We start from the raw sequence: 144,179 nt of genomic DNA on the forward strand, positions 1-144,179 counted from the left end.
AGACTAAGTATATAATTATGTCTCGTGACCAGAATATTGTACGAAATGGAAATATAAAAATTGGAGATTTATCCTTCCAAGAGGTGGAAAAATTCAAATATCTTGGAGCAACAGTAATAAATATAAATCACACTCAGAAGGAAATTAAACACAGAATAAATATGGGAAATGCCTGTTATTATTCGGTTGAGAAGCTTTTGTCATCTAGTCTGCTGTCAAAAAATCTGAAAGTTAGAATTTATAAAACAGTTATATTACCGGTTGTTCTATATGGTTGTGAAGCTTGGACTCTCACTTTGAGAGAGGAACAGAGATTAAGGGTGTTTGAGAATAAGGTTCTTAGGAAAATATTTGGGGCTAAGAGAGATGAAGTTACAGGAGAATGGAGAAAGTTACACAATGCAGAACTGCACGCATTGTATTCTTCACCTGACATAATTAGGAACATTAAATCCAGACGTTTGAGATGGGCAGGGCATGTAGCACGTATGGGCGAATCCAGAAATGCATATAGTGTGTTAGTTGGGAGACCGGAGGGAAAAAGACTTTTGGGGAGGCCGAGACGTAGATGGGAAGATAATATTAAAATGGATTTGAGGGAGGTGGGATATGATGGTAGAGACTGGATTAATCTTGCTCAGGATAGGGACCAATGGCGGGCTTATGTGAAGACGGCAATGAACCTCCAGGTTCCTTAAATGCCAATAAGTAAGTAAGTAACGGCATTTATGGGCAAAAGGGTGGTGAGATCAAAGGTAGTAGTGGAAGACTGTATCATAGAACAAGTTAATACTTTTAACTTCCTTGGCTGCCATCTATCATATACTCATGAAAAAGATATTGATTATAAAATTTCCAAATTTAATAATATATGTGGGACCATTAGAAGAACACTCCGTAATAAAACTAGGAAAGATACACTGATTAAACTATATAAAGTTATGGCAATACCAACGGGCTTATATGCGAGTGAAACTTGGACGTTAAAAGAGAAAGAAAGAAGCAGACTACAGGCAGCTGAAATGAGATTTCTTCGAAGTGTAGTAGGAGTAACTCGACTGGATCACATCAGAAATGAAGAAATAAGAAACAATCTAAAAGTTAACAGCCTGTTAGAAACTGTAGATGAGTATAAGCAGAAATGGTGGGAACACGTACAACGCATGAGCCAAGATAGAACCCCGAAAATAATCGCTGACTATGTACCCACCGGAAAAAGAAGTATCGGCCGACCAGCAAAAAGGTAGATACAAGAAATAAAGGAGCCGCAACGGGCTTAAAGCCTACAGCTTGAAGCAGAAGAAGAAGAAGAAATTGTTACAATGCACACAGTCATCATCAGATGTTGCAACAACTGTAGTCAATATGGTTTCATGTGTAATTGCTTATGTAGAACTTTCCACGCAGTATTTTGTGGAATATTGAGCTCTGTGCTGGCTTTTCTTATATTTCATCAGAATTGGTGGGTTCTTTCCATATTTTCTTCAAAAATTGCGCTGGACGGGGATAACATACTTGTTGCAATGGAAATTCAAGCTGCAGAAATCTCTCTCCTGCACAGAAATCGCCATATTTCAACAACAAAAATCTCGATAGTTACCATAGCCATCTATGACAAAATTTTGGCAATGATCTTAATTCCAATCAAATTTCATGGCCGTAGCTTCAATGTGCTTAATACAAGATGGCTGAAAATCATCTAAATCATTTGTGCTGACCATGAATGTATGTATTTACGTGTGATTCATTAGGATTTACCATCGTTTACAGAACTTATTTCCGAAGACATTCTAAGCAAAAAATGTCATACAAATATTTGTCCTAATCACAATATTTTCAAAGTTATATTAATTTGAAGTTGTTAGTAAAATACCTTTTTTCTTTAGTTTTAACGGTAAAAAAATATTACAAATAGAGAATGAACTATTCAGAAGTATCATTTCTTTAATTGGCTAGTGTTCTGAAGCTAAAAATATGTTATTAATTGCTTTGTACAGATTTTATTTTTCAATTTTCAACTAAAAATGACATCATTCTTACGCACTTATCACAAAAATTGTTACAAATCATAGGACTTTATGAACTTGATTCTTTACAGTTTAATTATGCATCCTAAAGTACGGTCTTAAAGAATTTACAAGAGTAGCGTGATTTGTAACAATTGTTGTGATATTTGCGTAAAAAATTTAATTTCGGAGTTAAAAATCGAAAAAAAAAAAAAATCTGTACGAGCAACTATAGAATTCACAACACATTTTTAGCTTCAGAATACTAGCTAATTAAAGAAATGATACCCCTGAATAGTTCATACTTTATCTGTAATATTCTTTTACTCTTAAAACTCAAGAATAATATTTTACAAACAACTTCAAATTAGGGTAACTCTGAAAATATTCAGATTAGGACACATGTTTATATGACATTTTTTGCTCAGAATGTCTTCAGAAAAAAGCTTCGTAAGGGACGGTAAAACCTCGTGAATCACCCTGTATATCTATATCTCATAAACTTTACCAAATATAAATAACACTTTAACAATCAGTTACTGACTGTACGTGGCAAATCTAAGCTGAACACACTACAGCAGTGATATCAAATCAAGCGCATTTTTCTGACCTTGACGTCGTGCGCGGGCATCAAGCGCTAAGTATGGAAAGAGGAAGGGTTGTGTATATGAATAAGTAACCTGTTGGATTAAGAAAACAGTGGTGCACAAACTTCAAACGGAACGTGAAATTTTTATGTCGTTATTTTTATATGGGTTCTTTCTGTTTAATATTATCTATATTGTCTGTAAAACAAAAGTACTAACATTGATTTCTTAATATTGCACTTGTGTTTTAAATCTTAATAACATAATAGAGAGTTAAGAAGGAATATTCACTTAAATTCCATAGTAGTATAATATTATACTGTATTAAGTAGATGAAACACATCATTCATAAAGAAAGTGATATTCCAAAGAAAGAGATTGAGTATGACATGATAAGTTGGAATTTATATTGATGATATCTTTAGCCTTATAAAAGTAATCAATAAACTAATCAAAACAATATTACAGTACAAAGCAAAGTTACCTAGATACTGTATCTGTTTTAAGTATAACTAATATTACATAACAAAACTCTTATCGCATTATGCTTTTAAGGTGATATTTGTGAGCAACTTCCTATCATCAGAATATTAAATTATTTTCTCGAAATCTGCTGAAGCTATAGAGCTGACATTTTTACAACACATGGGCACGTATCTTTTGCTTATGATGTAACAGCAGTTGCTTCGTTAATTCATTTCCTTACAAATAATTTCCATGCCAATATTTTCAAGATTTTTAATACACTATCTTCAGTAATACGTATTTACGGTATATTAGATTTACGAAAATATTATGTAAGGCTACTAAATAAATAGGCCTATATCAGAAAATTTCACTTTTCTGTAAAAAAAAAAGTTGAGAAAATATTTTTTTGAATAAAAAAAATCAAATTCGTGTAAAATGAGCATTAAAATTAAAACTTACATTCTTATAATGCACTTATACTTCTCAGGCAAATCTAAAAATTACCATGGTTACAGTTTTAATAAGTTCTCTTCCCTTTATCCATTGAATCAGTGCTGGCCATCCCTGAATATAGCTCGACCAAGCGGCATATACTACCTATTTCGTCTGTCTCTTTCCTTTCCGTTGTAAAGCGCTCAGGCTCTCCTGGGCTCTAAAGCGCGCGCTTGCTCCTGTGGGCATCAATTGACATGCCTGCTCTAGAGCAATGAGATGCAAGAGACTTGTACTGCTAATGCGTAGTTCACATTCCTTCTGGCCACAGAGTTAACTCAATGGCATAATCACTACTGTATCTGAAAATGGGTAAATATTACTTTCTCTGATGTCCCTCTATTTTGACTGTTGGTTACAATTCCACTTCTGGTGCTTCCTCCCTGTGTGTGTCATTGAAAGCCTAATATGCTAGCATAAGAGAAGATTTGGGTTATGAAGAAATGCACATTTATGATTTTTATATATTTATTATGTATAATCTTTATGTGTGACTTTGCATTTGTAGAGGTCCTAAGGTTTTGTAAGGACAGTAATATAACACATTTCATTTTCAATCAATATTGTGAGCTCTTAGTACTTTAGTTACAATTACAAAATGTCAACCATATTATTAATGCATATTACTCTGAATGATTAACACACTTCCATTTAACTTCTTCCATCAAAAGCGTTCAGAGCACTGTCTGCAGCTAATGATCATGGAAAACAAAATATTTTGACATAAATGGAGTTCATACCGAAGATGTATATCATAATTCATTAACAATTAATTAAAAAGCATATTTCCCACTACACATATTACAGAAATTTGTTTCAAATTATTTAAATCTCATTATACTTTCATCTGTCTGATTTCTCTTCCATATAACCAATTTTATATTTTCTCGAAATGAATGACTTATCTTTTTTTTTATTATTTAGTATATGTAACGTTGATTGAACCTTCATGCCAACAACTCGAAAGGTTTGCATGAAAACAGCTTGGGAACAGGTACGAGGTGACATAGTGTTCACCTGACAGTGACCGGTTCCGGACAATTGGCCACAGAAATTTGGGAACTGGGACAATTGGCCACAGAAAATTGGTAACAGGGACAATTCGCCACAAATAGACAATTTGCCACACTGAGATACAAAGATAAATCTACGACTTCCAGAAGCTCCATATTGTTCGAATGGATACAGAGATCAATAATTGTAAATTCCACTAAGTATGTGAATTGCTATGTACATGTAAATTTGGCTTCAAAAATGCCCTTCTAGATTGTGGCCTACAGCTCTCAAGTACCGGATGACGATGCCTTCTCATTGTAACGCGGGTATTCTTCAACTATACGTGATATTCGTCTGTCCATGTCGATGTACTTCTGCTTCATTTGGTAGAGAATGACCACCTTCCAATCTCTCTATGTATCTGTCGGCTATAACGTTCAGTTCGTCAATATTCCTTGGTTCAGGTGGTAGGTGCAGCTTCCCGGCACGGCGCACAGTTTTTTTAATAGACAGTTTCTTCGGTAGATTCACATTTGCTTCACTTGCAATATGCTGTAACTCATTTTGAATAACGACAGGCATTGGTTCTCGGGAAGTCCCCGCCCTTGCCTTCATGTTCTCTACACATTCCTTTGCCTTAATCCTTTCCCAGTCTACAGAATGATTCTTGTGTTCAGACGGTTCTTTGACGACACTGCTTCCATCTTCTGATAACGTGACTGTTGCATTACACCCGCCACGCATGTCACAGCGCCAAACAACTCCATTGTTATTTTCTCTAAGTCTCGTGTACATGTAGCCAAGATATATTAATTTGTCAGAGCCTCTTTCTGATTTTGTGAAGCGAATTTCTTCCGCCATAGTTCCGAATTAGTTTACAGCTTCTGGATTTGTCTTGTGTTATCACAGAAATATATTATAAATTGTTGCGAATTTGAGTATTGCCTTGAATTTTAATGTGTGGCGAATTGTCTCTGATACGAATTTCAATTATGTGGCAAGTTGCCTCTGTGGCCAATTTTCTGTGGCGAGTTGTTACCAACCCGACAGTGACGATATGCTCCTCCTATCCTTAGTTAATTAGTATTGAAACAATTATTTTTTTTACAACATAATACAGTAGGTGTAAGTATTTAAATGCCGGACCAGCTTATTTCAGGTTTGAAACCCCAAAGGAAAGCAATTCATACTGGTATGAAAGCAACAACGAAGCAATTATTACAATTAAGATCATGTGCCATTTGTTTCACAGGTAAACAAATTCAATATTCTTAATTGCTACATTTGTTGACTATGAACTCGATTCTGCACTGTTCTCAGTATTATTCATTTCAGAATGAGAACAGTATAGCTCCTCCTTTCCTGCTGAATCTTTTTAACTGCTCTTTGACAGAACAAGGCAGAAAGAGTTGAATACTTCAATATACCTCTAGTCTCACATCAAGCATAACTTTTCGAATTGTGGCATGTTAACAGAAAGAAAATCATGAATCCTCTAAACCAGCGTTTCTCAAACTATGGTCCACGGACCACCTGTGGTCCTCGATGTCTGCCCTTGTGGTTCTTCAAAAAAGACAGAAGAAAAAATAAAATTCAATCGAATTGTGTATCACACTATAGCTGAAAATCTCAGAGTTTGTAAATGACACATGGCAATCGCCTTTCACTTTTTCTCCCAGTACTGACATTTTATGAAATTTATTTAACCTATCCGGCTATCGTCTTCCCACTCTACTCTCAGCAACAAAAGAGGGATTTAAAGCACTATGAACGTGGTGTTTCTCACCATCTTTTCCGTGCAAATCTGGCACTATGCCTGTTACCCAGCTAGGGACCACCCGAATTCATAACAGGACCAAAGTACCCAACCTTTTCATGTATTTATGACTTTCTTAATAGTTTTGCTCACACCCAGTCTGCACATTCAAATGGTCACGTACTGTACATCGTACACCAATAGTAGAACATGCAAAATTGCATCTTTACTTTTCGAAAATCAGGCATGTTTCTGCATTAATTTTTTTTATTTCTGTTTTTGCAAATGACGATATAAGAAATTTTCTTCTAATAACATTAACTTAATTAGTTAATACTAATATAAAATTAATTGAATTAAATTAATTTTAATGAATTATTTCTACATTAAAATGTAAGTATACTGGTATTAAAATATGCTACATAAATGATAAATTTGCTTTCGAAGGGAACAAGAGTAAGGTGGTCCGCAGAACTGTTCTGACTTAAAAAAGTGGCCCCCACTTCAGAAAAGTTCGAGAAACACTGCTCTAAACAGTTTCATGTTGACATACAGCCTAAATAATTTTATTATTAAGGTGCATCCAATTTTATGCTCGAGAAATTAGAAAATAAAATATTTAACATTCAGTTTCATGTAAGCAGCTTTTTTGTATTATATTCACTTTATTATCATTATTATTGTTATTATTATTATTATTATTATTATTATTATTATTATTATTATTATTATTATTATTATAGACAAAAACAAAGCCAGTAAAACTAAGATTCACATAGGGACAGCTTTGGTTAAGAGAGTCCTTTGTTATAACCGTAAAAGAATGCTGAATTTAGAAAAAAAACTTTTAGCAGTGGAAATGGATTATTTCCGAAGAGTGATACAGGCAGAAGAAATAACTGTAGAAAGGATTGAAAGAAAAACACTACAATGTTTTGGACATTTACGAAGGATGGATCAATAACACTGGCTTAAAAAAATATCAGGTCACCAAATGGAAGAGGAGTGCAGGATAGGCCAAGAAAAACATGGTATTGGGGCGGAGGTAAACTACACACATCTTTCAGGTGTATTTTTTCCCATACCTTTGCTATACACTTGTGGTATTTAATAAGCACATACAACAAAACCTAGATGGTTGGGGTCGTATGTAAACTACACACTACTGACTCGGGTTACTTTTTTTTAATAAATTACACGTAAATCGAACGCAATGCCAACCAATGTTACGAGCGACAAGCACAATTGACTTACGTAGTTTGTAATGGAAGAAGATACTTTATGTAGTGTGGACACTACTTTCATGGATGGCACATTCACATTTTGGACTGAGTATTTCACACAACTGTTTACTATCAATGGAGTACATACAACTAACATATTGTTTGTTATCCTGGAAAAGCTTATACTTATGTTCAACTATTACGATCAATTTCTGACATATGCTATCATCTAAATTTACGACTGAATCCAAACACTGTAATTGTGGATTTCAAATGTCTGATCCGTGCTGCAATAAATGCTATACGGAGTGATGCCATTGTCATTGGATGTAGATTCCACCTAAATCAGATTAATAAATATGGTTCGATAAAGGAATATAATAGTACATTATGCGAGCCTATAATGGTAGTAATTAAGAAGTAAGTATGATTGTTTATGAAACGAGCGCAAGCGAGTTTCATAATTTTCATACGAGCATCTTAATTACCATTATAGGCAAGTTTCATACGACTTTTTATGCTCGACCATATTTCTAACTTGAAATTATTTAAAATTAGATCTTCTTATGGTTATGTGCGAACTGACCTGAATTGTGAGATGTGCACAGACGCGAAAGTATTGATTTTTTCTTAGGCCGAATGTCATTGACCTTGGCAGAGAATAAGATGAAGATTACTCTGATATAACCTGGAAATTGATTTAGAATTGAAAAACGAGATGACAATTTGAATTTATTTGAATATTATTTACAATTAACGCTAATTATTATAGTAACAGAACATAACCTTCTGCAACAGTATTGGATTTCCAGCCTTCGTGACTTTTCGCTAATTGTCTTTCGATTGCATATCCGAGAATAATCAATGTAACGGTACAAAGCTGACTTGTCATTGGCTGAACACCTGAACTTTAATGAGGTGTACTTTAATGACATGCATTAAAGGACTGCTACCAGGTGTATAATTACTACATTTCGGCATGGTTGAGCATAAAAGTGATTTTGAAATCGGCAGATGGTTAAAACTTGTATTCAGTCTACTGCTTTTACTCACATGTGGTTGGCGACCATTTTGTATCTGATTTAGTGGCCATTGAGCCACAAGATGAAAAGCTAAACTTTTGTGGCTATTTAGTAGACACCTATGTAGACGGTGACACTACCTTTCCTCCTTCAATCTGCTCAGCTAAAACAGCTAGCTTGCATCATACAACTAATGTCTGTGAGATTTTTCATAGTAGTTTCAACAATACGTTTTAGTCTGCACATTCTGATATTTATACTTTTACAAATAGGTTAACTGAATTTTAAATTAACAAATACGTGAAAATTCAGGGGATGTCTACCTACTGAAGCAAAAGTTAAAAATAAGGCTCATTAAGGAGGAAAGATACTATGGAGAGAAATAAAATGAGCGGCATATATCCCGATTGGAATTAATTAAGCGAGCAAAATACCATCTACCAGTATAAATTATTCGTTAATATATTAATATTGTAATAGTATATTCAAAGGAAGTAGGCTACATGCCATACATGGGCACAATTTTCGGTTACGTGAGGCACTCGATTTGAAATAGTTTGTTTACTAGGAGAGGAGACTGCAGAGTAGGATGGGAAATATAAACTGCTGTGACCTGCGTCACCTTATCCTAATCGCTAAGGCGGTCAGTGGCGAATTATTAGGAAAGCACTTGGTTAACGTGAGAGACTCGAAAACTTTTATTCAATTTGGCAAATTAATTCAGCAGCTTTAATCATAAATCTCTTTACTATTTCTACATCACTGAATGATTTCAATCACAGGCGAGAAATTGCGTAACTAGCCAATAATATTCCATCACGTTGTCTACGTTTATTTTCTTGAATATTCTGGCGTTTCTCAAGATTACTTAATAGATTTGCACGTTCTCGAGCTAAAATAATTTCAGAAAATCATATTTCGTTTTCTATGCACATTTTATATATTCTTTTTATAAATTTCTTTTGGAAATAATACGTACAAACAATATTTAATTCCTCGTACCTTTTAATGCAGCGTGTTTAAGGTATAATGTCGTATTCAGTATACTATGCAAATGTTAAGATTGTAAATTTTATTCGAAATAGTACGAAAAAATGACATTTAATTTGTCTTACCTTCTAATTCAGCATGTTCTTTATGATATAAGGAGTAATGTCGTTGTATATTAAATTTATTAATGCCTAATAGGATTTTCGAGCATAACATACATCGTATGTTCTCCCCTTCTAACAGCAAAAAAACTCTCCCTCCCATTTCTCATGAAATAATCGTTTTCTAACGCGTACACACTGCTTTGATAATGCCATTATGCCACCACTGATATTGCTTATGAAACTGATATAGAACCTGCCCACGCCTAGGAGCTACGTGAGGGAGGAATGGGGACTGTGAAGATGATGTCACTCAGAGCGATAAGCTCTGTGAAGGTCAGTGAGGTACAAATTCTCAAGTGAGGCACGATGCCCAAGTATGTTACATGCCATTATAATTATGTAGCTCTATGTGCAATTTACATCCTGTTTTTATTACCTGGGTTGTTTGTGTGTGCAGATTACATATCCAAAATCGGTGTGTGGAAGTTACACGTGTGTAAATTACCTTCTTTTAGGTCATATACCTGAAACGTGTGTGCAGTTTACCGCCCCTGTGGTATTGCAACACCAGAAAGGTCATCAATGCTATGGGACTTCAAGAAGAAGATGCCTTGGACCGAACGAGGTGGTGATTAGTAGAGTTGGGTCGATTCGTGAACGAATCGTTCATTCGAACGACTAATAATAAAGAATCGTAAGAATCGATTCGTGGTATCAACGAATCGTCGTTCAAAAGAATCCTAACGAATCGTTGTTCAAAAGAATAGTAAGGAATCGACATGGTATTGTTGTTTGATGTAACCTGTCAACGGACATTTCTGAACCGTGTCGAATGCTCCCGAGCGAGAGTGAAATCAAAATATGTACTGCATTTGTTAAGTATGGAAAATAATGAACACAAACCTGAAATGTGCATAGTTAAATAGAGATGTAATGCAAAAAATGTACTTCGTAATAAGGTTCAGTTCATAAATTATAATTTAGAAACATTATCTTGGGTAATTTTGTAGATTAATAGAGGTCATGCTGAATGGTTCCAGCCAATGAGAAAGAGGCAATCCAATGTCTCGCCTCTTATGCCATCTATGCGAGAGATGTAGAACGTTTTTGTTCTACGCATGGTTTACAAAGGAAAGTGTCCTGTAAGTCGTTCGTTGACGAATCGTTGGAATCGCAGATTAGGAAGAATCGTGAACTCGTTGACGATTCAAAAGAATAGTTGGAATAGCAGACTGAGAAGTATCGTGAACGAATCGTTAGAATCGATTCGTAATGTATGATTGAATCGTTGGAATCGACTTCTGAAAAAGAATCGTGTTGCCCAACTCTAGTGATTAGGGATGGGAAAGCAGCACTAGCTGCATAATCTCGGACACTATTATTATTATTATTATTATTATTATTATTATTATTATTATTAAAGTAACAAACTCTTAAATTTATCAGCATATTTCCTGAACAAATGAAATATCACAAATATTGAATGTAAGCAATATCGGCCTACTGTTCAGAAAGCAAACTGACAATAAATTAAAAAAAAAACTATTGTATCTTGATTACTTGAATTTGCTTTCGTCTTTTTTTTTTTAACAATCTTTAAAGCCCCACAACTCTTTCTCATATAATGAGATAAAATAAGTTTCAACGAAATTTCTGTAATGGCTAGAGTCATTCTCTGCATTTCTGTTCTCATAAGATTTGTTCTTTTATTATCTTCAATTCTTAACATAGCAGAATGCAAAACGGAATTTAATTTTTGGAGATTAAATTACCACATTGTCATGAGGTTACACTAACTTAGCTAATGTCTTTAATTAAAGATCTTTAGAAAAAACCGAAAGCTTAAACAGAAAAGAAGAAGAAAAACACGAGAAAGCAGTAGAGAATACAGAATATGAAAATATAATTGTACATTAGTAAACAACAAAAGAAAATTGTTATAATTCTCCATTTTCCGGTTATTACTTGCTAAAATTTTCTTTAAAATAAGGTAGATATCAAATAGCAAAATGATCCTATAGAATGTGAAGTTCAAAATGGGATTCAATTACAACTGGTACCTGTAAGTATAATAAAAATGGTCTCTCAATTAAAGACATAACCACAGCAGTAATTGTACAGTAAAAGGCCTCACTGTATCAGCACCAGACTGAGCAAAAATGATTTCATTACAATTTCTGTTTATCCAAAGATCATGCTGTCCTTTTTTTGGGGGGGAGGAAAGGGAGTATGTATTAATAATAAATGAGTAGTAGATGTACCATAATTTACATTAATACATTACAATACATACAAATACACATATTTATGTACAGAACAAGATTGATTCACAGGCACTTAGCTCAGGTCACTTGTCCACCAATTCATGATTCAGTCCATCTGAAAAAAGAAATACTTCTATAAATAAATGAAACTTGTAAAAGCAATGACACACCAAACCAAAGTATATAAAAAGACTAGTGGCTTGTGCAGCAAATGCTGCAAACTAAGTTCATTAGACATTCAAATAAAAATTTTTCAGATTTATTTTCAATGAATAATACCAGACATTTTGAAAGATATTTTCTTCCGTAATAATGAAACATACTCCCTCTGAATGTTTTTTATGCCAAATAGAGTAGCGTGCAAATTAATCCGAACACGACATATTTTTACATTTTCTGTCATTGTTGGTCTCACAGCTGCTCATACCGCTTTAATTGACATCTGTAGTACGTGTAATTCCATTGTTGAAGGTCTGTCATTATTTTTTTTTATAATATGTGACATTTTGCCTGTCGTTTTGCACTTATAAGCATTTCAGTTGTGTTGAAGACTTAATGCTGCAATCCTGTGTACATTCTGTCGTCTTCACAAATGGATACAACTCCACGAAAACGGTCTAAAATTATAACATTAGCAGAGCATTCTTCTATGACACAGAGGCAAATTGCTGCAGAATGTCACATCGGTTTGGCTACTGTTAATTCGATCCTAAAACGATACAGGGAGACTGGATCCATCACACCCTAGAAAAAAGGAAACTGTGGCCGGAAAAGGAAGACTTCACCTGCAGATGATCGTTTAATTGTCAGGAAAAGTAAATTAAATCCTAGACTAACTGCTGTCGACTTAACCCGCGAGTTAATGGCTACCACTGGGACGAATATTCACGTCACAACAGTGCGGCGTAGGCTTTAGGAAGCTGGACGAAGGGCTCGTAAGCCTATTAAGAAGCAACTGCTAACCCCTATTATGTGCAAAAAACGCTTAATGTGGGCAAAATTACATCAACACTGGACAGTGAATGACTGGAAGAATGTACTTTTTTCCAATGAGTCTCATTTCGAGGTCCACGGCCACCGTGTTTCTTACGTACGGAAAGGATCCGAAAAAGTAACAGCAGCTAATCTCCAACAAGCACCCAAATACCCCCCTAAAGTAATGTTTTGGGGTTGTTTTACACATGAAGGGCCTGGAGCATTAATACCTATCAAGGGAATGATGAATTCTGACAAATATATTCACTTATTGGAAACCAGAATCGTACCCCAGCTGCAAAAATCATTTCCGGATGGCAGAGGTGTGTTCCAACAAGACCTGGCACCATGCCATACGTCTCAAAAAACTACAGAATTCTTCAACAAGAAGAATATTCAGGTACTCCCCTGGCCAGGCAACTCACCTGACATCAACCCCATTGAGAACTTGTGGTCAATTTGCAAAAGAATGCAAAAAATGGATTGTTCTACAAAGGAGAAGATGATTTCTGCCCTCATTGGTGTATGGTTTCGCGATGAAGAAATGAAGAATATTTGTGGGAAATTAGTGGAATCCATGCCAAATCGTCTCAGAGCTGTTATTAGGAACAAGGGAGGCCACATAGATTACTGAGGTATGTCTTAGATCCTTTTTTTATCCCGTTTGAGTGTTTTTGCATAAGTAATTACGATGTTTGCATTAATTTGCACGCTACTGTACTTTCTCTTAAACCTATCCATCTTCAGGTTTTGAGTTTCAACACGAAAACCCAAGTAACAATGTCAGGATGATCAGTGGGTTTTTCATGTGGGAGTGAAGTAACAGCTATTTCAGGTCATTGTGGATTCTAGGTGAAACTTAAAAAAATGTCAGGTTTGCTATGCTTTCGAACAATAGCATAGCATCTTGGTATAGCTGCTGCATGGAGAGCTTAAAATGTAGAGGGTTAACTCATTTTATCCTGTTAACAGATCTTGCTGAAATGATTGGGAGATTACATAATTTTGCAGGCTTCTTATTTTATCAGTAAGTAATACCTTTTGGTCTTTCCTTAGGAACTGTAATTTTTGCGCTCTCTCAAGCCAATACTGAAGAGAATGACGCATATAAATATCTACACCACACCACCAGTAAGTATATGAAAAAGACCCAACCCCACTTGATTAGTAACTATAAAGATATTTGATTTTTAATAATAATATTATCATCTTACGTAAACTTTGTAGTTATACACTATATAGCTGCCACTCAGTAAATTATAGAAATGAAGAGCTAATTTAAGATTCTCTATTCTATAACCCCGAAAGTTTCACTTTCATATCATCAATATAGCATTAATATGTATAATATTAATGAAAAGTAGTCGCATCATGGCATTAACTATAATATTATTTCATTTCTAATGGTAATAATGTCATCAAACCACCTCAAATTTTGTAGATTTTAATATCCAATACACAACAGCTGTACTCGGAAAATTACTCACCGCAGAATCAGACCTATAAATCATTTAATAACCATTTGAATTTGAGGTCTAAATATGTCAGCAATCCTGCAGGTCATGGCCTTCGTGTAATAGTATATTGTTTATTGCAGTGTGTGTTTTGTTTTATACTGATGTCCAATTAGTTCTCAAAACTGACGAAAGATGGATTTTGGAAAATTATGTAGGAAAACTAACGCTTCACTGAAAGTTACTATTTTTCTGAAAAACTTCGATTTCCAAGCTTCAAAATGAGGGGTCATTTATTAAAATCCATTTAGCCATTTTCCCGTAATTTCCATTACCAGTTCAAATTATAGATATATAGATTATGGGACTTCTGTTTAGACTGGAAAAGGAAAAATTACTTCAGATATTACTCACATTGTCTCTGGTGCCTTTTACAAGCTTCCTCTCTCTCTTCAGCATCGAAATACCACAAAGTAATTGCATATCTGAAAGAATAAAATTTAAATTAAAAATATATTTCATAAAATCTCACCATTGTTCCTTAGATAAGCAAGTTAAAGTATTTTTGTAGTGACATTAACTTACATAGGACCTCACATGCCCAAATATTAATTCATGTCTAATTATATATACACAGAGGGTGCAGAAAAAAATGTATACACACCGTGACAGGAGATATACGTTAATGAAACTGTTGAAGTGTAGGTATACATGTGTATAAGCAAATGCAATGTGAATCATATAAAACAAGGTGCATGCATATATAATGAGTTAATCCGAGAGAAATGGAGTGATTTCGTCTCAAGATTAGAAAGAGATTTAACATTACCAGGACCCAAAACTTTCAAAATTTTAAAGAAAATAAATTCGGAGATAAAAGAAAATGTTGTTATAAACCCTATTCCTAACGAATCTCTACTTGCTTACTTTAAAAATATATGGTTTCACAAAAACATCTCTCTTACATTAAAGAATTCCAACAACAACACAACAGATATTATTACTTATGATGAACTCATTGAAGTATATAAACGTTTAAAAAACGGGAAAGCCCCAGGCGAAGATAATTTAAATTTCGAGCTTTTTAAATACGCTGGAGAAGAATTTACCTATCGATTTTTATATTTCTTAAACAATATATGGGCAGGATTAAACCCCCCAGAAAGTTGGCAAAAAGCCATTGTAGTACCCATTTATAAGAAAGGAAACAAAAAACTATGTGAAAATTACAGGGGTATAAGTCTTCTCAATTCTGGATATAAGATCTATACAGCCATAATCAAAAATAAACTATCACATCTTTACGAAGACAAAATCACTGAAGAACAGAATGGATTCCGAAAAGGAAGATCATGTTGTGACAGCTATTTCACCATGAAGATTTTAATTGAAAAGCACAGAGAATTTAATATTCCAACCCACTTAGCTTTTATTGATTTCATAAAAGCTTTTGATAGAGTTGATAGAAATAAACTTTTTAGAGATTTTACGCTATGATAATGTGCCAAACCAAATCATTCTCTCCATTTATAATTTATATCAACAAAATGAAATTGCCATAAGAACTGAACGCGGAACTACTAGCTGGACTTCCATCGACCAAGGTGTTAGACAAGGGTGCGGTCTTTCCCCTCTGTTGTTTATTATATATATGAACCATATTTTATACATTTGGAGGCAAAGTCATCATGCTGGAATTCAAATTAATCGAAACACAGTTCTCGATACACTAATGTTTGCCGACGATCAGGTTATTATCGCTAAAACAGAGGATGCTTTACAAAGAGCCATTTATAATTTGCAAATAATCGCCTCTGATTTCAATATGGAAATCTCAAAAGAGAAAACAAAAGTCATGGCATTTTCGGGAGAGAACCCAATTCCAAGTAAGATCATGATAAATAATACTTTAATTGAACGTGTTAACTCATTTAACTATTTAGGTTATAACCTCTCTTACATCACTGATGAAGATATGTCAGACAAAATATCTACATTTATAAAAATCACTGGCGTCATTAATGCCGTCTTCAAATCCTCCCATGTTCAGAAACATACAAGGCTAAAGGTATATAAAACACTAGCTCGACCGGTCCTCACTTACGGTAGCGAGGCATGGACAATCAGAAAAGCTGATGAGCAAAGGCTGACGACAGCGGAAATGAGGTTCATGCGACGAACAGCGGGATGCTCTTTGCTGGAACACCGTAAAAATGTGGACATATTGCAGGAACTCAAAATGGATCCTATAGTTAATTTTGTTCAACAATATCGACTTCAGTGGAAAAAACATGTCGAAAGGATGGATCGCACTAGATGGCCTAAACAGATTCTTACTTATGTACCAAGAGGAAAGAGGAAATTGGGAAGACCACGAAAGCGCTGGCATGAGACCGTAACAGATCCTGTAGGGTCTAATACGTGAGGGATATGATGATGATATAAGTTTAAAACATAACGATAAAATAACAGTATTATACATGTGTAGATTATTATACAAGTTAAAATGTTAAAATATATACAAACTGTAATGTACTATGAGCAGGTTGGAATGGAGAGTGTAAGTCTGTAGGACACCCAATTTGGCAACTTATAGGAAGGTTATACATAACTGCAAGCAGGGCTGGGCAGTATTTGAAATACATTTGTATTTTGTAATTTGTAAGGATTTCCGAAAGTATTTTGTATTTAAATACATAAAATTGATGTATTTTGTATTTCAAATACTGAACAAAAAAAGAAAGTTTCCTTCCCAGGCAGGATTCGAACCACGAAAGTCTTAGTTGCCAGTCTATCGTGCTCTGGAGTGAACAAGGCTCTGAAATCAGCTATAAGGGTCAGTCCGGTTTTTCTTGCCACTAGTGTACATACATTACCAGGCAGTACATCTCACTTGACGATATGTGTCAGTAAATTGTTTCATTATTTCAGTGTTTACTTCTGATTTCAGTATTTCTTCTGTTAAATTTAGATTATATTCTATACTTAATAGAGTGCAGCTATTCTATCAATAGTCTCTAAACACACACATTCATCTCAAACAGCAGAAATAACTAAAATGCTCTCTCAATTAATATCACTCAATAAAAGAATTGTATTCCAATGGATACCATCCCATTGTGGAATCCTGGGAAACGAGAATGCAGATGCTTTAGCAAAGAAGGGCAGCACTGCTACTTACAGACCTGTTACTAAATCTACGTATTACTCTGTGAAAAGTTTTATTAAAACTACATACTTAGACTTGAAGAAACAAAATTTGATAAAACAATCCCAAGGGAAAAAATGGAACTCTCTGCATCATAATCCACAGCTAATTCCCGATTTACCACGAAAATCGTCTGTAGCTGCATTTAGATTGGCAACAGGCCATTATTGTTTGGCCAAACACCTGCATAGAATTGGAATATATCAGTCCCCTAACTGCCCATTGTGCAACTCAAACCAAGAAATGGATTCGGAACACATCAAAATCTGTGCTTCAGTGGCTGGCCATGATAATATCTTTGAAAAATATTGGAGTGCAAGAGGTCAAATGACTTTATTGTCAAACACCTGGCATTAGAAAACAACAACAAACAACAACATATTTAATAGAGTTAAAGTGTTTGGTTTAATTTGTAAGTTTCCTTTTAAATCCGGGATGTTGATTTTCTGTTTTAATTCTTGAACTATGGACATGAAACTTTGAGTTTTTAATCTACAGAGAGGACTGTATGAATGCCAATTGTTTCCTTGTAATCTGATAAGTGTTTCAAGAGTCAACATGCAGCAGAGCTCAAGAAAAGTGTAACGTTAATTTTCTAAAAATGTGCAAGAATTAGTTTCTGTTTTCATAAAATATTTGTTGTGTCGAAATTGATTGTTTGCAGCATCATGATACTCCCTCTTACTTCATAGAAGTGTAAAATTAAAGACTGTATCTCTGTCTTGTTCTATTTCTTTTTTTCAGTAAGGCAAATGCAATAATAAAATGTAGACATTCAAAATTTAAAATGAGGAACACTGATAAAATTAGTAACTGCACGTGTCAAGAAACAAGAATAATGACCGTAATTAATGAGGAAAGATGGTTTGCAACACAACAGTAATGGATAAAAAAAAAACCAGGCATGTAGCTCTAACAAGGAGAGGACACGCTCTGTATATCACCGAATGGAATAAGATTGTGTGAGATGAAAGTATAAGATGTACTGTTTAAAGTCATACCTGGTATGGGTGGCCAATGACCCCTCGTTTTGGAAATATTGGCTATTGTTTATGACATACTTCCGTTAGGTGCCTAATAGGGAAGCATTGCACTGTGTAAAAGCGTAGCTCATATGGTTGGTTGCTGAGTTGTCATCCAGGCAACCTGAGTTCGAATCTTAACTATATTTTTTTCTTTTAATAACCATTAATATTGTGATCACAGTTCTCTATTTACATACCTATATCATATTTCTCAATGTATTGAACGCTTCATCATGTTTTAAACAAATTACTAATTAACTAACATTGTATTGTAAAGGATAAACAATGAAATACTGCTCACGTAGGAAGGTAAGATATGTCACTGGTGTTTGTTCTATTTGTGTAGCAGCTATTCCATTTCATTTTGTACCCGATTCGTTATGATGTCATAAAAACACACAAAACATACATATTTCCTGCACCATGCACAGTAAATGAAAGAAGGTTGTCCACAGTCACACACATTTTTCCGCACTTCTGCTGCGAAACAGATATCCTTCACATTCACAAACACTTCTCGTTCGTTTATCAATTTTGATGCATACCACGCATATTTCAACATGGCTTTGAATATAGGAACTGACAACTGAAAGTGAATTAAAATAATAATAATAATAATAATAATAATAATAATAATAATAATAATATCAAGCTTTAAAAAATGAGAAGGCATTAGGATTCGAACTCGGGTTGCCTAGATGACAACTCAGCACCCAACCGCATGAGCTACGCCGTTACACAGTCTAATGCTTCCCTATTAGGCACCTAACGGAAGTATGTCATAAACAATAGCCAATATTTCTAAAAAGAGGGGTCATTGGCCACCCATACCAGGTATGACTTTACACAGTATGTCTTGTACTTTCATGTCACAAAATCTGATTTAATTCGGTGATATACAGAGTGTGTCCTCTCCTTGTAAGTCATAACTCTTTTGTGCAACAAATTACAGATTTATACCGTAAATACAAACCTTGTGCGATGTGCTGGCTGCACTTCATGTGGATTCCTTCGATCTGACCAGAAGAACAGAATGCGATCAAACAACGGCTCTATATTTGCCACTTGATCACGCCAGCCTTCAGGGAATATTCGTAGGAGACCACCATGCTCCTGCAAAATAAAATAATCTAATTTTTAGGAACGTCTCTATGAAACATTTTACATTGATATGTCACAGTAGATGATCATGACAAGCCATAATAAAGGGGTTAAAGGAAAGACTATACATTTCTAATTCCAACTGCATGGGATCTACGTTAGAACCCCGATTATCCGTCACCCTATTAACCGATTGGCAGATTATCCGACTGTCTATTTCTTGCTCTTCAGAAATAAATAACGTATTTGAAGTACTGTTTTGTACATCATATTAGTAGGTTCTACATATTATGTTTTTTACTAGAGCGTGTTATTATAAGTCTTTGTCGTTACACAGCATTGTCCACTGTTCGAATTGCCGTTCTATCATATAACTTGTATATAAAATGTCTTCCACGGTGTTAACAGAAAACGTGTTGTGCTAAATATCGAAAAAAAAAAAATGGAAATAATTGAATGGTTTGAGAAAGAGAACCTGTGGCTCATTTCACATCAGAATATGAGGTTGGAGTTACAACTGCGCATTTTATTTAAAAAAAAAAACAACAAGGATAAAGTGTAAAAAAGTATGTAAATCTACAACATGAGACCTTCTTCATTCATATCTTTCCTGAGACAGTCAGCACGCTTTGCAATTAGGTCGTTACAACAATTTCTAAACAGCAGTATCTTAAAGACAATATATTTTGCATATTTTCATTCCATTATGTCCTACGGAATAATATTTTGGGGAAATTCTGCAGATAGTAAAAATATATTCTCATTACAAAAAAGAGCCATTAGAATAATAGTTGGAGCAAAGGCTAGAGAATCATGTAGATTATTTTTTAGAAAATCAGAGATTCTAACCTTAACAAATCAGCACATATACTCTTTAATAAATTTCCTCTTATGTAATAAAGAAAATTTTCCAACTAACTCAGCCACACATAGTATAAATAACCGCACAAAGAATGATTTTCATACGCCATCATCAAATTTATCATCCTATGAAAGGGGAGTACGTTACATGGCGATAAAAAATGTTCAATAGTCTTCCTGAAGACATTAAGAATCATAGCCAAAACCCTGCATTATTTAAGGTAGAACTAAAAAATTACTTAATATCTCACACTTTCTATTCTGTAGATGAATTCTTGACATTTCACAGTACTGTGTAAATATTATAATACTATTAAATGGTAAACATATTACATTGTATAAAATATTATTGTTATTAAGTATTAATTCTGTACATATTTGCATTTTATATGTATTGCATTTTATTGTTAAACGTAAGAATTGGACATGTTCTTTATTCTATGCTATAAAGCAAATGTAAGAATATTGTGGAACAAATAAATCTATCTATCTATCTATCTATCTTACAAAGGGCTTCCTCGTCACTTAAAAAAACCGTCGTTGACAACCAGACTTAAATTACTGAACTTTTGATCCACTACCTAGCGAGTTAAATACAAGACCATGGAGGAAATTACAAAATCTTTCATGGTATGGATTATCCGATTTTTTCGATCAACCGTTCAGTCCACCCCCTTCATTACCACGGATAATAGAGGTTCTACTGTACTTTCTTTACAATATTGACATTAAATAGGGTTGCCATAAGGGTGAGGCATGAATCCAGGATTTCAAAACATAAGAGGGATGACAGTAGGTGGAAGAAGAATAAAGTGCATAAGATTTGCTGCTGATATGGTGTTGTTAGCAGAAGAGGAGCTGATATACTACTGGAGTGAAATGACAGCATGAGCACTTAAAAACACGTGTATGAACAGAAGAGATAATTATCTCCTAACTTATTTCTTCATTTCAAATGTTTTCATGGCACTTATATCCAGACGAACACAAAATTTGATATATATGTTGGTTCATTCTTGCGTCACAACATACACACAAGAGAGACTTGGAATGAACTTCCAGTGCTCACACTGGATTTTCAAATGTATGACAATCTCTGCTGCGTCCCCCTGGTGTCGAGATGAAGAGAGAGGAAATGGAATGACGGACAAGAGGGGCAAAACTTTAGGGTGGGGTTGATGTGATGTGGTGATCAAGAAAGGGAAGACTGTTATGATTTGGTTTATTAAAAACAGGAAAAATTGTAGACGTTTTTCCCTGGTTCTTGGGATAGGGCAAACAAGAATACCATGGTAGTAATTGATGTTTAATCTTCGATCGTCACAATACCCAAGACACACGTAGGCTCCATTTCTAGCTCTCGCTACCTAAATACAGAGTATGCTATGGGCAAAATGAACACATGTGCTTCTTTCTCAATCCTTCAACTGCAACTGATGTAATTTTCATTGGTGTTGCGTCATCCACTTCACAGTTCTGCCAACATGCGCATCATTTATGAAATGACCCTTGTAAAAACACAAACTTGGTAAATTTATGTTACAGTATATTAAAGACAGTTCAAATGAACATCACTTTTTCAAAGATAAATTCTGTGGTTTTCGGGTAAAGGGGGATGTCATTTTTTGTGCAGATGGTATTTGTTCCCCAGATGAACATACAAGTTAAATTATACAAGTGAGTGTGCAAAAATCAAAAGAATACTAGCAGTTGATGTGTTTTGTGTAGAAAATGATTCGCAATAAGAGTCAGAAACTCATTTTTATTACTTATCTCCCTTTACTCAAACACAGAATTAGTCTTGAATGGGAAACAAGAAACTTAAAGCTTATCTTCAGTCCACAATAACAGTTTTACTTTATTACAGATAATAAAGAAACAACTAGTCTACATACCTTAACATTCCAGTCTCTGTTGAGGTAGTATATGGCCGTTATGCATCGGCCATCTCTGTTAGGGTTGTCCACATGCTTCACATAGTGCGATCCTGAGCCTGGATAACATGCCACCATTGCCTGCAACAGTTCACACGTTTCATGTAATATAGAATTGCTATGTAACCATTTCATTTATTAAGAATCTTCAGTAAATCATGCCACGAGATTTCCTCAGCATTCATATGGATAGAAATATAGCATTTAACTGAGGTGTTATCTGCAAACTACAAAACCTTGAATTTGAGACACAGACCATCAAATATTTTAGATCTGGAACAAAAGCCTTGCGTTTAACGACTTTCAAATGTTCCTAGAAGGAGCTGTGTTTGTTGAAGAGAAATAATATTTTGTCAGGAGAGAGATGCGTTATTAAGGATTCAATATAAGCTGGAAAAAATGACAATGTACGTTAAGTTATTATTCCATGGAATGCCTTAATTATGGGTGTTAAAGCAGATTATTTCAGGACTCTCTTAAAATAAATGTGACATGTGTACAGTATTTATTTTCTACTTTATAACAGAACAATGTATTCCAATGGATACATCCCATTGTGAAATCCTGGGAAACGAGAATGCAAATGCTTTAGCAAAGAAGGGCAGCACTGCTACTTACAGACCTGTTACTAAATCTACGTATTACTCGTGAAAAGATTTATTAAATCTACATATTTAGACTTCAACAAACAAAATTTGATAATACAATCTCAAGGGAAAAAATGGAACTCTCTGCATCATAATCCACAGTTAATTCCTGATTTACCACGAAAATCGTCTGTAGCTGCATTTAGATTGGCAACAGGCCATGATTGTTTGGCCAAACACCTGCATAGAATTGGAATATATCAGTCCCCTAACTGCCCATTGCGCAACTCAAACCAAGAAATGGATTCGGAACACCTCAAAATCTGTGCTTCAGTGGCTCGCCATGATAATATCTTTGAAAAATATTGGAGTGCAAGAGGTCAAATGACTTTATTGTCAAATGCCTGGCATTATAAAACAACAACAACAACAGAACAATGCAAATTGATGGTGGTGGTGGTGACGTAGATTAAGATTTCCACCTATCCTGATTTTAAGGAAATTGAGATACTACACATTGCACTGAAAAGTCAACAATTAAACATAAAACTAGACAAGGATAACAGGAAATATATAAACACACAACAACATTCACAACACATACTCAATACACAATCATCCTCACCACCATCCGAACATCCATCCCCCATCCACAGAAGACAGAACATCAGAACAAGGGATAAGTGCGACAGCTGATGTAGTAAACTGCTGACAACAGCGGACACCACGTCGAAATGGGATTGTACAGAAAAGCAAGATGCATTACCTTTATCAGAAACAATGTTGACACTTTTAAGTTTTAATTTCTTTTCATTTTACCAGCAATTGTTGTAAAGTGAACTGCAGTACAAGAAGAATGATTAAGGAAATTGTTTCGCAACTCTACAATGCTTTGTTAGAACTAAAAATCCCGATTTCATGCATCAACATTAAAATAAAAAGTAACTTCTGATCAATTTTAATGAGTGTATAACAAAATTCAAACCATCTCATCGAGGTCATCTGAGGCTGAAACTGGGGAAAAAGTTTGTAATAATTATATATATTTCATTTTTAAATAGAATCTTTTCCGATCTCTATATACAGAGTGATTCACAAGGATTACCGCTGCTTACGCAGCTTATTTCCGAAGACATTTTGAGCAAAAAATGTCACATAAACATTTGTCCTAATCTCAATATTTTCAGAGTTACAGTAATTTGAACTTGTTAGCAAAATATCTTTATTCTTTAGTTTTAAGGGTAAAAGAATATTACAAATAGAGAATGAACTATTCAGAAGTGTCATTTCTTTAATTGGCTAGTGTTCTGAAGCTAAAAATGTGTTACTTGCTTTGTACAGATTTTGTTTTTCAATTTTTAATTAAAAATTACATTATTCTTACGCACTTATTACAAAAATTGTTACAAATCACACAACTTTAGGAACTTGATTCTTTACAGTTTAATTATGCATCCTCATGTTCAGTCTTAAAGAATTTACAAGAATTACGTGATTTGTAACAATTATTATAAAAAATGCGTAAGAAAAATGTAATTGTGTAATTAAAAATCGAAAAAAAAAAATTCTGTATGAAGCAAATATGGAATTTACAACACATTTTTAGCTTCAGAATACTAGCTAATTAAAGAAATGATACTCTTGAATAGTTCATACTTTATCTGTAATATTCTTTTACCCTTAAAACAAAAGAATAAAGGTATTTTACAAACATCTTCAAATTAGTGTAACTCTGAAAATATTGAGATTAGGACACACGTTTTATGACATTTTTGCTCAGAATGTCTTCCGAAATAAGCTCCGTAAGTGACATGTAATGTAAATATATATGGATTTATTTATTACCGTCATATTACTTACAAATTATCTGAAACTATTCAAGTCATTGATCATCATTTTAACTTTGTTTGTTAATACACATATATTAAGGATTGTACGTTAAATTTACCAGGTAAGAAAAGTGTTCATAGTGTGTTTTCGTCGTCAAGAGACCTGATAATGACATTTTTATGGCGAAAACGTTCGTCTCTCACTATGTATTAATGCAGCGTTTCTCAAACTATGGTCCGCGGACCACCTGTGGTCCTCGAGGTCTGCCCTTGTTGTCCTTCAAAAAAGACAGAAGAAAAAATAAAATTCGAACGAATTGCGTACCACACTGTAGCTTAAAATCTCAGAGTTTGGGAATGACAAATGGCAATCAAATTTCACTTTTTCTCCCAGTACAGACATTTTATTAAATTTATTACCCTACCCGTCTATTGACTTCCCACTCTACTCTCAGCAACAAAAAAGGGATTTAAAGCACTATATACGTGGTGTTTCTCAACATATTTTCCCTGCACATCTGACGCCGCACCTGTAACCCATCCAGGGACCACCCGAATTCATAACAGAGGACCAAAGTACCGAATCTTAATTCAATTTTAAAATATAAGTACACTGGTATTAAAATATGCTACGGAAATTATAAATTTGCTTTCGAAGGGAACAAGAGTAAGGGTTGTCCGCGGAACTATTCTGAATTTAAAAAGTGGTCCCCACTTCAAAAAAGTTTGAGAAACGCTGTATTAATGTATTCCATCTTATGTCATAATTTAATAACTTGATTGGTTTCAGATAATTGGTAAGTAATTTGACTGTAATAAATAAATCCATATAATTTTCATTATATTAACTATATCTATCGGATATATTATTTTAATGTGCCGAAGTACATATGATATTTCCATGCAGATAGTCTGCGTCATCATACGATGAAAGAGTAATGGAACGGAGAAAAATTCTCTCCGGCACCGGGATTTGAACCCGGGTTTTCAGCTCTACATGCTGTTGCTTTATCCACTAAGCCACACTGGATACCCATCCCGGTGTCGGACAGAATCGTCTCTGTTTAAGTTCCAACTCTTGGGTTCCCTCTAGTGGCCGCCCTCTGCACTACATCATAGATGTCTATGAACGCAGGCCTGAAGTCCGGGTTCAAATCCCGGTGCCGGAGAGAAATTTTCTCTGTTCCATTACTCTTTCATCGTATATTTATCGGACCCAACCAAAAGGCAAATGTCGGGTAATCTTCTGGCGAATCCTCGGACCTCACTTCATCATTGTAGAAAATTACTAAATTGTAAAATATTGTAAAAATTTGTAAAAATTGTAATTGTAATATTGTAAAATTTTGACTTGTTCCACATCTTGAAGCTTCATTGCTCATGTAAGATCTATTGAATATAATAAATGAATGAAATCCGTAAGTGGTGGTAAATCCTCGTGAATCACCCTGTATAGACTGTAATGAACTCTTGTCTTATAATAACAGCACCTTGATATACAGATCTATTTTCCGAGAAGTGTTCATCACGAATAAGTTAGTCTCTCTCTCTCTCTGTTATCTCGCTTACGTGTCCAGTTGACAATGATAAAATAAAGCTGTGAAGTAGCATTAATGAATTTGTTATCAAGTGAAGTACAAGAAAGCTCATTAAGCGATATATCAATGGATGTTGGACACTGCTACAAATTTGTTATGGCTATATGTATTGGCAAAGCTGCGGTTGAGCACGCTTAAAAACTTGCGGTCAAAATTAGAAAAACCGATTGCAAGTTCAATGGTGGATAGTAAATTTGTTAGACTAATCTACGTACATGACGACATATATCAAATTGTATTTGTTTGTCATCAATTAAAATAATCTGAAGACAGCAACTATTAATAACTATAAGTAGGCCTATACAGTAGCAATAGCAATAACTATACTATAAAAACAACAAACCCCATGTGTATATGTGATCTTTGCGAGTGTTTCTGTGACAGATACCATGTGCTTACGTGCAAACAAAGGAAAGAATCACTGACACAATTCTGTAGTGAGTGAACGGCAAGACCAATGTGTCAGATTAAGTAATTTGTGCTACAGTGACATCTATGCACAATTGTGCGCAATTCTCTCTTTATTATAAAAACAACATTCAAGGTAAAACATGTAAGAAATGATGGCTACAATGTTGAAAAAAAATAGCAACTGGATTTTTAATTTAAGAGATTTCAGCAGCCCGTTGTGTGTCCCTGTATTTCAAATGGAAATGTGGCGCCCAAGAGAATAGTGTATGCAGTGAGGGAGAAAGGAAGGATTAGTTCTGACTCCTTTAAAAGAGGTTATTCGAAGAATAGGAAGAGAAAGTGTTTTCTTTTGTAAAAGGGAGTAAACTGATGACCAAAGGATAAATACAAGAAGGATTACAATATAATGGTCCTCAACCCTCCCACCCGCATCTTTGTAAAAGTGAACCCGGGAAAATTTCAAGGTCGAGTACACAGTAGCATACCTCTAGTGGGAAGAGGTGCGAAATCGGCCACTGCCTACTACCTACATGGTCAGATTAGATTCAAGTTTCGAATTGTGAACATTCAGAATGTCGAAGCGTAAAATGTTTAGGTTGGAAGCTAAAGCGAACATTATTACTGCTACTGAACGTGGTCTGTCCCAAATGGACATTAATATAATTGTAATTGTATTCTTAATATTGTAGTTGTAATCCCCTGGTAGAGGGGAAGAGAAGGCCTGATGGCCTTATCTCTACCAGGTTAAATAAATAAATAATACTGCATGTATAGCAAGTCAATATTGCCGATCTGGATGGCTCAAGCGGTAGGGGCATGGCATGTCTCTATCGCTTGGTCCGAAAGGTTGTGGGTTCGAGTCCCGCCTTGGGCATGGGTGTTGTACTAGTTTAAGAAAACAGAAAACAGAAAAAGAGAAACGGAAAAAACCTAAGATATCCTGTAAAGAATCTAGATCCCCAAATATGTTCTCAGATAATGGCAATGCCCCTGTATCTCAACCATCATATCAGAATTGAGACGAATATAATTAAAAAAAAATAGTATAAAAACACGCACTTCGGTCCGTAGAGGTTCACTATAACCGAAGTTGACTGTATGTCTTTGGATTGGGGTATTTGCCTCCAAATTTGTGAGTGAGGGGTTTGTTGAATTGCACAGCATAATTTAGATAATCCCCAAATGAATGCTTTCAGGTATTTTTTATTGGGTATTTTACGACGCTGTATCAACATCTCACGTTATTTAGCGTCTGAATGAGATGAAGGTGATAATGCCGGTGAAATGAGTCCGGGGTCCAGCACTGATAGTTAGCCAGCATTTGCTCATATTGGGTTGAGGTAGGTAACTTGCTCCGACCGGGATTCGAATCCGGGCCACCTGGTTTCACGGCCAGACGCGCTAACCGTTACTCAACAGGCGTGGACCTTCGTCGAGTATGTGTTCGACAACTACATCAATGAAGACGCCAACTTTCCACCAGTGTTATGGGCTAGCTGTCCTTCAAGCGATCACCAAACGGAAATGGGCCTGAATCCTTCCATAGACATTTTAAGAAACAATTTCATAAATCACAGCCTTCTATTCATGCGCTAGCTGAAATGCTTAAGTAACTTACTTACTGGCTTTTAAGGAACCCGGAGGTTCATTGCCGCCCTCACATAAGCCCGCCATTGGTTCCTATCCTGAGCAAGATTAATCCATTCTCTATCATCATATCCCACCTCCCTCAAATCCATTTTAATATTATCTTCCCATCTACGGGTACGTCTCGGCCTCCCTAAAGATATTTTTCCCTCCGATCTCCCAACTAACACTCTATATGCATTTATGGATTCACCCATACGTCCTACATGCCCTGCCCATCTCAAACGTCTGGATTTAATGTTCCTAATTATGTCAGGTGAAGAATACAATGCGCGCAGTTCTGCGTTGTGTAACTTTCTCCATTCTCCTGTAACTTCATCCCGCTTAGCCCCAAATATTTTCCTAAGCACCTTATTCTCAAACACTCTTAACCTATGTTCCTCTCTCAGAGTGAGAGTCCAAGTTTCACAACCATACGGAGCAACCGATAATATAACTGTTTTATAAAATCTAACTTTCAGATTTTTTGACAGCAGACTAGATGATAAAAGCTTCTCAACCGAATAATAACATGCATTTCCCATATTTATTCTGCGTTTAATTTCCTCCCGAGTGTCATTTATATTTGTTACTGTTGCTCCAAGATATTTGAATTTTTCCAACCCTTCGAAGGATAAATCTCCAATTTTTATATTTCCATTTCGTACAATATTCTGGTCACGAGACATAATCATATACTTTGTCTTTTCGGGATTTACTTCCAAATCGATCGCTTTACTTGCTTCCAGTAAAATTCCCGTGTTTTCCCTAATCGTTTGTGGATTTTCTCCTAACATATGAGTACATTACTATTTTTTATAAATAAATGGTTTTATTTCATGAAATTATCATCCTCAAAATCACCAAATACAATATTTATTTCAAAACTCCAGTTCAATAATTTCGTATTGACAATCTGGCAACAATTAGTACTGAAATTTCGTAATAAAATCTATCTTCCTGACAAATTCTTATCTTTTTATCTTTACCAACCTCAATTTTTAAGAACTGTAATCTAATCAGTTGAATTGCAACATCTTCACTATCACTTTTTCTTATCAGTCTGCATTCTTTAAAGCACGATTTCATTTCTCCAGTTCCCTCCACATCTTAATGGCAATGTTAAATGTATATTCGAAGTTAATTATGAGTGAACATTAAATGGTGGTTGGCTATTGTGTATAGGTAACGATTCTTTTCAATTATCATAAGTAGAGCCAGGATTTATACGCAGTTATGAAGCTTGAAACATTCATTCCAAATATATAATAACCTTAACATATACACTATAATAATATGGCCCGGTTTCTTCAACCTTTGTTAAATTATAACAGTGTGTTATTCCATTTTAACTGTAAACTTAACAGTTGAAGCATTTCTTCAACTACTATTAGTACTTACAAGCTGTTAAAATCCATGTTAATTTAACTGCTCAAGTTCATGCAGTTAAATCATTTAACTCTGTTAGCAGAGAAATATTCAATATGGCTGGTGCGTTAGATGCTGAACTTTTATACCTTGATTACCGAATTTTCTCGAGTAATTTGCGCCCCCGCGTATTTTGCGCACCCTAATTTTTAAGGGATTATTTTGAACTTTATTTTTGCTCCGTGTATTTTGCGCACACATTTTACGTACATATTTTTTTCAGTGTATATAGTAGGGATTTTCCTTCCCTACAGTCCATCGTAGGTCGTTCACCAGCAACTGAAGTACCTGCTTCAGAAAGAAACCCCGAAGTCCCGCTACTTTAACAATGCTTGTCCTTGGTAGAGACAAGTTACCGGTATAGAAAATTAGTAATTGTATTGTTTTATTTGTATACCGGTAATAATTATTGTTTACAGAATTATTAGTGTATGATTATTATTTGTATAATTTAGGATTATCTACAGTGTTACAGTCTTACTAATAAACCGTGTATAGTTTTTATACGAGACTTATGCAGAGTTGAGACAGAAAACGTTACTAATAAACCGTGAACAAGCTATGGACGTATAAACAGGCTGTAACTATACAATGGGAATTGCTTCGTAGTAGTTATATACATGAAACCCCTTGTTTAAGCGTTGTATATAGCGAAAAAATGGCCGTCCCTCTAACAGCTGTTCGTATCGACTGTCATTTTATGATGATGGTTACCTTGTAACAACAGAAGAACAAATCAAAGAGCACAGAATAATAAGAATAATATTGCTGTAGCTTGTACTTTTTGACCAAAATGTAGTGTGGTAATCGATTAGAGATATTTAACACGCCACACTAGAGCCCTCTACCGGATGCAATAGAGAACCTCAGATATTCTATTACCTTTCGTAACGAAGTAATGACGAAACTATGACGTAGCTGTGTAACAGTTATACTGTTATACACGGCGTATGTAGTGATTATTAGTAAGGAATTTACACACGACTTATAAACGAGCTACTCATTGTATAAGTGTAAGACAGTTAAACATCTGTATATAGAGTTTTTATTAGTAAGACCGTTATGCTATAAAATTGTAAAAGATGACAAAATTACTGTATTCTTAATTACCGTACTGTACTTACCTATACATATACTAATTGAGGTAACTCAGAACAGGACCTCTTATTTGAAAAATCCGCATATTTTACGCACCCCAATTTTTCAGTGGCCAAAGTTAATTAAAAAGTGCGCAAATTACGCGAGCAAATACGGTATTTAGAAAATGATATCCATGAATACATAAACAGAGCGGATGATTTGAGTGATTTGACAGAACAGAAGTTCATACAAAGGTATAGGCTACTTTCTGCCAAGCCTTACTTCGCGCTTTCAACGTAGATCCGTTTGTTTATTAATTTCCAATAATTGGTTTATACTGCGAAATTGTTTCCAGCAGAAGAGAAATTAGTCCGATTATTTCTTTTTGTTCTAGTGTTTTCCTTTTAACATTGTTTCATGAATTTCATTGTTAAAACAAAATTAATGGTTTTTCATGAACTTGTAAAAATTTCTATGGTTAAGTACTCTTTGCCCCTTGTGGCAGCTCATGAATGGTGAGAAGATATATAAATTTAAAATTTAAAACAAACAGATTTGTTAAAATGTGAAATGTAAAGTTGAAAAAACGTAATATTTTAACAACAATTTATACTTTTAACTTACAATTAATTAACGCTATGTTAGGTGCATTTTAACAAAGGTTGAAGAAACCGGGCCTATGTAATACAAATTTCGAAAAATAACAGTTCGTAAATGTTTCTACTTGTAAATGGAGTAAAAATATGACAGTTTTTAAACCTCAATGCATGCACAATTTGTTGAAAGTTACGTAAAACTTTGTGCAATGCAGTAAAACAGTTAAAAAACCAGAGTTTCACTCTTTTATCGACATTAAAGCTGAGAATTTAAAGACACGATAAATGTCACCCTGTTTTCCATGATGAAACTCCTACGCCTATCAGAAAACAGATTTTTGTACATGCGTGTGTCTAATGCCTACCCACTTCACTTTGCGTGATTCGGGTTCCGCATACTGCGGATAGATGGCAGGACTGTGACCCATTTTCAAATTGCACACCATTTCGGCGGGCCACGTTAAGGCTCATTCGCAATGAAAATTAAACATAACGTAAGCGTTAACTTAAGAATATAAACGTTACGGTAAAATCAAGAAGTCATACCATCATTCACGATGGGAACATAAACATAACAGCAAACATACTTGGTAACCATGGAAACATAACAACGAAGCCATTTCCTCATATTCTGTCGTATATTTCAGCGCTACACGATTGTGTTCTGTTTGCAAATCACGTAAGCATAAGCATGAAAGTTTGGAGTTTGCAAACTTTCATGTTAATGTCTTACGGTAATGTTTATGTCAATGCTTATGTGAATCATTGTGAATGATCCTATTTGGTAGCCTGGGCGTAAACTTCTGTGTTTATGTTACGGTTATGTTTAATTTTCATTGTAAATGGGCCTTTATGCACGATATGTATCTGTTAAGAGTTATGTCGTGTACTAAGATGAGTGTCTGTTGATTGTTCGTGTAAGTGTAGTGTAGGGAATGGGAGAGGATGATGGTGACATTGAAAATAAGAGAATAGCCTCTCCACGTCACAAGTCAAAGGCACAGTCTAGTATATAGTCACGAAGCTTGAGTTGATGAGGTTGCTAGGAACAATAGACTGTGCAGGTACTATTTCGCATTGTCTGTAATGAGGCGATAGTACCGATCCTAGTGGTTAGCAACTATCTATGGATGCATATTTATAACATATTGAGCTTCGTGACTGTATATTGTAGACTGTGTGAAAGGTGCATAGGATAAACTTCATATTTATGCTTCTATCAATTCTTGTAATTCTGCTGCTTCAAAAAGTAGCAACTTTACTATCTTACAAACAGAATGGTTTCCAGAACTCTTCGTAAGCACCGACTGAAATTTTTCAGAAACTTTTTTAGCAGTTCCGTGTCTTTCAGGAGCCAAAGCATAAATAATATTTTGATACTTACTTACTTACTTACTTACAAATGGCTTTTAAGGAACCCGAAGGTTCATTGCCGCCCTCACATAAGCCCGCCATCGGTCCCTATCCTGTGCAAGATTAATCCAGTCTCTATCATCATACCCCACCTCCCTAAAATCCATTTTAATATTATCCTCCCATCTACGTCTCGGCCTCCCTAAAGGTATCTTTAACTCCGGTCTCCCAACTAACATTCTATATGCATTTCTGGATTCGCCCATACGTGCTACATGCCCTGCCCATCTCAAACGTCTGGATTTTAAGTTCCTAGTTATGTCAGGTGAAGAATACAATGCGTGCAGTTCTGCGTTGTGTAACTTTCTCCATTCTCCAGTAACTTCATCCTTCTTAGCCCCAAATATTTTCCTAAGAACCTTATTTTCAAACACCCTTAATCTCTGTTCCTCTCTCAAAGTGAGAGTCCACGTTTCACAACCATATAGAGCAACCGGTAAAATAACTGCTTTATAAATTCTAACTTTCAGATTTTTTGACAGCAGACTTGATGACAAAAGCTTCTCAACCGAATAATAACACGCATTTCCCATATTTATTCTGAGTTTAATTTCCTCCTGAGTGTCATTTATATTTTTTACTGTTGCTCCAAGATATTTGAATTTTTCCACTTCTTCGAAGGATAAACCTCCAGTTTTTATGTTTCCATTTCGTACAATATTCTCGTCACGAGACATAATCATATACTTTGTCTTTTCGGGATTTACTTCCAAACCAATCGTTTTACTTGCTTCAAGTAAAATGTCCGTGTTTTCCCTAATCGCTTGTGGATTTTCTCTTAACATATTCACGTCATCCGCATAGACATGAAGCTGATTTAACTCGTTCAATTCCAAACCCTGTCTGTTATCCTGAACTTTGCTAATAGCATATTCCAGAGCAAAGTTAAAAAGTAAAGGTGATAGTGCATCTCCTTGCTTTAGCCCGCAATGAATTGGAAAAGCATCAGATAGAAACTGGCCTATACGAACTCTGCTGTAAGTTTCACTAAGGCACATTTTAATTAATCGAACTAGTTTCTTTGGAATACCAAATTCGACAAGAAAATTATATAAAACTTCTCTCTTAACCGAGTCATATGCCTTTTTGAAATCTATGAATAACTGATGTACTGTACCCTTATACTCCCATTTTTTTCTCCAATATCTGTCGAATACAAAAAATCTGATCAATAGTCGATCTATTACGCTTAAAACCGCACTGATGATCACCAATAATTTCATCTACATATGGAGTTAATCTTCTCAAAAGAATATATATGCGTATGGGCTGTAATAGTGTCAGTAGCAGAAATATCAGCAGCAGTTGAAACAAATACCATAACGTCCAGTTATATTATTCCGGTTCTCTCATATTTTTTTCAACTAGATTCCTAGATGTTCTAATTTCTGCCATTTGGGATGACAACGGAACAATGTAGAACGTACTGTACATACTGCAAGCTCATGCGCCCAAATCCACAAGCTTTCACAGCATCACAATCGATGTGTTCCCAAAATCCGGTGTGAGAAAACATGGCGGAGTCTTCGTCAGATAAGAAATTAAATAAATCAGATCGTAATGAAATTTCTAACGCTATTTCCCTGACCTTTAAATAAAATTACTCGTTGTGGACGTCATGAAATAAAACTAAAAATATCACCGAACAGTATTTGTTTTAAAAGGTGCGAAAAAATCTGCGTTCTTTATTGCAGTCCGCAGTTGTGTTCGGCCATATAAGCTGAACCCAGAAGAAGCAACGACAAGAAAAATAAACCATCTCCATGTATCTGCATAGAAAGCAACACAGCTGGCTCCAATCACCTTGGCAACATGTACGCAACAAATATTTGCAGTGCACTCGGAAAAATGTCTTAACTCTACGCAGTACGTCTTTAACATGGGAACTAATCACCGAGTACTCAGGGCAATAACCGGGACTCGTGGTCCAAAGACTATCTGCATTCGGGCGTGGGTTCGTTGACTAACTACATAGTTTGGTTTTTTCAGAGGTTTTATCCAACTTTCATTCATTCATTCCATTCATTTATTTTATTCCATAAATCTTACATGAGCAATGAAGCTTTAAGGGGAGAGGATGGTATTTTTTAGTGAAAAATGAGTAAATAAAAAAAATTCTTTAAAATACTCTGTGATATGTGTGGAATGCATAGCATAATATTTTGTGGGTATTTGTGCCTTTTCAGATGTTGAGACGCCATTGTTGAACTCCCTGGGTTATGGATTTTTAAATCACTTGCTCCCTTTTATTGTTGTTTCCGGTAAATTGAATTAAAAAGAAATTTAAAATACTCTGATATGTGTGGAATGTATTGCATAATATTTCATGGGTGTTTGTGCCCTTATCGGATGTTGAGACGCCATTTTTAAACTTCCTGCGCTATGGATGTTTAAATCACTCGCCTTCTTTTATCGGTTTACGGTAACTTCATTTTTTTGCTACATTGTCAGACAAAAATGGATATAATTTCTGAATTATTAAAGATACATGCATGAAATTTAGAACACACATTCTTTAGACTATTAGGAAACTTTTCTCTATAATAGAATTTTGTTAATTGATTTCATTTTAAAACTACCTCCGTTTGTTTGCAAGAAAGAAATTGTGAAAAGTGTTATTAAATTTTAATTGTTTATTTTACAAACGTAGGGACTAATACCAAAATTTTGTTACAGACAGTTTGTAGAACATTCTTTTGCAAGTATATTGTAAAAAGCTGGATGAATCTACTTTTAAAAATGGTTTAGATATATCGGTTTTAGTAAAATCCTGCATTGGGTATACTTTTTTTAAATCTGGGCCCCCAAATATATATATTTTTTAAATATTTATTTCTGGTTGAGTTGCTACAGCTATGAGCTCTCTACATACAAAAAATTAATATTTTACACCAAATAGGAAAAAAAGTTTTAAAAAATACCATCCTCTCCCCTTAAGATGTGGGACAAGTAAAAATTTTACAATATTACAATTAAATTTTTTACAAATTTTTATAGTTTTACAATTTAGTAATTTTCTACAATTTTTACAATTTTGTGCAATTTTTTACAATATTTTGGCGAGATGTAGTGAGATGAGGTGAGGTACGAGGATTCGCCAAAATATTACCCGGCATTTGCCTTTTGGTTGGGGAAAACCTCGGAAAACCCCAACCAGGTAATCAAATCAAAGGGGGGTAATCAAATCAAAGGGGTTGATGCCAAGGACTCGCCATAGACCATCCGGCTTCAGTCCCACGGCTGTGGAAAACCTCGGAAGAAACCAAAGACCAAACGGGGATCCAACCCAAGCCCGAACGCAGCTCCGGATCAGCAGCCCAGCGAGTCTGCCGACTGAGCTACATCGATGGCTCTACTAAAAGTATACAATACATAGCTAATCAGATTATTAAATTTACAAACGCAAACGATCATTCATCAGTTGAGCTATATGTATAATACAAAACAAGTTAATTAAATTTAAGGCATAAACAATTCAACCAGTACAACTGTAACGTGAATATCAGGCAACCGCATGGCGAATTCTCCAACTCCTCGTATTATAATCAATTACAACCATGCTAAATAAACTCACAGTAGAGAAGAGGGTTTTTGAGGGGTTGGTTATTCAGCGTCGATGAGATTGGTGATAGCGAGATGGTATTTGGCGAGATGAGGCCGAGGATTCGCCATAGATTACCTGACATTCACCTTACGGTTGGGAAAAACCTCGGAAAAAACCCAACCAGGTAATCAGCCCAAGCAGGGATTGAACCAGCGCCCGAACGCAACTTCAGACCGGCAAGTGCCTTAACCGACTGAGCCACGCTGGTGGCCCCAGAGAAGAGGTGTTTTATAGCCGATCAAACGTGGGAACTACGATCGTTAGCTTATTTTGCTAAAATAATAGCAAAACTGTTCTCACTCATTCCTAGATTCTTACAATATTCAGTGTAAAACAACAGAAGATCTTAGAAATAGCAATATATTTACGATACTATGTACCACATTTGTTTACACGAGATCACAAAAACAATTCAATATTTTCGATTAGCCTACAGATAGTTATACGGCCTCACATTATGTGTAACATGGTTTTCATATTTCTTGTGGGTTTACTTTAAACCTACGTATATACAGAGTGATTCACGAGGATTTACCGTCACTTGCGGAGCTTATTTCCGAAGACATTCTAAGCAAAAAATGTCATATAAGCATTTGTCCTAATCTCAATATTTTCAAAGTTAGTACATTAATTTGAAGTTGTCTTTTTTTCTTTAGTTTTAAGGGTTAGTGTTCTGAAGCTAAAAATGTGTTGTTAACTGCTTTGTACAGGTTTTATTTTTCAATGTTTAACTAAAAATGACATCATTCTTACGCACTTATCACAAAAATTGAAGAGTCCACTGCAAGAATGATGGATGTCACTTTCTTGTCGAAAATGAACCAAGACTGTCAATGCATAGCTTAAGACATATAGAATGTACATAGAGAGTTATATGGCATTAACACTGATAGTCATTGTCCAGTAATGATCGGAAAATCACAGTTAAGCTTTGAGCGCTAAGCATTTCAAACTTTCAATTGCTTCTCCTGCAAAATGTATTCCAAATGACATCCATCATTCTTGCAGTGGACTCTTCAATTGTTATAAATCATACGACTTTAGGAACTTGATTCTTTACAGATTAATTATGCATCCTGATGTACAGTCTTGAGGAATTTACAAGAGTGGGGTAATTTGTAACAATTGTGATAAATGCGTAAAAAAAAAATGTAATGTTGTAGTTAAAAATCGAAGGAAAAATCTCTACGAACTAATTGTGGAATTCACAACACATTTTTAGCTTCAGAATACTAGCTAATTAAAGAAATGATACTCCTGAATAGTTCATTCTTTATCTGTAATATTCTTTTACCCGTAAAACTCAAGAACTTCAAATTAGTGTAATTCTGAAAATACTCAGATTAGGACAAATTTTAATATGACATTTTTTGTTCAGCATGTCTTCGGAAATTAGCTCCGTAAGGGACGGTAAATCCTCGTGAATAACTCTGTATTTGGGCTATTTTCGACTTGAAACTATACAAACTCAATCCGGGACTCCCGCGATCTAAAATAATACACGGCATCATACTAACGGAACATGACTTATGCGAGTTTCGAATCCATAACCGTGGCTTCAACGTAACATTAAAAATGCGAGACGAAGTCTGGCTGGTAGCCTGACTCCTTACCTTGCTAGAAGAAATGCCTGAACGTTACGCAATGAAGACGTGCAAGACGAAGACTGTTCGGTCGATTGCTACCTAGCCTGTTAGCTCACTGGTAGAAGAATGCATCCCCTAATTTTTTTTCAAGCTACCAGCGACCTAAATGCCTTTAATGAGCATGCGTCCTGAGAGTCCATGCACATCGAGGATTTTCCTTTACTCACGTACTACAAGCCCATTGCTATTCACTTCTAAGCGTATAATGGATTATTTCATTAATTATTATTTCTTCATTCACTCTTTCTGGAAACGCTTTGTTTCTTAGTCTGTCTGTCCTTTTGACACACTCCATTCTTCTCCATATCCACATTTCAAATGTTTGTAGTCGTTTTTCTTCACTTCTTTGTAATGTCCGTGTTTCTGTTCCATACGTCTCACTTCACACAAAGCACTTAACCCTTTCTTACCTACAGATACCATATGGCAATAATTAACTTTATAGCATTTATATACTTGTGTGTTACATATGAAGGTAAATTTTGCTGGATAACTTCTATTTCAATACATTTTCATCAATATAGTTTTGTTTCAAATGTTGCCACTCCCGTAACTTGGTCCTAATACAGCTATTTGTTTCAACATGGATTGCTTTTAAATTTAATTTGGGTTAGAAAGGGTTAACTAGTCTTCAGTGGCGTAGCATGAAATTTTGAGCAGGGGAAGCTAACTCAAGTTGTCTTTCATGCAATATGAGAAAACGTATTACAAAAATACAGTCTTAAAATAAATAGTAGTCAATTTCAAGTCAGCAGTCGAAGATTGGTTGGAACATCGTAAGTAACACAATAAGGCATGACCTCAAATGATACGTAATAAAATATGATTTCACGGTTTACACATATCTCTTAACAAATAGACACGTATACAGTACGTATAACATTAGCTCACTCCCTGTCATACTTAGAGAAATCACAATATTAGTATCATTACGTAAGTATGCGTCTGTCTTTTGGTTGTGTCTTTCATTCACAGCAAGGGAGTCGGTCATTTGTTTTTTAAATCACACTTTTGTTCGTAAGTCAGTTTTGATAATACAATTGTCCTAAAAAATTCAAGTAAATTATTGTCAGGAACTGACATTTCGCTCATTATTTCCTATATCAGCCATAGTACACACTAACACTTCAACTGAAAACAACTGACGAAAAGGGATAACTCGGAAACTACTTATTTTAAATGTTAAAGCTAGCTTCTTTGCGAGCCTTGCGACTAGGGTAGCTTAGTTAGAAAGGGATGGAAAATCTGCGGGGTGGATTACACAGAAGAAACCAGTCTGCTTGGAAGCTGGTGTGTGCAGGCTTCTTGTTTACTGCTGCATCACAAATCATCCTGAGCTGCCGCATCACAATATTTAACGCGTAAATATAAATTCTATTAAAATTAATAAATAATTTTCTTCATATAATGCAGGTTTATTATGAAATTATTATTAACTGGGGAAGCTAAGCTTTTTAGCTTACATTGACGCTACGCCACTGCTAGTCTTTTCGTTAGTTCTTTTTTCAGAAGGTCGCAGGTTCTTTTTGTGAAAGCTTAATTTCAAGTGTTTACAAGAGACCTGTTTTTGGAATCAGGCTCATCCCGACTACCAAAACCGATATCTTATTGCGAAATTGTGGGATGAAGTAAGAGTTGAAATGGATAAGCAATGGTAAGTAGGTAAATTTCCAAATGAAAAATTGATAGTTTATAATAAGTGACGATTTTAGAAACTTGGGATAATTATCGGTACCAGTACTAATCTTTTGCCAATTAATGCATACTGTAGGTATTATTTTATCAACATTCTATTTACATTAGAATGAACTATATGCGATTTAATTAAAGGATTTTATTATGACAGAAGACGCTGTCCAGACAATGTGGAAATATTTATGCAGTTATTTCCTTCCGCACTGAAAGCGTCAAAATATCTTAGGTACGTACAGGAGATCCTGGAGATCAATACAGTTGATCCTGGCAGTTTTACAAATTGTTACTGTTTTTAAAAGACGATTTTGAGAGCAGATTGATTTCAACTACACTGACTAGCAGGTGCAAACAAGCTTCGTTTTGATAATCCTAACTTTACAGTCAGCGACCAGCTAGGTTACTAGCTACGAACTAGGTAACCAGCCAGGTTTCGTCTTGTATGTACCCTTACCAAATGGATACACCACGGTAGGCAGAATACAATACTGTATCTATACAATAATAGTATTTTATTCTTTCTCCTTATATTCCGGTTAAGTGTTGAGGTAACATTCCTCACTCTGAGTTACAAAACCAATAATAATAATAATAATAATAATAATAATAATAATAATACTTACTGGCTTTTAAGGAACCCGGAGGTTCATTGCCGCCCTCACATAAGCCCGCCACTGGTCCCTATCCTGAGCAAGATTAATCCAGTCTCTATCATCATATCCCGCCTCCCTCAAATCCATTTTAATATTATCCTCCCATCTACGTCTCGGCCTCCCTAAAGGTCTTTTTCCCTCCGGCCTCCCAACTAACACTCTATATGCATTTCTGGATTCGCCCATACGTGCTACATGCCCTGCCCATTTCAAACGTCTGGATTTAATGTTCTTAATTATGTCAGGAGAAGAATATGTGTGCAGTTCTGTGTTGTGTAACTTTCTCCATTCTCCTGTAACTTCATCCCTCTTAGCCCCAAATATTTCCTAAGCATCTTATTCTCAAACACCCTTAACCTATGTTCCTCTCTCAAAGTGAGAGTCCAAGTTTCACAACCATAAAGAACAACCGGTAATATACTGTTTTATAAATTCTAACTTTCAGATTTTTTGACAGCAGACTGAATGACAAAAGCTTCTCAACCGAATAATAACAGACATTTTCCATATTTATTCTGTGTTTAATTTCCTCCCGAATATCATTTATATTTGTTACTGTTGCTCCCAGGTATTTGAATTTTTCCACCTCTTCAAAGAATAAATTTCCATTTCGTACAATATTCTCGTCACGAGACATAATCATATACTTTGTCTTTTCGGGATTTACTTCCAAACCTATCTCTTTACTTGCTTCAAGTAAAATTCCCGTATTTTCCTTAATCGTTTGTGGATTTTCTCCTAACATATTCACGTCATCCGCATAGACAAGCAGCTGATGTAACCCGTTCAATTCCAAACCCTCTCTGTTATCCTGAACTTTCCTAATGGCATACACTAGAGCAAAGTTAAAAAGTAAAGGTGATAGTGCATCTCCTTGCTTTAGCCCACAGTGAATTGGAAATGCATCTGACAGAAACTGACCTCTACGGACTCTCCTGAGACAACAACAATAATAATAATAATAATAATAATAATAATAATAATAATAATAATAACAGCACTAGCACCATTACCAGTAATAAGTAGAAGTTCATGACATGATCAACGCGTGGCAGTTTTCAATTGAGAAACTGCATCTGTTGTCTCTGAAGATGCTTTCCAATAGTGAAAACTTTTTACGTTACATGAGATTATTGGGAAGTATTTAAATAATGTTAATTTTACTTTTCTGCAAATATAAATACTGTATTTTGGTCCGATGGAGGATTTTCCTTTCAGAATGTCTCAAATATAGCACAACTGCTAGTATCCAGGATTTTTTTTATTTCTTTACGTCTTGCCCTACACTGCCAGCAACAGAACTCTCATTAGATTTCGTGTCTTAAAAAGCGGCTAGTAACACATGTAAGGGAGTGCCAATAGTTTCCAGTGACGTGGCTGCTTTTGGTAAACCGAAAAAATGAGCAGATATAAATAAACAAATTCCTTCGAAAACACTCTCTGCCAATATTTGAGCTGTCTCAACAGATGTCGCATTACCCGAGTCTAAGGAATTAACACCTCTTTGATTACTTGTAGAGTGTGAGCATAATATACTGTTAAGGCCGCATCGAGTAACGTCCTTCATCAACTCAACATTGGTGGAAGTAAAAAATTAGGCAATACTGATCTAAATAACTGAACTCTTTGATGGGCACATTTAACAACAATTTTCCTTATGGAAGCATGCAAGTCTGCGATCCAGCACGTGTTTGATTTCATCACAACAGTGATTCACATATTCCTTATTTCATCATAAGTGATTCAAACGTTCTATCTCCCACGCAGCTCGCAGAGAGATTTTGCGTTCACGAGGAAAAAAATCTTGTAAAAGCTTTCATACGACTTGTGTATTTGTAAAAAAGAAGCAAATATACATTCACGTGCAATGTTAAACCATGCTTAATAATACGATGAAAGAGTAATGGAACGGAGAAAAATTCTCTCCGGCGCCGGGATTTGAACCCGGGTTTTCAGCTCTACGTGCTGACGCTTTATCCACTAAGCCACACCGGATTCCACCCCGGCGTCGGACAGAATCGTCTCAGTTTTAAGTTCCAACTCTTGGGTTCCCTCTAGTGGTAGCCCTCTGCACTACGTCATAGATATCTATGTCGGATCCCGGCCAACTAGTCACTCATTACGAGTGCACCTCAGCACATGTGTGGACTTTGGTCCTAGGTTCATAGATATCTATGACGTAGTGCAGAGGGCGGCCACTACAGGGAACCCAAGAGTTGGAACTTAAAACTGAGACGCTTCTGTCCGACGCCGGGGTGGAATCCGGTGTGGCTTAGTGGATAAAGCGTCAGCACGTAGAGCTGAAAACCCGGGTTCAAATCCCGGCGCTGGAGAGATTTTTTCTCCGTTCCATTACTCTTTCATCGTATGATGACGCAGAATATCTGCATGGAAATATCATATGTACTTCGGTACATTAAAATAATATACATGCTTAATAAACTAAAAAATTGATAATTCGTATAGACAATATGTAAGCATTTTATAGTTATACCTTCCAGGAAAAAGTATTCAATAAGACAAGGAGTTCGAGTCTTTCAATGTCATATCTGTAGTCCTAACAGTCATTTAAGCTTATTAGCGAATACTTAAAGAAGCACAATACGCTGTTGGTTGAAAAACTGATGTCCTACGGATAAACTATGAGCAACAAAATAAATAAACATACACACACGCCTTCTAATTACATGTTCTTTCCAAGACGCTCAATCACAGCAACTTCTTTTAGGATTACGTCCCCATTTTATGTGTTACCATATTTGTTTTATTTAATATGCATTTATTACACATAACTAGATAAAGTGTGGTCAGAAAGTAATTCAAACAGAGATTAACTCTGTCCATCCTATGAAGGTCAGGCGATAGGAGTCGTCAACTACTGTTTCCTCAAACTTTAGTCCCGTCCATCTCCGCTTCTTTATTTTGATATAACATAACTAAGGCTAGGAAGTTCATGCATTTCCATATATTTTTCCATTGGCTGTAATTAATTGCTGATTAATTATCTTCACGAATCATCAACATTTAAGGAGTTAGGTACAGCTTATAGCAGTAACATTTTTGGAAATAATCAATATTGTTTTCCTCCATTACTGTATCTTGCATAATAATGAAAATTGGCATGTGTAAAAACAATGTCCTTCTGCTATACGAAAAAAATATGTTTACGGTTTAAAAAAATTATATATATATATATATATATATATATTTTAAATTCACTGTGCATTGATGAAGCGTTTCCCTCATAACTCATAAACTTGTTAACTTTTTCATGTCCTCTCTCTTATGTTACTGCTGAAACTCCTGTTTACAATATCATGCTCTTTCAACTACATTCCTTAATAAATAATATTTTTTTTATTTTTGTGTTAGAAGAAAATACTGATATTTGACCATTTTTTAATGAATTTATTTTCTATCAGACAATCTATCGAAGGTAGAGAAGTGATTCTGCATCGTATTGTAAATATGACATGCATAAATATACACAAAAAATTTCATCACAGAATGTTGGAAAGTTTTTGAGTTATGTGGGAAAACACTTGATCACTGCATAGTGAACTGAATTTGGGGGGGGGGGGAACAGAAGGACAGTGTTTTACACATACTAATTTTCATTTTTTCACAAGATATAGTAATGAAGGAAAAACAAATGTTCAATATTTCCAAAATTTTACTGCTGTAAGCTGTACTTAACCCCTTAAGCTTATAAAACCAAATTTTATGTTGCATATATGTGCATATTTTGGCTCTTTTTTTATAAATGCATAGGGGAGAGTCGTCGGACATCGGGTAATATCGGACAGCGAGTTTCTTTCATCTACCACTCGATAATAGTACCTGATTGACATGGTTACGTTTCTGTGATGTCGCAAAGAGAAACGTAACTATGTAATTCAGGTACTACCATATGTTGGTAGAAGAAAGAAGTGCACTGTCCGATATTACCCGATGTCCGATACTACCACACTCTCCCCTAATACTTCATTATATTTACAATATTGTTGCATATTTTCGCATTTAAGCTCATTAAAGCTGATATGTTGCATAAAAATTCATAGTTTTGATTTTTAAAATCAAAGCATCATATTCTATTTTTCAAAATTGGTACTGAGTGAAATTATAATTATTTTTACGAGGGAAGTATTGAAAGTTTCGCGGCACACAGGTTGAGGACCACTGATTGTAGAGCATGGGAATGTTTAATGGGTTATCGTTCGGTTGGGGAAGGTTTTAGAGATTCACATGTTTCAACTTCGCAACAACAAATAAATATAAGTTTAATCCAACCCCGGGCCATAAGCTTGAAATGGTGGAACCAAAAAGGTGTACTAGTATGGCCGTCAAATTACCCATAGTTCATCTCTTTTCCGGTGTGTTTATCAGCTGTTTTGTTCATATTATTACGATTACAAATTGTTTCGTGTTGTTGTGAATATTTCAAAAGTGTAGTCAAGTTCAGCAGGTGTTATTTATTTTTTTTTATAAATAAGCTAATATTCTGATCGGCTCAACTGCAGAATATGTCCGTTGATATGTCCTCCTATGCTTTAACATGTGAAGGAGTGCCAACATCCTTCTTGATAAAAGAATGTGGAAATGAAGTGTTCAGTCCATGTCACAACCACAACACTTTTAATAAATATACAGTGAAATATACATTGATATAATAATAAGCTAGTAGTTCTGTTACCTCCACATCCATTTTAAACAGTTTACGTATGACCGAAACCGATAGTAGCAATTTAACATTTGGCAATTGGCGGTATTTCGCGGTGGACTATGGGGCGTAAAAGGCGTACTTTGACGTCATATCCGTCGCACCGATTTCAAGCATGTTTGCCTGGATTACTCCCTCTTTTCTTTTTATCCCCTCAGGTTTAATCTCATCTAGTTTGACCTACAATATTATTACATTTATAGTTTCTTCCTCTTCTTCTTCTTCTTCTTCTTCTTATTATTATTTATTATTATTATTATTATTATTATTATTATTATGGAAATACATACTTTTATTAGTGCATATTTACTGGCATATTTTAAGGTTTTTAAAGGAATATTTGCGTGCAGTAGGATTTTAGGGCATGAACTTCCTGGCCCTAACATATGAACTAGCCTGGAAAGAGCAATGATTTCGCAGGTCCTGCATGTAGGATGAAGGTATTCCGAAAATAACAAGAGAACAAAATCTAGTTTGCATTAATTTCGTAATGAGAACGAGCTATTCCATATCGACTCGATCAGTAAAAAACCTCGCATTTTTAATACTCTAATTTTGTCCCTATTTATACAAGGTGCTGAGGACAGTGCATTTTAAAAAATATACTATCGAAAGTCAAATGGTTTTCGTACTATTGAGCGACAAATTTAGCGTATTTTATAAAAACAAGCCTCTTTCAGCGCTCAGAACTCTGGAACCATTTACTACACAACACTGAACGAGAGCTTATTTTGAAGCTGACATTTGGTAGGTTATGTTAAGAAGTAATCATTTTTATTGTATACAGAGAGACAGATAATCTGATTTTACTTACTTTTAGGCTGTTTGCCATTTTGTAAAAATGTAAAAAAAATATTGAGAAAAAACCTTGCATTATTAAGAGGGATTCGGCATTGTTTGCTTAGTGGCTCGGCAATAAGTTTCGAGGGTATTAAATAAATTATTTTCACACGCTTAGACTTTAATTGCGCAGTACCGCACGCACTGGCCGAGAGCTGAAGATAAACGAGCGTTGGGCGTGTGTTTATGAAAACTTGTGATAAAGCTAGCCAGCTATGCGCTACTAGACGAAACATCACATGTTTGTCTCCTGGCCTTGCTTCTCTCGGCTAGCTCCCGCCTCACAGTCAGCTGGTTACTTCACGCGCGTACTTTTTTCTTTATTTGATATTTTCAATATTTTCTTATCAACGGTGCATCAGTAAAAAATATGTTTATTTGTACTTTCAATGCGGAATCTAACCATATGTTTTAAAAATATTTTTTCCTAGGCAAAGGCGTCTTAATGAAGAAAAATCTAAATTTCTCAGTTTCCATAAAAAGTAAGAAAAACTGTTTACATGTCAATATAAACTTTAATTTCTCAGCATCAAAATAAACCATGATTTTGATCATTGGGTAAAAGGGTTTCGGAGCCACAACAGTTTAAAGTTACTAATTTTATGAAAATACGATAAATTTAAATATTTTTAATTTAAACGCTATGAAGTTCTGATGCCTCAAACTTTCCACAAAGCATTGTATCACAGTTTCAACGGACAGAAAAAGTTTCACTGTATTTAAAAATTGCAAGGTAAATTTTCTCTATATTTCGGTCGATTTGAGATGGAAAAACGTATTATCACAGTCTACTATATACAGTCGCGAAGCTCAATATGTAGTAAAAATGCAAACATGGGTAGTTGCCCACCACTAGGATCGCTACTATCGCCTCATCGCAGATCTCTCTCCTAGCAGACAAAATATGTTATACTTTCGTTGTCGCGTTCTTTTCGAAAAATTAACACCTTCCTTCCATTATTGAAATATTAAATGCATAAAGTTAATTTATTATTTTAATGAAATATATTAAATTCCACCATAAACTCGAAGATACCTGCAAGAAATAAGTTAATAATTTTTGTTTGTGCAAAACGAACTGAAATTTACTATAATAGCTTCACTCATTCAAGATTATAGCGACAATTAACTATGAAACCAATAAATATTAATTTGCATTTCCCTTTACAACAATAATAATGGAAATATGAATTAATGGAGTAACTTACGTGTACCGGTACTTGTAGTGTAGGCTTACGTAGTTAACAAAGTGGGATGAGGTTAAGCAATAATAATCACACCAGAATTGGAAATAAAACGTGATCAATAAATTTTATTGTAACAGACTTTTTCTACTTCTCTAGTAAAGCAACAAATAAAAATAACAACAAAATTAACAGCTAGTATTAAAAATATATCCTCTGAAAAAAAAAAGTAGACCTAACCTTTATTGCTCTGGAAATTTAGCAGCCTAAGTGACAGAACTTTAACCGGTATCTAATGTCCTTTCGGTTAGAGTGAAACATTTCATTGTGAAATTTAAGGATATAATGTATTCTAACAGTCACAAAGAACTTCAAAATTAAGAGTTCTGTTTCTGCACAGCATTCTTGTGGAAACCCAGGAACCTTTTTGAATCTTTCGGAAATCGGAAAAAGGATAACTCTGGCCTCTTTCTCTTACTGTTGCTACAATTTATAGCACTACAAACGTCTCCTCCTTGTCCCATATTATTATTCCAATTATTATATTTTAGCCATTAACATTTTCATAACAACCAATAACGAACATTCACAAGCATCAATGTGAAATACGTAACGAGCTAGCACTCGATAGAAATACGACACAGTCCAAAGTCGACCATGGACAGTCTATTGTTTCTAGTTGCTAACCGCTTGGAGCGCTTTATCACGAGATTTGCAAAAAAACACCTCAAGCTTCGCGACTGTATGTAGTAGACTGTGGTATTATACTTATCCAACGCAATATCGGCGTTAAAGAACGTTACATGAAGCAATGAAATTAGCTACTCTTGTACTACTAATACTGCCCTCCCAAGCCAAAAGGGCGTATCTCAGAACTTGAATATTTTTCAGTATTGAGGATTTAGTGAATGATCAAAGCGCGCCTACTTTTAAAGCTAATTTATTGGAATTTTTGGCATATTCATTACTGAAATATATTCAAAATATCTAGAATATAATTTTTAGACTAATTAGCTTACATTTTTATGTACAATTTGAGATACGCCTAATTTGCTAAGTATTAATATTAATTATTTAAGATAGTGATATGCTTAGCAAATTAGGTGTATCTCATATTGTACATAAAAACAGTAAGTGAAATTAATTCTGGTTTATTTTATTAATTATTTTTTTTATTTTATTAAATTACAAGACATACTGCATAGCAGTATTGCAAAAAATACTGTAAACTAAGACAAATATTACCTAGAAAATTAGTGAAGAGACAGAAATTCATTTACCAATCATTCTGTTAATATATTAATGATACAAATATACAACATTGAAGTTGAAAAGTTTGGTTATATTTACTAAGGTTCACAGTTCACTAAATACTTCTACGTAAATTACTGAGGTAAATAAATTAACTAAAAATAACAAAACACTGAAAAGTTAGTTTATACCAAATAATTGATACTTGAACACAATAAAAATTTAGTCATCATTTACTGGAAGATTCTCCCAAAATGTCAGTCTGTTTTTCATTATTCCACCCAAATTGCGAATTATGGCATTCTTTTTTTTTAAGCAGGGAATCCAAGGGGTTTTCGTTGCTGCTCAGGACGATGGGAAATATGCATTCGGTTAGTGGTGATTACATTGCTGAGAACGGATTAAAACACGAAGGATTTGTTACTAATGCAGTTACGTCTAATTTGACTAGAATGGCAAATAGGAAATACTAAGCGAAAAGAACTTATGTCTGAGAAACGGCCTTTTTGCTTAGAAAAATGAACTTCCGCCAAATTCGCTTAGGAATTTATATTAATTTTGAGATACGACTTTCATTAAATCACATTTTGAAGGCACAATTCATTGAGAAACGGCCATTTCCTTTAGGAAATAGATATATTAGCATCTGAACTCTCCAATTATGTTAAAAACTGATTGTCAGAAAATCCTTGAGATACGCCCTTTTGGCTTGGGAGGGCAGAATAGCCCTACAACGATGTAAGCATTGCACGTAGCTATCTTTGCAAGTAATATTCGACATGGTGAGAAGTGAAGAAGTGTCGTAAGCTAACACGACCTAGTTTAATGACAGTTACTTAGTGCATGAATAACTGCCAGCGGCGAAAAGGTAATTTCACTGCGCCCATCACGCATGTGAATTCACCATCAGTCCAGGGGCCTGTTTCACAATATTTACAAGCTTTGTAATTTGTAAACTTTGCTTGTAGACTGTAAACTTCTGTTTCACAATCTTTGTTTGTAATGTTGAACTTTACAAAGGAAATAAAATCTTTACAAATTAAATTTTGCTCACTTTACAAGCATTCTGTTTCACAATGAAGGGTAATTTTACAAACGTGTCAACTTTACTTGTAAAGTTAGCACATTTTTCTACAATAGCTCTGAGATGTGTAAAGTTTGATATTGTAACAAATTATGAATAAATACAATAAAGATATATTTACTAAATTAATTTTTGAGTAACTGGGTAATATTAAGAATTAAACTAGAGCAGTTTTGATGTTATTAAGTAGTTCTAATGACTCAGACGAAGATATTGAATTTAGGCCTAATCAAACAAAGACGTATACGTAAAATTTTCCGGTCAAGAATTAATAATACGTTCGTATCATTGTATGAATTTAATGAAAGGTTTCGAATGAGTCCCGCGCTATACTTCAGAATACCGCATGAGTATTTATATACGAAGACTGTATTTAATAAATAATCGCACTTAAAAAAGAAGTTCCCTCCACCAAAAATAAATTAATTCAATAATACAATAACGACACTGAAGTCGTTTCGAGTCCCGTTTCGCTGGAATCTCTCGTCCAAGATATGGGACATCACATCCAACATGGAAAAGTGGTGCCCTAACCTCAAAGCGAGAACTGTATTGTTTTGCATTGGTTTAATATACTAGCTGTCAGTCCTGTCAGTTCCGTGCGTTAGTAGATAAGCACGGAATTTCTAAGTTATGTGTGCAAAAGTGCCCATAGGGTAATTGATGTTGTTAAAAGAGTTAAATTCGAGACAGGTTTTTGATAATAAATACAATAAATAAATACTTATTAAATTGATTTTTGAGTAAGTGGATAATATTAAGAATTAAACTAAAGCAGTTTTGATGTTATTAAGGAGTTCAGATGAAGATATTGAATTTAGGCCTAATCAAACGAAGATGTATACGTAAAATTCTCCGGGCAAGAATTATTAATATCACGTTCGTATCATTGTATAAATTTAATTAAAGGTTTCGAATGAGTTCCGCGCTATACTTCAGAATACCGCGTAATACTTATATACGAAGACTGTATTTAATAAATACTCGCACTTAATAAAAAAGTTCCCTGCACCAAAAATAAATAATTCAATAATGCAATAGCGACATTACTTACGCGGTATTCTGAAGTCGTTTCGAGTCCCGTTTCGCTGGAATCTCTCTTACAAGATATGGGACATCATATCCAACACCAAAAAGAGAAAAGTGATGCCCTAGCCCCTAACCTCAAAGCGAGAATTGTATTGTTTTGCATTGGATGTATACTAGCTGTCAGTTCCGTGGGTTAGCAGATAAGAACGGAATTTCTTAGATATCAGTGTGCAGAAGTGCCCACAGGGTAGTTGATGTTGTTAAAAGAGTTAAATTCGGGGCAGGTTTTTGATCACCAAAATGTTATTTACTATAGCACAGAATTTTTATGCTGCTGATGGGATCACTAGTGTTTGTGAGGTTATGGATGCAACATTAATAAATACTGATGGATCAACACAACAAATTAACCTGATTTTGTGGTTAGATATCGTAATTATTTTATTAATTGCATATTTGTACGTGGACCAAATCTGTTATTTACTTATTTGACTCAATCTTGTGCTAATTTTGCTTATTTGACTAATACTATAGACGTATTGGTATTCTCGACCAATCACAAAAAGATGAAACTCCATTGTCGCCAATATATAAAAATCTAAATACTTTTAATTATTTTTAACAATACTTTATATTTTCTGTTGTTGAAATATGAATCAGCAAGCTTAGAATAATCTATTTTAGTACAAAATATAAACATTATGTATCGACAGTAGTAAAAATACAGCGATTTTAGCTCTGCTCCTTAGCGATTTTAGTAAACTGTCGTTGGCGATATTGTGTAACCAATAATACGTATTTGTAAATTTCTTTAGTTGATTTTGTAAAGTTCGTCAGACTTTACAAACTAATATAATAGCATTGTGAAACACAATTTACAAGCATTTGTAATCTTTTACTTGTTATTTGTAAATTGTTAATTTGTAATTTGTAAGGATTGTGAAACGGGCCCCAGGAGAATGCTCTCTCCAGACCATTACAAGTTCAGTGTTGATCAGTTTAATTCAGTATCTGGGACCTGAGGTCAGGGTCAATGACGATACTGCATTAAGTCCTGTTCCAACTACGCGTTTATATTTTGGTTCCAGAAGCAAGTGACACCCACGCACTCTTCATATTCAAGGCTTATGAACAAAGCGTATTTCTCAATGCCAGCTCACCGGAGCTGTTCCACAGAGCTTCACTTCACAGCGATGTTAATACCTCACTTCATCCGATTCACGCGTTTTTCACCAATGCTCTCACATTATGAGCTTTCCTCAAGGCACATTTTACTTGCACGAAATACAAACTCTATTGTAATGCCGTAAAAACGGTAAAATACAAGTTTACGGCATATGTGAGGTCGAAAAAGTGGTTTTTATCATGTCGTCGGTCCACTGACAGCGATTTCCCTTGTTCGGCTGCTATTACACTATCAGAGTTCTTTGACAAAAATATTTTATAAAATATATGATAGTATAATGAGTTTTCTTTTATAAAAATGTCTTCGATAAAAGATTTTTTATAAATATAAGTGCATCGTGTTATCTTTGATAAAAGATTTTTATACCTTGAAACAGATATGGCGGAACGCAAATATATGTGGATTGTTGCTGCCACAAAAATTCTGATATTGGAGTGTGAAGGAAATTAAATGTTGTAAATAAAAATTTCCATAATATAATATTAATAATAATAATATTTTATAATAATTTGCATAACTCAAGTCCTCGCATTGTAGCTCTTTCAATATGTTCTAATGAATATCTCTCTTATCACATTTTGCAATCCACGGTTTAACCCACAAGCTTTTCTTTTTGGTTCTTTTTCAGTAAAATGCGTGAATGTAATAACTGAACTAATTGTAGCTAAACAAGCATAATACTGTTCTTCATTCATGGTGTTATAAACTTAACGCGTAAATATTACTTACTTACTGGCATTTAAGGAATCCGGAGGTCCATTGCCGCCCTCACATAAGCCAGCCATTGGTCCCTATCCTGAGCAAGATTAATCCAGTCTCTACCATCATATCCCACCTTCCTCAAATCCATTTTAATATTATCTTCCCATCTACGTCTCGGCCTCCCCAAAGGTATTTTTCCTCCGGCCTCCCAACTAACACTCTATATGCATTTCTGGATACACCCAAACGTGCTACATGCCCTGTCCATTTCAAACGCCTGGATTTAATGTTCCTAATTACGTCAGGTGAAGAATACAATGCGTGCAGTTCTGTGTTGTGTAACTTTCTCCATTCTCCTGTAACTTCATCCCTCTTATATATTTTCCTAAGCACCTTATTCTCAAACACCTTAACCTATGTTCCTCTCTCAAAGTGAGAGTCCAAGTTTAACAACCATAAAGAATAACCGGTACTATAACTGTTTTATAAATTCTAACTTTCAGATTTTTTGACAGCAGACTTGATGATAAAAGTTTCTCAACCGAATAACACGCATTTCCCATATTTATTCTGCGTTTAATTTCCTCCCGAGTATCATTTATATTTGTTACTGTTGCTCCAAGATATTTGAATTTTTCCACATCTTCAAAGGATAAATTTCCAATTTTTATATTTCCATTTCGTACAATTTTCTCGTCACAAGACATAATCATATACTTTGTCATTTCGGGATTTACTTCCAAACCTATTTTCCCTAATCGTTTGTGGATTTTCCGCAAACATATTAACGCGTAAATATTAGTATCAACAAATCCTCGGAATACGTGTGAACTGTTGTGAAATAAGTGTCCTGTGAGCTTTTGTTCCTACGTTTAGGTTATCTTTGATAAAATATTTTATAAAAGATTTTACGTATAGTGTAATATACTCCAAATCCTATCTTTAATCAAAGATCTTTGATAAAATATGTTATCATATTCTTTGTCAAAGAACTTTCATAGTGTAATAGCAGCCTTATTATTGGTAGTAAATCCAACCGAGAATAATATACAAGAAATATCTTTTACTTAAAAAACACAGTTTCAGTCTAAATCGGCTAACAAACTCCTATATTATTTTAAAATTAAGATAAAGAGAGGTATACCCGGGACTTTTTCTTCTGGAAAAATTATTTACATAATTATAGTTCTAATGGAAAACTTATTCAGACAAAATTTGGTATTTAAATATAGAGTGAAACCTCTTTAGAACACCCGTTAATAATTTCACAAAAATTAAATTATTTAGCTGGATATGTCTTAAATATACGTATACAGTCAACCCTCGATTATCCGGGCAGTAGGTTGCAGCCATCCCACGGATAAGCGAAAACACGGTTAATATGAAAACGTGATAAAATTTAGGTTTATTTAAAACATACATGTTACACTGCCTTTCAGCATTAGAATCGTTTACTATCAAGGAGATTTACACTTCGCCGAAGTAGTATATTAATATTGTTTCTTTGACAGTTCTCTTTCTTACGAATATCGGAGGGAAGCAGTGGCGGTTTCTCGGAGGAGGGAAGGGAGGAACGTCCTCCTCACATTTTTCTTCTTTTGAAAGTAAATACCAAATGAAATATATGCCTTGAAATTCTAATAAGATTCGATAATTTTTAAGTTCACAGCTATAAGAAAACCTTGGTTGATCGAGTTTTAAACGACGCGCGCTCATGTACCGCTAGAAAACTGTGAGAAAGATGCGACATTCAGCGTATTCCGAATCTCACCGGTCCGGTGGGATCAATGACGTCACGTTGCAACGAAAATAAGGAACAAAACTGCTGGAAGAATCGATGCTGTCATGGCGACCGTGTAAGTGGTTATCTGTGCTACGCTAGCAAAATTTTGCGAAATTTTCGTACTGCCATCTCGTTCAAAGAAAAGAGATCATAAACAACTTATTTCTTGAACCGGTAGTAATAACTGGTCCGTTGACATGTTCGCTCATAAGCCATTAACATATTGTTTTTACGTTGTGCTCATTACAAACAATGCAGCAGAACTAAAGCAGAACACACCGCCATGACACAACAGTGCACGATGTCATTCGTCTGCTAATTCCCGCCCGAAACAATCAGATTCACTGATGGCGGCTGATGGAGACTGCCACCACCTCTGCACCACCGGTGCGACACCGGTGGAGCATCAATGACGTCATCGGTGGAATTCGGAACACCGTGATGCCATCGGATTGCCCACCGGTGAGATTCGGAATACGCTCATTGTTAGTGTTGAGGAAAGCAAATCCTTTCCTCCTTTCCTGCAGTTAACACACATATACAACAGCGCGCTAGCGGCCAGAGAAAGAAGCAGAGTTTTAAAGGAAGTAAATGAACTGATAGGGAGGAGATCCTCCTCTGAATCAGCGCATGGGCGGCAATAGAAACCAATTGGGCTTGCAGCAAACCGCAAAATCGCTACCGCTGTCATCTAACGATGCTGCATTCAACCAGACTATAACACATCTAGGAGGAGGCACAATAAAAACAGTTTTAACGCAAAGCTATAAAAAAACACCATATAAACTTTTCTTAATCATAAATCAAAATATATTATTCACTGCATTATGGTTTGAAACTTTCGAGGATATCTGAAAGTTGAAGTTAGAATTATATAAAACAAAGAGGAAGTAGTTCTACGTCAGTATCGCAGATCTTTTTGGCTCCTGAAATTCACTTCCATTCATTGTCTACTAGATAGGACAACAGCCAAGTTGTCAGTTTTGTACAAATATATTTGAAATTGAAAGTATTCCAAACTACATTATTTTAACACAAAAAAATTAATCGGCCACCTGCAGCTTTGAGCAATAATGGTAGTATGACTTTACACTGAACTTGTAAAATGTACATGTGGCAACACAGACCATATGAGTGGGTGCAGTGTTCTCGCTTTCTTAACAGATTATTTCTCATTCCCACTTCCGTAAAACGGTTCTGGTTATATTTTAGTAGCTAGCATAGACAAAAGTCTCTACCAACACGTGTGATGCCGTAGTGCGCGCTAAAAATGCTGCGAGTTTGTGAATTTCCTTGTAATTGTTAATTTGTGCAATTATTCGCCAATGAGTGGAAGTGAAAATATATTTGGACAATTTAGGAAACTCAGTTTACAAGAACAGATTATTGCTATACGAAAGAGAAGGCCAACCCTAACACTACCTGGTGTTACATGTATGCATGTAGGCTAATTTGTAGCATGTGTCTCTCAAGAAGGTGTCATTTTGCGCTGTTAACTTCTTTCCTCCTCTTAAGAAATATGCAGGAGCCGCCACTGGAGAGAAGCCTGCATTAACAGTAAGCTGTTAAGCTTGTTTTTTTTTTTTTATTGATAGTAAGTTGATGGAGCCGACATACTGAAGGGCTCTCTAGTAAATTATTTAGATTATGTTTCTTTTAAAGAAGCTGAAAAACTGTGTTGGTTTAAATATCTTTATCGGTGCTTATTTCGGCTTTTTTCATAGCTCCTTAAGATATGGAATTCTGTTATAGGAAAATAGCAGTGGTTCTAAATATGCATTGATATTACAAAAGAAGGCAATCAAAATTTTATATTTGTCAGGGAAAACACGAAAAGTTTACTTCAGGCAAGTAAAGCAATAGGTTTGGAAGTAAACCCCGAAAAAACAAAGTATATGATTATGTTTCGTGACCAGAATATTGTACGAAATAGAAATGTAAAAATTGGAGATTTATCCTTCGAAGAAGTGGAAAAAATAAAATATCTTGGAGCAACAGTAAGAAATACAAATAACATCGAGAGGAAATTAAACGTAGAATAAATATGGGAAATGCCTGTTATTATTCGATTGAGAAGCTTTTGTCATCTAGTCTGCTGTTAAAAATCTGAAAGTTAGAATTTATAAAACAGTTATATTACCGGTTGTTCTTTATGGTTGTGAAACTTGGACTCTCACTTTGAGAGAGGAACATTGGTTAAGGGTGTTTGAGAATAAGGTTCTTAGGAAAATATCTGGGACTAAAAGGGATGAAGTTACAGGAGAATGGAGAAAGTTACACAACGCAGAACTGCACGCATTGTATTCTTCACCTCACATAATTAGGAACATTAAATCCAGACGTTTGAGTTGGGCAGGGAATGTAGCACGTATGGGCGAATCCAGAAATGCATATAGAGTGTTAGTTGCAAGACCGGAGGGTAAAAGACCTTTCGGGTGACCGAGACGTAGATGGGAAGTTAATATAAAAACGGATTTGAGGGAGGTGGGATATGATGATAGAGACTGGATTAATCTTGCTCAGGATAGGGACCGATGGCGGACTTATGTGAGGGCGGCAATGAATCTCAGGGTTCCTTAAAGGCCATTTGTAAGTAAATAAGCAATTTTAGCAGTTTTAAAGTTTCTGTTACCGGTAAAAGATTTTTATTGATCACAGCTTTTATAGTCTTGACGAATTTTTCAATATGTAATGTTGCTATCGTGAGGCCTATATGAGGCGTTATTTATATTCACTACTTTGGGCCAGGAAGCCATCTGACTTAAAACATTCTCAACTCAAACTAATGAAGATACGCCATATCAGAATATGAACACTGTTCGTTTATGCACAGCAATAAAAAAAAGTTGCGAACCGATTGCTAAGGAATAGTTCTGAGCTAAATATAACAAAGTGATAAGTACATTTATATTGGAAGTGTTCTGAAACAAGTGTACGTCAACAATAAATAATTGTGAATAAATGCATTAAAATGGAGGGACATCATTTCTAATATAAATGCTGTAGCTGTCTATAGCGGTTCCTCTTTCATATTGAACACTTTCTATTTATAAACTGTGAACCACTTTCAGCCCTCTTAATTTTTTCTAGAGATCTGGCTCAAGACATCGCAGAATGAGAATAAGTGTGGAGTATTGTTGGAATGATGATAATGGTGTAGCTTGAATACGGCAGAATCCCGAAAAAAAAACTTATTTTAGGTTCTGTTATTTTGACGAGCTCTGCTTGCCATTTCATATACATATTTATTTATGATTTATTTATTTATTTATTTATTTATTCTGTCATAGTTAAGTTATTACACCTTTTCTTTTACTCAACCAGAAAACAAACAAATACAGTAATGTACAAATAAATTAATTACAAAATATACAATCAAAAGTAAAAATAATAAAAAAAAGACTCAAAACTAAAATAGCTAAACCTAATTACACAACTTTCTAAGCTAAGAGTCGCCCTGGTTGGCAAGTTGGTATAGCGCTGGCCTTCTATGCCCAAGGTTGCGGGTTCGATCCCGGGCCAGGTCGATGGCATTTAAGTGTGCTTAAATGTGACAGGCTCATGTCAGTAGATTTACTGGCATGTAAAAGAAATCCTGCGGGACAAAATTCCGGCACATCCGGCGACGCTGATATAACCTCTGCAGTTGCGAGCGTCGTTAAATAAAACATAACATTCTAAGCTAAGAAAACAAGACAATTAGATACAAATTAAATATTACAAAATAAAATTAAATGTTAATTAATTATTTTTCGTAGAACACTAGGGCTAAGCATCATGGGTGGAGTGGTGGAGTAGCATCATCTGTACTTAATCCATTAATTTTATTACACAGACGATTAATAAAAACTTGTCTAACCAAAAATATGAATTGCCCAACAAATTTAATTTAAACAGATTTTAAAGTATTAACTATTGAAGAACTTTATAAATATAGTTTACTAACTTACTACCACAGAAATCAAATAAAACAAATCTAATCGACACGAATATCGTACTCGAAGACAAAAGTCTACTTTCCCATTAACTGAACCTAAATGTCATGTAAGTGCAGCTCTTAACATGCTGCTAGTTTCAGCCCAAGATTTTATTTTATAATAAAATTACAAACCATTTTCCAAATTTGAAATATTTTAAAATTGAAGCCTTTAAAAAAGAAATTTATAAAATTATTCATGATATATAATATTAACAAATGTATTTTTTTTACCTTTTATTTCTGTCCATTATATTCATGTTTTTATCGAATATCTGTCTGACTTTCAATTTATATTAAATGTGTTTTTTCCTCTCTTTTGTTGGCTCTTGTGTGTTATTTATTGGTTTGAATTAAGTTACTTATTTATAAACTGTCTTGTAAATGTTATGTTACATTATTGGCTAAGACCACACCGTACACGAGCCTGGCTCTTACGGTAGTGGCTAGAAACATTTTTGTTTTATAATTTTAATTTGTACTCACTAGCTAGATAGTTAAATAAATAAAATTAGTAAATGCAATTGTGAAACACAGATAACCAGGATCATCGTCGAGCTTCGAAACATTTAGGAAACTGTATATGTTCTCCGAAATTGAGCACATAGTCTAATATTAAACGCAAAATCATATTTACGATTACCACAAACTCTTAAAAAAGTGTCCATGAATAATCTGATGTGTTTCGTTTCCTAGAATTTACAGCATTAATACTACTTTTGCAATGACTATGAATCAAAGCTAGGTCCCTTCAAGATCATGACGAGAATTACGTGACAGAAGTGTTGTAGGTCCAAGGAAGAAGGTGCGGGCAAACGCAAAGTTTACTGTCGGCACGTGGTCTACTGATAATGACAGCACGTAGCACTGTTTACTGCGTGGGAAAAGCAGTAAAAGATACTACTCGTTCCAAAAATATATCCTGACCTCACTCACCGAACAATATCGTAATCTCTATTCTACGAGTAAGTACGATAATATTGTTTTAATTCTGCGTGATTCTAATGCAACCCTAGTTCTTTTTTCTGTAAACTTATTCCCTTTGCACGCCATGAAGGCGCATGAGGGACATGGAGGTAGAGCACCATGATCCTAACGCCTCATACAGCCGGGAAAGACTCGGACTGAATTTTATAGGAGGTTGAATGAACTTCGGCGCAGTCATAGAAGTTTTGGTAACGAAAAAAAAGCCACGCCACAACCCGGGATATACAGTAGTTCGTCTTAGTTTTATTTTAAATCTGAATTTCTCTGAAAATTCGACTGTTATGTTGCATGGTAGTTAGTGTTGTGGGTTCGAATCCCTCCTTTCATATGCGCAAAAAGTTTTACGTGTGGCAGTATACTATTCGGTTAAACGAAATAACGAAAGACTCAAAACATTTCCTCATTGTCAATCCAGCTATTACATTGAGACGTGTTTGTACTCATGTTACAAAGGTATCGTACGCGCTGCCCGTGGTTCGATTCCTGACATCATTCATTTAGTGTTATGCCCAAGGACATGTCTTTCACTGCAAACCCAAAATTCTCCAGTCTTTCCTATTTTCTGCCTTCCTATTTGCTTCCTCATATGAGCCATATATCTTAATGTCGTCTATCATCTGATATCATCTACTACCCAGAACTCTTCTCCCGTTCACCATTCCTTCCAGTGCATTCTGCAGTAGGCAGTTTCTTCTCAACCAGTGACTCAACCAATTCCTTTTCTTCTTTCTGATCAGTTTCAGCATCATTCTTTCTTCACCCACTCTTTCCAACACAGCTTCATTTCTTATTCTATCTGTCCACTTCATACATTCCATTCTTCTCCATATCCACATTTCAAATGCTTCTATTCGCTTCTCTTCACTTCGTTGTAATGTCCATGTTTCTGACCCAATGCCACACTCCACACAAACCATTTCACTAGTCTCTTCCTTAATTCTATTTCCAGAGGTCCGCTGACGATGCTCCTTTTTCTATTAAAAGCTTCCTTAACCATTGCTATCCTCCTTTTGACTTCCTGGCAGCAGGCCATGTTATTGCTTATAGTACACCCCAAGTATTTGAAGCTGTTCACTTCGTCTACTGCCTCATTTAGAATTTGCAAGTTTATCTTATTTTTTTCCTATCACCATGCTCTTCGTCTTATTTGCATTTATCTTCATCCCATACTGTTTACAGTTGTCATTTAGCTCCAGTAGCATATCCTTTAGTATCATTTCCTCATGTTTGCAGTTTTTCTTGGGAAAGATAAATGCAGTAGCTTCCCGTTGCTTTCCGCACACCACTCTCTCTTTCGCATCTTAAAAAGATCCCAGGGGTCCCCAGCGTGGAGGTGAAGAGTGGATTTGACTAATTAGGTCCCCGGACTTCACCGAAATTCACCGCAAGGGTTAAATAACAGTTCTATCAGGGTTTTTGACCCGATCGGAGACCGGGAAATCCCAATTAGCCTTTGCCCCCCTCCCGACATAAGCAATGGAATATATTTTATCTTCTGTCTACGGGACTGGATGGTTGTCCCTTATCGTGTGATTGTCCTGTGCTGTCTCTGCGGTGACTCTGCATTTCCCGTTTTAATCACATCCGCATTAATATCTATGTGTGAATTTGTCTTATTTATTTATAGGACGAGCTTATTAAGGCTGGTTCACAATAAACCGGGAACGAGAACCAGAATGAAAACGAGAAGCAGAGGACATGAATATGAAAATTTTTTATTCACAATAAACCGAGAACGTAGACGACTATGCATATCGATATGTATGTCAATAACGATATGTAAAGTCGATAATACGCATTCTGATGTTATTTGTGTATAATTGACCAATGGCGTTCTCTCATGAGTACAAGGCAGCCAACATAAACACAGATTAACCAACTTCGAAATTTCAACTGAAAAATTTCATTAGGTACGGTACTATAAATATGTCCTTGCATCTTTAATATCACAACCTATTTTAAGTCTACCATAACGTAAAATAATTATAGAAGAAACATTTGTAATAGAACAAAAATGAACACAACAGTAGTTATTGAATTGAAGCATGAATATGTAGTGTGTAATACAACCAATACATTAATAAAATATGATTTACTTACGATCGGTGTTCAAAGATGCAGCTATTGAAAGCCACGTATTCTCCTTCATTTTCTCATCTTTATACGTGGCGCGCCGCTTATCGTAAACGTGAGGATTTTCCTCAACACTCAATATTAGAATCTCATCAAATAAAACTTGCTCCATGATGCACAGCACAGAACAAAATAATGCATAGGTTATGTCACGGTCTTCTTGCTACAAAATATTCGACGACAAAATAGCTTTCAGATGGCAATAGAATGAATCTAGTGGGCTGTGATCGGAAACGTGAACGCCAAAGTTCAAAAACTTGGCCAACTCTCCGTTCCCGATCCCGGGCTCCGGCATGTTTGTCGTTAATTGTGAATGCTCACATTTAAATGCACACATTTTAACAATTTTACAGTTTTCGTTCCGATTCTCGTTTCCGGTTTATTGTGAACCAGCCTTTAGTGTCTCCAGATCAGTAAAACTGATATAAACAAATATGTTTTAAGATTTAACCGCATTCCGACTATGGATCTTAGGTACAACACATTTTAAAAAATATGTTTTGGCACATGTTTAAAATATTGCCCTAGAGAAGAGGCGATATTACCAACTATTGAGTCTGCAAGTTAGCTAATATGCGGTACTTTTAAAATTCTCAGTATATTCAATTTTATTAAAATGATTAAACACTGGATACATACTTTGATAAAATTCACTCTAGCTATCTGTAGATAATCTAATTGTCAGTATTGCTTTCGCATACTTTGGAAATCCCGGCCGTTTCTGGAAGCGAGTTCCATAATAGATAGATGTCAATTTAATACAAAAGATTAAAGAACAAAGAAAAAGTTGCACAATTTTCTCTTTACAAATAAACAATGCGAAGTAAATGACACATTAACACAGAAAATATTGATCATTTACATAAATCACAAGATATGAGAGTTCTTTATCCCTGTACTCAGGTATCGTCTTGTATTCGGAAGATCCATAGTTCGATCCCAAATGCCGGTTATCCTGACTTCGGTTTTTCTTGGATAGTACCAACTACAAAGAGCTACAGCCTGTTTCCTTCCCTATCCTATAACCCTCAATCATCACAGACTTAAAATATCAGCCATCTTCAGCATCAGAACAATGTTATGTTTTATTTAACGACGCTCGCAGTTGCAGAGGTTACATCAGCGTCGCCGGATGTGCCGGAATTTTGTCCCGCAGGAGTTCTTTTACATGCCAGTAAATCTACTGACATGAGCCTGTCGCATTTACTTACTTATTGGCTTTTAAGCAACCCGGAGGTTCATTGCCGCCCTCACATAAGCCCGCCATTGGTTCCTATCCTGAGCAAGATTAATCCATTCTCTATCATCATATCCCACCGCCCTCAAATCCATTTTACTATTATCTTCCCATATACGTCTCGGCCTCCCCAAAGGTCTTTTTCCCCTCCGGTCTCCTAACACTCTATATGCATTTCTGGATTCGCCTATACGTGCTATATGTCCTGCCCATCTCAAACGTCTGGATTTTATGTCCCTAATTATGTCAGGTGAAGTATACAATGCGTGCAGCTCTGCGTTGTGCAACTTTCTCCATTCTCCTGTAACTTCATCCCTCTTAGCCCCAAATATTTTCCTAAGAACCTTATTCTCAAACACCCTTAACCTATGTTCCTCTCTCAAAGTAACAGTCCAAGTTTCACAACCATACAGAACAACCGGTAATATAACTGTTTTATAAATTCTAACTTTAAGATTTTTTGACAGAAGACTAGATGACAAAAGCTTCTCAACCGAATAATAACACGCATTTCCCATATGTATTCTGCGTTTAATTTCCTCCCGAGTGTCATTCATATTTGTTACTGTTGCTCGAAGATATTTGAATTTTACCACCTCTTCGAAGGATACATCTCCAATTTTTATATTTCCATTTGGTACAATATTCTGGTCACGAGACATAATCATATACTTAGTCTTTTCGGGATTTACTTCCAACCCTATCGCTTTACTTGCTTCAAGTAGAATTTCCGCGTTTTCCCTAATCGTTTGTGGATTTTCTCCTAACAAATTCACGTCATCCACATACACAAGAAGCTGATGTAACCCGTTCAACTCCAAGCCCTGTCTATTGTCCTGAACTTTCCTAATGGCATATTCTAACCCGCAGTGAATTGGAAAAGCATCAGATAGAAACTGGCCTATACGGACTCTGCTGTACGTTTCACTAAGACACATTTTAATTAATCGAACTAGTTTCTTGGGAATACCAAATTCAATAAGAATATCATATAAAACTTCTCTCTTAACCGAGTCTACTGATGATATTTGAAAGAAACATTTTGAGCAAAAATTTTCGGACCTACCAAAGACCCAGATGGCAGTTGGAGAATCAAAACAAACAGGGAATTAAATAAAATAACCAAACCAAGAATGTAATCAGCTATATCATTGCACAAAGGTTAAGTTGGCTGGTATGTAGAATTTCTGATAACAGAATGGTAAAAAAATATATAAATGGAAACCTGTTAACACAATATCTACTGCTAGACCAAAAATCAGATGGGAAGGTGATATAATTCATGACTTGAAGGAAATGCAAATTAACAACTGGATTAAATGTGTCCAAGATAGGTGAAGATGGAAAGCAAATGTTGAGAAAGCCAAAGAATTTAATTACTTAAAGCTATAGCGCCTAAAGAAGAAGAGAAGAAGAACTTTCAATGAGTGTCTTTGAATGAAACAAAACTATGTTGTCTTGAATACAGATTTTAAATGCATCTCTGGATTAACAGGCCGTTATCTTTTGGCATGTTTATTGATGTTCATAATTTCACTGTAATTGCAAATGTTCGTTCACGTACTTATTATTTTCAAGACTTCAAACTGAAAAATGTAGAAAATGCTCCAGTTAACACATTGATGACATCAAATTTCAGCCACCAAACTTTCATAAAATAAATATTTCGTCCCAAAACGCTACAAAATGCTGAACTGGTAACATTAAGGACCGGTATTATAAACTTTACGTTCAGTTTAAACTCAAGTTTTTCGTTCTGCTTCGTATTATAAACCTTAACTACCAGTTAATCTTGAGTTTAACTTGATCGGCAGTCTTTTGCCGTTTAAACTGCAGTTCAAGGCTCAACAGTGAAAGATGGCGGCTTCCGTTGTACACATGGACAGATGTTTTCCGAGAACTTATGAGTGACGATGACGAAATGATCATGGTGGTCAAGAATTTTTCGAAGTAGAGTGCACCACTTTGAAACATAAATGAACATGAGTTTTAAAACAGATTCAGGCTTTCGAAGTAGACAGTTCTAACCTTCAGAATTAGGCTTTATATTCCCTAATCTTGTTTCGAAAATTTAAAGATTGTTTGAAAATATAAACGATTTCCTTTTTATTTTTGAAAACATGCTGTTGAACCTCTGCATCAGTTACTTGTTACGCTGCACTTTTTTTTCCCTCCGATAGCAGATATCCTGAAAACAACGTAAGATTTCGGACGTGTCCGTAAATCTACACATAATTATATTACGAAACTCATAAAAACAATTTTATTATTTTAATGACTTCTGTTTCATAAACAAATTACAAAATATGCACACTAATATTATAGTTCATTTAGTCAGATGATTGTGAATAGAGTTCAGTCACGGATAGTCATGCATGATTTAGTCTGGTTACGTATTTAGGAATTTAACGTTGGTAGCCAGCATTAAGAAGCTATTTATGGTTAAGTCTGACAAACATACTGAAGTTGACGGTATTGGTCCTCTACAGGGTTTTTGTGATATTCTCTCTGTTATCGAAGAACAAAAATGTTTCTTAATGAAGATTCTCTACGAGCATCGACCATTTTAACAGCAATAAGTCCACACCTGAGGAGTAACGGTTAGCGCGTCTAGCCGCGAAACCAGGTGGCTCGGGTTCGATTCCCGGTCGGGGCAAGTCACCTGGTTGAGGTTTTTTCCGGGGTTTTACCTCAACCCAATATGAGCAAATGCTGGGTAACTTTCGGTGTTGGACCCCGGACTCATTTCACCGGCATTATCATCTTCATCTCATTCAGACGCTAAATAACCTAAGCTGTTGATAAAGCGTCGTAAAATAACCTACTAAAAAACAGCAATAATATAATATAACAGCAGCGATTGTCTTATTTTCTTTCCAAGCAGTAATATCAATCGTATTCCACTATAGTTTAAATTAACCGAAACTCTATCCGTATTCATAGACATTCTTAGCGCGGGCTTCCGGTGGATGATCAGCGAACTAACGTTTTTCGTATTCATAAACCAGTGTTAGCGATATGATATGATATGAATCCTGTACAAGTAATCAGTCGATAGCCGTGGCTAGTTTAGCACGCTCGTAGCGCGGGCTAGCGAAATGTCTATTAATAGCACCCATACGGCGCATGGAGATAAACTCTCGGTTAGGTAACTTCGGTTTAACTTATGGCAGGTTCACAATAAACCGAAAAGGAGAATCGGAACGAAAACGAAAACGGTAAAATTGTTAAAATGTGTACATTTAAATGTGAGCATTCACAATTGACGAAAAGCTTGCCGGAGCCCAGGATCGGGAACGGAGAGTTGGCAAAGTTTCAACTTTGGCGTTCACGTTTCCGATCATAGCCCACTAGATTCATTCTATTGCCATCTAAAAGCTATTTTGTCGTCTTAAATTTTGTAGCAAGAAGATCGTGACATAACCTATGTATTATTTTGTTCTGTGCTGTGCATCATGGAGCAAGTTTTATTTGATGACATTCTAATATTGAGTGTTGAGGAAAGTCCTCACGTTTACGATAAGCGGCGCGCCTCGTATAAAGATGAGAAAATGAAGGAGAATACGTAGTTTTCAATAGTTGCATCTTTGAACACCGTTCGTAAGTGAATCATATTTTATTACTGTATTGGTTGTATTACACACTACATATTCATGCTTTAATTCAATAACTACTGTTGTGTTCATTTTTGTTCTATTACAAATGTTTATTCTATAATTATTTTACGTTATGGTAGACTTAAAATAGGTTGTGATAATAAAGATGCATGGGCATATTTATAGTACCGTACCTAATGAAATGTTTCAGTTGAAATTTCGAAGTTGGTTAACCTGTGTTTATGTTGGTTGCCTTGTACTCATGAGAGAACGCCATTGGTCAATTATACACAAATAACATCAGAATGCGTAATATAGACTTTATATATCGTTATTGACATGCATATCGATATGCATAGTCGTCTACGTTCTCGGTTTATTGCGAATCAAAAATTTTCATATTCACGTCCTCTGCTTCTCGTTCCCGGTTTGTGAACCAGCCTTTATTCTTTAAATTAACCGTATTTATAATACCGGGCCTAAAAGTGTTATAAAATGCTAAATTTGGTTTTCGAAGTGCTACATTTTTAATTATAAACTGTTAAAGCTATCAGCATCTGCATGGCGGAAAATTCACTATACAAGTTGTTTGTATACATGTGTGTATTACACGCATATATTTTCATAATAAGTAAAGACAATGTTCGCAAAAGCGAAGCGAACGGCAGCATCGAGTTTCATGGTAATCAGCTGTGAGTCACTGTCATGGCCAACGTGTGAAATGGTTGACTTGTGTGTCAACGTATTTGGAGTGAGTAGTACGTAAAGTCAAGGCTGTGAAGACCTAGTGTAACTGCGGCCTACGTGACCATCGGCACTCGCCAACAGTCCGCAGGTCCTTCCCTTCTTTCACAACAAATCTGGAACTTCGAGCGATTCTCGACGCGCGCGGGACTTATCACGTGGTACAACAAGGAAAGAATTCGTACTAATAATCTCCCATTCATACTTCAAACACAACACTTCCCAGAGTGGCAAATTTGTAAACAGTCAATCAAATACGCTATGCGTTTCGAAAATTATTTCCTTACAGAGAATTATAATAAAGGACGAAATATGAATGAAGGTTTTCGGCATTTTGAATCTCGTAAGTCTCTATACAGAAAGCCTTTCCTTCCCAGCTGTTCGGTATGTGTGATGATAATGTACGAGAGAGAGAGAGAGAGAGAGAGAGAGAGAGAGAGAGAGAGAGAGAGAGAGAGAGCTACTTTATTGCTTGGACATAAGTACCTTATGCATAGCAACGTCAATATAAATAAAATCATACAAATTATTTGCCAAGTTAAAATATTCGTTAATGCTATACAAACTGTGTTCATACAATTTTCTTTTAATTAACGATTTGAATGAATAATAATTTAAATTTTTAGTTGAATTACGTAAGCTATTATAAAACTTCAGAGACATATAATAATTGTTTTGTGTAGTCTTGTATCTGCATAAATCAAGTCTTATATCTTCACAACTTCTCGTATGGTGTTCGTGAAAATGCAAGTTCAAAGGGAAATTATCTATATTCATTTTGGTATATAACAAACACTGTAATACATATAGCGATGGAAGAGTGAGAATTTTACAGGACTGAAACAAAGGTTTCCAATGTTCTTTTGGTCCAACACCATAAATAATTCTCATTGCTTTCTTCTGTAATTTAAAAATATTAAAAGATGAACTGTGATTCCCCCATAATAAAACACCATATTGAATATGGCTATGAATATATGAAAAATATAGTTAATAGCACTTTTGTGTCCACAGTTTTGGAGAGACAGAGAGAGAGAGAGAGAGGACGGGTAGATCTGAACAAACACTTACTGTAATTCCTTCATATGATGATATTATGACGACATACAAAAAACCTGAAGATTTAAATCAATAAATATGTTTCATGTTGAATAATTAAAAGCTAGTGGTACAAAATGACGACTTCTTAAAAACTGGCGTCATCCAGTAATCGCAAATACAAATACTGTGATGACGTATATTCACAAAATTTCTCGGCTGTGAATCGTACTGCTCAGCAAAACCTGTTTCAGACGGACTATGCAAAGATTTGAATTTCTGTCGAAGACAAAGCTGTGTGTAACCAGTTTAAAGCGCATAGCAACACAAGACATTTTCTGACCAAAGCCGTAAGTCTTAATGGGATGTATACAAGTTTACAAAAATCAGTAAATATATTTAAAAACTACGGGTAAAATATATGAGAAACTGTACACCAATTAAACTGCGCAGTTCATTTCTTTCGCAGCACGGTATCGATCACAAAAATGGACGATTCCAATATAAAATGAATATGTTTGCCTTATACAGACAATTCCACAAGCAAACAGAATAAAGGATGGCCTACCTAATATTTTATTATTCTTCCCATGTATCTACCATACAGAATATGCAACATAATATCGCTTCTTAATACCGATTTTATTTAATTTGATTTAATGCCAATATGAACTTTTAAAACTGATTCGTGAAATTCATCGACGATATTGTTCTCTAGATAACATGACAATTTCATCATTTGTAAGATACAAGAATTTATTATCTCACTTTTGCTAAAACAAGGTGATGATCTGATCCAATGTCAATTTATTAAACTGTATATCCGAAAGAAAATTAGTTAATAATGGAGTTCGACAAGGTTGTCCACTATCACCTACTTTATTTAATATTTATATAAATGAAATTATTTTAAAATGTAACCAAATCTACCCATCAGGAATCAAAATAACCAGTGCTCTAACATTAAATACCTTACTCTATGCCGATGATCAAGTCATAATTTCCAATTCCGAGAATAATTTACAAAGAGGAATATATACACTAAATAAGATATTAAAAGATTTTGGGATGGAAATTTCAGCACAAAAATCAAAAGTAATGGCATTTTTAGGACAAGACCCAGTCAGAAGTAAGATAATACACAATAACCAATGCCTCGAACAAGTACAAAATTTCAACTATCTGGATTGTGAAATATCTTATCAAAATGAAAAAGATGTGAACAAGAAGATTACCAAATTTACACAAATTCTAGGAATAATAAACAATACATTAAAAGCTAAATTAGTACAAAAATCTACAAGAATAAAAATATATAATACACTAGCATTACCCTCCCTTTTATACGGAAGCGAGATTTGGACATTAAAGAAAAAAGACATGAACAGAATCAAAGCAACGGAAATGAAATTTTTCAGGATAGCAGGATATACTCTTTTAGATCGAAAAAGGAATGAAGAAATTTTAGAACAATTAGAAGTAGAGTCAGTAGAAGAAAAAATCAACGGATACAAATTAAATTGGCTAGATCATGTAAGAAGAATGGAAAATTCAAGAATCCCAAAAATTATGATGCAGTATAAACCTAGAGGACATCGTCGACCAGGAAGACCTTTAAGAAGACTGCTAGATGGGGCCGAAACAGGTCTACAGAGGCCTAATTCGTGAAGGATGATGATTATGAAGAATTTATTCAGCTCGCTGTTATATAGGCCTACACAGAGTCTGAACTAAGCTGTCCACCTTACTTAATGTCATTTCTATTTGATTCCTTTCTACATTTCATTGCAGAAAACGTGATTACAGAAAATTCGTAACTTAATGTAAAAATGTCATTTTATTTATAGAAAGTACACTGTTTACCATCTCATAAAGGAATCTGTGAAAACGAAGTCGCAGTTTGGCAAACAAGGATAAGTGTAATACAAACTTGTAACAGGAATTCGACATATTTGGAAATACACTAAAAGTTGAGTAAACTAAAAAATAAATAGGTAAATAAATAAAAGTGGAAAGTAATTCCAAATATGACTGCTACAACCAGCCCCGTATTTAGATAGGACCACGCCCATAGGTTTGAAAAAAATTGCGTCTCTCGCCAACAAATTTACGTAAATCATATTCATTCTGTAGTCAAAATGTAAATTAAAAAAAAAATGGCATGTAACAATAATTTAACATAATTATGCTACTATCTAAAACAGACATTATGCAACGAGCCTATAATGAGGTAATTAAGAAGTGAGTATGGATATTTATGAAACGAGCGCAAGCGAGTTTCATAATTTTCATACGAGCTTCTTAATTACCATTATAGGCGAGTTTCATAAGACTTTTTATGCTCGACCATATTTCTAACTTGATATTATTAATTTTTTAGCAATGTCCCGTATGTTGTGAGATGTGCGCAGACGCGAAAGTATTGATTTTTTCCGAGGAACAGATGTCCACATTGACCTTGCTAGGCCATAAGAACCCACAGAGATAACATTGAAATTAAATTAGACATTGAAAAACGAGATGACAAATTGAATTTATTTGGATATTATTTACAATTAATGCTAATTATTATTGTAACAGAACATAACCTTCTGCGACAGTATTGGATTTCCAGCCTCCGCGACTTTTCGCTAATTCTCTTTCGATTGCATATCCTAGAATAATCGATACTTGCGGTTTTATAACGGTAGAAAGCTGACCTGTCATTGGCTGAACAGTTGTAACCTGAGTCGTCATTGGCTGAAAGACCTGACCTTTAATGAGTAGGTGTACTTTAATGACATGCATTAAAGGTCTGCTACCAGGTGAATAATTACTACATTTCGGCATGATCGAGAATAAAAAAAATATAGAAAATTTATTTTCAGCTCAATTTTTTTTTCTCAAAATTTTGCCGCCCTGAGCCTGGGCCCATGTGCCACATGCGTAAATATGGGCATGACTACAACGCAAAAGAACTTGGAAAAATTCATACATACAAACTTTTTGCTATATTATCAGGATTCAAAACAGAACACTTCAGACAAAAGAAAATAATTAACAAACTTAAAATGTTTCTTTACCTCTACTAAATGCTGTAATGAAGAAGCAACACACATATTATTAAATGTTTAAATAGGCCTACAAAAAATGACTTAAAACTAGAAAATCAAACAGTTCTTAATTTACTTGAAAAAATAAAATCTGTAAATGATCTTAGAGTAGGGATAAGTAAATAACACGTTGTTTATAGCACGTACAGTATACAACTAACCGGATGTGATCTTCAAGGAAAATAATTTAAATGTCTTCCTTCCTATTTTGTGTGGTCAGGTCTAATCGTCTATTACAGAAGTTGATACATTATAGCCTACACGCTCTACACAAATCATAATGATCAGGGAACGGATTTATATGGACTAAAAATATATGAAATATGTAAATATATATGTAGTTATTTTTACCAAAATATGGAATTAAATATGGATTTTTACCAAAATATGGAATTAAATATGGACTTAAAATTATAAAAAAATGACTATGTACGTTAAATATTGGTACATTTTAATCAAACTAAACAAAAAATATAATGGACGTACCTTATCTTCCAATGTAGTTTCAACAAAACACAATTTTTATTGTCTGTTACCATAACAATAGGTTACAAACATTTCTTTCAAGTGCTGAAAAGTGAATCTTCTTCTATTGTCTCTGAGGATAGATTTATACTGACTAAAAGAGCGTTCGACGTCACAAGAAGTAACTGGTACATAATTCAATTTCACAATGTCTGCTGGGGATAAGTCCAAGTTAATCTTCACTGTTGATTCACCACTCATCACAGCAACAACCTTTTGTAGTTCTTCATATCCAGGGTTTTTTGAAAGTACAGTGTCCACCTTAGCTCTTACTGCATCTGCAACTTTACCTCTACCACGATTCAGTTGTTCCACAGTACTATTTATAATTTCAAAACTTTCAAATAGTGAAAGGTGCCTATTTTGGAGACTTTTGAGCGTTTTTATGATGCATGAAAATGTATGCTGAATGTGAGCTAAGTCATTCTTCACACTTATGTCACAGGTAACTGTTTTCGCAGTATCAATTGAGACTGCATCTTCAGAGTCCAATGCAAGGAGAACATTGTTAATAGAGTCTATATGTTCGGCATAATATTCAACTGCTTCTAGCCATGTACCCCATCTAGTTAAAATTGGCTTTGGTGGCAATGGAATTTCAGGGTACATTTCTTTCAACACGTTAACTCTACTGGGAGCTTTGAGAAATACTTTTTTCACTGATGAAATCAACAAATCTACTTTAGGGAAATTGTCTCTGACCACTTCTGCCACACGATGAAATGCATGCGCCACACAAGTAAAATGAGTCAATTTAGGATATACAACAGATAATGCTTGTCCAGCTTTGACCATATAAGGGGCAGCATCGCTAATAAAGAATAACACATTATCGTACATAATACCCTTTGGCCACAGGATACCCATAGCTTCGTTGAACAGTTTAACTATAGTTTTGTTATTGCACTTTTCTAGAACATCACAATGTAAAAGAATTCGTTCAGAATATTGTTCACTTAACAAACCGATAACTACATTACCAACAAGTCTACCTTCTTTGTCGGGAGTCTCATCAATGGAAACCCAAATTGAACTATCTTTAATTTCATCTCTTATCTTCTGTATTGTCTCATCGTAGATGGATGGAGCATACGTCTTCCTAAGTGTTGACTCATCCGGGATTGTATGTTGAGTATATTTTTCAAGGAATTCCCTGAAGACCTTATTCTTTAGTTTGTAGAGAGGAATATCAGCAGAGATGAGAGAACGGCACAGGTCGATGTTAAACTCAGATCTTACATTCGATGTTGTTGGTTGTGTTAAAAACAATTGTCTCTGCTTGGAATTTAGTTGTTTGTTGGCCTGATGTTTACTAGTTGTAATGTGTTGTTGCACCAGGAACTTTTGTGTAGATGATACTGCACACTGACACAAATTACAAAATAATATTTTATTGTCAGTTGATAAACCATCTTCTTTAAATTCTGAAATGTAACTTGTTAGTTTTGATTTTAAATTGACTGAATGACGTACTTTTGGCATATTTACCGTCTTTATAGTATGATTTACAAAACTGAACCTATGTGTACTCTGACTGGCATTTAACTGTTGAGCTGCACAACTGAAGTCTGTTAAAAATTTTAAATTAAATTAATACAGTTTTGTAACTTACTTTCCCATTGTTGATAGGACTGCTAATTTTCAAATAACTCTGATGTTAAAGGGATTACTGAACATGTGTTTAAATCTCTATTGTTGAAATGTATTTTTAAAAGTTAATGGAATTTTGTTTTGTTTTATTGTTAAACCTAATATAATATGGACTGTTTTATATGAAATATGGAAAATATATGGAAATTAACGAAAATATGTACTAAACTCTAAAATATGGAAAAATATGGAAAATAAAAGTAGGATTTTTCAACCCTACACATTGTGAAACATAAAGATAATGCAAAATATAAATTATATTAGCTTTATAAGTAAATATGTATTTACATATAAATCCTTTCCCTGATAATGATGAAGCAGAAACGTAAATACAGTGCGTAAGTAGTCTATTTATAATAATACTAAGTTGTTTATATGAACTTTCCAAACGGACTATATTATACAGTATATAACAGTGTTGTTTCCCAAATAAAACTCTAATTTATCGTACGAAAATATAATATATTTAATTTTAATTTATTTTCCAATGAGGGAACTATTACACATGGAATTTGGAATATATTAAAGTCAAAAAATAAAATAGAAACTTCTGAATACATTAAACAAAACAAACAAAAACATGTCCAATTTCTACGTAAACAGTCTTGATTCTACACTTCGATTATTTACACTTTTGAAAAACAATGTCTTATAGCATAACCTTTCAACTTTATTACTGCTTGGCATCTCCTTCTCATTCATTTTACCAAGTTTTTACACTGTTCTGGTTTGATTTTAGCCCATTTTTCTCTCACTGCACGTTTGAAATCCTCTATGGTTGTGCTTTCTCACACTCTTTTTCAAAATTTCCAACAAATTTTCGTTGGGGTTTAAGTCTGGTGATTGAGGTGGTGTTTACAGTTGTTGGGATATGTTCCATATGAGTCGATCCTTATTGATTTGAGTAATATGTTTACTGTCATCGTCTTGTTGGAACATATACTAACACAAGTGGCATCCCCATTTTTTGTGCACTCCGCCTAACATTTGACCTTAAAATGTTATTGTACACATACTTATCCATAATTCCATCTTTTAACTCAATATTCCCCATATTATTTGCAGACATACATCCCCACAATAACATGCTTTCACACTCGTGTTTCACTGTAGGTAATATGTTGTTTCTGTCGTTGTCTGTGTTGGGCTTTCTCCATATCCTATGAATGACATCGGAACCATAAATATGTGACCTTAAAATGTTATTGTACACATACTTATCCATAATTCCATCTTTTAACTCAATATTCCCCATATTATTTGCAGACATACATCCCCACAATAACATGCTTTCACACTCGTGTTTCACTGTAGGTAATATGTTGTTTCTGTCGTTGTCTGTGTTGGGCTTTCTCCATATCCTATGAATGACATCGGAACCATAAATATGTCTCTTAGTCTCATCTGACCAAATCACCCTATTCCAAAATTCCTCATCCTTACCAACATGTTCTTTATCGAAGTCCAATCTTCGAACTTGATTTGTCTCACTAAAATATGGTCTCTTTCGTGGTGTTCTGCTATGGTAATTTTTTTTCCACAACACATGCCGGATAGTTTGATTATCGATCTTCGTGTCTGAAGACTCTTCAATCATGACTCGAATTTGTGAAACATTTATTCTTGGATTTTGACAACTTGGTTAACTTGAATCTCTCGTCACGTGCATTTAGCAATATTTGCTTCGTTTGTCTTGTCAAGTTTTTCGAAGTTCCGTGATTTCGAAATTTTTCTACAATGTGTTGTACTATAGAATGTGTTTTATGCACTACTTTACCTATTTTCCTATACGATTAGTCCTCCAGAGCCAGGCAAACAATAACTTTCTTTAAATAGAAACCGAGTTCCTTACGACGCCCCTTGTACAGTAGTGGGGGAGGGGGGGGGGAAACCGGACCGACCCTTATAGCTGATTTCAGAGCCTTATTCACTACAGAGCACGATAGACTGATAACTAAGACTTTCGTGTTTCGAATCCTACCTGTGAAGGATTTTTTTTTTTTTTTTTTTTTTTTTTTTTTGTTTCTTACTCAAATTTATTCCCAATACTTTTCGCTTGCAGCGATATTTTACTATTTAATTAACTTATTATTCCCAGAACATAAATTTTACCAGCAATCGAAACGTATTTAAAACGAGTTTAAAACAGAAATTTAGCAGTACGCCATCTATTTTTTCCTTACAACATTAAAAACAATGCTACAAATCAAGTGTTTAAAATTGTACGTTTTGCTGGAAAACTATCCAATCATATCCAAATATACAGGTTTTCATTAACAGTATTTTGCTCAAGGGAAGGTCTTTCACTGCAAACTCAGTATTCGCCAGTTTTTCCCTCGCGCATATGATCCGTATATCTTAATGTCGTCTATCATCTGATACCTTCTTCTGCCACGAACTCTTCTCCCGTTCACCATTCCTTTTCAGTAGGCAGTTCCTTCTCAGCCAGTGACCCAACTAATTCCTTTTCCTCTGCCTGATCAGTTTCAGCATCATTCTTTCTTCACCCATTCTTTCCACACAGCTTCCTTTCTTATTCTGTCTATTTCACACGTTCCATCCTTCTCCATATCCACATTTCAAAAGCTTTTCTAGTCGCTTCTCTTCACTTCGTCGTAATGTCCATGTTTCTGCCCCATACAATGCCACACTCCACACAAAGCACTTCACTAGTCTTTTCTTTAGTTCTTTCTGCAGAGGTCCGCAAAAGATGCTCCTTCTTCTATTAAAATCTTCCTTCGCCAGTGCTATCCTCCTTCTGACTTCTTGGCAGCAGCTCATATTACTGCTAACCCCAAGTATTTGAAGCGGTCCATTTGCTCAACTGCCTCATTCAAAATTCGCAAATTTACCTTCTTTACTTTTCTTCCTATGACTATGATCTTCGTCTTGTTGGCATTTATCTTCATTTCATACTGCTCACGGTTGTAATTTAATTCCAGTAACATATCCCTTAGTATCGTCTCCTCTTCTGCTAACAATGCCATATCAGCAAATCTTATGCACTTTATTCTTCTTCCTCATACTAATACTCATCCTATGTTTTGAAAACAGTTCTTCACTAAATCCTCCAAGTAGATGTTGGACAGGGTACGTGATAAAGGACATTTCGCTTCCTTCTGACGTTTCTTCTTCCATCCTGACTTCTTCTCGTATAAATATTAATGAACAGCCTCCTCTCTTTCCAAACCACGCCAATTTTCCTTAGGATCCCCATCAGTTTATTCCAATCCACTCTGTCAAACGCCTTTTATTGATATAGATTATTAGTCCAAAAAATATTCAAATGATTCATGAGGCAGCGACGAAATATTTTTCAAAGGTACCATTTACCAGTCTTGCAATTTTATCATTATAGTAAAAATGAATCAATTACAAATAAACTCTATTTATTGTAACTGTCTTCTAAACATGTATTAGACAAAGTGATCTGTTACGATTTGACATATCCGGAAAAAACAGCCGAAACCGTTTATAGCAACATCGCTTTTAACGACGTATTGGCTATAACGGCGAAATCTAACGGTCCCGTCTAAAATCCTATATAGACACTGTATTTTAAAAATCGCTTAGTACGACATCGCTTATTACGACTTATTGTATTAAATGACGTATTTTTATCACATTTTCCGAGAAATTTATCGGGTATAACGTCCAATGTGGATTTTTTTTGTTACGTAATTGAGAATTACTGACAACAATGTAACGCTCATTTTCAAACTCTTGTTTTCAGTTAGATTGTAGATTTGAAATCAGTATGTCTGTTAAACAGTCAAGGCAAGCATCGCTGGGAAAATGTCGCAAAAGAAAAGATAGCCAATTGGCTGTAAATTCATCCCAAATACCTTAGTTTCTTGTTTATCTGACGAATAATTTCCTCAGAAAATAATAACTTTAAAGACAAAACCCAGTGGTGCCACTATCATTTTACATTACGCGAGATAGCAAATCACTTTCTATCTATCCATCTAACTACTAAGGCCCAATTGTATAAAACTCCTTGACTAAAAATCAACTTTGATCAAAGATCGGAAAGTGAACCGAGTTCAGACACTTCTTCTATTGTATAAACCTTTTCTGCGATCAAATTACCTTGGTTCAAATGCAATCTAAGTTCACGTGAAAAAGATTTGGCAACATCGCATAAACAGGTGAAGTATGTGATGTGGGGGCCATGTTGTACAGGTTTCTTCAGTGTTGCCAATTTAGCGACTTTAACTCTTTTTCAATGACAATTTCCTTTAACTTTTATATTGCTTAAGTAGGGATTTAGCGACCTTTTTAGCATCCCATAGTGACAAAATTTAATCTTTCTTTGTTGATAATGAGAAATCTAGTGACTTTCCAACTACTTTTTGGCGACTTTCCACACAATCTGTTGGAGACACTGGTTTCTTTGTGCATTGTAAATAATGGCGGAAAATTAGAAGAAGGTTGACCGTTCTCCAAATTATCTTGTTATGATGTTTGATACTGCTAAACATAATAAAGCTTTATAAAACGACAATTTTCGTTTACAGTAGTAATACAGTTAATTGAAAATTTATGAATGTACCTATCATATCCATTAATGATAATGGTTGTTACAAACATAATATAATTATAGGTTATGTTATTTGATACTGCTGAACACGATAACGCCTCATAAAATATAAGAATGTTTGTGTATTAAGGCAAGAAATTAAAAAAAAATACAAATGTATGTACCATATCTATTAATATTAATAATAATGGTTATTCTTTTTGCACAATCTGCCGCTTGTATATTTCAAACAGAAAAGAAATAACTGAACTTGGATCATGTAACTTAGTTGGAGAAATTTCTTCAGTCAAAGTTGACTTTAGTTTAAGACAAATTAATCTCAGATTAGACTTTATACAACACAAAATTGCAAGTTCAGCTAGAATGAGGATCAATTTAACCTCTGATCTAAGATTAAATGGTTTATACAATCGGCTCTTAAAAGCGTATATACTCATATAAGGCATACCAACAGTGTTGCCAATTCAGCGGTTTTCCCGCTAGATCTAGTGTTTTTCAGTGTTAGTTTAGCGGGTAAAATTTATGAAATTTCTATTGCTCATATAGAAATTTAGCGGTCTTTTTTAACACCCACAACGGTAAAATAAATTTAGCGGTTTCTGCTCTGTACCTTAGCGAGTTTCTAAGAATCGAGTTGGCAACATTGCATACCAAAAGCTGAACAAACCAAACCTAACCTGTCACTTATCCTCAACCTTAAGAAAACTCGCGACTTGTAACCTTCACACAAAGCAGGCCACTTCTTACTAGTCACACGTCTGTTCACCTTTAAATTTCAATGTCTTACCTGAGGTCATATTGTAAAACAAGCCAGTTTCATCTGCGTTGAATATATACAGTTCATAGCATAAATACACGTCAAAAAAAAATGACTTCCATACTCCATCGGCGAGTCTATCGTGCTATCAAAAAGGAGTGCGTTATATGGCACTAATAGTAATATACGTTACAAGAGCGGTATGTTGACGTTTTCATGGTAGAGGAAAATATTGAAAAAGCGAAACGTAGTTGAGCTTTTTTCATTTCCGAGAACATGAAAACAAACATACCGCTCGTGTATCATACATTATTTTGTGCGAAGATCGTTTATTACATACCTGAAAGACGAATTTCTAATTAGTTGCAATGAAATCTCCATGTTGGTTTCTGTTTAATGACGCCAACTTCGGAACACCAAAATATCTTTCTTCAACATTGTTGCTGTAAAATGTTTTCTGTGTTTACTATACTCCAGCAGGCCGTGATATACGTCTGTCCTTTTTTTCCCCCAGTATATAAATGCGAACTTAAAACAAACGGTAAGGTTATGTAATGATTTATTTTTCATTTTAATATTTTAACAATATTATTTATATAACATATTGCAGTAATAACATCGGCATCTGGAATCTCGTTGATTTTTTCACGGCTTCCTTAATGTTACTTGTATCAGGAATGCAATAAGTTTCTTGGAGTAGTAGACTTTACTTAATTTATGCAAATATTTAAAAACAATAATTAACATTGCAATTTAGGTGAAATTGCAGTGGTAAGTTTCCAATTTATAATTATTACTATGTTAAACGTCTCTAAAAATAATATATTAAAAGCCTAAAGCAGTAAAATGAATGTCGCGCTTAAGCGGTAAGAAGAGGGAAATTGTTATGTGTGTTACGTTGGGAATACTGAATGTGGTATTTCACACTTACCGCGTATTGGCTCTGTGCGGAAAACAAGCAAATACGCACGATCTCGCACAAAAATGTTTAATAGCCTCCCTATCGATATAAAAAATGAAACTCAAAACATAAGATTATTTAGGGACAAATTAAAGAAGTACCTAATTTCTCACGCCTTCTATTCTGTAGGTGAATTCATGACATTCAATAACACTTCATGAAATTGATACTAAAACTGTGTGTTGTACTAGTAGACTATATTGTAAATCTCGTGTGTATATATTTCATCTAGACTGTGACTATAAATTAAGATTTTATAATAGTATTAAGTTTTTTGACTTGTTCCATATTCTAGCTGTAAGCATGTATGAATACCATGGAATGTTAATAAATATAATACAATACAGTACCATCTCAACATTACGCTAGATGGCAGTAGTGTTTTATGATTATGTTTTCTTGTTACCGGTATCAGTTGTGGCAACTATGGAATCATCATTGAACTCTGTGGACTGTTACTAGTCAAGAAGGCATTGTTGATTCAGTTTCATTTTTATTAAAATGCAACATTCCACTTCAATTATCCGAATCCCAGTAATCAACGTCACTTGACAGATGATTTTCAATAAATCTTAATATTAAACAATCTATGATACGTGACTATCCATAATATCATATAGCAGAAGCTATAACACAACCTAACTAATATACTGTACACAAGTGTTAGAAAAGTTTTAATTAACGACGATGACATAAAAAATAAACATGAATAATTTTAAAAGGAATAATTATTGAATGTACAATTTTCAAATTTGAATGTGGTTGGTGGTTCAATTGATGTTATATTGGACGTGTGCGTAATAGAAGTGGAACTCGTTGATTTAGGCCTACATGGTGTATTCAACTTATTCAGGATTTCCGAATGGTGCTCTTCATTTATTTGTAAATCGGATTTCAGAAGATGCATAGGTATGATCAGTGATTTTTATTAATTCTTGTTCTTGAATGCCAATGCGAGTCATATTTGAAACTGCTGTGCATCGACTGGAGTGATTTGTAATTTTATATATATATTTTTTTTTGACGTCCAGACCAGCGCAGTTTCAAATGTTGGCAAACAAAGAAACAAATGCTAGGGACGCGATAAAATTGTGCGATAAGCAGCCATGATTGGTTGAAATACGTCCTTTCGTACCGTTTTATTGGTCAAAAGTAGTATGACGTAGTAAGAGTGTAATAGTCAACAGTAATCTCACTAGACGTTTTGATTTATCTAGAGAAAATCAAAACTCGAGTGGGATTTAATTGACTATTACACGATTAGAAGAAAGTATATAAAGATTAGAAGTAACGAAGTACTCCAATACAATAAAATATTAATTGACTTACGAAAATACAACTGTCTTCAAAAGTATTATTGTACCATCTCAACATTACAAATATTACGCTAGATGCATGCTAGATGGCAGTAGTGTCTTTATACAGACACTGCAATGATTACTATTCAATAAATCTTAATATTAAACAATCTCTGATACGTGACTATCCATAATATATAGCAAAAGTTCTTTTTATCCTCTCACAGCAGAAGCTATAACATAACCTAACTAATATACTGTACACAAGTGTTAGAAAAGTTTTAATTAACGACGATGACATAAAAAATAAACATGAATAATTTTAAAAGGAATAATTATTGAATGTACAATTTTCAAATTTGAATGCGGTTGGTGGTTCAATTGATGTTATATTGGACGTGTGCATAATAGAAGTGGAACTCGTTGATTTTGGCCTACATGGTCTATTCAACTTATTCAGGATTTCCGAATGGTGCTCTTCATTTATTTGTAAATCGGATTTCAGAAGATGCATAGGTATTATCAGTGATTTTTATTAATTCTTGTTCTTGAATGCCAATGCGAGTCATATTTGAAACTGCTGTGCATCGACTGGAGTGGTTTGTAATTTTATATATTTTTTTGACGTCCAGACCAGCGCAGTTTCAAATGTTGGCAAACAAAGAAACAAATGCTAGGGACGCGATAAAATTAAACAAATGCTAGGGACGTGATAAAATTAAACAAATGCTAGGGACGCGATAAAATTGTGCGATAAGCAGCCATGATTGGTTGAAATACGTCCTTTCGTACCGTTTTATTGGTCAAAAGTAGTATGACGTAGAAAGAGTGTAATAGTCATTTTAAATTTTATTGTGGGATGTTCTGTGTCGCAGGGCAAACCCAAAATATTGGGTCAGACTACTAAATTAATTAGTGACGGAGTGTGATCTACAATCTGGGGAAATGACTTCCTGTACAATCAAAATCGTAATTTACGTCTTTAACACTAGAAGAATGAATGAATGAATGATCAAGTAAAATGTCAATAGTTGTATTTTTAAACATTACAGTAGCCTATGTTAAAAATAGAAATTATATGATCAATGGTTCGTTCCTACCTTTTTTAATACGTATGCTATTTATTTATTAGCTTTACTGATTCTTGTAACATTGCTACTGTATAACACGATGCCTGTTAAGCTTTTTGTTATCAACTTTGATGAAAATGAATGTGACTTCTAGTTCCTTTAGAATTTCGACACTTGTTTTATCATTTCACATTTCTAACTGTTGTTCTGAAGCATATCGTATCTGTGTTTATCTTGATAAGTGACGTTTATTCTATTATAGCATTAACGGTATCGCGCAGAGCATGTTAAAAAATACATGGTTCGCGATAAAGAGTCTGGTTTCTTGACGCCGTAAAATTCGCGTGTGTTTACCACGCAGGCGCAGCCTATCTTCGCGTCATACGCCGCTCTGATTTGCACAGTCATGGACGCATTACACTCATATCGCTGCTGCTGCGAGAGCAGCTTACCCGTTACGATAAGAAAATATATTCCCGCTTCCCTAACAACAAATGTGCAAATCAATATTGATACTTGGATGGTTTTAACTCTCATTTACCGTAACTAAGTAAGTTCTTCAGTTTTAGGCAATTTGTGGTGAGTATAGCACTTTTATAATTGCCTATTTCAGTCGTGTCTATATTGATGTCACTGCCTTTTTAAAGTCCCAAAATAGCAAAATGGCGCAAGTTCGCCATTTTTATTAATTCATTCATTCATAGTGCTCTGCCCAAGGGCAGGTCTTTCAATGCAAACCCAGCATCCTCCAGTCTATTTTCTGCCTTCCTCTTTGTCTCCGCATATGATCCATACATCTTAATATAGTCTATCATCTGATATCTTCTTCTGCCCCGAACTCTTCTCCCGTTCACAATTCCTTCCAGTGCGTCCTTCAGTAGACAGTTTCTTCTCAACCAGTGACCCAACCATTTCATTTTCCTCTTTCTCATCAGTTTCAGCATCATTCTTTCTTCACCCACTCTTTCCAACACAGCTTCCTTTCTTATTCTATCTGTCCATTTCACACGTTCCATCATTCTCCATATCCACATTTCAAATGCTTCTAGTCATTTCTCTTCACTTCGTAGTAATATCCATGTTTCTGCCCCCACACAATCCTGCACTCCACACAATGCACTTCATTAGTCTCTTCCTTAGTTCTTTCTCCAGAGGTCCGCAAAAGATGCTTCTTTTTCTATTAAAAGCTTCCTTTGCCATTGTTATTCTCCTTTTGACTTGGCAGCAGCTCATGTTACTGCTAATAGTACACCCCAAGTATTTGAAGCTGTCCACTTGCTCTACTGCCTCATTTAGAATTCGCAAGTTTACCTTCTTCCTATGACTATGGTCTTCGTTTTGTTGGCGTTAATCTTCAGTCCATATTGCTCACAGCTGTCATTTAGCTCTAGTAGCATATCCGCAGTATCATCTCCTCTTCTGTTAACAACGCCATATCATCACAAAATCTTATACACTTTATTCTTCTTCCGTTCACACCTGTGGAGTAACGGTCAGCGCGTCTGGCTGCGAAACCAGGTGGCCCGGGTTCGAATCCCGGTCGGGGCAAGTTACCTGGTTGAGGTTTTTTCTGGGGTTTTCCCTCAACCCAATACGAGCAAATGCTGGGTAACTTTCGGTGCTGGATCCCGGACTCATTTCACCGGCATTATCACCTTCATATCATTCAGACGCTAAATAACCTAGATGTTGATACAGCTTCGTAAAATAACCCAATAAAATAAAATAAAAATTCTTCTTCTTCCTACCACACCTCCCATGTTCAGAAAACAGTTCTTTACTAAATCCTCCAGGTAGATCTTGAGCAGGGTAGGTGATAAAGGACATCTTTGTCGTACTCCTCTCCCTATTTCACTTCCTTGTGACATTTCTTCTCCTATTCTCACTTTGACTTGACACTTACTGAACAGCCTCCTCTCTTTCCAATCCACGCCAATTTTCTTCAGGATCAGTTTATTCCAATCCACTCTATCAAGAGCCTTTTCTAGGTGCACAAATACTACATACACTTATTTATTCTTCTCTAGGTATCTTTCGCCGATTGTTCATAGCATTCCAATTGCATCTCTCATACCTTTTCCCTTCCTGAAGCCAGACTTCTCTTCTTCCAACTGTTCTTCCATCTTAGAAGAATCTTCACCGAGTGTGATATCAGGCTGATAGTCCTGAACTCGTTACATTTCTTGACATGATTTCTCTTCGGTATTGGAAGTAACGCCGTCTCCGTGAAATCTTCGGGCCAGTCACCTTTCTCATATATTTCGTTGCATGATACAATTCCCTTCTTGTCTTCACCCAAGCATTTCACTAATTCAATGGGGATTCCATCAACTCCTCATTTCCTTAAGCGCTAGTTCAACTTCTACCCTTAAAATAGAAAATCTTTTTCATCTTCTGATACGGCTGCGTCTTCTATAACCAAGTCATCCGGATGATTTCCTGTCTCATATAATTATTCTACATATTTCGTCCACCTGTTCAGTATTCCTGGTCTGTCTTATTTCATTTTCGATTTCGTCCTCTATCAACCACATGGATTTGCTTTTCTTATTTGTGAAGTCCAAACATTTTACTTCGCGGTATATTACATCATATTTTCCTTTTCTCTCTAGATCCTCTATTTCTTTACATTTCTCTTTCATCCAGTGTTCCTTCACCTTATCAGTTCCTCTTCTTAGTTCGTTGTTGAGCTTCCTGTAGTTTCTTCTACCTTCTTCTGTGTTGACGTTTTTCCATTTTCTCCTTTCCTCCATCTTCTCCAACATTTTCCCTGTAACCCAAGGTTTCTTAATTCTCACACCTTCTGTGTATCCTATTATTTCTTCTGCTGTTATCTGTATACAACTTTTTAGATGAGTCCAGTAGTACTCATTACTATTCTCTGGTGTGAATTCTAATGTAGCAGCTTTCACTTGAAAATTTGTTTCAAATTTTCTTCTTTCTTCTTCATTCTTCAGTTTTTCCATGTTCAATTTCGTCACTTGTCTTCCTCTTATCTTCTTCAGACGAATATCTACTTCGCCTATCAAGAGGACATGATTTGAGTTAATATCTGCTCCTGGTAAAGTCTTCGATTTTGATTAAAATGTTACTTATATACTTTTCGCCTATATGTTGTTGTTTATTTAACTGTCTGAAGACAAGTCTGAACCCCACAAGTGACACCAACAGGGCATCACTCATGAGGCAATTAGGCCGAGATAATGGGGTAGGGTGGCCAGTTCCTTTTCCTCTCCATTGCATACATCGCTGACTAGTTACATGTTACACTAATCTGATTCAGATAAACACAAACAATTGTTCTTCTTCTGACACATATCAAGTGAGATGTATTGCTTGATAGTAGATGTACGTCCACTTAAAGGCAAAAAGAATGAGCCAGCGACAATTTCTTAAGTACCAGATACATAACGTTGCGCATGCTCGTCTCATCAAAGCCGTTCACCAGGTAACACAAATTTAAACCATTTAAATTTGCTGTATTTTGTTTAAGAGTCTAAAATATGTTATAAAATCGAATGTAGGGTTGATTCTAGATAGGATCAGGACCTCTGAAGAGTGAAATAATAATAAAATTGATAAATACAAAATAAACCGAAGCGAATATGAACAGGAACTCCATGCATTATGCCGAAACGAGATTAAAGTCACAGTAGCGTAAGTCGTTATGGCGTTGATCTATTGAACAAGTTGATAGTAGTAGCTCAAGGTACGAATCTCCTACAATGTTCTTTTTTTAATTACAAATTTGCCATCATATATGTCTCACAAAGCTATAATTATGTGACGATATATCTTAGAATATGCCCAAACTCTAATAAATAATAAACCTCCCTCTCTCTTTCAAGCAATACTCCTATCTGTTAATAAAATGCTCTGTCTCGTCATTATGCTTGAAGATGGCACTGATGTTAAAAGTTGGCCTAAATTATTTAAGAAAACTACTTATTTTATGGTTTGAGACGTAATAAACACCAAAAATCATATTTTAAAAAGGTGAAATTTAACATTTAATGGTGGTACAAAGTTATACGGCTATTTGAAGAAACTTTGTACCACATATGTGTTTTCCTATTATATGAAATTTTATTTCATATGAAGTCATATAAAAAAAAAGTTTATTAAAAACAGAACATTTACTATAACAATAAATTATACTAGCACTACAGAAGAATATATAAACAGAAGTTCCCGGTTGGGGCAAGATACATGGTTGAGGTTTTTCCAGGGTTTTTCTTCAACCCAATATGAGCAAACTATGGGTAACTATCGGTGCAGGATTCCAGACTCATTTCACCAGTATTATTATCTTCATCTCATTCAGATGGTAAATAACCTCAGATGTTGATAAAGTGTCGTAAAATAACCTACTAAAATAAAAATAAACAGAATGGTTATGTATTTATTACCTACATAGGGCCTATAGGTTTGATATTGATAAGTTATTTTTAATTCGCTAATCAAATTCTTCACAGTCTTAACATAATCTGTTCCTACCAACTTATTAACTTTCTTTATTATACATCTTGATTACACAACTTTTAACACTGTATCACTTCGGAATATGTATTATATGACTCCACATTAAACCACACAAACACACCCTCACAGGAAACAAAACAAGAGGCGCCAAGACCATCAACGACCAGTTCTGAGGATGACCCATAATAGGTCGAAACATGTAAACCAGGTACGAGAGAATGTAACATAAGAAAGTCTTGCTGAAAATGGGTCAACGAGACGAGTAGATATTTTAGCGTACAATGCTGACACTAAACAGGGCATCATTGTGGACCCCACGATATGTTTTGAAGTAGAATGTCATCAGTCAGCCGAGGTCCACCTTGAGAAGAAGTCGATCTATGAGCCTACAGTCAACTATTTCAAGCTGAAATATGCCTTAATTCACGTTGAGTTATTCAGCTTGCTCATAGGTGCTCGAGGGACTATACGAGCTTTTTTCGAATAATTTCGATGGCACTTTGCTCTGCCAACATCTCTGAGGGATGACACTGTGATAATTGTGTTTAAAAAATCCTGCCAAATTCTAATTAATCACATGGTGCCACATTAATAGCAATTGTAATTTTTTACGGCCTTGTCTTTGTTTCCTTTCTTTAAAGTTTAATATCAATGTTTACATATGTATAATAATTTTTTTGAGGATATACTGAGTCCATAAGGGCTACCCTCAATGGGGGGCAGTTTATTATTATTATTATTATTATTATTATTATTATTATTATTATTATTATTATTATTATTATTACATCACTAAGTTATCTATAACTAAAGCTCAAGCTGCAGGTAACATAAGACATAAAATAACCCCTGAAGAATGGAAATATACGTGGTTCAAATTTTACATGAAATAAGGAAACCTGTTGTTTTAATTTACAATATTAAAGCACGACACATGTACTATGAAGTACAATTTCCCCAGAACACAATTATGCGCTTACAATAAACTGTCATTTCATAGAAGTCAAAAGACTAAATCACAAAAATTGTGGAAAGGTTGGTCAGTTGAAACAAATCATTCCTACTGAGTACAGCAATCAATATATGACATTTATGCCAGCTTTTACTCTGTATTTTAAAATGCAGTTATATTGTCAGACTCCAAAGCAGCTATTCTATCAATAGTCTCTAAACACAAACCCTCATCTCAAACAGCAGAAATAACTAAAATGCTCTCTCAATCTCACTCAATAAAAGAATTGTATTCCAATGGATACCATCCCATTGTGGAATCCTAGGAAACGAGAATGCAGATGCTTTAGCAAAGAAGACAGCATTACTACTTACAAACCTGTCACTAAGTTCACGCATTACTCTGTGAAAAGATTTATTAAATCTACATACTTAGACTTCAACAAACAAAATTTGATAACACAATCCCAAGGGAAAAAATGGAACTCTCTGCATCATAATCCACAGTTAATTCCCGATTTACCACGAAAATCGTCTGTAGCTGCATTTAGATTGGCAACAGGCCATGATTGTTTGGCCAAACACCTGCACAGAATTGGAATATGTCAGTCCCCTAACTGCCCATTGTGCAACTCAAACCAAGAAATGGATTCGGAACACCTCAAAATCTGTGCTTCAGTGGTTGACCATGCTAATATCTTTGAAAAATATTGGAGTGCAAGAGGTCAAATGACTTTATTGTCAAACGCCTGGCATTAGAAAACAACAACAACTCTGTATCTTAATGACTAATTTGAATTAGCCCATAAAGTTACGTCCAATTACGTCAGTAGTGGTTAAACGTCTTCAGAAGACATGTAAAGTATTAAATGTATTAAATTTAAAGAACAAATGTTGAAGATACAAGTGTCGCACTCATCTATAGGTCTATGCAGAAACAAACCTAACCTAACCTAATCCTACCTTTATGGGAACAGTTTCAGAAAACGTGCAGCCCTATTTTCGTAACAATCATGAAATTTCTTTGCAACAACAACTTTCAAAACTCCTGTCAAAACACAATATAACCGTCAGAATATATGACAGACATGCAGGTCTAATATATAGGCCTATAACGATTTTACTGATTCTATGTGCAACAATGATGGACATAATATGTACCTAATATTGCGAATGACCTGCATAGAATTAGAATACCGGTATATCAGTCCCCTAACTGCCCACTGTACAACTCAAACCAAGAAATGGATTCGGAACACCTCAAAATCTGTGCTTCAATGGTTGGCCATGACAATATCTTTGAAAAATATTGGAGTGCAAGAGGTCAAATGACTTTATTGTCAAACGCCTGGCATTAGAAAACTAACAATAACAACAACATAGACCTATTGCGAATGAAGAAGTGTCTCACGTTTCATTTTATTGGTTATTCAAGTAACTTCATGACAACTTTCCATGTGCTGTGAGGTGGTGTAGATGAGTTAAAGTTTCAATTAACATTACAATTACTTTTCCTAACCTTCGCAAATAATGAAATATTATAGTAGAATTTTTTGTGGAAATGCAATTGATCGTATATGCAAGGCATAATAAAGGCCTAACCAAACCTAACCTGTCACAGATTCATATATGCAAGGTGTATATAAGCGGATTAAGAAGAGAAGTACCTCAGCGCTAGTTTAATCGCAGTATTTTTCTATTATACCGTAGGCCTAATTGTAGACATTAGACGACTGAGGAAACTTTTCGGCTAAACTAGCGCTGAGGTAGTTCCCTTCCTACTTCGCTTATACACTTTGCATAGCCTAGATACGAATTGTGACAAGTTAGATTTGGTTAGTTTTGGCTTTTGTCATGCCTTGCATGTACGATCTATTGCATCTACACAAAAAAATCTCGTATACTTAGGCTAAATTCAACGATTTTCACTTGAAATCACTGAAACTACATCAGCGCTAGTTTCAGATACCGGTACCTAAAATATAAGTCATATTATATACACTACACACACACATACATATAATGTTTTAACTGGTTTAATAAGCTACTAACAATAAGCAATTGTAGGTCTAACAATTATTAGCTAGGCTACAATCGTGGTCCCCAAAGGTAAAATTTAACGCATGTTCACACTTGGTTTTGAATTAGATACATACCTTTGTTCTTCCAGTGATGGTGTAGTCACCCATTTTTCCATTATTAGCCATTTTATTGGCACGTACGATAATATTATCCACCTGACTGATTAAGATTCCAATGTTTCTGCAGGAGCTTTCCTTGCCGTCAAGCCATGTAATCTGGTCACCACGAATTGTTTTTAAGTCATTCGTCCTGTTGCTTACTAGCTGTCCATCTTTAAAAACACCCTTATTATACATGCTAGTAACTTCACCCAACACTGCCATTCCCATAACAGGTCCCAAAAAATTTTCAATAACACAAACACCATAAGCATCCATGTCTTCAATCACATTTCTGCAAATACTATCCAACATATCTTCCTGATCTGGTTTTTGTCTATGCAAAAAAGGTGGCAAGGCTTCGCCGCTTACCAAACTGATTTCTGGAAAAGCTTTGAAACCATTTGTGTTCCTAGGGGCCATATTAAATTGTCTTTCTTGTTTCGGTCTATTTCTCGATCGTGAGATATTGCTACCCAATCGACGTGCGGTCAAGGTTTTAATATCAAGTGTTGTATTTAAATTCTCTGTTCCCGCGTTAAGAATTTCTGTCTCAGAACTACCTTCATAGGTAATAGGGCTCAGACCGGTTTCCTCGCCGATTTCACTTTCCGAATTACCCAGTGGACTTAAAACTTCTCTTGCCGGATTAACAATTCCGCTCTCCCATATATCTTTAAACGGAACTGGACTTAGGTTCCAACCAACAGCACCTTCATTTCTATCAAATTTCAAATTGTCAGAGCTGTCAATTATATGACACTCACTTTTGCCATTTTCTACGTTTTTGGTGTCTAGTGTATTAACATTTGAATCACCTGTGCCAGTGTCTTTCACAATTTTTTTATTTAGTGACGGATTTTCATCTTCCTTCCTCTTGTCAATTCGATGTGTTTTACAAAACGACTTGTGTTCCTTCCAATCTTGTGTCTGATGTTCTTTCGAACAGTAATAAACACACCTACACCTCGAGCAGCGAAGTACTCTTTCCGTGACTCCACACACTTCACAAGGACCGCTGAAATCAACTAAATCCATTTCTGTTAGATCGTTGCTTGCATTACACCGACATATTCCTAAAGCATACCTCTTCCTATAATGTACTACGATAAACAATTCACTATCGATTACATCATTACTTACTACATACTATGTATCATCCTTTAATAACGAATAACTTTGAACTACATAATCATATAAATATAGATAAATTTAAAATGTTAGAAATTTCGAGACTTGCTAAATAATTTTCAATTACTAATCACTAAACATTCACATCTTTGACTCGTATTCAAAACTTTTTCTTGCACCAACGTAAAGAAAATGAATATCCCTTCGTCCAGTGATGTCAGATGGAGGGAAATTTCCCACATTCCGGGGAAAAACTGATGCCAAGAGGGGAAAAGAGAAAAAATGTGTCAAATAGGGAATTTTTAGCATTTCCCAACTATGTATATTCTAGAATTAATATTAATATTGAACATTGTGTGACTTTCTTGAATACTTGTTGAAGGGACTTGGCCCGAGAAGGAAGAAACAGTGGGCAATCAGGGAGCAGCTTGAGTTACAACATTCACAACTATTATAACATTTATAACGTCTTTGATTCACAACAATATGAGACTCATGACCTGCCCTTACACAACACACATTTTTTCGTAATGCGATTGCATGGCCTAGTCATAATAGGCAGACAGTACAAAGACATTCATTTTATCTGTCTGAAGTGAAATTAGGTGAAGACGCAAATAGCGTCGCAATTCTGTCTGGCAATGAAGTAGGCGATGTTTAGGGAAATCTTAGATAAAAGGGAAATTTCAACTCATCACGAGGGAAATTAATATAACAAATTCTGACCACTCACTGACGATTACTGCCATTGATATATTATATTATATAGAGCAAATAATAGTCCTCTGACCTCTTGTGCCAAGAGCCGCCTAAATGACCTATATTTACTACAGGTCGCTCTGCAGAACCCAACTCCATAAAGTATCTAAAATATAAGTGGTTCTCTATAAACGCCTTCAAGTCATAATATATAATACATGACTATCCAGAGTAGGCCTACCACCTAACAATTAAAAATTTAGAGTAAACGATGATTTATCAACCGCATGTTACAGTACGTAGATATTTGATAACCGTCCCAACCAGGATTTAATAATCGGCCTCCTAATCAATTCTAAATGAATTATTTATGTTTAATTCAATTTTGTTTAATAGAAACTCTAGTTAGGTAGGTAGGCTATTATTGAGAAATGTATTGGAAATAAACAGACAATTTAGGCTACAACACAAATTACATTTTATAAAGAATATAAATTATGAATAATTATGCAAACTGATGACTTCAGATGCAGTGGACGATATCATCTCCAGGGTGCTGTCAGGAACTTTTCATTTCCGGAAGATTTCTAAGGACTCTCGTGGGGTTGTGCGTCTAGCCCCAATCATAATTCCTATAACGTCCCATATCTTGGTGTTTTATATATATATTTGTCCACAAATGACTGCAGCATGGCAGATAAATTGCCCATTTCACTTTGCAGACTTCTCTAGGTTGTTCCTCGTTCTCAAAATGGACTGTGGGATCTAGAATGAGTCCACCATTTTTTTTTTCAGTCTATATTATATGGTTGTTGTTTAGTCAACTGTCTGAAGACAGATCTGAACCTTACAAGTGAAACCAAGAAGGCACCACTTATGAGGCAACTAGGTCAGAAGATAATTGGGTAGAGTGGCCAGTTGGGGTACTGTAGCTTGAGATTCATCTAGTGGTAATGTTACAGACATTTGTACTATAATTTAATAGGAATACTCCACCTCTCGTTTACCTATTCAAAGAGCTACAGTATTGTAATACTATACAGGGTTAATATCTTTTCTTGATCACAAGCCGATAGTAGATTTTGTATTTTATATGGCACAGTATAATATTGTTTCAGCAAAGTTCTGTGGACATCAACTGTCATTACGTTCTTGTCATTTATATTAATTTTCTTTAATAACAGTTCCCAATACTGACAAGACGGAAATATTTGCTGTTTAGGAACTGTTCTTACGTGACCCTCACTATACAATGGGACTTAAGTACATATCATATATATTACTGAAATAATTGTTCCTTATCACATACTCATTTCTATTCATCACATTAATGATTTATGCTACAGTTAACAATTCTTGTTTGCACCTTTTTCTTTCATTCTAATAAATTACTACTTGCGTTTTTCATGTCAGCCATATCATGTTTAACATGGCTTTATTTTAATATTAGTGGCTTGTGCAGCAAATGCTGCTGCAAACTAAGTTCGTTACTTACTTACTGGCTTTTAAGGAACCAGGAGGTTCATTACCGCCCTCACATAAGCCTGCCATTGGTCCCTATCCTGAGCAAGAATAATCCATTCCCTATCATCATATCCCACCTCCCTCAAATCCATTTTAATATTATCTTCCCACCTACGTCTCGGCCTCCCCAAAGGTCTTTTTCTCTCCAGCCTCCCAACTAACACTCTATATGCATTTCTGGATTCGTCCATACGTGCTACATGTCCTGCCCATCTCAAACGTCTGGATTTTATGTTCCTAATTATGTCAGGTGAAGAATACAATGCGTGCAGCTCTGCGTTGTGTAACTTTCTCCATTCTCCTGTAACTTCATCCCTCTTAGCCCCAAATATTTTCCTAAGAACCTTATTCTCAAACACCCTTAATCTATGTTCCTCTCTCAAAGTGAGAGTCCAAGTTTCACAACCATACAGAACAACCGGTAATATAACTGTTTTATAAATTCTAACTTTCAGATTTCTTGACAGAAGACTAGATGACAAAAGCTTCTCAACCGAATAATAACACGCATTTCGATATTTGCATTTTTCCACCTCTTCCAAAGATAAATCTCCAATTTTTATAATTCCATTTCGTACAATATTCTGGTCACGAGACATAATCATATACTTAGTCTTTTCGGGATTTATTTCCAACCCTATCACTTTACTTGCTTCAACTAGAATTTCCGCGTTTTCCCTAATCGTTTGTGGATTTTCCCCTAGCATACGAGTATTCACGTCATCCGCATAGACAAGAAGCTGATGTAACCCATTCAACTCCAAACCCTGTCTATTATCCTGACCTTTCCTAATGGCATATTCTAGAGCGAAGTTAAAAAGTAAAGGTGATAGTGCATCTCCCTGCTTTAGCCCGCAGTGAATTGGAAAAGCGTCAGATAGAAACTGGCCTATACGGACACTGCTGTAAGTTTCACTAAGACACATTTTAATTAATCGAACTAGTTTCTTGAGAATACCAAATTCAGTAAGAATATTATATAAAACTTCTCTCTTAACCGAGTCATACGCCTTTTTGAAATCTATGAATAACCCTTATACTCCCATTTTTTCTCCAATATCTGTCGAATACAAAAAATCTGATCAATAGTCGATCTATTACTAGACGTTCAAATAAAAATTTTTCAGATTTATTTTCAATGAAGAATACTTGTCTTTTTGATAGTTATTTGCTTCCATAATAATGAAACATACTCCCTCTGAATGGATTTTTTTAGGCCAAATACTTTTTCTTGAACCTATCCAACTTCAGTTTTTGAGTTTCAATGCGAAAACGCAAGTAACAATGTCAGGACGATAGCAGTAGCTATTTCAGGTCATTGTGGATTGTAGGCAAAAGTTAAAAAAATGTAAGGTTTGCTAAGCTTTCGAACAATAGCATTTTCGTATAGCTTCTGCATGTAGAACTTGAAATATAGAGCGTAAAATCATTTTATCCTACTAAGAGATCTTGCTGAAATGATCTATAGACTACAAAATTTTCTAGGCCTCTTATTTTATCAGTAAGTAATACCTTTTGATCTTTCCTTAGGAATTGTAATTTTTGCGCTCTCTCGAGCCAATACTGAAGACAATGACACATATCAATATCTACACTACACCGCCATTAAGTATATGAAAAAGACCCAACCCCACTGGGTTAATAAGTATCAAATATTTGATTTTTAATAACAATATTGTTATCTTACTTAAGTTTTGCAGTTATATATAGCAGCCACTCAGTAAATTATAGAAATGAAGAACTAAATTAAGATATTCTCTACATTTACTTACATAACCTCAAAACGTTTCACTTTCATGTCATCAATATAGCATCAATATTATGTATAATTAATGAAAAATAGACGCATCATAATATTAACTATAATAATATTTAATTTCTAATGGTAATAATGTCATCAAACCACCTCAAGTTTCGTAGATTTGAATATCCAATACACAGCTGTACTCAGAAAATTATACACTGCAGAATCAGTTTTTAATAACAAATTGAATTGAGCTCGACATATGTCGGCAATCCTGTAGGTCATGGCCTTCGTGTAATAGCCTATTGTTTATTGTAGTGTGTGTTTTGTTCTGAAATTCAATCAAGTCGGCCGTGATTCAATAAAATTAGTTCTCAAAATTGACAACAGATGGATTTTGGAAAATAGGAAAATGATGTAGGAAAATTGACATTTCACTGAAAACTACTATTTTTCCGAAAAACTTTGGGTTCCAAGGTTCAAAATGAGGGGTCATTTATTAAAATCCGTTCAGCCGTTTTCCCGTAATTTCCATTACCAGTTCAAATTATGTATATATAGATACGCACTATTCAAACAATGTGTTACAATATGGAAATCATGTAGAATGGACTTTCGCCTCTACAGAAGCAGAAATCTGTCAAATTTATTTCAACCACAATTAATATAAAACCAGAATGAATTAACGACTTCGATAACAATTAACCTTACTAGACAATTTATAATAAAGAATACAAAAACCACCTCCTCAGCTCAGACGGCTAAGGAATTTGCCTGCCAGTCTGGAGTTGTGCTCGGGTGTGGGTTCGATCCCCACTTGAGTTTTTTTCCCCCTGAGGTTTTCTCCAACTGTAAGGCGAATGTCAAGTAATCTATGGCGAATCCTCGGCCTCATCTCGCCAAATACCATTTCACTATCACCAATCCCATCGACACTAAATAACCTAGTAGTTAATACAACGTCATTAACCACTTCCCTTATTATCCCGAGTTAACTCGGGTTGCTAACATGTGTCAAAATTTATTAACCCGAGTTAACTCGTTTGAGTCCCATTGTCTACTTCATAGTGATTTTTTAAGTATGTAAGAAAATTAGTGATGTACAGTGATTCTGCAATATTAAATGACCTCTTTACGAAAATAAAAAAATATGACACTTTTTTCACAAAACTGGTAAAATATATAGTAAGGGAAGAGGTTAAATAATAAAAAAAAAAAAGTTCTTTCTGTGGCTCATATATTAATAGTTTTCTGAACAGATGAAATAACTATCTGGGGGAAAAAACATCCCATTTTTTTTTTCTTTCCTTCAGGTATAACAAATTAGGATACCAGTGAAGTCTTGCAATATTAAGAGAATTTATGTAGCACTTGCTCTATATGAGCTTTTACAGCGTGAAGTGGATTACATGAGGTGACAAATCTCTTCAGTCTCATTAATTCATTTATTTTTTTTCTTTATACATGCTCAGATTTGTTTAACTTTTAAAAATATCTGCAGCACTTCCATTCATTGGAATAGTGACATGGTAAACATGGCACTAATGCAAAGAAAGCATAATTTTCTTATATACTTAGTAACTTCTTCCAAACAGTGTATAATTCAATGGTTTGTTCTTGCAAGTTGGATAGATACATCTATCAGTAGCCTCTATGCTTTTCTTCTGTTTAAATGGAATGCAGAGGCCCTTGGCACCCATAGATGGAGCCCCAGGTTCTGCTTCCTCCCTGAAAAACAAATTACAAAAAAATGTTAAGTTAATATATACTTACTTACTGGCTTTTAAGAAACCCGGAGGTTCATTGCCGCCCCCACATAAGCCCGCCATTGGTCCTCTATCCTGAGCAAGATTAATCCAGTCTATATCATCATATCCCACCTCCCTCAAATCCATTTTAATATTATCTTCCCATCTACGTCTCGGCCTCCGTAAAGGTCTTTTTCCCTCCAGCCTCCCAACTAACACTCTGTATGCATTTCTTGATTCGCCCATACGTGCTACATGCCCTGCCCATCTCGAACATCTGGATTTAATGTTCCTAATTATGTCAGGTGAAGAATACAATGCGTGCAGTTCTGTGTTGTGTAACTTTCTCCATTCTCCAGTAACTTCATCCCTCTTAGCCCCAAATATTTTCCTAAGCACCTTATTCTCAAACACCCTTAACCTATTTTCCTCTCTCAAAGTGAGAGTCCAAGTTTCACAACCATAAAGAACAACCGGTAATAGAACTGTTTTATAATTTCTGACTTTCAGATTTTTTGACAGCAGACTAGATGATAAAAGCTTCTCAACCGAATAATAACAGCCATTTCCCATATTTATTCTGTGTTTAATTTCCTTCCGAGTGTCATTTATATTTGTTACTGTTGCTCCAAGATATTTGAATTTTTCCACTTCTTCAAAAGATAAATTTCCAATTTTTATATTTCCATTTCGTACAATATTCTGATCACGAGACATAATCTTATACTTTGTCTTTTCGGGATTTACTTCCAAACCTATTTCTTTACTTGCTTCAAGTAAAATTCCCGTGTTTTCCCTAATCGTTTGTGGATTTTCTCCTCACATACTCACGTCATCCGCATTGACAAGCAGCTGATGTAACCCGTTCAATTCCAAACTCTTTCTGTTATCCTGTACTTTCCTAATGGCATACTCTAGAGCGAAGTTAAAAAGTAAAGGTGATAGTTCATCTCCTTGCTTTAGCCCACAGTGAATTGGAAACCCATCTGACAGAAACTGACCTATACGGACTCTGCTGTACATTTCACTGAGACACATTTTAATTAATCGAACTAGTTTCTTGGGAATACCAAATGTTAAGTTAATATATTCTGTTTTAAATTACATTTCAGTCCTAATGTGCTTTGCAATCTTTTGATGTCTTTGTGAACAGTGATTACTTAAAGCTTTCATTGGTAATTGCAGATACGAGGTTCATGGAAGAAGTAAGTTCCAACTGTGTCCAGAAATGGCATGATTAGTTGGACGGGAATGAGCATGCATAGCAGTAGAGAGGGGGATGTGGAAATAATGCAGTGCAGTTTCAGTCTTGTGACGGCAGTAGTTATTGCATAGCATTAGACTAGAAGACAGTTCGAAAGGCGGTCGGCTCCTACATGCGCTGTAGCATTTTTGATATGTGACGTCACAAGCTTGTACAGTAGAACCAATCAGAATCAGTCTATAACAAGTACTTCCAGAGTTCGTTTGTTCACATCTGAGTGTTTCAATACATTGAATAAGTAAAACTAACATTTACTGTGTGCGTATAAGATAAATAAATGGAAGAAGAGACCGTGAAAAGACAAGTATTGCACAGGCAGGCGCGGAAAATAGTGTTTAATTATTTTAAAAACGTTGACGAGCAGAATGCTGCCAGCCATCTTGATGCTGGCTGCGTTGCCGATGTGCAAGAAACGATTGCAGAAGCATGTGGTGTGGGATTGAGAACAGTGCAAAGAATATTGTTAGTGAAGCAAAGAGTTTATGTTTGATGTCATGCTTACAGTAATCAACGGCTAAGGTCATTATTGTCTTTTGATAATTTAAATTCTCTCCTGCGCTATTTGTATTACACATGTGCGTGAAGTACTATGTGGCAATGTTGTACGCTGCCTTGCTCTTTCGCAGTGGCGGCTGATTGACTGAGGCAAGTGAGGCCGGGCCTCAGTCACTTGGCTTAACTGAAATCAAATTTTGTGTTTTCATATAATGTATTAGTTATTTGAAAGAAAGCATATATCGCTGTAGAAGCATTTGAAAACTTTGATGTATATAGACCTGTTTTTCAGTAAAATTTGTTCCTGAGGCCGGGATCGCTCGTGCCGGATCTGTCTTGTGATGTATATAGACCTGTTTTGCAGTAAAATTTGTTCCTGAGGCCAGAATCGTTCGTGCCGGGTCTCGCTTAATGCATTTCATGTCCTTTCGCGGGCTTTGAGTTTGCGCTTAAAACGTTGTAGCTGAGGCACATTTCGGCTGGCCTGGTCAGGTTTCACTCGTCCCATCCATGGGCCGGCCTCAAGGGTAGAGTGGGATGGGAATAGCAGTGGTGACTTGTCTTCCTAACTAGGCCATAAATAACAAAATTCCAGCTCTTTGGCAGGCAGAGACCCACTCGATTCTCTCCCCTTATGTCTCAGTTTATGACATATAAGCGAGGGTGTAGTACAGTAGTGAATGTGGGCCAATGTTGTTATGTATTTCGGGAAAATATAAACAGAAACAAATGACAGAAGTAATGCTGGTGCAGTTAATTCATTGTTAGAGTGTCCTTTTTTGAGAAGAAATAATACTGAAAGAAAACAAGTTTTAAATAAAGAGAGAGACTACCGAGATACCTACGACATCGCTGATAATTTTTCTCACACATAATCTTAAAACGAGAGTTTCTATTGCATCCTGGTATGGGCAACATAAATGGTTAAGTGGTAATGTGGTGCAAAATAAACTTCTCTTGGCCTTGTTTGTTGCTGTCAAAGAAAAATAAAAAGAAAAGAAAGAAAGGGGAATTTCAACACATATGGGTTGCTTCATCACACTGAAACAATCACTGAAACTCAGAGCATAACAGCTTATTTGGTGAGTGAAATTATTATTTTTCATTGATAATAATAATAATAATAATAATAATAATAATAATAATAATAATAATAATAATACAATAATAATGATATTAATAATATAATAACAATAATAATTAATATCATAAACAAACATTTCCTATCGGAGGCAATTAAACTAGTTGCATCTGGCCTCAGGGACCAATGGCGGGCTTATGTGAGGGCGGCAATGAACCTACGGGTTCCTTAAAAGCCAGTAAGTAAGTAAGCATCTGGCCTCACCGAGGATTTCGATCACCAGCTGCTACTGCTCTCTCGATGCAAACGCTAGCAGACTACCGCCTTCCGAATTGCCATCGACTCTAGTGGCTGCACTGATATTGTCTCCCGCCAACTGTGAGATTCTTGCAGTTATCCGATTTCTACATGCTCAGAAGCAATCTCCAGCAGAGATCCACCGCCAATTGTGCAGTGTGCATGGACTCGACATTATGAACGACAGTATGGTCAGACGATGGTGCAGGCAATTCTCTGAAGGCTGAACCAACATGCACAACGAAGACCGTAGTGGCCGACCGTCCCCAGTGACACCAGAACTGATGGGAAGTGTGCGGCAAGCAGTTTTGCAGAACTGGCGCTTCACAATTTCGGAACTCTCTGGTTAATCCCCCCAGATGTCTCACTCACTGCTGCACGAAATCGTTTCCTGGTGGCTTGTTTTTGAAAAGTGTGTGCAAGATGGGTGCCAAAGCAGCTGACAGATGAACACAAAACAAAACGTCTGGCAGCAGCATCGACATTCCTCCAGCGGTACGCAGAGAAAGGTGACGAGTTTCTCGACAATGTTGTCACTGGGGATGAAACATGGGTGTCACATGCCACTTACTCACTTACTTACTGGATTTTAAGGAACCCAGAGGTTCATTGCTGCTCCCACATAAGCCCATCATTGGTCCCTATCCTGAGCAAGATTAATCCAGTCTCTATCATCATATCCCACCTCCCTCAAATTCATTTTAATATTATCTTCCCATCTACGTCTCGGCATGCCACACCAGAAACAAAACAATAATCAATGCATTGGCAGCATAGTGATTCACCTGTGAGGACCAAATTCAAGCAGGCAATCTCTGTAAAAAAAATTATGTGCACTGTCTTCTGGGATCGACGTGGTGTCCTCATGTACGAGTTTTTACCGTGCTGAGAAATATTGTCAGACATTGCAAAATCTGAGAAGGGCGACCCAGAACAAGAGACGTGGAATGCTGACAAGAGGCATTACATTTTTGCACGACAATGCACGACCTCATACAACCAACGCCACAAGGAATTTGTTGCTTCAGTTTGGATGGGAGATCTTCGACTATCCACCCTACAGCCCCGACCTTGCTTAACCCTACAGCATCGACCTCACGCCAAGTGACTTTCATCTCTTCCGTCTCATGAAGTGCTTTCTGGCAGAAAAACGTTTCCACAACAACGTTGAGATACAGATTGCAGTCTCCTATGACACGAGAATACAAACGTTAGTGCAACGGTATGATAAATGCCTCAATAACGGTATAACTATGTTGAGAAGTAGCCAGTGAATCTCTGTAAATAGTGCAATAAATATTTCTTACTTACTGACGTTTTTGTTTTCTTTTTCGGCAATTGGAACTTACTTCCTGGATGAATCTCGTATTATAGGTATCCTACAAGCAAAACTCAGCTCGAACTCCTCGCGTCATGCATGCTATACCACTCTTACCCCCCTGCAGTAGGCTTGAGAGCATGCTGGGAACAGGAGCATACGTCATCTGCGCGAGACAGTCACACCCGCTGGTTTCTGTGCACTGAGTTTTCCTTGTTGGAGGCCTACAATAAGTCTTTTCATGTAGTGATTTATTGGAAAGGTGATTTAATTTTTCATTATCGTTATCTTCAAATGTATATCAAATAATATCCTGTAGTGTTATAATGGTAAATAAATATTGTCGATATAATCTTTGTGCCTTAAATATAATGTTTAACGAAATGTTTAGTATTTACCTTGCACTATCCTTCTTGATGAGATCCTCACAGTCAATAGCACCACAGAAAGGAGAGAGCATTAAATTACTTTTATCCACACCTGCGCAGAATTCTGCCCAATCCTTGCACTCAACAATGTGTGTGTTCAATTCCTTTGTTGCCCTGAAAGAAAAAGTATAAGATCAAATGAAAGAGTAAGTGTGATTAAAAATTATACCCAAAATTAATAAAATATTGATGACATATTCTTATTTTGACAGCAGTTTCCATGTCATCACACCTTGATCATTCTATATGTGGTGGTGGTGATGGTGGACCTATCTCAAAGTCACTTGGACTGACGGATATGCTGATTATTTATGAGATTACCTTGAAAGAAAGAACTTTGCAAGTGATGTAAACCTAATCACTAGAGCCCAGATGTTAGGTATTTATAATCTATACTAATAATAAATCTGTAGCCGAAATTTTTCTGGTAATTTTCGATTTTCCAAAAAAATTGGTGTTAACATGTATAATTAACCATACTGAAACCGAAAATCGCTTTTTTGAAATTTTTGTTTGTATGTCTGTCTGTCTGAATGTTTGTTACCTTTTCACGCAATAATGGCTGAACGGATTTCGATGAAAATTGGAATATAAATTAAGTTCGTTGTAACTTAGATTTTAGGCTATATGGCATTCAAAATACATTATTTAAAAGGGGGGGGGGGTTATAAAGGGGCCTGAATTAAGTAAATCGAAATATCTCGCTTATTATTGATTTTTGTGAAACATGTTACATAACAAAAGTTCCTTTCAAAATGATTTCTGATAAGTTATATTCTTTGAAAAATGTTGAAGGACTGATATTTAAGGATATATAAGACTTTTAAAATAACAATACAATACATTTTCACCACCACTTCAGATTATAGTGTTGTTGTTCCTGCAGTAACTCCTATGTGCAAAATATAAAATTTATTCATTCCATGGCAATGGTACATAGGAGATCGTGAATTCTTACATTTTCAAAAGAAAGAAATATAATTACATATCACTATATATGCTGTATCACTATTTAAGTTATTTGAAGGGTTCAGAATCATAGTGGGCCAAGCGCCTTTACTGAAGACGTAGAAAACAAGGCTTAAAATTAAGTTATTACCATAATTCAATGGAAACATATAGCAAGTAATATAAAGTATACACAATAAAATTAAAAGAAATGTCAATTTTCATTAAACTATGGTTGCATGTAATAACAATTAAGAAACATGTTAAAGGAATATTATTGTCATTGCAACAAATGAGTGTCTCTGAATCAAAATGATCGCATTTTAATTATTTGGATGCAATTTAAATTAAGTAACATAATAAACGATTTATCCTTCTATCAAACACGAATGTTCCCTGGATCAAACGTTCTATTTTAATTATGTAATTACTTTATATTTATTTCTAACGGGTGCAGCGGAGCGCACGGGTACGGCTAGTACTTAAATAAAACAGGCAAGCATTCTGTCCAGTGGCAGTTGACCATATTGCAATAAATTGTAGCCAGTCTATAACAAATCTAACTTGAAGCAGTATTCTATAAATACAGCAGATCCCCGATTTTTAGGTGATCTCCACTGAAAATTTTTCTGCATTTAATATTAAATTTTCACAGTCCCAGCAATTATTTTATATTAGATAGTTATTCTCTTCTAGACAACGCAATCCGAGAATGGAAACAGCGGCTAAACATTTTAAATATATCCTCTGATTATAATAGGAAGAATTTTATAATGACACTCCTATATGCAGATGACCAAGTAATAATTTCTGACAATGAAGACACACTACAAAGAGCATTATTTGAACTCCATAAAATAATTATTAATTACAATTTTGATATATCAAAAAATAAAACCAAAGCTATGGCATTTCAAGGAACTCATCCGCTAAGATGTAAACTTGTATTAGACAATAATATAATTGAACAAGTAAATACATTTAAATTTTTAGTATCATCAATATCATATATTAAAGAGGTAGATATTGGAAATAAAGTTGAAATGTTTTCAAAAATATGCGGAACAATTAAAATAACTTTAAAAAATAAAGTAAGAAAAGATACGATGATAAAATTTTATAAAACTATGGCAGTTCCTGCAGCTCTATATAGTAGTGAAACTTGGACAATGACAAGTAGAGATAAAAGTAGACTACAGACAGCAGAAATGAGGTTTTTAAGATCAGTTCTGGGAGTCACTAAAAGGGACAGACATAAGAAATCAATTACAGATTTTTAGCCTAAATGAAGGAATAGACCATCATAGACAAAAATGGCTAGATCACGTAGACAGAATGGATGAGAGAAGATACCCAAAGAAAATATTAAATTATATACCAGAAGGGAAACGAAACATAGGAAGACCAAAAAAACGATGGAAAGACCAATGAACTAATAATTTGGAGCGCGCAACAAGCCTTTGTAGGGCTTAATGCATGAAGAAGAAGAAGTTATTCGCTTTGCTGTCAAACTAGTATTTTACATTAAAAGTGTTCTTAAGCTATTTCTTTAAATCTCGACTAATGAGATAATTCAATGTGTAAAACACGATTTTTTTATAAGAGTCAACAACCTGACAGTGCTACTGCCTTGTCACTATGTACTAATGGTGTGGGCCATGCGATCCCCTTCCCTCCCCATGCCTAAACAAAGCTACGTGCCTGTGTAACCACAACTTACAGCATCAGTTGCTTCTTGTCTTTGTTGTGTTTGCTAAGGTGCATCGTGTCAGCACTACTATAGTGAAGAGACAGAACTGTTTTCACCATTACATATCACAGAAAAACAATGGCCGCAAAAAGGAAAATAATCCAAATGTGAAGATATGATGGCGAGAAGACTTGATTGGCATCCAGCTACTTTCATTTTTTAAACAAAAATATCAAAATCCTATTTAATGTCAAGCACCATTTACCTATTCTGTGTCTCCAGAAAAACGTTAAGTAGTTCAACAACAAAACTAATATTCTTTCCAAAATTTGATTCATAATATAAAAATTTCTATGATAGAGAAAAGCGACCTAATCCAATTTCTTGCCTCTCACTGCATAGCAGAAAGCAATTTATTTATTTAGGATATCAGAACAAACTTCAGTGAGACAGCACACAGCAGGGACAATGCTCTACCAACCAGAAACAAAAGACAGCTGTTACTGGCAGCAAAATTACTTTATTTCCTCAACTGAATTCTCTGTATGAAATTTCTCGAATACCACATCTTCAAAAGAATGTAATTGATTGAATTTTCATGATGCTATGTAACTTACTTGTCCAACATGCAAAAATGAATAGTTTCCAGCAATTTCTGGATATCAGCCACAACGCAGTCTCGCTGTACTGTCAGCTTTTCTCCTGTATCTCTACGAACTGCAACTACCTGCTTTTGCTTTATGTCTTTTGGGCCCAACTCAATTCGGATTGGCACACCCTGTAAAAGACAATACAATTAACTATGCTCTATTTAACCAAGAGTAGAATATAGTGAAATGCGTTATACACAGAACTTTTACAAAATACTATACAAGGTATTAAAGAAAAACTACAGATTCCACGCACAAAAGAATATATACTACAGAAATATTTCAAATAGATTACAATTTACAACTACTAGAAGAATTTAAAAAATCAGAAACAAATATTGAGAAAATGAAATTTTTAGCCTTAGAAATGATCGAAACAAGATTCTCCGCCCCGCCCCCCATAACAAATGGCTTCATATACAGGGGGGGAAGTGAAATAGCCTTCCAGATTTCCAGAGCGAATAGCTCATGTTGTATGTAACAAAAAAACTTAATAATTGAGGGGTTGGGTGCAAGAAAGGCACTTCTCTCAAACGTAAGTTTTCAGAAAATTGATGTTGAAAATTCAAACCGTAATAATGTTACCTATGCACCCCTTTACATTTTGGTTACTCATGACCTCAGTGATCACAGTATTGAACTGAAACTTGGTGATCATGTACATAACAGATCAGAGAATACAATAAAGCTTTTTACTCAAAAAGGGCACATCCTCTAAAATGCCCTTCTTGCACCCAGCCCCTCAATTATTATCATCATTTACATAAGTAAAAACTATATATCATATTGGTGAAAAATTCATAGTTTTTTTTTCTCAGGAAAAAAAAAAAAAATTAAGTAATTCGGTTTTGTAAGTTATTTAATTTTATTTGTTGAAAAATAATTTTGTTTAAAATTATGGTTTATTTAACAATGCTCGCAACTGCCAAGGTTATATCAGCGTCGCCGGTGTATTGGAATTTTGTTCCACAGGAGTTCTTTTACATGCCAGTAAATCTACTGACATGAACCTGTCGCATTTAAGCACACTTAAATGTTATCGACCTAGGCCAGGATAGAAACTCGCAACCTCGAGCACAGAAGACCAGCGATATACTGACTACGCTACCGAGGTCAAATTATTCATTGAATAATCTTATTAAATTGCACTCATTGTTTCATCTTATTAGCATAATTTCACGAAGGGCTCGTGAAATTATCAATAAAATGAAACAGCACTTGTGCAATTACTACAGATAATCGAGAGTTTGCTGCATATTTGGAATATTTACTTTTGAAATAGAAACAATTTCACGACGTAATAATTCCCACCTGTGCAGAGTAGTCTTTGTGTGTTCATGATTATATGAACTCCACTCAAAATCTATACTAATAAGATAGACAGATAGATAGATTTATTTGTTCCATAATATTCTTACATTTGCTTTACAGCATAGAATAAAGAACATGTCCAATTCTTACATTTAACAATAAAATGCAATACATATAAAATGCAAATATGAAATATGTACAGAATTAATACCTTAATAACTATAATATTTTATACAATGTAATATGTTCACCATTTAATAGTATTATAATATTTACACAGTACTGTGAAATGTCAAGAATTCATCTACAGAATAGGAAGTGTGAGATGTTAAGTAATTTTTTAGTTTTACCTTAAATAATGCAGGGTTTTGGCTATGATTCTTAATGTCTTCAGGAAGACTATTGAACATTTCTATCGCCATGTAACGTACTCCCCTTTGAAAGCATGATAAATTTGATGATAGCGTATGAAAATCATTCCTTCTGCGGGTATTTATACTATGTATGGCTGAGTTAGTTGGAAAATTTTCTTTATTACATAAGAGGAAATTTATTGTAGAGTATATGTATTGATTTGTTAAGGTTAGAATCTCTAATTTTTTTAAAAATAATCTACATGATTCTCTAGCCTTTGCTCCAACTATTATTCTAATGGCTCTTTTTTGCAATAAGAATATATTTTTACTATCTACAGAATTTCCCCAAAATATTATTCCGTAGGACATAATGGAATGAAAACAGGCAAAATATATTGTCTTTAAGATACTGCTGTTCAGAAATTGTTGTAACGACCTAATTGCGAAGCTTGCTGAGCTAAGTTTGGGGGTTATTTCTTTGATATGATTTTTCCAATTTATTGTATTATTAATATGCAAACCAAGAAATTTGGTTGTTGATGTTTCTAGTAGAGGTATAATAATAAATCTGTAAGCGAAATTTTTCTGGTAATTTTCGATTTTCCAAAAATAATTGGTGTTAACATGTATAATTAATCATCCCGAAACCGAAAATCTCTTTTTTGAAATTTTTGTTTGTTTGTATGTCTGTCTGTCTGTCTGTCTGGATGTTTGTTACCTTTTCGCGCGATAATGGCTGAACGGATTTCGATGAAAATTGGAACATAAATTAAGTTCGTTGTAACTTAGATTTTAGGCTATATGGCATTCAAAATAATTTATTTCAAACGGGAGTTATGAGGAAGCCTGAATTAAATAAATCGAAATATCTCGCTTATTATTGATTTTTGTGATAAATGTTACATAACAAAAGTTTCTTTAAACATTATTTCCGATAAGTTTTATTCCAAGCAAAATTTTGACTGATATTTAAGGATATACAAGAGTTTTAAAATAACAATACAATACATTTTCAACGCCGCCTCAGATTATAGCGTCATTGTTCCATAATTCCTATGTGCAAAATATAAAATTTTTCAGTAGGAAGAAAAAACAGATTCATTCTATGGCAGTGGTACATAGGAGATCGTGAATTCTTACATTTTCGAAAGAAAGAAATATAATTACATATAGGAGATTGTATTATTTGCTGTATAACTATTTAAGTTATTTAATAGAGCAAAAATCTGAAAATCGATATGTCACAAAGAAGTTATTGCAGGAACGAATCGATGGTTATAATGAAATTAAAACAAATGACTCCGTCTATTTAAGGCGGCCTTGACGTTTATCAATATTAATATACAGAGAATGTTAAATTTGTCTGTTTGTATGAAGTAATCTCAGAAGCTAATTTGGATAATTCCTTCACTATTTGAAATTTGTAGTTTTTCTAGATGGATGTAATACTACATATAAGGAATGAGGTAAGATGAAAATAGATCTTTACGCACAGAAAAATTATCTTCGTACACAATCCACTCTATTAATTTGGAGTGATTTATTAAAGATGCATTCAAGACTAATTTAGAAAAATGTTAAACGGATTATCATTTCATCAAAAACGGATGTTCTCTGAACCAAATGACCATATTTTAATTATTTGCATGTAATAAAAAATAAGAAATATGTTAAAGAAATTATCATTGCACCAAATGAGTGGTCTCTGGACCAAAATGATCGCATTTTAATTACTTAAATACAATTTAGATTATTTAATATTTATTATTTAGTATTTATTTATTTATTTAACCTTGTAGAGATAAGGCCGTCAGGCCTTCTCTGCCCCTCTACCAGGAGATTCCAACTACAACATGGACAATAAATTACAATATGTAACATATTAAAATATTTATCCTTCTATCAAACACGAATGTTCCCTGGGGCAGATGTCCTATTTTAATTATGTAATTCCTTTATATTTATTTCTAACAAGTGCAGCGGAGCGCACGGGTACGGCTAGTATACAATAAATTAACAATGCTCACCTTTAGCTCCCAGTGATTGAATTTCCATCCTGGAGAGTAATTATCCCTGTAATCACCTTTCACTCTGATTCCAACACCATTTAGGGCTTGCTCTAGTTCTTCACAGTTTGCTATGAGAGCTTTCCGGTCCTCATCCTTCATACCAGCATTTATGCCACATGGCACAATCACTACCTGCAACAAAACATCAACAGCATCATGTCCAACGTGTTTCGTTGTATTCAAATAAGAATTCTTTAAACAATATTTGCAGTAATACCTGGAAGCATGCAACTCTAGGAGGCAGCACAAGTCCTTGGTTATCTGCGTGAACCATTATCATCACACCTGTAAGAAAAAACAAACATCATGACAAGGGAAGAGAGAGAATAAATATCAATTACACACCAACACACATATTCACAGCCCATACACATTCCAATACAAGAAATAACTACACACTTATTTAAAAATAACGACTATAAGCTCTATATGTTATATTTTAGCACATACTAATACATATGATATTAATATAGTGCTCGAAGTAAATTTAAATTCCTTTGAGGGCTGTTGCGGTCTTTGAGGGCTGTCCTGGCGGTCTTTGAGGGCTGTCCTTCCTTAAGGAGATTCAAGAATAATTTAAAGAGTTGTGTATAAAGTGAAAATTAAAATTAAGGTGACATTCAACATTTAATTTTTTAAGGTGGCATGTATTTATCTAGCCTGACGAGTTTACTTCCTTGGTTTGAATTGTAAATTATTTAAAAATAGCGTGTAAGAGGGCCTTAGACTAGAAATGTTTAGTTTAAATGTAGTTCTGTTTATAAGTATGCATAAGAATGCAATTATTTGACTTATTTGAACTGTTGTATCAGTGAAGCGAGGTGAGTCAGTGAAGTTATGGTTTTACAGTGCAGTGAACAGTTCCGATCAGTGATAATTTATAGCGTCAATGAAATGTGTTCTATAGTGTCAGTGAAATGTGTTACAGAGTGTCAGTGAAATGTGTGCTAAAGTGTCAGTGAAATGCGTCATAGTGCCACTACAGGGAATGAGATGAGAGTAAAGTGAAAGACTATTGAAACTTATGTAGGACCTATAGATAATTATGTAGGCTGTGTTGTAAAATTAGGTGTTTTATTTTATGTTTTATTATTATTGTGTTAAATTGTATTGTGTATTCTTATTGTATAGCTTATCATTTTAACTGTGTATTGTTAATATTGTATATACCACTGCCACCAGGTGCTTGCCCACTTGCAGTGTAAATAAATACATACATACATACATACATAAACTACTCAATAAAGAATCAGTTTTAAGACTAAGGATTGTGTGAGTGTTTATATCAGACAATTGAAGTGCTGATATCAAACATGGAACTTGTCATCAACTTTGGTGTATCCAAGTTAAAGAGTGCTCCCATATTATATGAGAGACCCTTGAACGTTTAATGTGGAAATGGAAATTGTCACTTGCATGGAACATTGTAGAATTCTAGGTCTCCTTTTTCTAATAAAGTGTTTCATGCACTTCCAGATTCAGTGTTAAACACAAATTCTCAGCATCTCAAGATTCTCAGAATGAGTTTTGAGGCAGTGAAGATGACGCATTTGAATAGTATGTTACTGAGGTGTCAACTTGATTATAAATATAATTTTGTGCTTTATATAATATAATAACAAAGAATGATTACTTACTTACTGGCTTTTAAGGAACCCGGAGGTTCATTGCCGCCCTCACATAAGCCCGCCATTGGTCCCTATCCTGAGCAAGATTAATCCATTCTCTATCATCATATCCCACCTCCCTCAAATCCATTTTAATATTATCTTCCCATCTACGTCTCGGCCTCCCCAAAGATCTTTTTCCCTCCGGCCTCCCAACTAACACTCTATATGCATTTCTGGATTCGCCCATACGTGCTACATGCCCTGCCCATCTCAAACATCTGGATTTAATGTTCCTAATTATGTCAGGTGAAGAATACAATGCGTGCAGTTCTGTGTTGTGTAACTTTCTCCATTCTCCTGTAACTTCATTCCTCTTAGCCCTAAATATTTTCCTACGCACCTTATTTTCAAACACCCTTAACCTATGTTCCTCTCTCAAAGTGAGAGTCCAAGTTACACAACCATAAAGAACAACCGGTAATATAACTGTTTTATAAATTCTAACTTTAAGATTTTTTGACAGCAGACTGGATAACAAAGAATGATTACCATTTTAAAATTATTTACTATATTTATGAAAGCATGTTTTTTTAATAACTCTAATTACGTTTGTTACATCTGTGGAGAAGTTAAAGATTTTCTCTAAAACTTCCCCCTTTAAAGGGGTAGTTCCTCTAACACAAACTTAATGAGAGTTTGTACACAAACAATATATGCTCCCTGTAACTTCTGTATAAATTTTCATTAAAATCTGTTAGATAAGACAAAAGTTATTAATTTTGTCTAAAACCACCCCTATAAAATGATAGTTGCTCCTAAACAAACATAATGAGAGTTTATATATAAAAAGCATATGCTACCTGTAATTCCTGTACAAAGTTTCATGAAAATCTGTTAGGTAGGAGAAAAGTTATTGTCTAAAATCATCTCCTATAAAGACGTAATTCCTCTTACACAAACATAATGAGAGTTTGTACACAAAAATATATGCTACCTGTAACTCCTGTGTAAAATTTCATGAAAATCTGTTAGATAGAATATAAGTTATTAACTTTGTCCAGCTAGATTTGCGTTTTGACCCACTGTGCAATGTCTATTATTATTAATCCTATTCGCTGTTATAGCTAGCTTTCGAAACTGGTTTCTGCTACTTACTGTAGCTCCACAAATTCATCACAATACTGGGTGGACACCAGTCCCACATACTGGCCAAAATTTCATAAGAAAATTTTTTTCCTCATGAAGACTTGAACTAGCACTATTTTGTAATGCCAGTCCAAGGCATGATACCTTAGATCACACTTCCAAGAAATTATCAGAGAAATTGTTTTCAAACTCACCAATTGTCCTGGTTGTGATTCCCCATGAATTCTGGTAAACATATTTCTTCTCCTGAGTTTCAGGATCTTCATACACTATCTCAAACATCCGTGAGAAGTTCTGTCCTAGAAAATGTGATGTTGCTCCTTGGATGGCTCTCCCACTTGCTGCCACATACGCCTCTACTGTAGTTGTATAATCTCCACCTGCAAACTTTTCTTTCTCTGTTTTGCGACCCATGACCACTGGGATCGCCAGAAGGTCTGTATAGATTCTTGAATACAAATCTGTAGAAAAGATTATGTTTAAATAATAACAACACTACATTTCAAACAGAGGTGTAATGTCAATAAAAGTAAAGAGGTAACACTTTCCTGTTTTGTATTCATTATTACTTCGACATCATGTGATATGAATGAAATAGACTTGACAAAGACATTATAAAGTGAATGATTACTGTGACAATACTTGTAAGCACAAAATTTACTTAGTAAAATGCCAATTTAAATAATATGGAAATCTTATCTTCTACATGGCACAGGGAAATGGGAAATTTTGAATTAACATAAATGGCACCCCTCACATAAGCCCGCCATAAGTCCCAATCCTGGGCAAGATTAATCCAGTCTCTATCATCACATTCTACCTCCCTCAAGTCCATTTTTATATTATCCTCCCATCTACATCTCGGCCTCCCAACTAACACTCTATAAGTCTATATGCATGTCTGGATTCACCCATATGTGCTACATGCCCTGCCCATCTCAAACACCTTGATTTAATATTCCTAATTATGTCAGGTGAAGAATACAATGCATGGAGTTCTATGTTTTGTAACTTTCTTGATTCTCCTGTAACTTTATCCCTCTTTTTTCTTATTTTATTGAGTTATTTTATGACGCTTTATCAACATCTAGGTTATTTAGCGTCTGAATGAAATTAAGGTGATAATGCCGGTGAAATGAGTCCGGGATCCAGCACCGAAAGTTACCCAGCATTTGCTCGTATTGGGTTGAGGGAAAACCCCGGAAAAAGCCTCAACCAGGTAACTTGCCCCAACTGGGATTCGAACCCAGGCCACCTGGTTTGGGGGCCAGACGCGCTGACCATTACTCCACAGGTGTGGACTATCTCTCTTAGCCCCAAATATTTTCATAAGCCCTTTATTCTCGAATACCCTTAAGCTCTGTTCCTCTCTCGAAGTGTGAGTCCAAGTTTCACAACCATACAGAACCAGTAATATAACTGTTTTATAAATTTTAACTTCCAGATTTTTTTAGATTTTTTTGAGATTGGGGTAAAATGGCTTCAAAAGTTGATCTGATGCAATCATATATGCTGCTCCATCTGTTAACAATAACAGTACTCATTGGTCTTCAACACCATTTGGATATAATGTTTTCAATTCCGAATTAACAAAGTACGCAATACTTTTGGAATTTGCTTTCTGAAACTTCTTTTTAACATAAAAAAATGGGCTTTTCCTGAAACATTTACATCCATTTTCTATGGGTATTATAAGAACTGTAATTTCCTTATTTTCGAACGCAGAAATAAATGCAGTATTGTTGAGTGAGTAGTCATATAAAGAAAAAGGCAAAAAAGGTATATATAAAAGCAAAAAAAAGGCCAAAAAGTACTTATTAAAGCAAAAGAAGAGTGGCAAAAAAGGCGAAATCTAACTTCATCAGAATGCTTCATTTGCCATGATTTATCCCTTTAAATATGAACATTCAAATAAAATAGGCATTTTCCTAAGCATCCAGTGTCTACTGATCACGTATTTCTAAGAACACTTTCACACATTTCCACACTTTTGACTCTCTCGATCAGATTACATCCTTCCCTACTGCTTGCACCATCCTATTAACACACTTAATACCACTTTTTCGATCATTTCATTTGGACTCATCTTCTAGTAATATAATTTCAGTCCACTTGTTCGCCAATTACAATTTATCACACTTTCACCCATTGTTATTCCCTCTGTCACAATATACACATCCAATTACTTTTTAACAGGAAACAATTGGCATTCATACAGTCCTCTCTGTAGATTGAAAACTCAAAAAAGTTTCATATCCATTGTTCAAGAATTAAAACAGAAAATCAATATCCCGAATTTAAAAGAAAACTTACAAATTAAACCAAACCCTTTAACTCTATTAAATATAGAATATAATCTAAATTTAACAGAAGAAATACTGAAATCAGAAGTAAACACTGAAATACTGAAACAGTTGTCTTTAGAGACAATTAATATTAGGTACCCTCCACAAAACTGGCTTCATTTATACACCGACGGATCCTTGATCTCCAGAGAACAAGGTGCCGGTGCAGGTGTTACGTGCTGTCTCTTCTCACTTTATAGATCTCTTGGATATGGAACAACAAGTTTTGATGGTGAAATCATTGCAATACGGGAAAGTCTCAGGAATCTTCTATGCCACATCAATAAATTTAGGAATGCAGTTATATTGTCAGACTCCAAAGCAGCTATTCTATTAATAGTCTCTAAACACACACCTTCATCTCAAACAGCAGAAATAACTAAAATGCTCTCTCAATTAATATCACTCAATAAAAGAATTGTATTCCAATGGATACCATCCCATTGTGGAATCCTGGGAAATGAGAATGCGGATGCTTTAGCAAAGAAGGGCAGCACTGCTACTTACAGAGCTGTTACTAAATCTACGTATTACTCTGTGAAAAGATTTATTAAATCTACATACTTAGACTTCAACAAACAAAATTTAATAACACAATCCCAAGGGAAAAAATGGAACTCTCTGCATCAAAATCCACAGTTAATTCCCGATTTACCACGAAAATCGTCTGTAGCTGCATTTAGATTGGCAACAGGCCATGATTGTTTGGCCAAACACCTGCATAGAATTGGAATATATCAGTCCCCTAGCTGCCCATTGTGCAACTAAAACCAAGAAATGGATTCGGAACATCTCAAAATCTGTGCTTCATTGGCTGGTCATGATAATATCTTTGAAAAATATTGGAGTGCAAGAGGTCAAATGACTTCATTGTCAAATGCCTGGCATTAGAAAACAACAACAACAACTTTTTAATCTCAGGAATCTTCTATCCCACATCAATAAATTTAAGAATGCAGTTATATTGTCAGACTCCAAAGCAGCTATTCTATCAATAGTCTCTAAACACACAACTTCATCTCAAACAGCTGAAATAACTAAAATGCTATCTCAATTAATATCACTCAATAAAAGAATTGTATTCCAATGGATACCATCCCATTGTGGAATCCTGGGAAACGAGAATGCGGATGCTTTAGCAAAGAAGGGCAGCACTGCTACTTACAGACCTGTTACTAAATCTACGTATTACTCTGTAAAGAGATTTATTAAATCTACATACTTAGACTTCAACAAACAAAATTTGATAACACAATCTGAAGGGGGAAAAATGGAACTCTCTGCATCATAATCCACAGTTAATTCCCGATTTACCACGAAAATCGTCTGTAGCTGCATTTAGATTTGCAACAGGCCATGATTGTTTGGTCAAACACCTGCATAGAATTGGAATATATCAGTTCCCTAACTGCCCATTGTGCAACTCAAACCAAGAAATGGATTCGGAACACCTCAAAATCTGTGCTTCCGTGGCTGACCATGATATCTTCAAAAAATATTGGAGTGCAAGAGGTCAAATGACTTTATTGTCAAACGCCTGGCATTAGAAAACAACAACAACTTTTTAATCTTAATAAGGAGGTCATCTATTCTTTCCTTTTTTCTTAATCAATAGAGAATTAGGTGGGAAGAATTGTTAAACGAAAACTGCACCCACAGCAGAGCATAGCACTCTAGCTAACAGCGCTCACAGACAATTTTCGTTACATGCCTTAATATGCCAGTGTATAATCCATCAGGAATAATACACACACACATTAAAGACAATACCTGTACTGTACTGCAACTCCAAGAAACAAGTACATACCGAGGATGGTAAGAACTTCTTCCTCAGCATCTGCCATGGATGCATGAGCTGTATGTCCTTCCTGCCACAGAAATTCTCTTGTTCTGAGGAATGGCTGAGGATGTTTGAATTCCCATCTCTGCAAAACAATTCAACAATACAAAATTCTAATCTTACAATGATAAGATTTTTCCTCCCCTTAACATTAGCACAAAAATATACATTTCTGCCATTCTTTGATTTTGGCATGCCATTTGTCTGTCTTAACATACTTATTTATGGCTTTTAAGGGGCAAATCGTAAAACAGTGAACGCTAAGCTCCGCCCACGACCCCTTTCCACTTTTCCCCTATAAGCTCACCACACACTCTAGCAGGAAAGGGTGGAAATAGGGGTTTAGGGTGGGGGTGACATCTAGTGGAGGAAAGTGGAACAAAAAGAGTGGATGCGGCATCTACGAAGCAAAAGAGGAACTTCGTCCTGTCTCCCTCTGTCTCTCCAGCCTCTTCTTCTCTCTTCCTTGCTTGATGTCTCTCTCTCTCTTTTTATGACTTTGCAGAAGGTAGGACTCGATCCGTGTATCTTCCTAACGAAACACATGCACGCACGCTTTGTGGTTACGCTTTAGACCTCTCGGCTACCGAGTAGAAGGTGGTAGAAGGGAAAATGAATCTATTTATGTTTGGGACAATGACCGAATAGCGTGGGTAGAAAGTGGCGGGCTTGTGAATTTAGCTTGGTAGGGGTTGACTGCAGGGGTGGCATAAGTGTTAACGCGCGCTGGTAGAGCTTCAATGTGTCCATGTCCAGCTTCGAGTACAGACGGAATTACGTGTTGTGATGAGCCGTCACATGGCGGGTCCTGATTACAGCAAACGAGGCTCTGGTGACTATTGTGTTACTTCGAGGACAGTGCAAAGTTAACAGATGAGTGTTGTTTTATTCAAAGAATGTGTTAGTTCGAGGAAAAAACGTATATATGAAACGTAAATATGAAATACGTGCGAGGCGGTAGGCAGTGATCCACCGAAGGGGGGCAGATAGTAGAGAGAGAGCAGGCGAGCGAGGTGCCGAGCGGCGAGGGTGGGGATAACTTCCCCTACTGGCGTTCGCTGTTTTACGATTTATCCCTTTTAAGGAATCCAGAGATTCATTGCCGATCTCACATAAGCCCACCATCGGTCCCTATCCTGTGCAAGATTAATCCAGTTTCTATTATCATATCCCACCTACCTCAAATCCATTTGAATATTATCCTCCCATTAATGTCTCGGCCTCCCCAATGGTCTTTTTCCCTCCGGCCTTCCAACTAACAGTCTATATGTATTTCTGGATTCGCCCATTCGTGCTACATGCCCTGCCCATCTTAAACGTCTGGATTTAATGTTCCTAATTATGTCAAGTGAAGATTTTTTTAATTATTGAATGATTTTTATTTGTATGCAATACCTTGCCAATTCAACATGCACATGGCATATAATCATTTTCACCAGAGAAAAAATGGCGACGCTATTAATTGTGGATAGAGAAAAATAAGAAACAATAATTTACTCAAAATGGGCTGTAATATGATCTCTCTTCTTTTTTCAATGTCTCTCTTCAAAAATTTGAAAAACTTCTTTAGACAAAACTGTCGTGACTACCAGTGCATTCCTGTCAAGTGGAGGCATGAAAGGGAAAATGAGATCACAGACAAAGTCGAAGCCTGTGAGGAAGCAATAATTGCAAAGGAACTTGTAAACTGAATGTTTAAATTATTAAGACTCTATTTCCCATTACCTTATACAATGGAGGAAATGAAAGTGGATGATGTATAAATAATAAAGAGTAAGATTACCCTTTGGCTTCAATACGAGAGAAATTCTGTTATCAATCCTCAGTTAGAGCTTAACAATTCAAATTATACTAGAGATTTAAATACCAAAAAAGATTGATGTTTTGAAAAACTATTTAATAATAATGAAACTATTATCTATCTATCATGGTTATATGAGGAAGTTGAAGTAGACAGACAGAATAAGAAATGAAGTTGTGTTGGAAAGAGTGGGTGAAAAAAGAATGATGCTGAAACTGATCAGAACGAGAAAAGGGAATTGGTTGAATTACTGGCTGAGAAGAAACTGTCTAATGAATGATGCACTGGAAGGAATGGTGAATGGGAGAAGAGTCTGGGACAGAAGAAAATATCAAATGATAGACAACATTAAGATATATGGATCATATGCGGAGACTAAGAGGATGGCAGAAAATAGAAAAGATTGGAGAATGCTGGTTTTGCAGTCACAGACCTGTATGTATGTATATGTAGTATCTTGGTTTGCTCTGTCATTTTAAAAGTTGGGTGAACTAAGTAAATAAATAAAATAAATGTTAAAAGAAAACCTCTCACTTCACTTGAAAGTTGGCTGAAATTATAGCTTACGATGACTGCAGAAACATCTGAATCAAATACATGAGTCTTAACACTGGAGCACATTTTTTTTTATTTACTTCAAATGACCATTCAAATTTTATGCGATTTTTTCGGAAGCACTAATATGTGCTGCTATCTTACTTATTGGCTTTTAAGGAACCCGGAGGTTCATTGCCGCCCTCATATAAGCCCGCCATCGGTCCCTGTCCTGAGCAAGATTAATCCAGTCTCTACCATCATATCCCACCTCCTTCAAATCCATTTTAATAACATCTTCCCATCTACGTCTCGGCCTCCCTAAAGGTCTTTTTCCCTCCGGCCTCTCAACTAACACTCTATATGCATTTCTGGATTCGCCCATACGTGCTACATGCCCTGCCCATCTCAAACGTCTGGATTTAATGTTCCTAATTATATCAGGTGAAGAATACAATGTGTGAAGTTCTGTGTTGTCTAACTTTCTCCATTCTCCTGTAACTTCATCTCTCTTAGTCCCAAATATTTTCCTAAGAACCTTATTCTCAAACATCCTTAATCTCTGTTCTTCTCTCAGAGTGAGAGTCCAAGTTTCACAGCCATACAGAACAACCGGTAATATAACTGTTTTATAAATTCTAACTTTAAGATTTTTTGAGAGCAGACTAGATGACAAAAGCTTCTCAACCGAATAATAACAGGCATTTCCCATATTTATTCTGCGTTTAATTTCCTCCCGAGTGTCATTTATATTTGTTACTATTGTGCCAAGATATCTGAATTTTTCCACCTCTTCGAAGGATAAATCTCCAATTTTTATTCCGGTTAAAAATTATATTACTGACTTAACTGAATATGCTCCTGAAGAAATGTGTCAAAGAATCCCTCAAGCTCAATACATGGATAGATATATAATAGGATGCAAAACTGCGGTCAGCACCATCTGATGGCAGGGGGCTCAAATAAGATGATCAGCACCCGAGGTTATAGGTGGTGAACATTAGAACTACATGTTGGGTACATTACCCAGAGTTCTCTATTTATTTGTTCGCTCGAGATGTTGCTCGAGAAGACAAGATGGCAGCCAGAAACTTACTAATAAGTGAACATAAAGTGATACTACGTGTGTGTATAAGCAGTGTATGTTAAACAATGATGTTTACGGACGTGTTGTTGAATGTATTGTAAAGTAATAGTAGTATAATAAAATGAACTATCTAAGTAGTTTTTGCAGACTTTTCCCAAATAATATAATACCAATTATCTAACCTTTTGCTTTATTTTCTGTCTCTGTCTGGTTATATTTTAATTCGATAGTGTAAAATAGATCGTCTCTTTTATCTTCCTGTTGGCTCTGGTAAGAATTTTCAGTGGAAGATGCTGTGAGGAATAAAAATGTAAATGTTTTATTTTAAATTGGGATGGTTTGAGAATAGAGATGAGGGAGGGAGAGAGGGAATACTTTCTGCGTAGTTTAACATTTTTGTCACTAGGTGCGCTGCTAAATGCATGGAGTAATTAGTTTCTATTTTTGCTACTTGGTGCACTGCTAGATGTAATAAGTTCTCCACCACCCAACAGGTGGCAGCAAGATCAATTTCTACATTAGCACCTCTAGCATGTGTTACAGGAAACTCAGTAAGTTTCGCATCCTGTTATATATTTATCCATGCCCATTATCTCAAAATTGAATATTTAGTGACTACAGTGATTGGCTTCTGAGTCATCCATATTTCCAACAACCTGCCCGTCTTTCCATTTTCATTATATGCACTAATAACGGAGTTTGTCTATGGCACTGGACTTTTGAATCACCCTGTATAAACGTACCACTACGTTATTCCACTGGTTCAGCTTCAAAGGAAGATCTCGGTGGGACTGGATCCACTTGGCATAGGCAGGATACATCACTGTCTCGCTGGTTGGACGAACAGCTATGGGCTCAGCAAGGTCCGAATCACCAGATTTCGTTACCCAGGCAACCTGTATTCGTGAATGTAAGCAAATTTATAAAATCACAATAATAATGTTAATAGCTTTCATACTTACACAGTTACAGAATTCACTTATATTTCTACACGTACAATCATATTACTTATTATAAACATTAACGCTAGATGTGGAGGTGTTTTCCCTTAATAAAATGCACAGTTAGAAATCCCCTGTTGCTCTTTCTTACCACGAGTTAGTCATAGAATTTTTTTTAGTTTGTTATTTAACAACGCTGTATCAATTACTCAATTATTTAGCATCGGTGGAATTGCTGATAGCGAGATGAGGCCGAGGATTCGCCATTTGATTACCTGATATTCATCTAACAGTTGGGGAACACCTCGGAAAAAACCCAATCAGGCAATCAGCCCAAGCGGGAATCGAACCCATGCTTGAATGCAACTCCAGATAGGCAAAAGCCTCAGCTGACTGAGGTATGTAGAGCCTGGATTTTATGTAAATAACATATTCTGTTCCTATATATGTAGCTCAGAGAAGAATAATCAGAGAACCACACTAAAATAGTCCTTATTCCGAAGTTTTAAATTACATGTTTTTACGTATTTTGATGAATATTACATATTTTTAAGTGTACTGCTTACTTTGAAAAATATCATCTCAAACAGCACAAATAACTAAAATGCACTCTCAATTAATATCACTCAATAAAAGAATAATTGTATTCCAATGGATACCATCCCATTGTGGAATCCTGGGAAAGGAGAATGCGGATGCTTTAGCAAAGAAGGGCAGCAATGCTACTTACAGACCTGTTACTAAATCTACGTATTACTCTGTGAAAAGATTTATTAAATCTACATACTTAGACTTCAACAAACAAAATTTGATAATTCAATCCCAAGGCATCATAATCCACAGTTAATTCCCGATTTACCACGAAAATCGTCTGTAGCTGTATTTAGATTGGCAACAGGCCATGATTGTTTGGCCAAACACCTGCATAGAATTGGAATATATCAGTCCCCTAACTGCCCATTGTGCAACTCAAACCAAGAAATGGATTCGGAACACCTCAAAATCTGTGCTTCAGTGGCTGGTCATGATAATATCTTTGAAAAATATTGGAGTGCAAGAGGTCAAATGACTTTATTGTCAAACGCCTGGCATTAGAAAACAACAACAACAACTTTGAAAAATAACAGAAATAAATGCAAATGAAGAGTACAAGAGAAAAACAAGTTAAAATTCTCTTAAGGGTGATGTCATCTTCTAATTCAGTATATTACTGCAAAATTTATTGCTGTTCTAATGAGAAAGTAGGAAAGGATGATTGTATCCGTGGTGATAATTCTCCTTTCCCAGTTTTGATAAGAAAAATACTAAAGTTTGCAGTAATATACTGAATTAGGTGATGACATCACCCTTATGAAAATTGTGACTTTGATTGTTTTTCCCCTGTACTCTTCATATTTTTTATCATTTTAGTCTCGATTTCCTCAATTAGTAAGTGTTTAGGAATTGTTCATATTGCCTGTTCCTCTAGTCTCGTGCACGCATCCAATATTATACTGTATGGGCTATTCCATATGAAATCGATTAGTAAAAAACCTCGCATTTTTTTTATACCCTAATTTTTTCCCTACTTATACAAGGTGCTGAGGGGAGTGCATTTTCAAAAATATACTATCGAAAGTCAAACGGTTTTCGTATTGTTGAGCAACAAATTTAGCGTATTTTATAAAAACAAGCCTTTTTCAGCGCTCAGAACTCTGGAACCATTTACTGCAGAACATTGAACGAGAGCTTATTTTGAAGCTGACAATTGGTAGGTTATGTTAAGAAGTAATCCTTATTTTTATTGAGACAGATAATCTGATTTTACTTACTTTTAGGCTTTTTGCCTATTTGTAAAAATGTAAAAAAATATTGAGAAAAACCTTGCATTATTAAGAGGGATTCGGCATTGTTTGCTTAGTGTCACGGCAATAAGTTTCAGGGGTATTAAATAAATTATTTTCACACGCCTGGACTTGAACGGCGCAGTACCACACGCACTGGCCGAAATATGAAGATAACTGAGCGTTGGGTGTCATTTTACTCCTGTGTTTATGAAAACCTGTGATAAAGCTAGCCCAGCTATGTGCTACTAGACATGTCATGTGTTTATGTCTCCTGGCCTTGCTTGTCTCGGCTAGCTTCTGCCTCACAGTCAGCTGGTTAGTTCACGCGCGTACTATTTATTTTCTTTATTTGATTTTTCAATACTTTCTTATCAACGGTGCACCAGTAAAAAATATGTGTTTATTTATACTTCCAATGCAGAATCTAACCATATATTTTAAAATTATTTTTTCGTGGGCAAAGGCGTCTTAATTAAGAAAAATCTAAATTTCTCCATTTCCATAAAAAGTAAGAAAAACTGTTTACACGTCAATATAAACTTTAATTTCTCAGCATCAAAATAAACCATGATTTTGATCATTGGGTGAAAGGGTTTCGGAGCCACAACAGTTTAAAGTTACTAATTTTATGAAAATACGATAAATTAAAATATTTTTAATTTAAACACTATGAAGTTCTGATGCCTCAAACTTTGCACAAAGCATTGTATCACAGTTCTCTACGTACAAAAAAAGTTTCATTGTATTTAGAAATTGTAAGGTCAATTTTCTCTATATTTCGGTCGATTTGAGATGGAATAGCCCGTATAGTTACAAAATTATGAGTTTATAATCATGGAATGTTTCTGTGGACACAGTGTATATTATTTTTGCATCAAAGTACAGTAGAACCCCGTTTATCCACCACCCTATTAACCGATTGGCGGATTATCCGATTATCTTTCTCTCGCTCGTTTTTTTTTTTCGCTACAGAAACGTATGAAGTTGATACTGTTGTACGCTATATTAGTATGCGTATTTTTTTCTAGAGTGTTATTACAAACATTTACACTTAGGCCTACACAGTTTTGGTCTACTGTTCGAGTTGCTGTACTCTATTACTTCTATATAAAATGTTTTACATGAGTTAAAAAAAAACGTGTTGTGCTAAATGTCGAATAAAATCCAAATAATTAAGTGGTTGGGGAAAGAGAAATTGTGAGTCATCTCGCATCACGATATGAGACTGATGTTACATCTATGAGCGATTTAATAAAAATCAAGGGTAAAGGGTATACAGTATGTAAATCTACAACATGAGACCTTTACTATTCCTATCATTCCACTGACAGCCATTAAAAGGAGTTTCTTTTATCTCTTAAAAACACGTCTTTGACAACCGAACTTAAATTAATGAACTTCTGATTCACTACCTAGCGTATTAAACACAAGACCACGGAGAAAATACCCAGTGTTATTCACTTAATTTACGAAAATATTTTATGGTACGGATTATCCGATTTTTCGATTAACCGTTCAGTCAACCCCCTTCATTACCGCGGATAATAGAGGTTCTACTGTAGATTCAGATTCTACAAAGAATGAACAGCTTTTTATCATGTTTATAGTTTGTATATCCCTTAGAGAGCTGTCGTCATCCTCACTGTTACCATCGTAGTAGTCGTCATCGTCATCATCATCACCACCAATATCATCATCATCATCACCACATCAGTGTTGGGCCTAATGATCCGTTACAGTCTCCTTCCATGGTATTCTGGATCTCTCTGTTCACATGTTGAAGTCAGTTTTGTCTGTAATGCTTAAGCAACTAAAGAATTAAAAGTAGATTCAATTACCCAGTACATAGAACAATACAGACTGAACTGTCAGGATGCCCTCCAACCGCTTGCCAAAACTGATCTTATGCCATACTCCAAGAGGCTGAAGGAACTTGGGAAGACCTAAAAAGCACTGAATAGAAACTGCAACTACTATACTGTTTTCGCAGTAAGAAAAATCCTAATGTAAACATAAGCACGTTGCTGTCATACCCGTGATTGGCTCCCAGTCGAAACACTCACATGACGCAGGAAAATATAGTTCGTATTTGGAAACCACAATGTTGTATTATTTGAAAATAAAAAATTGAATTCTAGTTGTTAAATACGATGAAACATTTAACTTCACTCATGTGTAAAACGGTATGTAAAAGAAAAGCTACTTTTATATTTTGTTATGTACTATGAACGCGGATGAATACCAACAGTAATACCGAGGTAGTCTGTTCTTGTAACAAGCTGGCGTCACTTGAGCTCGTAGTTGTTCACGTAAGCACGTGGTACTGAAGTATGGATTTTGCATTCTCAACTGTCCATTGTGAAAACATGAGACTTAAAAATAATTTAATTATAGTGATTATAAAATAAACGTTTCCTAAGCAAACGAATGCATAGTAGTGAGGTTAGGCCTACTTGACGAGTAACGGGAAATGTTTAACATGAAACAGAATGTACAACAGTAGGTGGGAACATGTACTGAGAATCTATGGCCAATGAAGCCTCATGTGCTATTGTTTACATTAGGATTTTTCTTACAGCGAAACGATTATAAGTCTAATACGTGAATTGGTGGTGATGATGATGATGATGATGATGATGATGATGATGATGATGATGATGATGACTATAGGAATTATTTGGTGCTTGGGTAAAATTTTCTGATTTATTTTGTGGTCAAATAAAGTATACCCAGCAGTCCTTCTTAAAATTGTTAATGCAAAATTTGTCTTTCTTTTTTTTTTTTTAGTAGGTTATTTTACGACGCTTTATCAACAGCTTAGGTTATTTAGCGTCTGAATGAGATGAAGGTGATAATGCCGGTGAAATGAGTCCAGGGTCCAACACTGAAAGTTACCCAGCAAAAAATTTGTCTTAGAATATTTCTTAAAGATCCTAGTCAATCTGTTTAGAAGTAGACAATAAACATCGATTATCTCCGACCTTGAAAAAACTAACCTCAGGAGAAAAGTCAGCTATGTGAGATTTCTCTTTTTCTAACATAGCTCGTGATACGAAGAGAGGGAAATAGCAGTTCTGTACGCCTATTTTCTTGATTTCTGGATCCATGTAATCCTTGATAGCTTCCCAAATAGCATATGACCATGGCCGCAAGATGTAGCAGCCACTCACGTCATAATATTCAATCATATCAGCCTTTGTTAGCACCTGCAATGACACACGGAATATATTTATAAACATACACAATTATTGAAGTGTGTGCGGGAACATCTTGATAATCCACATAATAATAATAATAATAATAATAATAATAATAATAATAATAATAATAATAATAATAATAATATATTTATTTTGCGAATAACTGTAACATAAAATATAATATAAACAGATAAAACTTTAGCTCATCCCTGAATGAGTAGAACTCGTGCTCAGGGGCGGACTCTTGAATTTAAATTGAGAAGTATACAATACAATTTGGCCTATGTCTACTACACAATAAGAATATATAAATTTAAATTTACAATTTTTCACTATTTATAAAACCCATGCATAACTTTTTAAATTTAATACCAGAACTATTAGAACTGACAAGATTAGGATATTTAAATATAAATTTGATATATATTCTGGGCCTAAATATAAATATAAATTTAGCTTCCCTTATGAAAAGGTTGCCAGATTTGACAAAGCGTATTACATATAATTTGGAAACACACCTAAAAGGTAAAATGATATACATTTGAAACGGTTAGGGAATCGAATATACAAAATGTCAGAAAAATTTGCACCTAAGTAGCATTTGTGCTCATTTACAGTTAAGAAAGGGGGGAAAAAATATCATCAGATAGTTAGAATGAGTTACTATGACTAAATACTGTAGCAGTGTTGCATTTTGGTTCAAACGATCTTAAAGAATTCATACCTTTTGTGTCATAACTATGAGAAGAGAATTCAAAATTATTTCGATTTTTATGTATGAATTTTATCAATACAATATAATAAATTTGTTTTATTTTAAGAACATTAAAGTCTAAAAACAATTTTTGAGATGAAAAATCAATAGGTTTATGAAGGCATATTTTAAATTATTTTCTTCTGTAATAAATAAAGTAGCCTAAAATTGGTTTTAAATAAGCTACCTCATTCTGTAATTCCATACGTATTTACCGATTGAAATAAAGTTCATTATGCAAGTGAAAGAGTGGGGGGGAAGGGGTGGAAGCAAAGAGGAAGAGAAAAAAAGAGAGGATATTTATATTTTAATTATACAGGAAGTATGGTTACTATAGATATAGGAAATAGGCTTAATTTGTGTAAATTTATTTTGTGCGAGAATATGCGTATTTGCTTGGTTTCCGCACAAAGCCAATCTGCGGAAAGTCTAAAATTCCACATTCAGTATTCCCAACCTAACACATACAACAATTTCCCTCTTCTTACCACTTAAGTGACACATTGATTTTACTGCTTTAGGCTTTTAACATATTTTTTAGAGACGTTTAATATAGTAATAATTATAAATTGAAAACTTACCACTGCAATTTCACCTAAATTGCACTGTTAAATTATTGTTTTTAAATATTTGCAAAAATTAAGTAAACTCTACAACTCCACTAAAGTTACTGCATTCGTGATGCAAGTAACATTAAGGAAGCCGTGAAAAAATCAACAAGATTCCAGACTCATCATGGATGGGAGGGGGGGAAAAAAGACAGATGTATATCACGGCCTGCTGGAGTATAGTAAACACAGAAAACATTTTAAAGCAACAATGTTGAAGATAGATATTTTTGTTTTGCAAATTTGCCGTCATTGAACAGAAACCAAGATGGAGATTCCATTGCAACTAATTAGAAATTCCTCTTTCAGGTATGTAATAAACGATCTTCGCACAAAATAATGTATGATACACGAGCGGTATGTTTTCTTTCAATTCTCGGAAATTAAAAAAGCTCAACTACGTTTCACTTTTCCAAACTTTTCGTCGAACATGAAAACTTAAACATACTGCTCTTGTAACGCATATTACTATTTTAACACTGTATTCAATACCTGTTACGGATTTGTTCAAAGTTAAGTGCTTAAATAGGATATTTTATTTATGCAGTATTTTGATTTAAATGCAAAAAGATAATATCCCAATCATAAGATATTTCTTTCCTACGCCTCTATATATTGTGATCATCAGAGACCGGAACTTCGCAGAATGCCTTTTTAAGTGTGTTAAATCTATCTTCATTTTGAAAGTAAATCTGTACAAATTATACCTTTGTGATTGAAACGTCACAGTTTTATGTTGCCCTTTTCTGCCTTTTTTAATATAAATGCCTAATTAACAAAATAAATGTTTTTTTTGCCTTTATTTGATTATTTATCTATTATTTATTAATTTATTATTAAAAATTGCCTACAGGTATATTTTAATTTATTTCTATAACCGCTACAATGAAAGTGACTTCACTGAATGTATATCATTGTCTTTCAGTCTCTTCATATTCTCTTTGCAACAATGAGTGATGCTGTGCAAAAATGTATAACAGTAAGCGTTTTAACTATCGCTTGTGTTTATTTGACAAGGCAACAATGAGTGTGGGTCTAACATTATTTTTAAGGTTATTTTTTTTAAGTTTTCACTGCGACGTTGTTGTAGCTAGCAGCAAGATGCCAAAATTCAGTGTTTCTTTACGCAGTAAATTGCAAAGTTATGTTAATACTTTTGGATCTGACGTATTTTGTACTGACGGTGAAGTACTTACACGCAAAATATGTGAGTAGTCAGTGAACTACGAAAAGAAATACTTCATATCGCAACATATCAGTACAACCAAACACAAAAATGCACTTTCTAAGGCTACTGGGAAGAAGATTTATTTGCTTCCAACAGTAATTGCAACATCGAGTCGAAAATCTCAATTTGCATTCGACTTATGTAAAGCTTTTCTTGCTGCAGAAATCCCTTTGTGGAAAGTGCAAGGTTGTGGGTCTAGTGCAAAGTTTTTGTAATTGCCTTTTATTGTGTATTTTAGCTATTTATAATCCCTTTTTGCCTGCCTATTTTAGCTATTTATGATGCCTTTTTGCCTGCCTATTTTAATGATTCATAATGCCTAAACTTCCGGTCTCTGGTGATCATGTTGATAATAATGGTCAACACCGTATTTAGATAGTGCAATGTCCATGGGCTCGAAAAGTTTTGCGCTCCAACCAACAAACTTCTGCAAATCTTAGAAATTTAGCAGTTGAACTGTAAAAAAGAGGCACATAACAATAATTTAACACATTATGATAATAATTTAACATATTATGCTACTATCTAAAGCAGGTACCTGCAAAGTAGGAAAATATCGAAAATTTATTCTCAGCTTGATTTTTTTCCCAAAATTTTGCCACCTCTAATTTATCATTCATGTGGCCCATGTATAAAATATGGGCCTCATAATGGTTATCAATACTTTTTCTTTGTGCTGTAAGTTTTGGGTGGTTTAACATGTAATTCCATATCTACTGTCTAAATGAAACGAACTTACATTTACCAGATAGAATATTCATGACAAACTTGGTAGTACAGTTTTCACTCTAAGACAAAATACAAGTTATCAAGCAAATCTAGTCATTCATATTTGCCTTTGGTGTCTTTAACTCTCCTAACTGCCACCCCACAAATTAGCATGCAGTTTACAAGATCCACTGTCCAGTCCTTGTAACTTAGTTCTCTATTACAGTGAAACCTCTCATTTACGGACATCGAAGGGCCGCAACAATCTGTCCGCATCTGGGAGGTGTCCTCTATTGGGAGGGAGGTTTCCAAATCTAATAGTAAATTTATAACATGCATTATGTATCCCTTCATGCTTTAAATGAAATGTATTACTGTAGTTTAATTCTAAATATAGTATACAGTATTACAGTAAATTCTTTGGAACTCTGAACTGCAGTAGATAACACTGAAAAAGGAGAATACAGTACTGTGCCACGCAATTTTATTCTAGGTCTACAGTTATGCAGTACTCTAATTTACAGTTTTCAACTTAACCTTTACGTTCAGGTGCCATGTCTCTCGAAACAGAACAACTGATTGAAGTGAAGAGAATAATCCTACTAACCCTATCATGTGTCGAATACAATTTCACGATCGCGGAAACCTTGGACCCATCAGACAGGTTAAATTTTATAACTTTGTTTATCCACCCGCTTCCAGCTAACAAGGGGTAGCCGGCTGGGCTAGTGGTAGCCTACGAGACCGTTATGTTGTTTCATGTTAAGGAATTTCTGTACAGTTCTCAAAACTATTTTTTCCATTATTGTAACACATTAGGTCTTGAAATCCAAGTTCTGTCCGCAGTCAGGAGGTAAAGCAAGCTTTGGGACTGTGAAACAGCTGTCCCTGTCCGTGTCTGAGAGTGTCCGTAAACGAGAGTTAAATTTATCATTATTTCTATATTATTTCAGTTGGGACATAAAAATCTGTCCGTATATGAGGAGTGTCCGTATCTTGGAGGTGTCCGTAAGGAGAGGTTTCACTGTATTACATATCGCAATCTTGTGAACTGGCTTAGAAATCTTCCCAATGGACACCACATCCATTCAACTATACTTGGTGTCATTCTTAACTTTTAGTGCCTAATGTTCCAGACTCTAATTATAACTTTTCTAAATCTTATTTGCATGTTGTGAACTGTGTCAGAAAAATAAGTCAAAGTTATTACCTGCGAGTACCATTCTGAAAGATTTTCTTCCTTCTTTGCTTCCAGTCCAAGACGAGTCTGTTTCTTCAGCCCTCCTTGACTTTCAAGTTTTTGAACCTGTCAAATCACACCACATAAACTTATGCAATGTATTGATATGGACGCTATTAGTTAGTGATAAAATGACTAAAAGCCAGTAAGAGATTGATTGCCTGCTAGTGAAGCTTATTGTGATAGTTACAATTGCTTCATATGACAAATGTAAGCAAAGAAGTCAATTAATACTGTAGTAGAAGAGAAAGCCTTATGGCACAGATGTTATTTATATAATATAAATATTTTAATCAAATTTCTAAACTCACAATTAACTCAAATACCTTAAGTGATTACAATATTTTGTAAACAGATTTGAAATTAGCTCGAAGATTTCACATGAAAATCCGTCATTAACAGACAAATGTTTGTCATGCTGTAAGCAGCAAAAAAACTTATTTAACTCACTTTAAATCGGAAAACAATAAAGATTTTGAGTTGAGACAACTTTTAAAAGTAATTTCCATTTATTCTCAACATTTCATTTGCTTTGACTCCCCAATCTAACATGAAAAATAAAAAAAGTTTGCCACTGACCAACTTTTGAAGGTGTGTCTATTATGTACAGATCACATCGAAGTTAGTATTTTTTTCCTGACTTTTTATAAAAAAAAGATTTTGATTTTGAATTATTTTATCTGCTTTCCTTACACACTAAACCTATCAATCATAAAAATTACAGCGCAATTGACTATCACAGGAGTTATGACATGAAATGTTTTAATGGAGCAGGAAATATTATTTCTTGTCTCTTAGGCTGGTATTCATAGTCGACACTTTATATCACCCCTTTGCAAAGTGACACTTTTGATGAAAGTGGCTCTTTCATATTAGTAGCATTCATAGACGATTGAAGAAGTGCAGTTTACAAAGTGTCACTTTACGCAAGCAAAGTGTAGAGCTACAATTTGGTTGGTAACAGAAGTCCCACAATGCCTTTCAAAACAAGTGAACAAACAATAACAAACTAATGTGTAACCCACAGATTACAATGCTTGTGGCCTAATTGATTGCGCGAGAAAGAAAATATATATTTAAAGTTGTTTTATTTCAGTTTTTAGTTTTTGTTGCCAATAGTTTAGATTATTTCAGTCAGTTCAGATATATAATATTTTATTAAATAGATAGGTTAGGTTTTGTACAGTACGTAGCTGATCCATTGATTTATATAGTTAGATTAGGTTTTGTACATATCTTTTTCATTGATTTATATCGTTAAGTTAGGTTTTGTATGTATCCGTTCCACTGATTTATATAGTTAGGTTAGATTTTGTACATATCTTCTATTGGTTTACATAGTTAGGTTAAGTTGGACTGAGTAGGTTTTACTTATTTATATATATATATATATATATATATATATAGTTTCCATTATTGCCTGATCTTCAGGAATATTTTGAATGCCAAATTTTTCTACAATGCAAAACAAAATAGGCCTAAAGGTATGAGATCTCTTTACATGGTGAGGTTATGACTGCACGTGAACTAGACACAGTATCTCAGCAGAAGCAGCCATTTCAGATGTATTGCTTACTGTCATGAAAATATATATTATCAATACAGTAATGATTATATCAACATCAAGATACATTTTATCTCAAAATACAGGTAGTCAACAAATCAAAATCATTTAACATCCAATATAATTATGGAATCTGGTTAGAAAGTAGGCACGTGAAGTCTCTCAATGCTAATTTAAGATAGTTCCGCCTACAAGAGATTGAAGTTAGTTTAATATTAAAGTTAAAAAATTAGTTTCAGTAATAAAAATAGGTTATATAGACATATCTACTTAGATATCACTTCATTGAATTGAGGTTATAAATATACGAATGTTACTACAGAAATACCTTAACTATAATATTATAGATATTAATGTATGATACATATCTGTAGCATAGAATTTTAATGCAGTCAATAACTGTATTATTGGAGGCACTGGAAAACCTCTATTATTCCATTTTGAATCTTGCGTACACTACTTTTAACACTTGAATGTAATTAATTGATTAACTAGTGGACTTACTCGTGTTCATCATGTAAGATTTGTGTGGCTTACAGCTGTTTTAGTGCTTCACACACCATCCTCAGAGCCTACTAGATCCCAGCATCATCTCGAACTTCTCTGCCTGTTATGTGGGTGTGTTTGATTGTTGAAAGGTGTTGAAGAGTGGAGTCAAATAGTGTGTGTGTACTGAAATTGATCTGTGTGTTGAGAATTTGATCGGGATGTGTTTTAGTGTGTTTGTATATTTCGTATTGTTCTGGTGTGTTGAGTTGATCACATAACCAATGCTAACCATACATACAATAACATAAATACGGACATGGAAATCCTACACATACAACCCAAAAACCAAAAACTCAACACACTAGAACAATACGAAATATACAAACACACTAAAACACACCCCGATCAAATTCTCAACACACAGATCAATTTCAGTACACACACACTATTTGACTCCACTCTTCAACACCTTTCAACAATCAAACACACCCACATAACAGGCAGAGAAGTTCGAGATGACGCCGGGATCTAGTAGGCTCTGAGGATGGTGCGTGAAGCACTGAAACAGCTGTAAGCCGCACAAATCTTACATAATTAACATGAGTAAGTCCACTAGTTAATCAATTAACTCTATTATTTGTTTTTATCAACCGGTCCTCGAAAAGATGAGTAATCTCAATAACAGTTTCTTTATCAAATCGGAACCTTTTTTTAATTCTATATCATTATAAAATTCCACGGGATTGTCTTTAGGCCTATCCCTAACGTAGTGCTTTTGTACATTGTCCACTAATTGTGCCACCTCTTCCACACGTTCTAATAAATAATTCGACAACTTCCAATCCAAGATGTCCACCATTTTTCTACAAAGTGACACTTTCAGCTCAAAGTGTGGTCGGAAGTACACTTTCATCCATAGTGTTCCTTTGCACCAAAGTGTCGAATGTGCAACGGAAAAGTGATACTTTGTGTCTTCCAAAGGACACTTTAATCGAAAGTGTCGACTATGAATACCAGCCTAAGCTGCAACCATTAGATAGAAGAGTTACATACAAACATAGCTTTCAGTGTTGCCACCGGATATAGTGAACGTTGTGATGCGCTCTGTGACCTTAGCATAACACTGTCATTCTTATTTAAGACAGAAAAGAAGCTAATATTATATCCTAGAAAGGTGCCATACAGAGCTGGCTTAGCATTAGAGATAATGGGACACTTGGTTCAGAGCAATTACCTCAGGCTGGATTTTAGCTGGTGCTGGTTTCTCCTTCTTGCTGGGAGTTCTGCCGCTGGGTGTAGGAAAATCTGTGCCAGTCAGTTTCTTGTACTGAACTTTCAAGTCTAATAATTTCTTCACTCCTGCATCCACAGCATTCTAATTAAAGAAGAATTCAATTACTTTATGTTTCCCTACATACTAAATGCTTCCTGACTGCTTTCATAAGGAAGGAACTTAAAATACAGAGTGGACAAAACGAAATTAAACCAGTTAGCTGTGAGCCTGTGGCTGCTTTCGGGTTTTATGGCTCAAATTTACCCTCATAATAGATCCCAGTTCCTTCATTTTGTGCTAAGTGTTCAAGGAAACCAGCAGCTGCAAAACATGCTTTTGGGTTTTCAGTATTGTGTTCAGTTTCAATTGTGTGAACTGTGTCATGACATGAGGTACAATAGAAAACGCATTTTTATTTGCAATACTTTGGAAAGAAAAGATCTTTATGGAGAAATCGTCAATTTCCCGATTCTCCTGTGCCAGATTAGACAACATACATACAGACTCAAACAAATTTAACGAGAGGTTTCTTTTAAAAAATAACAAGCCTCAAGTGACTAAACGAAACTTAACAGAGTAAAAATTAAACGAAATAGAGAAAAAAAAAAACCCAAAAATCTTTGCACTGATTAGCTCGGCAAATAGGTGTGTTTAAAACCTCAGTGCAACAGAGAAAAACAGGGAGATTGTTTTAAGTTATGCCCTATTATAATTTGTAGTAGACCTACAGTCTTACTAATAAACTGTGTATAGTTTTTATACGAGACTAATGCAGCGTTAAGACAGAAAATGTTACTAATAAACCATGAATAAGCGATGGATGTATAAACAATCTGTAGCTATACAATGGGAATTGCTTCTTTAAGCGTTGTATATAGAGAAAAAATGGCCGCCCCTCTAACAGCTATTCGTATCAACTGTCATTTTATGATGATGGATGCCTTGTAACCACAGAAGAACACACCAAAGAGCACAGAATAAGTAGAATATTATTGCTGTAGCTTGTACTCTTTGACCAAAATATAGTATGGTAATCGATCAGAGCCAGTTGTACTATCGATTTTTAACACGGCACACTAGAGTGCTCTACCGGATGCAATAGAGAATCTCAGATATTCTATTACCTTTCGTAATGAAGTAATGACGAAACTATGACGTAGCTGTGTAACAGTTATACTGTTATACTGGGTGTTCAGTTCAAAAGTGTCTTGGCTCGCTGTATGCCGTCATGTGGCTAGCTGACGAGCCTAGAGAATTCAATCTTCCTACACTTCCGCAGCTCAGGTGTATAATCTAAGAGGCAGAGAAGTTGGCTAGCAAGTACGGCGTTCATTCTGAAGAGTACGTGCCGATACGTACGGTAACGCCGGTAGTGGCAGGAATGTGAACTGTTTGGAAATGATATGGGGAGAGGGTTAAGACGATTACTTACGTATTTGTTTACATTAACTTCGACGGTCAACATGGACACGGAGCATTTGATTTGTGTTGTGGAATGTTACCGTATGCAACCGATGATAACAAATACCCTGCGTACGACTTGGCCTCGCAAAACACAGTTCGAAAGAGGTTATGGTAGCACACAGACTGTACAGACCGCCATCTGTTGCTACGATGTTCAAGTTATACCGTACACGTTCTTAAGTTCAGATTGAAGAACGCCTTAAATAATAGGCAACTTCTCTAACATATAAGCTGAAACTCGCTTCAAATCGGTGACCCAACAACAGTGACGTCATGACACACTTTGAAATGAACACCCAGTACACGACGTTTATAGTGATTATTAGTAAGGAATTTACACACAACTTATAAACGAGCTACTCATTGTATAAGTATAAGACAGTTAAACGTCTGTATATAGAGTTTTTATTAGTAAGACCGCTAGAGTTCAAGCCCTATACAACTCTGTCCGAAACATCGCGGCTACGGATGTAACACTGTAAGAAATATGCCCTCCAAAAATACCTTTAATAAATGATCATATTCCGATAGACTGTACCACGGTCAACCTACAACGGGGGGAGAAGGTAAATAATGTCTCCCATAATCTTGTTATATCGGGATTCTATGGTTTTGCTTTGCGCCCCCCCCCCCCCCCACCAATGAAACTGTTCTCTCTCCGCCTATGAACTCAATACATACACTAACTCCATCAACATAAAGCAATTTGGAGACAAATGAATAAGAGAATATATAAATAATAAACAAATACATAAATGAATATGCTTACCTTGTCAGCTCCACTTGACTTTAACTGCCTTACAACATTTCCTTGATCCGTGATTTTCAGAGTAAGGGCGGTCACATCATTGTCTTCAGTTTTCTCGAGGTGTGAAGCATCCCCATCTGCCATCTCTGCAGGAGGCGCAAGTTTATTGATGTCTTGTGATTGTAACGGTTGCCAATCTGTTCCAGTCAAAGTTTTATATTCTGTCTTGAGAGCCAAAAGTGTTTTAACTTCACCATCCACAACGTCTTTTGCTGCCTTCTCAGACTTCAATTTTCGAATTTTGTTTCCTTGTTCAGTAATCTTGGAAGAAATTTGTTCTACTGAGTTTTCAGACACAGCTTTACTTTGGGTTGTCTGTATTTCAGGTTTCCACTCTTTTCCTGTGAGTGTTTTAAATTCTGATTTCAAAGAAAGTAATATTTTAACTTCAGAATCAATTACACTTTTAGGAGATTTTTCTGCTTTCAACTTTCGGACTTTATCGCCTTGCTCAGAAATCTTGGAGTGCAGAAGACCTATTTCATTCTCTGGTGGAGTACTGGCAGTCTCCTTTGGCGCAGGATGTCTCTCATGTGGTACTTCAACACCAGGTTTCCAGTCAATGCCAGTGACACTTTTAAATTCACTTTTCAATGATAAAAGGATTTTAACTTCTGCATCAATTGTTTCCTAGAAATTAAGAAAATAAATAAATAATAGATTTCGGAATATGTAAAGGTCATATGTAGTCCGTTAAATTTACTACAAAAACGAATAATTAAAATTTGTTTGAATAAACGTTTCGATTATCCAACTAAATTAATTTATTCTGAATTTAATGTATTTAATATTGAACAAATTTATAAGTATACGCTGTTAAAATTTTATCATAAAAATCGTAATAAGTTTGTATTACAGACAGACAATTATGACACAAGACGAAATATTAATTCAACATTAGTAGAACCTAAATGTCTCACATGTGCTGGTCTAAAGCATAGCATAAATTTTGGCCCTCGGTTGTACAATGCTTTAACTAAATTACACCCACAACTTCTAACATGTAACCCACTAACATATAACAAGAAAATTAGAAACGTGTTAATATCTTCAATTTGATTAAATAAATTTATAGCCTATGTGTATGAATTAATCAACCTATATTATATTTGTATTCCATAATTTTGAAATATACATTAGTCCTACTTTTCACGTGCGATATTATTCTTCTCTAGTGTTACTATTATATTATATAATTCCATTGCCGCTGTAATTATATTTTAGTTCCTATTTAATTTTACTTATTTATTTATATTATTATTATTATATTTTATTTTAATATTATATCTGAACTGCGACCGAGCACGAGCGCTGCTCATTCGGTCTCAAATTTTGTTAATACTACTGTATCTTCTTTTTATATTGCTTGTATTATTTTATTTCTATTTCTCTTGTTTGTTTTGTAATTATATTCTTTATTCTGTATATTTAAATTTAAATAAAAAAAATAAATAAATAAATATACGATAACTTTCTTGTGTTAAATATTAACGTAACTTGTTAGCATGTTTCGACCTATTTTCAGTCATCTTCGGAACTGGTCGTTGTTGGTCTTGGCGCCTCTTGTTTCGTGTGTGGGTGCGTTCATAGTGTAGAGTCAAAGAGTGTATGTGTTTTGAAATTGAGTTGTGTGTTGGGGTGGTTGGATGTGTTGTGTATGTGTGTTGTTTTTGTTGTGGGTTTTCTGTATACTTTGAATGTGTGCTTGTTGTCTACTTTTGTTATTGTATACAGAAAATCCACAACAACAACACACATACACAACACAAACAAGTTGCATTCCGAATAATGGTACACAGATTACTTAACATACCAATGAACCAACAGGATTATAACGAAGAACTAAACACAATCAAATACATAGCACAAGAAAACGGATACAACCCCAACATAATAGACAACATAATACTTTAAGACAAAACAAAACCACAAAAAACAGAAGAATACAACACAAACACAAGAACACAAAAAATACATCACACTAACATACCAAAACAAAAACATACATAAAATTGCAACCTCATTCAAGAAATTAAATTACAATATCGCATACAGAACAAATTACACTCTACAAAAACATCTCAACACACAAACAACACAAACAAACAAATACAACCACACAGGCGTATACAAACTCAAATATAACACCTGCAATGACTTCTACATAGGACAGACAGGCAGATCATTTCAAACACGTTACAAAGAACACATCATAGCCATAACAAAATTACAAAACACCTCCACATATGCAGAACACATCACAAATGCCAACCACACCTACAGAGACATCAACACAGACATGGAAATACTGCACATCCAACCAAAAAGCCAGAAACTCAACACACTAGAACAATATGATATATACACACACGAAAACACACCCCAACGATATTCTCAACACACAACTCAACTTCAAAACACACACACTCTTTGACTCTACACTACGAACGCATCCTCACAGGAAACAAGAGGCGCCAAGACCAACAACGACCAGTTCTGAAGATGACCCAAAATAGGTCGAAACATGTTAACAAGGTACGTTAAAATTTAACACAAGAAAGTTCATATCATACAGTAGCGTGCAAATTAATCCGAACACAACATATTTTTACATTTTCTGTCATTGTTGGCCTCACAGCTGCTCATACCGCTTTAATTGACATCTGTACTACGTGTAATTCCATTGTTGAAGGTCTGTCATTATTTTTTTTATAATATGTGACATTTTGCCTGTCGTTTTGTACTTATAAGCATTTCAGTTGTGTTGAAGACTTAATACTGCAATCCTGTGTACATTCTGTCGTCTTCACAAATGGATACAACTCCACGAAAACGGTCTAAAATTATAACATTAGCAGAGCATTCTTCTATGACACAGAGGCAAATTGCTGCAGAATGTCACATCGGTTTGGCTACTGTTAATTCGATCATAAAACGATACAGGGAGACTGGATCCATCACACCCCAGAAAAAAAGGAAACTGTGACCGGAAAAGGAAGACTTCACCTGCAGATGATCGTTTAATTGTCAGGAAACATAAATTAAATCCTAGACTAAACTGCTGTCGACTTAACCCGCGAGTTAATGGCTACCACTGGGGCGAATATTCACGTCACAACAGTGCGGTGTAGGCTTTTGGAAGCTGGACGAAGGGCTCGTAAGCCTATTAAGAAGCAAGTGCTAACCCCTGTTATGTGCAAAAAACGCTTAATGTGGGAAAAATTACATCAACACTGGACAGTGAATGACTGGAAGAATGTACTTTTTTCCAATGAGTCTCATTTCGAGGTCCACGGCCACCGTGTTTCTTACGTACGGAAATGATCCGAAAAAGTAACAGCAGCTCATCTCCAACAAGTACCCAAATACCCCCCCTAAAGTAATGTTTTGGGGTTGTTTTACACATGAAGGGCCTGGAGCATTAATACCTATCAAGGGAATGATGAATTCTGACATATATATTCACTTATTGGAAACCAGAATCGTACCCCAGCTGCAAAAATCATTTCCGGATGGCAGAGGTGTGTTCCAACAAGACCTGGCACCATGCCATACGTCTTGAAAAACTACAGAATTCTTCAACAAGAAGAATATTCAGGTACTCCCCTGGCCAGGCAACTCACCCGACATCAACCCCATTGAGAACTTGTGGTCAATTTGCAAAAGAAGAATGCAAAAAATGGATTGTTCTACAAAGGAGAAGATGATTTCTGTCCTCATTGGTGTATGGTTTCGAGATGAAGAAATGAAGAATATTTGTGGGAAATTAGTGGAATCCATGCCAAATCGTCTCAGAGCTGTTATTAGGAACAAGGGAGGCCACATAGATTACTGAGGTATGTCTTAGATCCTTTTTTTATCCCGTTTGAGTGTTTTTGCATAAGTAATTACGTTGTTCGGATTAATTTGCATGCTACTCTACATATTCTTAAGATTTCAGTTGCAATTAGATATCAATTTACGTTGAACAGTTTCAATTTCGTAAGGCACAAAAGATGGAGAGAGATAAAAAATCAAACTTTACAACGTTTTACATTCATTCACAGGAAGATGGAATGGTGAAAGATTGAAGGAAAGAAATTCCATTCATATGTATTAAGCTGTTGGATGCTTTAATTCATTTATTTTTTAAAACATTTACTGACTGAAAAAAAGTACTAACAAGTTAAAGAAGGAAGTATTGTTTAGCCTTATCAATTTAAAAATTACGACCACCTAGTCTAATCTGAAAGTTAATGAGGTTTGCTTACCTTAGGAGCTTTCTGTGACTTGAGCTGTCGGACCTTGTCACCCTGTTGAGCTATTTTCGTGTTAAGTGTCTCAGCAGAGGTTTCCGACACTTTTCCTGATGAAGTTACTGATGAAACAGAAACTCCCGGTTTCCACTCCGTACCTGTCACATTCTTGAATTCTGATTTCAAAAGCAACAGCTTTTTTACTTCAGCATCAATTGCTTCCTGAAATAATCATACAGAACAATAGTAACCTTCATTATATTACCCGAATTACTTAGTATAAATTAACTGACTCCACTTTGGAGACTAAATACATTTGAATCGGTGATTGCAGAAACAGCACATGTCACTATGTGTGGCGTATTCACATGTGATGTTTCTGCAATCCCCGACTCATTTCTATTACAACCTAAAATAATAGGAGTTATTGTAGTGAATCATGTTATTGAAACAAGTAAAAGACACTGAAGAGAAGACTTCATTTATATTGCTGACTTCTTCTATATATATAATTTGAACTGGTAATGGAAATTACGGGAAAACGGCTGAACGGATTTTAATGAGTGACCTCTCATTTTCATGCCTGGCATCCAAAGTTTTTCGGAAAAATAGTAGTTTTCAGTGAAATGTCAATTTTCCTACATAATTTTTCTATTTTCCAAAATCCATCTGTTCTCAGTTTTGAGAACTAATTTTATTGAATCACGGCCGACTTGATTGAATTTCAGAACAAAAAACACACTACAATAATCAATAGGCTATTACACAAAGGCCATGACCTGCAGGAATACCGACATATTTAGAGCTCAATTCAATTTGTTATTAAAAACTGATTCTGCAGTATATAATAATTTTCTGAGTACAGCTGTGTATTGTATATTCAAACCTACAAACCTGAGGCAGTTTGATGACATTATTACCATTAGAAATTAAATATTATTATAGTTAATATCATGATGCGTCTATTTTTCATTAATTATACATAATATTGATGCTATATTGATGACATGAAAGTGAAACGTTTTGAAGTTATGTAAGTAAATGTAGAGAACATCTTAATTTAGATCTTCATTTCTATAACTTACTGAGCGGCTGCTATATAGAACTACAAAACGTAAGTAAGATAATAATATTGTTATTAAGAATCAAATATTTTTATACTTATTAACCCAGTGGGGTTGGGTCTTTTTCATATACTTAATGGCGGTGTAGTGTAGATATTGATATGTGTCATTGTCTTCAGTATTGGCTCGAGAGAGCGCAAAAATTACAGTTCCTAAGGAAAGATAAAAAGGTATTACTTACTGATAAAATAAGAGGCCTAGAAAATTTTGTAGTCTCCAGATCATTTCAGCAAGATCTCTTAGTACGATAAAATGATTTTACGCTCTACATTTCAAGTTCTACATGCAGCAGCTATACGAAAATGCTATTGTTCGAAAGCTTAGCAAACCTGGCATTTTTTTAACTTTTGCCTACAATCCACAATGACCTGAAATAGCTACAGCTATCGTCCTGACATTGATACTTGCGTTTTCACGTTGAAACTCAAAAACTAAAGTTGGATAGGTTCAATAAAAAGTATTTGGGCTAAAAAAATTCATTCAGAGGGAGTATGTTTCATTATTATGGAAGCAAATAACTACCAAAAAGACAAGTATTCTTCATTGAAAATAAATCTGAAAAATTTTTATTTGAATGCCTAATGAACTTAGTTTGCAGCAGCATTTGCTGCACAAGCCACTAGTAGTTTATAATTATAACAAACAAATTCCAAACCAAAGTATTTAAGTATCTTCAACTGATTATGAACATAACTTAAAATATGAAGAGTCCACTGCAAGAATGATGGATGTCATTTGGAATACATTTTGCAGGAGAAGCAATTGAAAGTTTGAAATGCTTAGCGCTCAAAGCTTAACTGTGATTTTCCGATCATTACTGGACAATGACTATCAGTGTTAATGCCATATAACTCTCTATGTACATTCTATATGTCTTAAGCTATGCATTCACAGTCTTGGTTCATTTTCGACAAGAAAGTGAAATCCATCATTCTTGCAGTGGACTCTTCATATGTTTTGAATGCAGCATAATAATGTCAGAAAACATCCACATTTTTAAGAGGATTATATACAGGATGATTCACAAGAATTTACAGTCCCTTAATGAGCTTATTTCCGAAGACATTCTGAGTAAAAAATATATACAAATATATATCCTAATCTCAATATTTTCAGAATTACACTAATTCGAAGCTGATTGTAAAATAGCATTATTCTTGAGTTTTAAGGGTAAAAGAATATTACAGATAAAAAATGAACTATTCAGGAGTATCATTTCTTTAATTATCTAGTATTCTGAAACTAAAAATGTGTTGTGAATTCCATTGTTGCTTCGTACAGAATTTTTCTTTCGATCTTTAACTACAAAATTACATTTTTTTTTTACGTATTTATCACAATTGTTACAAAGCACACCAGTCTTGTAAATTCTTTTAAACTATAAAGAATCAAATTCCTAAAGTCGTATGATTTGTAACAACTTTTGTGATAAGCACGTAAGAATGTCATTTTTAGTTAAAAATTGAAAAACAAAATCTGTACAAAGCAATTAACAACATATTCTTAGCTTCAGAACATCAGCCAATTAAAGAAATGATACTTCTGAATAGTTCATTCTCTATTTGTAATATTTTTTTACCCTTAAAACTAAAGAAAAAAGTTATTTTACTAACAACTTCAAATTAGTGTAACTCTGAAAATATTGAGATTAGGACAAATGTTTATATGACATTTTTTGCTCAGAATGTCTTCGGAAATAAGCTCTGTAAATCCTGATGAATCACCCTGTATACTGTATGAATTTAGTTACATCTGAAAAAACACATCCAAATTTTATCATTCTCTATCCCACCACATACACACTACATAAGAGTCTTATATTGCAGTAACATATTCAGTGAAGTTATTTTATTGCAGTTAATTGTTCACATATGGTCTGTAAATTTAGCTACAGTCCCAAGAAAGCTGACTTTCACACCCAGCTAATAATACGAACTTAACATGTAATATCAATATTTATCTATAGATAATAACGCAAAAGCTACCCTCTTCCCTACAGATAATGCCGCAAAAGCTACCCTCTTGCATGTACTCATTTACATATTTGTAAAATGTCATTCATACGATGAACTTTATCATTGAAAATCAATGCTATGTCCCTCCAAATATTGTCTCTTAGTTTGTAAGAGTTTGTAATCTCTTACTTAATTTGTAAATTTTGTCTTTTAGGCTTCCAAACAAATAAAATCGTAGGTAGCCAGATCATGGAAGACTGGTAACTACAATTCAAAACTAGTACTTCCATCTTCAAAACTCATTTTATTGCTTTATTTACTTCGGATTTGTCTTTATCATTATAAACGAAACAAACATTTCAACAAATTATTCAGAATCATAGTTTGGCATTCTATCCACACGGTGACTGGGGATTTTAATTACATACATTTTTTTCCCCTAGCTGGACAATCTGGACAATATAATATCTTCTTCTAAAGAATGCACTTCTTCAGCTCCGAGCATCTTGGCAGATATTCTTCTAAGCTGACATTATGTAGTTGGTCTAAAGTGAGGCACTGCTTTCTTGCTTTTAAATTTTAAAGGCATATTATATGGATTCTGATAAGCTAAGATACAGGAATTAAATTAATGTTATATATTTACCGTCTTAGATAGCTTATCAAATGCTAAGTGAAAATTTATTCACTAAGTTGGCATAGCTTGTAGGACGATGTTAAATCAATGAACATTTCCAGCAATGATTTGCCATCTTCAGATCATTGAGATGTGAATGTTAGAATGTTACAAGGTTAGAGTACGAAAAATGTCAAGGTTAAAATCAGTTAACATATAAAATAGTTAAAATATATAAAAATAATTTGTGCTAATTAAGAGTTATTTAAAATGTAACAAATAGCGAAGAACATTAATGTGCGGTATCACAATTATTGCTAAAAACAATAGCACATCATACCAGCGCATCCCGTCAGAGCATATTATACAGGGTGATTCACGAAGATTTGCCATCACTTAGGGAGCTTATTTCCGAAAACATTGTGAGCAAAAAAGTCATGTAAATATGTGTCCTAATCTCAATATTTTCAGAATTACACTAATTTGAAGTTGTTTTAAGGATAAAAAATATTACAGGAAAAGAATGAACTATTCAGGAGTATCATTTCTTTAATTAGCTATTATTCTGAAGCTAAAAATATGTTGTGAATTCTATAGTTGCTTCCTACATTTTTTTTTTTTCCAATATTCAAATACAAAATTACGCATTTATCACACATTGTTACAAATCACGTCATTCTTGTAAATTCTTCATGACTGTATATTAGGATCATAATTAAACTGTAAAGAATCAAGTTCCTAAAGTCGTATGATTTGTAACTATTTTTGCAATAAATGTGCAAGAATGATGTAATTTTTAGTTAAAAATTGAAAAACAAAATCTGTACAAAGCAATTAACAACACATTTTTACCTTAGAACACTGGCCAATTAAAGAAATGATACTTCTGAATAGTTCATTCTCTATTTGTAATATTATTTTATCCTTAAAAAGGTATCCCCGTCACATGCCATGAAGGCACTTGGGGGGCATGGAGGTAGAGGCCCATGCTTTCCATGACCTCGGTACTAGAATGAGGTGGTGTGGTCGGCACCACGCTCTGACCGCCTTTTACCCCCGGGAAAGACCCGGTACTCAATTTTATAGGAGGCTGAGTGAACCTCGGGGCCATTCTGGAAGTTTGGCAACGAGAAAAAATCCTGTCACCACCTGGGATCGAACCCCGGACCTTCCAGTCCAAAACTAAAGGAAAAAGGTATTTTAGTAACAACTTCAAATTAGTGTAACTCTGAAAATAGTGAGATTAGGACACGTTTATATGACATTTTTTGCTCAGAATGTCTTCGGAAATAAGCTCCGTAAGTGACGGTAAATCCTCGTGAATCACCCTGTATAAGGGCAGCTCGAAGAGGAAATGGCAGTCAGTAGTGTCTCACTAACGTCCAGCCTCTGAGCTCATTCA

The 144,179-nt window shown here is 35.0% G+C and overlaps 2 protein-coding genes across 2 annotated transcripts in view; both read right to left on the reverse strand.

The window, feature by feature from the left end:
- Positions 1 to 11,893: 11,893 nt before the first annotated feature.
- On the reverse strand, positions 11,894 to 90,732 carry Hph (HIF prolyl hydroxylase). Its single transcript, XM_069842958.1, has 5 exons — positions 89,605 to 90,732; positions 22,428 to 22,547; positions 19,544 to 19,683; positions 14,752 to 14,822; positions 11,894 to 12,023 (listed from the first exon to the last, which is right to left on the reverse strand). Exons 1-5 carry the CDS (start codon positions 90,664 to 90,666, stop codon positions 11,992 to 11,994), a joined length of 1,425 nt encoding a protein of 474 aa, XP_069699059.1. The 5' UTR covers positions 90,667 to 90,732; the 3' UTR covers positions 11,894 to 11,991.
- Positions 90,733 to 96,066: 5,334 nt separating this feature from the next.
- Positions 96,067 to 144,179, reverse strand: part of GluProRS (Glutamyl-prolyl-tRNA synthetase) — a 115,386-nt gene continuing 67,273 nt past the window's right edge. Inside the window, exons 15-27 of the mRNA XM_069842959.1 lie at positions 139,098 to 139,304; positions 134,809 to 135,477; positions 132,537 to 132,677; positions 129,220 to 129,315; positions 124,508 to 124,717; positions 119,488 to 119,640; positions 115,290 to 115,407; positions 111,332 to 111,598; positions 108,599 to 108,666; positions 108,340 to 108,513; positions 104,613 to 104,773; positions 101,328 to 101,471; positions 96,067 to 96,454 (exon numbers count right to left, since the gene is read on the reverse strand). Coding sequence (XP_069699060.1) covers positions 96,301 to 96,454; positions 101,328 to 101,471; positions 104,613 to 104,773; positions 108,340 to 108,513; positions 108,599 to 108,666; positions 111,332 to 111,598; positions 115,290 to 115,407; positions 119,488 to 119,640; positions 124,508 to 124,717; positions 129,220 to 129,315; positions 132,537 to 132,677; positions 134,809 to 135,477; positions 139,098 to 139,304 — 2,562 coding nt within the window. The 3' untranslated portion in view covers positions 96,067 to 96,300. The remainder of the gene's footprint in view (positions 96,455 to 101,327; positions 101,472 to 104,612; positions 104,774 to 108,339; positions 108,514 to 108,598; positions 108,667 to 111,331; positions 111,599 to 115,289; positions 115,408 to 119,487; positions 119,641 to 124,507; positions 124,718 to 129,219; positions 129,316 to 132,536; positions 132,678 to 134,808; positions 135,478 to 139,097; positions 139,305 to 144,179) is intronic.

This window comes from Periplaneta americana, chromosome 13 (assembly GCF_040183065.1).
Source record: "Periplaneta americana isolate PAMFEO1 chromosome 13, P.americana_PAMFEO1_priV1, whole genome shotgun sequence".
Taxonomy (NCBI): Eukaryota; Metazoa; Arthropoda; class Insecta; order Blattodea; family Blattidae; genus Periplaneta; species Periplaneta americana.

Excerpts from the sequence above, each read along its gene's own strand:
- Hph (XM_069842958.1), bottom strand. The coding sequence starts at position 90,666 with ATGGATTTAGTTGATTTCAGCGGTCCTTGTGAAGTGTGTGGAGTCACG. Across the intron at positions 14,823-19,543 it reads CAGCCAGCACATCGCACAAG|ATATGCAATTACTTTGTGGT; the intron begins GTTTGTATTTAC and ends TTATTCTTTCAG. Across the intron at positions 12,024-14,751 it reads TAAAAGGCACCAGAGACAAT|ATGGACTGAATCATGAATTG; the intron begins GTGAGTAATATC and ends TTCTTTTTTCAG.